At 43.0% G+C, this 144179-nt stretch overlaps 1 protein-coding gene across 1 annotated transcript; it reads right to left on the reverse strand.

Moving 5' to 3' along the window:
- Positions 1–28583: 28583 nt before the first annotated feature.
- Positions 28584–94462, reverse strand: RAMP2 (receptor activity modifying protein 2). Its single transcript, XM_088480853.1, has 4 exons — positions 94370–94462; positions 45197–45265; positions 41789–41888; positions 28584–30640 (listed from the first exon to the last, which is right to left on the reverse strand). The coding sequence occupies exons 1-4, from the start codon at positions 94419–94421 to the stop codon at positions 30385–30387; spliced, it is 477 nt and encodes a 158-aa protein (XP_088336979.1). The 5' UTR covers positions 94422–94462; the 3' UTR covers positions 28584–30384.
- Positions 94463–144179: the final 49717 nt, after the last annotated feature.

Here is a 144179-nt window from a genome sequence, read left to right on the forward strand (position 1 = left end):
GCTAATATCACTTTGTGCGATTTTCTTCTCTTTTTTTACCCTGATCTCAATTTTGTTTCTTTTTTCACTGACCTCCTGCTTTGTTCTGTTTACCTTTGTTTCACAGCCAAAAGAAACCTTCTTCTTATTTCTTTCATATTGTTCTCTATTAAGATAGGATACTTTCTTTGCCAGTTTCATATTATCTTGTTCACTTTTTTTCCTTTTGTTTATGACCATCTTAAATAATAACTAGTCTATTAGCTTATTGTCTTTATTCATCCATCCATTGCATTTTAATTGAGTCAAAGTCACAACTCCATTGTTCCCATTAATACAGCATCTCATCACAGTGAGTAAAATAAAATTGCAATCTAAAATTATTAAAAATGTTTATTTAAAAATATTTTATATTAGTTTTAATGTTTCTAAGAACCCTTACCTAATTGATTGAAGCTAACTGTGAAAAAACATTTGTGGACATGTCATTGACAGTGCAGACAGGCAGGGAGTCAGAACATACTGTATAGAGGAGGGGGAGAAGTGTCTGAGGCTAAGCTTTATAGATGAGGACAAGGAATTTGAATTTCATTGAGTAGTGTACAGATTGGGACTTCACAGAGCAGAGAAATGGAGGAAGAGTTGGGTGAAAACATTGATATTGGACCCCAATAGCTACAGGTTTTTTTTTTACAATACATTTTTACTTGACTTAATCATATGCTTTTTCAAGTTCTTAGCTTGACCTATTGTAGCCCAAGCAGATATGCACTACAAATCATTAACTTCTTTTCAACACCTCTCTGGAGGGCAAACAAGTATGGCTGCCACAGGGTCACTGCTCTCAGCATATCATGTGGTGCCAGATGGAAGAAAAGGAGAGGGAGGTTGTCATTGTGCACATGTCAGATACAAAACAGATTGTCTGGTTGTCAGACACAGATGCATTCTGTGTGCTACACGGATGCATGGTAACAGCTCTCAACATGTCACGTGAATAACTGAAATTGGTCTCTGGTATTTGGTCTCTGGGGTGGGGGTCAGTCACCAGTAAGGACATTACAAAATAAAAATAAAGGAGAAACAGTTCCACATTTCCCTGGGACGCAGACAGCTTTGCCATCCACTCCTATTGTTATCTTCAGCTGCACGTGTGTGTATATGTTTTGTTTTTTTTCTTGAAATTTTGTATATATTTTTTATTACTTAGGGGTCTATTCATTATTAATTCCAACTAGCTCGCAAAATGTAAGGATCTGAATCGCCACAAGTTGCAGCGGCAAATTCAAATCTACCCGAGCAATAAAGTGTTCATCTGGTGTGGGGACAGTTCCTTCAGAAAGCAGCTGTCCCCAGGAGCCCTATCACTACTAATTTCACATAATAAGTAGCGGCAACAGTTTACATAGCCAGGTTCCTCACATGTACATGGTTAGGTCCGGGGAGGCGGAGGGATCCTTCTCTGCAAACCAGATCTGCTTCCAATAAGAAGGAATTGGGCTCAGTGGGCTAATGCCATCTGGCAATAGTTACCACATTCAAGCTCTGAAAATGTTTAGTTTTTGGAGCTTGATGAATTTAAGTCTTAATCCTTTCTTACAGTATGCTATTTTATGGTTTATATATAACAGTTTAGCTTTTTATTGGATTTTTGCAAGCAAAATGAATCCTAAGCATAAATTGGACTAGTTTACTCAATTTTCTTAGCACGTGGGGAAAAAGTGGTTAAAACTCTGTCAAGACTTCCAAACTCTTAAAAAGACTGTACAAAAGCTAAGAGCGTAATGTTTCAAACCCTGTTAAATTTGCAGAAAGAGGCCAATAAGATAATTTTAAAGAGGTGTTCTTGAGGTAGATAAGCTGTTGTGTTCTCCGAATTGTACGGTGTTTATATAAAATCGAATGTGCCAAACTTGTAGTGGTATGAAAATCTTTAGCACATCATGCGTGTTTGGTGACATGCTGGCAAAAATATGCAGTACCCATTGAAGGTCTGGCACTGAGCAAAGTACTTATGCAAATGTAATTATGCATTCTTTATACCAACAAGAAGATAGATTACAGATTCAGTTGCTCGTAGTATAGATATTAACAAGCAGTTGTTTTTTATTTGGTGTCTTAAAATGTACCGGTCATATATATGCAGTGGAGGCATTGGAAGCACAAGTTATAGTCTATGCCTTTACAGGTAGCAGGTATACTTACTGTACTTTATAGAATCAGTGGGGTCAGCTGGCTGTCAAAAATACGAAGTGTGTAAATTACAAAGTGTGATTTGTATACCAGTTAATCAAAAGGAATGCGATTTCCATTTCCATCCTGCATGACCACTACTCACAATCTGTATTCACCCTCATGCAAAATAATCTGTGTACTAAATATATGCGATTTCATGACTTGCTTGTAATTGGTATTATTTGTTCTGTGGATATACTTGAGGGCAGTATAGTTTATTGAGAATGTGTTTACTTAACACAGTGCAAGTTATCTGCTTTGATCAGCTACCATTTGAGTTCAGCTGTAGTTTGCAATAATCAGTATTACTATTTCTTTAGAATCAGTAGGGTCAGCTGCCTACACACCCACGACATGCTCCCAAAAGACTTAGCCCAGTTGCAAGTGGATAGCATGTGAGATGTGTATGACTAGGATTTTCCTGTAGTTGCCCAAGAATCCATCCACAAAAAAAAACTTACATGCAGCTCTGAATCTAGTCCAGTCCACCATGGTCAAATATACAGAAAGTGTGATAGGCGTCATAAATATATGCACAAGCAAACCAATATCAAAAGAAAAGGTAATTAAAATATTTAACACTTGAAATTCAACGTTGATACCTTGCCAACAGGTATTAGATGAAATGTGGGCGCAATGGAAATGTGGGCGCAATGGAAAACTTTAAATTAATGTTGGTACAAACACAATAGTAATGTGCATTACATGCAAGGGTGTAGGTAAAGTAGGTGCAGAGAGCACAACTGCTATGGGGCCCTGCTCCCCTCTGGGGGCCGGCCCTCTCCCTGCACCGTTACACTCCCATCTCCTGAGCCCCGGCTTTTCTATTCTTACCATGGTGCTGCTGCTGGGCATCTGGGCCCAGAGTTAAGCTAAGCTACAGCCATCTCTAGCTGCTGCCTGCATGCATTGTGATGTCACAATGCAGGTCACAGACCTATATAAAGGATGCCCAGCTACTGGCAGCCATTTTGTGGTGACATTTTGCTACATTGATACTCTCTGAGTAGTTCCTGCTTTATTTAAGCAACTTTGGATAATGACTACTAATAATATATGACTACTAATATGGACTTTGGAGTACATCTTTCAATAAGGTCCCGGACAGCAACATCTTCAGAAAAATAATTTGAACAACATATTCAGGTAAGGACTACTGTCAAATGTTGGCCTGTCACCCTTACCCCTTCAGACACCTCCCTCCATTTTATCTGCAGTTTTTTTTTAATTAAGAAAGAATGGATAAAGCAAATTATTCATCTGATATGACGCTGCATCACTTAAGATGGGTAGAGACATGTCCAATCCTCTGGGGGTTCAACTCCAGGCCAGACTGTTGACACAGTCCTTCTGGAAACCTAGATGCAGATTTAACACCCAATATAGCCAATATATGCCTCCGCACCTGTCCAATATTGCAGCAGATCCCAGATGTGCATCTTCAGGAACAATCTATTGAAAGGATTGTGTCACCATACACTCTCTTCCAATCTTTGGCAGACCAGCTGCTAATTAAAGGCAGGGGCGTAGCTACAATGAGTGCAGCAACTACAGGGCCCAGGCCGCCTCTGAGGCCTAGCCTTCCCCTGCACTGAGTACACTGCCATCTCCTGAGCCCAGGCTTTTCTATTCTCACCAGAGTGCTGCTGCAGGGCATCTGCGATCACTAGCTCAGCCGGCTTTGCTTCCATCTCTCATCACTGACTGGTTTATTAGTGAGTCATAGCCTTCTTATATACCACTTTATAATCAGAAACATTTAAGATTAAGGAAACTATATAATTTTTAGAAAATATATATTTTTTTGTTTATAATACTTACTATTAGGGATGAGGGGGTTCGGTTCCCTGAGAACCGAACCCACCCGAACTTCGGGGATCCGGGGCGATCCGAGCCCAAGCTCGGATCTCCCTGTCTGCCCCGGATCCCTCTCCCGAGGCAAAACCTTGAGATCTGCTGTTGGATCTCGAGGTTTTGCCTCGAGCGGCCATTTAAAAAAAATGCCTTTGCCTTTAATGGGCAAAGTGCTGATTGGCTGACAGAGCCGTCTGTCACGGCTCTCAGCCAGTCAGCATTATGGTGCTCATTTGCATGTAGCACGGACTCGTGAGATCCGTGCTACATGCATCTGTGTGATTGACAGTGACACAGAGCACAGATGGGTCAGTGAGACCCGTCTGTGCTGCTGTGTATTTCAATGACAGATGCACGCACGGACCAAGAGATCCGTGCTACTTGCATCTGTGTCATTGACACAGAGCAGTGACGGGTCCGTGAGACCCGTCTGTGCTGCTGTTGTAAAAAAAAAAAAAAACCTGTGTAAAAAAAGAAAAAAATGGTGTGCACCCCCCCAAAAATGAGCAACCAGCCCCGGGCATTAGTGACCCAGTGCTGGGTGTGCTTAAATACAGGGGACAAATGACGTAGGGGTCCCCTGTACTTAAGCACAACCAGCACCGGCGCTGGTTGCCAGAACCAGCGCTGGTTGCCAGAACCAGCGCTGGTTGCCAGAACCAGCGCTGGTTGCCAGAACCAGCGCTGGTTGCCAAAATACGGGGGACAAACGACGTAGGGGTCCCCCGTATTCTGCGCAGCCAGCTCTGGGCTCTGATCCGGTCCTGGTTCTGGAAATACAGGGGAAAAAAATGAGTAGGGTTCCCCTGTATGTTCCAGAACCAGCACTGGACTTTTTCTAGCGGGGGGCTGATGCCACAGCCAGGGGAGCCATTTCACCGGGCCCCCCAGCCGCAGCATCAGCCCTGACCGCTAGTCAGCCCAGGCCGGGGATCCCTGGAGAGCTGGGGACCCCCCCAATAAAGGGGTCACCCTCTCCAGGGCACCCCAAGCCCAGGCCATCCCTGATAGCGGTGGGTGGCAGGTTGATAGTGTGGTGTGGTGTAAATAAAGAATATCAAACATTGTGTTTGCAAGTAGAACTGCAAGTCCCAGCAAGCCTGCCCCGCATGTTGGTACTTGGAGAACCACAAGTACCAGCATGCAGGGCATTAAGGGCCCACTAGTACCTGTAGTTCACCTGTAAAAAAATGTTTAAAAAAAAACACTGGACACACATACCGTGACAGTATAAGTTTATTAAACATACATACACACACATGTACACATACTCACCTATGTAACCCTGTAGCATCGATCCACTTGTCCCTTTATTGCGGGGGTCCCCAGCTCTCCAGGGATCCCCGGCCTGGGCTGACTTGCCGTCAGGGCTGATGCTGCGGCTGGGCGGACCTGTAAAAGGGCTCCCCTGGCTGTGGCATCAGCCCCCCGCTAGAAAAAGTCCAGTGCTGGTTCTGGAACATACATGGGAACCCTACTCATTTTTTTCCCCTGTATTTCCAGAACCAGGACCGGATCAGAGCCCAGAGCTGGCTGCGCAGAATACGGGTGACCCCTATGTCGTTTGTCCCCCGTATTTTGGCAACCAGCGCTGGTTCTGACTAGCCCGGTGCTGGTTGTGCTTAAGTACAGGGGACCCCTACGTCGTTTGTCCCCTGTATTTAAGCACACCCAGCACTGGGTCACTAATGCCCGGGGCTGGTTGCTCATTTTTGGGGGGGTGCACGCCATTTTTTTCTTTTTTTACACAGGTTTTTTTTTTTTTTACCACAGCAGCACAGACGGGTCTCACGGACCTGTCATTGCTCTGTGCCAATCACACAGATGAATGTAGCATGGATCTCCCGGGTCCGTGCTACATGCAAATTGGCACCATAACGCTGATTGGCTTCCTGTGTGCCACTGCAGTGCCACTCCTAGATGGGCCATGTGTTTGTGCCGCCCACTTGTGTCGCTTAGCATAGTCATCCAGCTACCTCGGTGCAACCTTTTGGCCTAAAAACAATATTGTGAGGTGTTCAGAATAGAGTGGAAATGAGTGGTAATTAATGTTATTGGGGTTATTAATAGCGTAGGAACAAAAAAAGGCCCATTTTATGTGATTTTGGCGTTTTTTTTTTATTTTTTATGAAAAAATCCAGATCCGAAACACAAAACCCAGAACCCAAAACACGGAAGGGTGGTTTTGGCAAAACCAATCCAGATCCAAAACACGAAGAAAGGTCCAGACCCAAAACCAAAACACAAAACATGAAAAGTGGCTGGTGCACACCCCTACTTACTATATGCTAATCACCATTAATTTATTCCTGCATGTCAGCTAAGTAGGCAGATAGTGTAAATGTTAGATACTTTACAATGAAAATGGATAAACTGCAAACTAATTTGCACAGGGGAGCCCTGTGGAAATGTTGCTATGGGGCCTCCATAGGTCCTGCTATGCCCTTGATTACATGCTCTATAATGTTACCATTATAGAATATGATTATGTACATATATATGATTCGGCTGGCAGCAGTAGGCCCCAATACCATATATAGATATGCTATGCCTTGCTACCCACCATTCTGGAATTGGAAACGTGGACAAACTAAACCACATCCTTAATCCACTTAAATGCCACAAATTCAACCATGCCACTCCCTTTCTACTCCAAACCTTTTCCTTATACTTTAGCACCTCTTTCAACAACTGTAAAGTGTGACTGCTCCGCGAAGTAGATATATGGACATAAGTTACAAGTGCACTTTAAATTTTAATCTGTCAAATGAATTGTAATAAATAGTCAATTTTTACAAATGACTTTTATGACACGTTGCAGATTGCCTTTGTGCACATTGGGGACTATGTACTTGAAGATGCTGGCTCAGTACTGCATGACAAATGACAGCCAGAGACTTGCTGGTTTGTATCCTAAGATTAAAATGTCACACTCACTAGTTTTCCAGCATAACACACTGCTGTTTATGATATCAAAATCAAACTTCCAAGAAAACTGTCACATAGAATAATGTTAATAAACAAACCCGAAGGATAGAAAATTAGGTAATATTTATTTAATGCAATAAAATACATTAAGGGCATAACCAAGTTTTGGCCGCATAAAATTACCAAGACCTCGTGACCAAGTTTGGATTACCGCAGGTATGTGAGCTCCCGATACCCATGGTGTACTATTTCCAAAAAAATGGTTGCAGGGTTTTTTCAGAGGAAATTCCCACGGGAGGGAATTTTTTTACTTTTTTTAACACTACAGCCTGCGAATGGCTGCCAATGCTGTGTGCAAGGAGCGGGTGCAGGGTTGGCAGGGGTAGTGTATTGTAGGTAGTTTGTGTGGGGAGTGAGTACAGGGTTAGTGGTGGTAGTCTAGTGTAAGTAGTGTGTGCGGGGAGTGGGTGCAGGGTTTGGGATCGTGTAGTGTAGATAGTGTGTGGGGAGCAGATGCAGGGATAGAGATAGTGTAGTTTGGGGAGTGGGTGCAGGGTTAGTGGTGGTAGTGTAGTGTAAGTAGTGTGTTCGGGGAGCAGGTGCAGGGTTAGGGATAGTGTAGTGTGTGGGGAGTGGGTACAGGGTTAGTGGTGGAAGTGTAGTGTAAGTAGTGTGTGGGGAGTGGGTACAGGGTTAGTGGTGGTAGTGTAGTGTAAGTAGTGTGTGGGGAGTGGGTACAGGCTTAGTGGTGGTAGTGTAGTGTAAGTAGTGTGTGGGGAGCAGGTGCAGGGTTAGGGATAGTGTAGTGTAAGTAGTGTGTGCGGGGAGCAGGTGCAGGGTTAGGGATAGTGTAGTGTAGCTAGTGTCTGGGGAGTGGGTATAGGGTTAGTGGTGGTAGTGTAGTGTAAGTAGTGTGTGCGGGGAGCAGGTGCAGGGTTAGGGATAGTGTAGTGTAAGTAGTGTGTGCGGGGAGCAGGTGCAGGGTTAGGGATAGTGTAGTGTAGCTAGTGTGTGGGGAGTGGGTACAGGGTTAGTGGTGGTAGTGTAGTGTAAGTAGTGTGTGGGGAGTGGGTACAGGGTTAGTGGTGGTAGTGTAGTGTAAGTAGTGTGTGCGGGGAGCAGGTGCAGGGTTAGGGATAGTGTAGTGTAAGTAGTGTGTGCTGGGAGCAGGTGCAGGGTTAGGGATAGTGTAGTGTAGCTAGTGTGTGGGGAGTGGGTATAGGGTTAGTGGTGGTAGTGTAGTGTAAGTAGTGTGTGCGGGGAGCAGGTGCAGGGTTAGGGATAGTGTAGTGTAGCTAGTGTGTGGGGAGTGGGTATAGGGTTAGTGGTGGTAGTGTAGTGTAAGTAGTGTGCGGGGAGTGGGTATAGGGTTAGTGGTGGTAGTGTAGTGTAAGTAGTGTGTGGGGAGTGGGTACAGGGTTAGTGGTGGTAGTGTAGTGTAAGTAGTGTGTGGGGAGTGGGTACAGGGTTAGTGGTGGTAGTGTAGTGTAAGTAGTGTGTACGGGGAGCAGGTGCAGGGTTAGGGATAGTGTAGTGTAAGTAGTGTGTGCAGAGAGCAGGTGCAGGGTTAGGGATACTGTAGTGTGTGGGGAGCAGGTACAGGGTTAGGGATAGTATAGTGTAGGTAGTGTGTGGGGAGTGGGTACAGGGTTAGTGGTGGTAGTGTAGTGTAAGTAGTGTGTGGGGAGTGGGTACAGGGTTAGTGGTGGTAGTGTAGTGTAAGTAGTGTGTACGGGGAGCAGGTGCAGGGTTAGGGATAGTGTAGTGTAAGTAGTGTGTGCAGGGAGCAGGTGCAGGGTTAGGGATAGTGTAGTGTGTGGGGAGCGGGTACAGGGTTAGGGATAGTATAGTGTAGGTAGTGTGTGGGGAGTGGGTACAGGTTTAGTGGTGGTAGTGTAGTGTAAGTAGTGTGCACGGGGAGCAGGTGCAGGGTTAGGGATAGTGTAGTGTAAGTAGTGTGTGCGGGGAGCAGGTGCAGGGTTAGGGATAGTGTAGTGTAGCTAGTGTGTGGGGAGTGGGTATAGGGTTAGTGGTGGTAGTGTAGTGTAAGTAGTGTGTGCGGGGAGCAGGTGCAGGGTTAGGGATAGTGTAGCGTAGCTAGTGTGTGGGGAGTGGGTACAGGGTTAGTGGTGGTAGTATAGTGTAAGTAGTGTGTGGGGAGTGGGTACAGGGTTAGTGGTGGTAGTGTAGTGTAAGTAGTGTGTGGGGAGTGGGTACAGGGTTAGTGGTGGTAGTGTAGTGTAAGTAGTGTGTGGGGAGTGGGTACAGGGTTAGTGGTGGTAGTGTAGTGTAAGTAGTGTGTGCAGGGAGCAGGTGCAGGTTTAGGGATAGTGTAGTGTAAGTAGTGTGTGCGGGGAGCAGGTGCAGGGTTAGGGATAGTGTAGTGTGTGGGGAGCGGGTACAGGGTTAGGGATAGTGTAGTGTAGGTAGTGTGTGGGGAGTGGGTATAGGGTTAGTGGTGGTAGTGTAGTGTAGCTAGTGTGTGGGGAGTGGGTATAGGGTTAGTGGTGGTAGTGTAGTGTAGCTAGTGTGTGGGAAGCGGGTACAGGGTTAGGGATAGTGTAGTGTAGGTAGTGTGTAGGGAGTGGGTATAGGGTTAGTGGTGGTAGTGTAGTGTAAGTAGTGTGTGGGGAGTGGGTATAGGGTTAGTGGTGGTAGTGTAGTGTAAGTAGTGTGTGGGGAGTGGGTACAGGGTTAGTGGTGGTAGTGTAGTGTAAGTAGTGTGTGGGGAGTGGGTACAGGGTTAGTGGTGGTAGTGTAGTGTAAGTAGTGTGTACGGGGAGCAGGTGCAGGGTTAGGGATAGTGTAGTGTAAGTAGTGTGTGCAGGGAGCAGGTGCAGGGTTAGGGATAGTGTAGTGTGTGGGGAGCAGGTACAGGTTTAGGGATAGTGTAGTGTAGGTAGTGTGTGGGGAGTGGGTACAGGGTTAGTGGTGGTAGTGTAGTGTAAGTAGTGTGTACGGGGAGCAGGTGCAGGGTTAGGGATAGTGTAGTGTAGATAGTGTGTGGGGAGCGGGTGCAGGGTTAGGGATAGTGTAATGTGTGGGGAGTGGGTGTAGGGTTAGGGGTAGTACCTGTCCTGTGCCTTGCCGTTCCATGGAAGCTGTCTGCGATGCTGTAGAAGAGAACTGGCAGAGGAGTACAGCGCAGGTCAGTGATTAAGGACCCATTAGGCTAATCGGAAATGTCCAGTTGCTTAATTAGTCATTGGGACCTGTCCAAAGGATTCCAGAGCAAATGGCGACAATTTTTGCTTAAAATATGAATTTTAGGAAAAATTAGACTTGCTCTGGAGGTGCTCAAAAAACAAAATAAAAAACTTGCACTCAATTGGATACCATAAATCTCGCCCCTGTGGAAAAAACCTTGAAGCTGCAAGATTTTTATTAAATTCGCACCTAATTGAATATGACCCTAATGGGTGAATTGTCTATTATATTGGTTTCATGAGAGCCACAGTTACATCTGATTGATACAACACAGTTTTCATGGTGTTGGTCAGGTACATACTGGACTGGACTTGTAAATAGACACAGTCATTTTTTAGGTAGACTATGGTGCTTTATTTGTTTACTAACATATTTCCAAAACAACAACAAAGGGTACTTATCAAAAGCCCTGTTTTGCAACTCCGTCTCTGCTATTATGATATATTTGATACCCCCCGCTGCATTTGCGATCCCAGCACTGTGACGGAGATTGCAGGCTGGGATCACTATTGTGACCATCGATGGTCGATCGCGATAGTGGCTGGTGTCTGACAACCAGCTGAGTAAGACTCAGGCCCTCATTCAGAGCCGCTCGTAAGCAGCAGTACGCTCGTAGCGTTCCGATGTTGTGAAACCACGCATGCGCCGGTGTTACACTGCGCATGTGCGTACGGCTGATTGCGAGCTTTTTTTAAGTCGTTCGTCGAATAGCGAACAGGAAGTGACATGTCAAATGTGATTGACAGAACAGGCCGTTTTTGGGCGGTGACGGGGGTGGAGATGGGAAAACGCAGGCGTGGCGAGGCATTTTGTGGGCGCCCCTAAATTATCTCATGCGAACGGCAAATGTGATCGGAACAAGTCATACGTCACTGTCTGATCCACTTTCCGTTCAAACTGCTCGCACAGCTTGTGGTCTGGTATACTCTACCACAGTGTCGATGGTCTCGTCCTCCTTCCCGTGCCTCTTCGATGTTTCTTCGATTTATCATTTCAGGCCAGAAAAGCAATCAACTTAGAATTGAAAACAAGCTTGTAATGTGTCTAGCAACTAGTTTTTTTTTAGTAGCACAAAACCGTACGCAGGTGAAGTACTCAGCTGCTAATTTCTGGCTTAGACAATCAATTAGCGTACCAATTTTTCTATTTTTATTTTTATTTGTTTTTTTTTTTTGGTTTTGTGTTATTGCAACAATATTGTCATCATGTTTGTGTTTTAGCAACATTTTTAATGGTCCCGGAAATTTCTTATCCATTTTGTTTGGGCAAAGTGTTCCTAAATGGTTTTTAACCCTTTGTAATCTGTTTTTTTTTCTTTTTTGGGGGGGGGGCCCGGGATTACCTAAAAACCATTTTGAGAATAATGTCACATTACAATGGAGCAGATTTTGAATTGTTTTTATTTTTTACACAAATTTTTATATTTTCATGTGCATTTGCCAGTTTGCAGTTCTGGCTTACGTCAATAATTGTGCCAAAAATTGAAAACACAAAATTAGTGGCATTTTGCATAAATAAAATTACACACATTAAAAACAATTCACAAGAAAGGAGAGGGAAGTTTTGGCCCTTAAGGACTATGGGGCAAGCACAGAAGGATTGTGGGAAAATTAGCCAGTGCTGTCATCGCTTTTTGCCCCGTTTGGCTGGGTAGGGTGGGAGCCTGACCGGGTCCGGGATGTCCTTTGGCTGGCCTCTCCAGAGGCAGATGTTGGGGCCTCTGGAGTAGGCAGAGGGCTAGGCACATTTGGAGGGATGGCTGTTGTTGTGCCAGAGGTGGAGGATCCTGATGTTCCGGCAGGAAGGGAGGGCGGCTCCACCATGTGCTGGCGAACGAGCTGCTCCAGGGCATTGGCAATTCGGATGTTGGCCCTGGTATTTTCCGCCAGGGCCTGACCAATGGTCACGTTGGCCGCAGCATTTTGCTCCATGGCCTCCGCCACCCGTAGCAGACTGGCGTCCATCCTCAGCAGAATCTCCGTGTGGTGATCCGATTTAAAATTGAGATCCGTGAGGAGGGCCACTGCCTGCGAGGGGGATTGCCCTGGACTGGCTTCTGCAGGGTCCCCAGCCGGATCTACTGCTTCCTCCCCTGCAGAGCCAGCAGAAATTCTGCGGCCAAGGCTCCCCTCTGGAGCAGACTCATCCGCCTGTGTCTCTGTGAGAAAAATGAGAAAAGAGTAACATTAGAATCTACATATTGTCACAAACACATTTCAGAGTTGGTAACATAACAACATTTACCTGGGACAACATGAGGAGCCGCAAAGTCTGGCATGTCCGTATCCATGTTGGACACGCCAAACACCTCCTCATACTGCACACACCCCTGTGCCAGCTCTTCCAAGTCATTCAGCCCCAATGACACAGGGATGGGACCCCCACCTGTCCCCCTTGCATGCCTAGCCCTCTCTGCCAGTTTTTGTTTCAGCAGATATTTATAATCAGTCCATCTGTAGGTGAAAAAGTTGGCATTATTCCTGCAGTATTTGGCCCTGTAACCACTTTTTAAAAAAATTTAGTTTTTACGTACCGGCGTTTGACATCCCGGGGTAGACGTTCAAGCTCACCCACCCTATTGACAGCACTGGCTATCTCCGTCCACATTTTCCACTTCTGGCTTGCACCCCTATTCCGATCTGCCTGTGGCAGGATGTCAACACACATTTGTACCAAAACCTCCATCTTCTTTCTTGTGAATTGTGGCTGCCTTTTTTTTTGGATTCTTTTGTTGGCCTACTCGGCCCAGCAACCTCTTCCATGGCATCCTCAACACCTTTTTTCAAAAACATTGTTTAAATTTAGATGTTCAATTTTCTCTAAATTCGGGTTCTAAATAATCATTTAAGCCAAAAGAGTCAAATACTTACCGGGCGCCTCTTGGCCATTGTTTTGCTGCTCTGTAGCCATTTTGAGCACACCAACTTGAACTACAGCAGACCGTTTTGGATTTTCCGTGACGTTTTTATACATGCGTCCGTATTATTCTTCCGCATCATTGATTGTGCGCTCCTATGATCCGTCCTTAATTTGAGCGGGAAAATAAAGACTATTTATGGCTTTTGGCGACTCGAGTCGAGGTGGCGGGTGATGATTGTTGGAGGTTTCGTGTGTAGTAGTGGATTGTTGGCGGGATTAGTGGATTGAGGCGGGTTTTTGGAGTAGGAGTTGGTTCTTGTTTTTTATTCCTTATTTTCCGTTTTTTTTTATTGCGGTTATTTTCTTTGTTGGTTATTTTTTGAGTAAGTATTTTTTACAACTCCTTTAAATAATAAGGGATCTACAAACCAAATGTTCTTATTTTTTTTTTTTTTTTTTACAGTTATTTTGGCTTGGCCCCATTGAAGTTTTTGGACTGTGACTTATTAGTCGAATTTCTGTAAGTTTATCTTTTTTCCTGATTTGCCAAATTTGATGTGTTGGTCTTCGCATATATTTTGTACATTACTGTTTTATTTCTAAGTTTAACAATCATGTATTAACACTAAATATAGCGTAATGTTTAGCCAAATATATTTCCTTTGTTTATCCCTTAAAAATGCGAACTATTTAGCGCACTAATGTTTCCTTATTCCCCATGTAAAAATGCGAACTATTTAGCGCACTAATGTTTCCTTATTCCCCATGTAAAAATGTGAACTATTTAGCGCACTAATGTTTCCTTATTCCCCATGTAAAAATGCAAACTATTTAGCGCACTAATGTTTCCTTATTCCCCATGTAAAAATGCGAACTATTTAGCGCAAGAATGATTTTTATATCATAAATTTGGGCATTCTTGTTTGTCCACTCAATGTAGGGTGCATTTTCAAAATAATGTGTGCTCCACCCTATCTTTGAACGCATTTTGCCAAATTTAAAAAATTCAAATCTGGCCCACCAAAATTCTAAACCGAATTTCTAATTTTGAAATGTAGGTTGTTGCACTCATGACAATACCCCGGCATGTAAGCAACTTTGGATTTTGCGGCAAAGATAAGTATTTTTTTGAAAGATCATTTTCAACAAACATTAACTACCTGGCTTACCATTTCAGGTTGATGTTGGTCGTCTTATTTTGGCCATGCTTCCGGAACCCGACCAACCTCAACCTCGTCCCAGGCGTAGGCATCGTAGGCGTGCAAGGCCCAAGATATATAGAACACGTGTCACCCTTTTTGGAATGCCCGATGATGAGGTTTTAAGACGATACCGTCTTCCTCCACAAATCATCATAGACACTCTCTCATTAATAGAGAGTGATCTGGAGCTGCAAATTGACAGTCCTACAGCAATACCACCGCTTACGCAATTAATGACGGTGTTACATTTCTGTGCCTCAGGATCCTTTCAAACCACGGTGGGAATAGTGGCCGGAATCTCCCAATCCTCCTTTTCAAGGATCCTGAGGGCAGTGATGGAGGCCCTTTTCAAGCACCTCCATCATTTTATTAACATGCCATTGGATATGGGTTCCCTTAGTGTGGCGAAGGCCAATTTTTACCAAATAGCTGGCTTCCCACACATCATAGGGGTTGTGGATGGTACTCACATACCACTTCAGCCTCCAGCATGGCTGGAGGCAATTTTTAGGAACCGCAAGCACTATCACTCACTGAATGTATGGTATGTGATGCCTCCCTCCAGATCCTGTCCCTGAATGCAAAATTACCCGGGTGTGCACATGACTCATTCGTCATCCGGCAATCAGGGATTTGGCATAAATTAGACAACCTATAAACTGGTGATGCGTGGCTTCTGGGTAAGTGGAGCCCTTTAGTTGAAACCAATGCAAAGCTTGATACACAGTGATCCTGATTGTTGTATTTGTTTTTTCACAGGAGACAGTGGCTACCCTTGCACGCCCTGGCTGCTCACTCCTTATTTGGCTCCCACACCAGGGCCACAAAGTGAGTATAATTCCGCACTTACAGCCACCAGGCAGGTGGTGGAGTGCTGTATCGGCCTTTTAAAAGGCCGATTCAGATGCCTCCACCGCTCTGGTGGCGAACTTATGTATTTGCCGGCTATGGTTTCTAAAATTGTGGTCCTGTGTGGGATCTTTCACAACATCACCATAAGGAGTGGTGTCCCAATGCAGCCAGAGGATGCCTTGCCTGAGGATGGCCCCCCCGAGGTTGGTCGGAGGACAGTATGTGGGGGGGCCATACGCGATGATGTGGTGGCCCGTTTTTTCAGGTAATTATTGTCAAACATTTACTTAATTGACACAATGTCGACATGTACCATTGTAATGTTCCTTTTTGAAATTAATTTTTTAATTTTAACTTTTCTTGTCTTCCTTTACACACCTCGACAAAACGATGCCTACTACCTACTCCACTAAATTGTGTACATGTGGCCACATTGGATCTTACTTTGGAATCAATTATTTCATCACCTCATTTGTGCCTTTATGTTGTCCTGCTACTTATTTAATCAGTTCTTGATTGTTTCTTTTTTTGTTTGCTTTTGGTGTTGGGTTTTTTGGGGATTGTCTTTTAACTGTGTGAATTGCTTGACACAATTCACTTTCTGTATGTGTTTGGTGTGTATTAAATTTTTGTTTGACGTTAAAAAGACTGTTTTTTACTAAATTCTAGTCACGTGTAACCTGGCACAAAAAAGGACAACTTTCGTAATGCCTAATCCTGTAATGTGTGAAATGTTTACGTGTTTGAAAATGCTTTTTGGCTTAACAAAAACATCAAAGGTATTATGTTGAATCAGTAGGTTTCAAAAACTAGGCCTAAGCTGTTTTAAAAAAAAAAATACATTATCCACCCGAAGAAAAACAAGAAAATGTTTGATTTGGTAATAACCTATTGGTATGTTGAGGTGTTTAATGTGGCAGCTTACATACTTCCTAGCGCTTTGTACAATATAATTTACCTTACTTTAAAGAACATGATCAAATAGTGGACTTATGGAAGGTTAAACAATGTAATTGTTTCAGACAATGAATGAGACTCGTTAACATACAACTAAATTTTAATTTCAAAACAATAATTTTCCACAAAAAAACAAGGAAAACAAAAAATTATCGCCGAAGGGCCGCCGCCATGTGGTCAAGGACCACTAACATGGCAATCATGTGGCCACGCAAGGCGGCCAAACCTTCCTGGATACAATGCATCCGCCTCTGGTCCTCTGTTGGGAAAAACAAAGAGAAAAAAACAAAAACCTTACATTAGAAGTTTAAAAAACCAATTCCTCCCAAAAAAAAAGTGTAAACAAACATCCAGTTGTGATGAAAAAAACAAAGTACTGGAAAATGCAAAGATGGCAGAAATACTAAATTACAAATGAACACACAAAAAGGCAACCACAAACAATAAGAAGTACTCTTTTTAGGGTAAACAATAACTACCCAAGTATGAGTGTTTGGACATGTGTGATATGTATCATTGGTAAAAAACCAATACATTGTCTATCAAAATAAAAAGGTCAACACGACAAATTTTCAAATTTATAACAGGGAAACCTACCGGTCATTGGGAATTGGGGGTTTGTAGGCCCTACATCCTCCTCTTCCTCGGAGGTGGGACAGTGATGTAGGCTCCATGGAGGGGAGATCTGGGAGCAGCTTGATGGCGATGAAAAGCGCCAGGGGGGAGGGTGAAGAAAAGAGAAGGGGGGGGAGTGGAGTCGGGAATTTGTGGGGGGCTACAAATTCCAGAGGGAGGGGCCTCAGGAAGTGGCCGGTCAGGGGTGGAGGTGGAATTGGGGGAAAGTTGGGGAGTGGCTGCTGTGCTGGACGTTGGACTGAGGGGCCGAGCCCGGCATCTGTGCCTGCGGCGATGGCGGATTCTGCGTTCAGCCCCTAAATGAGTAGCGAAAAATGTTTTTAATATTTTTTGGGGTGGGGGGGTTGAGCCACAAATTAACAACTACACAAATGTTAGAACATTTTAAATTTTGAAAACATGCACACGCAGGCCTGTCCAAAAAATAACAACAGGGCTAGACTGAAAACATGCACCCCCAGGTCTGTCCAAAAAATAACAACAGGGCTAGACTGAAAACATGCACACGCAGGCATGTCCAAAAAATAACAACAGGGCTAGACTGAAAACATGCACACGCAGATAGGGCTGCAAAAAAAGAAAGGAAAAAAAACAAACAAATACTTACTTTCAGCTATCCGCTGTCTAAAACAGGCCAGCAAGCGTGGCGTGCGGCGGCGCAGATCCGGCCACCAGCGCTCGAGCTGCCCGATCTGTCAGCGTGAGCCGAAGGAGCGCAGGTGGCGGCGAACCTCCACATAGGCGGATCGCTTCTGGCGGTTGCTGATGGGGGGAGGCTGGCTGGTGATCCGACGGTCCATCACCTCCGTTAGGACCAAAAGCTCCCGCCTGGTAAACGCGGAGGCTCTCATGATGGCAATGTTTTTTTTAAAAAAAAAACAGTTTTAATAAAGGCCAGAGAAAAAATTTGATTGGCTAATGTAGTTGGTAAATTAACAGGAACCATTCTATTGGTTATTGTATGAGTCATGTGTCCTCCAGGCTAAAAAATATAATGTGAGTTATGATAGGCTTGATGCAGTGACATTCGTAAGGTAATTTAAATAAAGAAATGAAAAAACTAAAATATGCCTAGCACAAACACAGGAAAACAATAGGATCATTGGTTCAAACATGTATTTTTTATAAAGTTAAACATTGTTGAAACTGTACGTATTCTGCGGGAAAAATGACACACGGACAAGATTAAAGTTTATTGAAAATGGAAAAAAAAACGGATTTCAAACATGTGAAGAACAATTAAGCTAATTAATATATTGATTGGCATGAAACGATTAAAGTATGTATGCAGAATGAACGAGCAGGTAATCGAAATCTGACAGGCCCACTTCCGGTTTGGACTTGTGCGAGCGTTCTCTGCAACCAAATTGGGAGATGGACGGTCGCAATTTTGCTCGCTCGTTAGCTAGAGGAGGGGTTGGAAGACTTTGGGGCGGAAGATTAGCTACAAGCGAAATTTCGAGCGAGCGCTGGAATTTACATTTTCTCGCTTGTTCGTCGAACGAGCGTACTGCCGCTTACGAGCGGCTCTGAATCAGGCCCTCAGCTTAAATGGAAAAGAAGAGAGACAGGGGTTGTAATCTAATGGGCGCACAGACAAAAAGACACATATAAGATAAATTTTACTTTTATTATCATACCTAAAAATGATCCCCATATTGGGAAATATACAGTGAAATATATAATGAAAAAAACAAAAATTAAAATGAAAAGTGAAAAAAATCAAAATAACTAATTAAATGAAAACAAATTTGTTAAAAAGCATTGTCCACTAATCAGTCTCCAGTAATACTGGATACTGCCTGTAAGTCTGTGCTACGATTCATGCACAAGAGAACTGGAAAGGAATTATCCCAAATGTAATCAATCCTGTTAGGCTAGAATGGTAAATATGTGTCTTTACCATAAGACACAACTGCAATTAAGTGATGTGGAAAGACCTCCTACACCAGTGCCCGCGCAGACAACTCGTCAGAGGAGGAAGCTTAATTAAATGGAATCAGTGTAATATTATATATGTTGAGCCTAATCATAGATACTAATAATTATGAGGAGAATTCCATTAATTTATATATCTGCATATGGTATATATATATATATATATATATATATATATATATATATAGATGTACCAAGAAGTAAATAAAAATATGCTTACTTGACAACTTGTCTCAATCTTCTGTGATGGTGATTTAAAGATATTATTTAAATATACATATCAATTATGATGTCCACCTCCTCTGGTATCTCGGCGAGGTTCTCACTCAATCTATATGGCACATACGGTATATGGATATAATTAAAGACACATAATCATAGCATAGTATATTTAGATATTTAGAGCTCTGTCCCCTGTGCTCAAACCAACTTTAACTAATATATGTAATATCTCTCTCTCTACTGGTATCTTTCCACCAGAATGGTATTGAAATGCCGGTGGATATTTAGCCGCTGGTTGAAATACCAACTGCGGATGCCCGACAGGATGAAGATCCCGACTGGGGCAGGTTAGTACTATTACCCTCCCCTGCCCCCCCCCAACCATAATGCTCTCTTAGAGGTGCCTAACCCTAAAACTCCCAGGATGGTGCCAAACCCTAAGTCCCCCTGGGGGTGCCTAATCCTAACCCCCCCTTCCCGTACCCTAAACCTAACCCTCGTGGGTGCCTGACCCTAACATCCCCCCAGTGGTACCTAACCCTAACCCCCCTTCCCCTAGCCTAACCCTAACTCTTCCTGGGGGGTACCTATCCCTAAATCCCCCCAGGGGTGTGTAAAGCTAACCCTCCTCCCCCCACGACTAACACTAAGGGCATCCCAGACTTACCTCATTTGGTCCGGCGTACTTCTGTGTTCCAGCTTCTTGATTAAGATAGGCGTCAGTATTTCAACGCCTATATTAAATTCCCCCTCAGGCATTAGCCGTCGGGATTTTGATGCCACCGATCATTTAGCTACATCCTTTTCCATCTCTATTCAAGCATGCAGTGATTACACCTACTGTATTCTGGCAAAAACAGAACTCTGACCCTAAAGCTGGGTACACACTTGTCCAATCCTCTGGAAATTCAACTGCAGATCAGACTGTTTATACAATACTACTGCAGAAATGGTCACATCACAGGATCCAGGCCAGCTGCCATTCCCGTGGCCTCTGCCGGGTCGTGACACATAGGTGGAAGGTACCAGGATCCCTCCAGATCCCGGCCCACTGCCATGCCCAAATCCTATAGTTAATTAGCAGGTGGGGACTACTGCTCCAGCGATCGGTCTCCAGCTTCAGTCTCCGGAGCATACACACCTGCATATTGATCGGCTGATCGGTGGTCTTAGTTTAAAATCATTTGAACCTACCAAGCGACCAGGATTGTCTGAATGCATCGGTCTTTTGAGGGTACACACTTGTCTAATGTCAGAACCACTGGTCGGTCGCGAGTCTTATTGAACAAAGATTGGACAAGTGTGTACCCAGGTTAACGCTCTCAAATTACCATCCAATCTCACAACTCCCATCTGCCTCACACACTTTCCTCACTTGAACAAATTGTTGGACCCACTTCAGTCAGACTTTCATTCCCGAAACACTCCACGGAGACAGCACTAACTAAGGTAGTGAATGATCTGGTCACTGCTAAGTCTGAAGGACATTATTCACTTCTTATTCTTCTAGATCTCTCTGCTGCATTTGACAGTATAGACCACTCTCTTCTCATACAAACACTACAATTCCCATAGCTTCAGGACAGCCTAGATCTCATCCTACTTATCAAATTACTCATTCAGTGTTAGTTTCGAATCCACCTTCTCTTTACTTCCACTATCAGTTGGAGTACCGCAAAGCTCAGTCCTAGGTCCCCTGTTTTTCTCAATCTATACCATGACTCTTGGTAAATTGTTTAGCTCTTTTGGGTTTCAGTATCAACTGTATGTGGATGTGTCACCATCTGTATTGGTTCACGTTACTGAATGTCTTTCTGCTATTTCAGGATGTCATCTCAGCATCTGAAACTTAATCTTTCCAAAACAGAATTATTCATATTTCCACTGGCCAATAGTAGTTACCAACCTGATATCTCTATCACTGTTGATAATTTGTTAATAAATAAACCCTACCCCACAATCTTGATGCCTAGGTGTCATCGTTGATTTTGAACGGTTGTTTGTTGCCCACATTCAATCTGTTTCCAAATCATGTTACATGCTTCTAAAACATATCCAGAATACACCCATATATTACACAGGACACTGCAAAAATTTTAATTCATGCACTCATTATTACCCACATTGATTATTGTAATAATCTCCTTATTAGTCTTCCAAAACACAGACTATCACCACTACAATCCATTTTAAATGCAGTTGCAAGGCTGATCTTCCTTGCTAAACTTCATCGTCTGTTACTCTGCTCTGTGAATCCCTCCATTGGTTACCTGTTTTCTTCCGAATTTAATATAAAATAATTTAATTACACATAAAGCTATTAACCAAACTACACCAACATACATCTCTTTGCTTATCTCAAAATATCTCCAAGCTCGACATCTCCTCACTGCACAAGATATGTATCTTTCATCCACACACATTTCTTGCTTCCATTCACAGTTACAGAACTTTTTTCAGGCTGCATCCACTCTGCGGAATGCCCGTCCACGCACAATAAGACTTTCCTCTAGCCTCCAAACCTTCAAGCGTTCCCTGATAACTCACCTCTTCAGGCAAGCTACAACCACCCACTTAACCTCCATAAGCTAACCTACCCAATTACATTCCCTCTATACAGTTTACATATTTTTTCTTTCTTCACTTTCACATACTGCTGATCCCAGGCAAATATTCCTGTGTGACTGTGTCATACAGCCCACCAAGAACCTCTGCAATTTGGCTGGGCCAATATGTAGCACTTATCCTTGTGTATCAATGCCTATTTCCCTATAGAATGTAAGCTTGTAAGCAGGTCCCTCTTACCTCTTTGTCTGTTTGTTATTACCTAATCTTGTTGTTATTACTTTTCTTGTTCCCAATTGTACAGTGCAACAGAATATCCTGGCGCTATATAAGTAACTTAATAAATAATAAATACATAAATAAATATTTTGGGCGTACAAACTAATATTGAAAAAAGGGCTTATCTGTAGACCTCTTGGATACTCAATCTCAAGTCAGGAGTAGATAGCAGTCCTTCCTAGGGACCAGCCACCTTGAGCCGCACGGATCACTACAGGGCTGATCAAGTCAGGTGGCCTTTCCTGCAGATCTCCACATGCTTTTAAAACAATAGCCGATTTAAAAATACAGGAAAACTTGCAGGAGCTGCAGCTCGCAACCTATTACATATTCCCCATGTGTGGCTCTGCATGCTGCAAAAGGGGCCAATGTCCCCCTCAGCAGCTGACCTAAGTCCAGATCAGGCCCCTACAACAAGATCAGAACCAGGTACTCCCTCGGCACCCCAGCTAGCGCTCCATGTGGTCTTAATCCAGCTCTGTGCATATACTTCATGTTGTACTCTCATATGCCACATAATTATACATACTTTTTTTTATTGTCTTAATACATTCTTAGGCGGATGCAGAGTTGAATTCATTATGTGCACAAAACTTAATGTGCATAGTTACCTATATGTGGAGTTGTATGCATCCCTGTAGCCAGACCACCCATATCTGCGTGATTTCATAGCCGTCATCATTATCAGAGAGAACTAAATTGCACCAACCCTATCCTTAGTCCAAAGGATCCATCTTATAACAGGCATAATTCTGCATATGCTCAACTCTGCAATCTGTAGCCCGCAATTCTGTCAACATGGCCTCTCTGAATGTAGCCTACGTGCAAACGGGTTGGGTACGCTCAGAATCCCAACACCAGCATCCCGACTGGGTCACAATCCTGACAGCAGGAGGTAAGTATACTACCCTTCCCCTCCCCCTACCCCTCCCTCCCCGGAGCCTAAACTTAATCCCCCCACAGCCTATCCCTCCACCCCCCTCAGCCTCACCCTAGCCCTCCCCCTAGTGCATAACCCTAACCCTCCCCCTAGTGCCTAATCTTGATTCTTTCCCTAACCCCAGTACTCACAATTGGTATGTCGGCGGCAGGGGTGGGCTGCGCCGAGGGGCAGAGTGCCATGTGCCCCCCGGCCTGCACCATCACCTAGTGTCCTGGGCCGCCTCCTCCACAAGTAAAAAAAGACTGTGATACTGCCGCGCATAGGCGGCTGTATCACAACTGAAGACTGCTGTCTGTGGCTGTGCTCACTGCTCAGTGAGTTACAGCTGACAGCCTGAGGTCTTCAAGCAGCAGGAGGAAGGGGGAGGGTGGAATCGCCTGCTGAGCCTAAACAAATTCGGAGATCAATGCTGCCAGACAGGGGGAGTGGTGTGGGTGTAGCGGCACTCACGGCTGCTGACACGCCCACACCACGCCCCCAGTATGAAGGCACTGATTTCTCAATGTGTAGGAGGCTCAGCAGGTGATCACCCCTGCGCCTAGGTGAGAGCCGGCATTCTGAGTGCCGGCTTCCCGACAGCAGGGATAATAACTACATCCCGTGCAAGTGCAGATAAGCCCTTTCAGTCGCCATTTGAGATGTGCCTGAGATACGTATGACTCTGCAATACCCATAGTTGCGTATGCGTGCTTCAGCAGCATGAACAAAGCAAAAACACACAAAATATGCTCCGCAACAGACTTCTGTTCAACTCTGCATCAGACCCTCTGTCTTAAATTTAAAATCCCCTCAGAACTGACTGTAGTTCCCATATAATTCCACAGATGCAAGTTCCCATAGTCATTCCAACCAATGCAATTGCTTGGGTTATACAGATAACAGTTTGAATGCCATAAACAATAATTCACAAATTGTTTTATTTAATTTGTTTTCGGCTCAGCCAGAAAAGTACTTGGTCCACTGACAGCAGATGTTAGGAGAATCGAGACTGAATATGTGGCCTCGGAGGGGTAAAATTACTATATTAAATAACCTAATGAATACCTATGGAGCTGTCTCAAATCAGAGACAATTTGATATTAATCTTATTGGCTCTTCTTACAGGCTGTGGCTGTGCTATTTGTTCCCTTAGAGAAAAAAAAATCTTAATAATACATTCAGTATTCAACAACTAGACCAGAAAGAGAAATGAGCTTGGGATTAGTTGTCCGTACAGTTTACAGATGACTATTGCAATATTTGAGGTAGAGCAGACATGCCCTGTAGAAATATTAAGAGAAAACCTCTGGTGGTTTTGATGTTTAAGTGTTTTGATTGTTTCATTGTTGGCCATAAATTGGGTCTGTAGCAGAGCCAGATATATAAATTCATCCACTGGATTGATTCGCTCACTCCCAGAATGATGAGCTTGGCTGTTCTCCATCAGGGAGATCTCATGGTGTTTGCTCATTCTGAGAAAGTGTTATTGTTTGTAGTATTTACATTCTATTTTCACGGACTCCCCTGCAGAAGTGCACCATATGTTTTATACATCCTCTTAACAGTAACGTTTTTTCAGTCCATGAAAATGGAAATTATAGATTACAGCTTTTGCAAAATGTTAATTCCCCGCTGTATTCTCCACAGTCCATAGAAAATATCTACAGCAAAGGGAGCAGCTCCTACTTTTTGTTGTTCAGTTATATTGTGCCTATATATTGACATGTTATGCTGCCCATCTACTAGACGATTTTGACAGGCGATTGCACGTTAACGACGTTGTTATCGTGCAATCGCTTGCAAATTGTCCGCAAATTGGGCACTTTAAAGACGGAAACAACCAGCAATGCCCGCACCCGCTGGTCATTTCCAACATCTATCATCGGGCAAACATGCTGGTTAACCTGACGATAACGTCAGGTTCAGCATGTTGCCAGATGATTGATGAGCCTGCACTGAGCGACTGCTTGTTCAGTGTAGGCTTATCACATACATAGAAATGACAGCACGATTAGAATGTCATAATTCTGCTGTCGTTTCTATGGTCTGCTAGTGGATGGGCAGCTTTAGATATAAAACAAAACTTATGAATGCTAAATGTTTTTTTTTGTAACCACAGAGAAATTTAATTCACTATTTATTGCTTTATCTTGCTGGCCTCATTTTATGGTTATTCACTGACGTCTACATATTTAGGGGCTTATTCATTATAGAGAGATGATTGGGCCCCGAAAATTAAGTTTCCATCTCACCATGAATTGCGGAGTTGCATGCTAATATACTGGAGTAATTCAATATTGTTACAATGCAGACACGGCTGCTTTTCGCAATACCTACCACTGCTTTTTCCGCCACTAACTAGTGGTTGCGGACTATTACTCTGCCACGACATGCAATGTTAGTGCGCATCCGCGAAGTGTGTTCACGCATGTGCACTGCTGGAGGGGACTCAGGACTGGAGGGCTTTGATTGGATCCCTTTTGGCAACCTGGACCTCCTTCTCATCTGAAGATGGCAAAGCTTCCCACAGTCAAACTCCAAAAACTGAATCTAGGTCCAATTACTTAAAACATGCAGAAAATAATGTTTCTGCATGTGTAACAGCCACATAAGTGATCAGGATTAGGCCCCTTAGCACATTCTGTTGTTGTTTTTAGTTCACTGGGCTACAGTACTGTTCAGCTTTGCACATTGGATACACCAGAGCAAAACAGAGCAGCTTGATGCCGTATACAGTACATCAAAAGCAAAAATAATTGATTGCCTAGATTGCATGAAGGATTTTGTGGAAAGCACAGAATTTGAACTAATTGTTTTTTTTTTAACTTATTCTTCATTTTATTTAGTTTGATTTCAGAATATAATCTGAAAAGTGTTATCAACAAAACCTCAGACAAGCCCCCTTTGAAAGAAGCAGACACACACAAGGTAAGAAATGTTTGACAAGTCATTTATTTAATTAACCACACTCATAAGCATTTTTTATTTGACAAATTCCACTATATATGCAGGTTAAAAACCATCGTCAAGTGCAAATATCGGGCTACATTGCAAGCATAATAACAGGCCAGATATGCTGAGAACTTAAAGTGACTACACCAGTTACTGGCCAATCGCTATACGTCAAGAGCTTAGCCTGCAGATATCAGTGCACTGGATCCTTATACACTCATTCATTTACATGGGCATTTTTACAATTAGGTGCAACATTTTACACTGAACCACAACAAGAGCTATTAGCTTGATTAGAATATGAAAGTAGGTGTTGTAGACTTATTCACTAAGGACCTCATTCAGAGCCGCTCGCTATTTGCGGTCGTTCGTTTAAAAAAAAGGGGTTGCTTGCTATTCAAATGAACTGTTCGCACTTTGCGGTCTGTTCACACCTCTAAGTCTGAACGAACGAGCAAAACTTGCGGTCGAAATTTTGAAAATACGCCCTATGGCCGCTCGCATCCTACGTCATGTCCACTATTTATTAGATTAATCGAGTACATCGACCAGCGTATGAACTGCTCGCTATTCTTGTGGTTGGTTTTTCCTACCACAATCTTGCGAGCAGTTCTGGCTATAAAATAACCCAGTGACATGGTCAATGACACTGCTGTATTAATTATGCACACCCATAAAACGCCCGTTTTGACCCTTAAGCACGCCTGCGTTCGGATCTCCACTCCCCGTTTTCAAGCACCTTCCCCTGTTACCACCCACATACGCCTCCTCCTGTCACTCAAAATAGCAGGCATTCGCTATTTAGCGAACAAACGATTTTCGTCCGTACTGACTGGTTCGCGCATGCGTATTAAAATCCGTACGCATGCGCAGTTGGGCAAACATCGCTCGGAACGAACGAGCGGCCGCTTACGAGCGGCTCTGAATCAGGCCCTAAGTCAGTAAACTTTGGAGTCTACATGCACATTATCCCTGTTGTTCATTAAAAGAGAGCTCAGCCTTCAAACTGTCTTCCTGATGTTTTTGTTTATTTTCATTGTCTTTAGATACGACAACATACTGTATGGTCCATTTAGATTCAGTTGTTTCACAAACACAGATTTTTTCTGCTCTGTTGTCATAACTAAGAGTCTATAAACAAAAATAAATCTGTCTGGAAAATAAAATATATAATGGCGTTTACCTTTAAGGACTGTTTAAGCTGAAACACATCAATGGGTATATTTTCTAAACAAGGGCTTTTCAAAACCGCCAATCAGCGATTTTGCCCACAGTATTTAAAATGGCAATATTATTAAATGCAAAACATGTCTGGTTTTGTATTTAATATTATTGCCATTTTAAATACTGCAAGTCATTTAATAAATATACCCCTAAAGCTGAGTACAAGATTTTCTGTCCAACCATCCAACTAGTTGATTGGAATGAAAATCTGGTAAGGTATGAAAGCAAATGACAATCAGCAATTTGCTCCCAAACGCCGGAAAATGGACAAAAACTGTTGTTTGAACAAATTGTTTAGATCAAAAATTAACAAACTTGTCTGAAGGACCATTTTCATCTGTTTTCTGGCATTTAGGAGCAAATTGCTGATCATCAGTTACTCCCATACGTTACCAGATTTTCATTCCAACCAATCAACTAGTTGGATGGTTGGACAGAAAATCTTTATGTGTGTACCCAGCTTAAGTCTTTACAGACCTAGATATATCCTGTAATTGTAAGAATATTCTCATTTTAACATACAGTATAATAAAAGATTCTAATATTTTTTTCATTTTAAGCTGTTGGTTTGTAGAGGATCACACTGGCCTAATAATGGTCATGAGAGGAAAAGCTAATTGTAAGAGTCTCTTGTGTATTCTATGCCATGGGAATCCGTCTGTTTTTGCAGATAATGGTGCTTTCTATTCTATTTTTAAAACTACAATAACAAATGTATTTACACTGCTGGACAAATGTATTTGCGGTTAATTCATTCTTGTCTACTTTACCAAAATAACTGAGAAACTCACAAATTACGGGGAGTTCTCCAGGCCTCCGGAAAAAGTAGGTCACACTCAGGCCGCCACGGGGTGGGGGTACAGCCAGTGCACATGTAGAGGGTCTGGATATTGTGGGGCCCACGGCATGACCAGTGGATGGATACTTGCTTTCTTCAAACTGTCTACTCACGGCCACACGGGACTGGGGGCCTGCCACTGCAAAATTACACTGCGATCTGTCCCCTGCATGATTCCCCTGTACTGTGCCCCACGTTTCCTGGTGGTTGCCCTGGTCACACTACAGCATTACTAGAGAAGTGAGCAGGGCCTGATCATGCTGTGAAGTACATCATCATGGCCTCACCTCACACATGGGGTGGGTCAGAGATGATGCAAATCGTGATTCCACGGCCCCTCATTAAAAAGCAATTGTAGAATGTGTAGAACACGCGCAGATTAATGGTATCCAGACTTTCTCTACCAAAATGTTAAATGCATGTATATTAAGGGTATGTACATCATTCTATTTAGTAAAAGTAACATACAAAGGAATAGAAGCTTAACCAGAATGAAGAGGAAACAGGACATAGTGTTTTCCATTATTTTTACTTTAGTTTCATGAACACTTTTTAGAAATGTGACTTTAGAAAACATCATAAAATATACTGCAGCCCAGCAATGCATTGATCCCTACATCTTGTCCTGTGTGTTTTCACAGCAATAAAATCTGCTGCATGGAGATGAATACAAGTATATGATGGCTGTATCATAAACTCACAGTATTATCCATGCTGCATATGTCATTGCTGTCTGCTTGGACAAAAAGATGCATAGGAATACATTGATATCTAGATTATATATATATATAGATAGGGTATATTTACTAAAGTGAGAGTTTTTATAGAAATGGAGATGTTGCCCATAGCAACCAATCAGATTCTAACATTTAGCTAGCACTTTCTAGAAGATAATAGCTAGAATGTGATTGGTTGCTATGGGCAACATCTCCACTTCAAAAAAACCCTCTACTTTAGTAAATATACCTCCTAGACTGAAGTACTTATTTTACTTGTATGTCCATCTGTTTGGAATAGGACACAATACATTTTAAATAAAATAAAGCATTTGTGTAAACAAACTCTTAATTCATACTTTTTATCTTGGTGAATCATATTTTGGTATGACTATATCATAGGACTATAGCTCTTTTTGCAAAGTTAAATAAAACACTTATTATCAAAACTTACCTGTCCTGATGATACTGACTTGGAGTGGTAAGAATCAACTTAGGCTCCAGGCCTGGCTGTAGTTGTGCGCATACGTGAGTGGGCTCGCTAAGGCCAAAAGTCTGACTGTAAGGCCTAAAGTCATTATTTAAAGAACAGGGTCACTTTACCATCAACATATCTGCTCAAAAGAATGAGTGATCCTAGATTCCAGGTGAGTGATTTTATAAGGACTGTGCCAGTGGTTTTACAATGTTTCCTGAATACGGAGTACACAATAGAGTTAGCCTAAACATACAAAATTACAATGTTCTTTATATCAAGACACAAATACGTAAATGCAGGCATTTCCCTTTTCTCTCTCTCTCTCTTCCTCTCTCTATTTATCAGTGTATATATATATATATATATATATATATACTGTATATACACACACGCGTACACAAAAACATTCTCCCTATCAAACTGAGAGATAAAAAAGATGGACAACACATACTGTAGTACATATAAAATAATTTTCACAAACCCTCCTATCAGACGATTTCTCTGAAGAACAAACAGGAGTGGTTTATAAAAATTTCAATGATTGTTTACAGTACATCCAAAGAGTACAATTGGAGGTTTTGGCAATGGCCTGCAACTATACACCAATCAGTCAGTCAATCAGCTGCATGTCATCCAATCTAGATGCCCCCTCCAAGGTTTTACACTCATCATCTTCATCTGTAGATGAGATTAAAGCCAGAATTCTTCCGAGGACCCTATTTCTGTTTGAGAATTGCTGAAGAATTGTTTTGTGATATATATTTATACAGTATATCCTAAAGTAGGTTTCTGTCTCTCATCAGTTCCTTCAGGCTGAAGGCACATCTTTCGTCTCAGATCATTTATCTTCTTGAGATATTAATATATGTTTTTAAATATTAAAAAGAGATGACGCAAAAAAAAAAAATTAAAAGCTTCCAGTATTCCACTATAACAGTTTTCTCCATTGTATGGGTGACTTCATCTTTACATAGAAAGACAACATTTCTTATAATAAATCTAGGTCTTAAAGTATAGTCACAATGCTCATTTAAATTCTTTTACACAGTTTTCTGATGTTCCAATTAAAATGGAAGATGTCCATGTCAGACTTCTGAACGAATTCCAGAATTGTGAACACTTTGTTGGAGTTTGCCACCAAGATACTTAATAACTATTTGCTGAGCATAGTGTCATGGTGTTGTCGTTGATTATATTTTATTCAATTCATTTTTATGTTTTTTTATCCAGCTGTAGTGTTCTGAAAAGCATGTCTTACGAGGGCGTTTGAAGACATTAATTTATGAAGAGACCTTCCATGGAATCCTTCCATCAATTCTTCTACAGGTTGGAACAGTACATTTTTAATTAACCATAATTGAAGGTACGTTAGGTGTGTTGGACATTCCAAAATGTAAGTGGATTCAGACTTGTACAGTAGATGAGCATTAAGGATCAGGCATGGCCACAAAATTGACCATGGGATATCCAAGCCTTCTGGTAAATATTAACAAGAGTCCTGGGGTATAATCTCAGTGCTTCGCTATATAAACAGCTAAAACCTACGTTTGTGGTTTGCTAGTGTTGCTCTTAAAAACAACAAGGGTGACCAGGAAAGGAATTATACAGATAGGTGCAAAAATTAATGCCAGCAACACATGTTCTGGAGGGTCTACGATTTCATCAGACAAAAGAGTGCAGTTCGCAAAAAAATCTTTGTGGACTGATATGAAAATGGAATTTGACAGCATATTTGGATAGGCAATATTTCGAAAATCGGCTTCTCTTTCAATGCAGAATTGTAATGTGCTGTAAAAGCTAAAACAGAACAAAAAAGAGAACATTGATTAATTAAAAATAGAAATATTTATTGATTTGCTTCATAATTATGAGACTATTTTCATATTTTGGGGCTTATTTCAAATAGGACGGTGTAAAATATGTTGTGCAAAGAAATAACACCGATGTCTATTTTGAGTTACACGTCTTACGATAACATGAAATTCACGATAAACACATAAATGCATCTAAATAAGGATACATCTAAAGCACATCAAGCCTACCATCATGTGGCAATATACATGAGACACCATCAGCAACTTCATGGTGATGTACAGTATGGTGTTTTTATAATAAATAAAATGTTAAAAAGTAAGTAAATTTTTTTTAAACAGCATGCTCTCCATCCAAGTTAAACTGCATCCACATTTATAAAGTGTGCTGGTTGTGGCAACAGCATTGTATCCACCCGCTTAACATGCCAATAGCACAGCACTATGATATGCTGGGGCTGAGACTTTTACAGCATAAGATCCTCCTCTTATAGTGTCACACAGCCCAAGCCTGGAAAGGGTATTGAGCCAGATAAAAAAAAAAACTTGCAGTGCTATACCTTCCCAATCAGGGCTTGCCGAGACCTTTAGTGCAACGTAATTATTTTTTTAACGCAATCATGAGAAATAGTTTTTTTAAAATGAACATTCCCAGAAAATCCTCTTTAACCAGTTTATTGTTCACCTAAATCCATAGGAGTCATTTTCTTTCTTCCTGCTTTTAATTAGTTGGGAAGAAAACACTTACACCTTACAAAGTCACAATTTGTATGGCCTCTAGAAAAACAGCAACGCACCAGTCTGCGACCTTCTCTTCAAATTATTGGTCCAATAATGATTAAGGTTCTACAAAAAAAAGGTGATACCCACTAAGAACTTAGGCCCTCATTCAGAGCCGGACGCTCTGAGCAGAGCGCTCGCTCTGAATGAGGGCCGTCCTCCATAAAAATGGAGTGTCCTCCTGGACGCTCATATAGCTGTGGGTCACCACCACTCTATCAGAGCCAAAATCACTCCCACTGACATCACTAGTGATGTCAGTGGGGCCGGCTTCTGACGGTAGGCGTTCCCTTGGGAACGCCTCCGTCTGGCAGGCATGCCCCCGGCACGCCCACCAAAGGGGGCGTGCTGTCAATCAACATCGACAGCACGCCCCTTTGATCAGACACAACGAGTGAAGGAAAGTCCTTCGCTCGTCGCGTCTGGCGCATGCGCACGACGGAGCTCCCTCCGTCGTGCGCATGCGCAGTGCACACCATCGACCCACTTGCGAGCGGACAGCCGCTTGCGAGTGGGTCTGAATGAGGCCCTTAAACAGTAGGCAAGAAACAAAGAATAGTCTTATGGTGCACTGGTTACATGAATAAGTTTAAACTTTAACTTTTATGCTGTATATTAAAACAATCTTAAACAAAAATAAATATAATCCTAAAATAGCAAAGTATTAGAACATTAAAGGCAGGGTGGGAAAATATAAATATATCTGTGACAGTGACTGATTAAACAAAGAGGTCACGAAAGATCCCCTATAATTGGGGTATGTAGAGACTCAAAGATATATAACGTGATATATTAGTACTGCTGAGTACTGCAAATTCTATTACGGAGGGTACACACGGTCAGATTTTCTGGAAGATATGAATGATAACGATTGTAAAAATCATTACATCGTTGACAAGTTTGGCATGTATCGACGAACGATGCGCGTGCCGCATGTCAGATAATGATATCTGAAATCGATTGTGTTTGCAGTCAGATTTGGACGATATCATTCATTTAAATACTGTCAGACATCGTTAATCGTTCATGAAATTGTTGGTAAAATCGTTCATTGTTGATCTAGCAAGTCTGACCATGTGTATGTACCATTAAGCGGCATACACACGGGACAATTCGCTCCATGAGCAACATCGTCTAATGTGTCCCCGGCAGGGGTGTGCTCAGTGTCGTTAACGACACTGAGCACAAACACTGAACGATATCAAGAACGATATTGTTCAGTGCCGGGCTCCCTCCCTCATCCCCGAACATGCTACAACCTGACAATATCGTCAGGTTGGACAGCAGGTTCGGGCAATGAACGACAAAGACCAACGACCAACGGGAGCGCGCATTGGTCGTTATCGTTCATCATTTTGGGGCAGAAACTGAATGATATTTTGGACGACTGAACGATAATGCTATTGTTATCGTTCCGTTATCCAAAATATTGCTGCGTGTATACGCACCTTTAGTCTTGACTTCTGTAGAGGCAGCTGTTGCAGAGTAAATGACATATATGTAACAGTGTTGCAAGTTGCTGTCATAGTTGCCAAGTAAGCTTATAACAAGCAGAATAGGGCTTGTGTTTTTTGCAAGTTGCTTGTGTTTTTTGCAAGTTGCTTGTTGCTTGCATTTTTTTTGTGTATTGCCGAGGCACCCCTGGAGGTAAGTAAATGTGTGTGTGATGTGTGTGTTTTTTGTACTGGTAGTGATTGAGGGAGGGGGGAAGGTTGTGTCTGGGGAATAGAGGGAAGTAGCCAGTGGACAGGGTGAAGTTGGAAGAGGCAGACAAGAAGGAGAGGTAAACTAGATGACAGAAATGAGGCAGGTACATGGGGGCAAGTTAAAATGACTGAGGCTGATAAAAAGAGGGGAAAATAGAATTAGACAGGTGATTGGAATGAAGGAGGTAAAGAAGAGGGGTGAAAGAAATCCGGAGAAGAAGAATCAGGTAAAGGAAAGGTGGGTACACACTAGATGATAGGTCACCTGATCCTGCTGATTGGGCTGACATATCGTCCACATCGGCCAGTTTGTACCCACAATGTGTGACCCTGCGCACTCCCGCGGGTCGTCCATCGGGGTCGTTCCGCCGGCCTGCATGTAGGGCCAATGGAATGACCCAGATGTCGACAAAGGGGAAAGTGGATGGAGCCGGTTCCCGACATATAGGATGTTGGTCACCACATTGTGCAGTATGTATCGACCGCCCGATATATATTGCGTGGTCGGGTGTCGCATCGCTGGATACACACATCAGCAAATGTGTACCCAGCTGAAGATGGGCAAGGGAATGAGGTATAAAAAGAGGGAGGAGGTAAAAATATGGAGGCTGGTGTAGAGGGAGAAAAGCAATATAAGCAACTTAGACTGTGCATAAATATTTAGGTTAAAGAAGAGGGGGAATAAAGGAAGGTAGAGAGTGAGGGCTAAGTGACACCCCCATAAATTGGGCTTTTTTATTGGGCTTTTTAGGATTGTTTTGGCCTTGTTTTTTACTTATAAGTTGCTTGTTTCCCATTTCAGAGTTGGCAACACTGGTTGCTGTCTGTGTTGTATAAAGTGCACTATGTATCACTGTAAAATTTGAATTGGCACAATCAGCATTTGCAGTACACATTATTTATTTTATTATCTATTATCTGAGTCTTCAATGCCTCCATTATGTATTATTAAAATAGCTAATACTGTATTGTACTTTATTTCCTGTACTGGTTATCATTAAATCCCTTATGAGTCATGTGACTTTATTTGTGATTTTGTGGGGTGCATCTCAGAATTTATTGGAATCCTAAAAAGTTACTGGGGTCCTTGGATTAGCCTGAAATATAATAAGATAGGAGTACAACATTCATTTATTCAGGGCTATTAATATACCCGCAGGAGACACAACTATTCTGGTTGTACCTAGACCGTTTACCAAGGGCTGAATTCAGACCCATAATAAATGTCAACCAATATATATCTCTAGATTTACTTGTGTAGGCAGTGTTACTAAGGCAGTAGATACGTTTGCAGTTGTACTCCTATCCTATTATATTTCTGGATAATTGAAAGGACCCCAGTAACTTGTTGCTGATTGTGCCAATTAACATTTTACAGTGATAATCTAATACAGTGTTTCTCAAACTCGGTCCTCAGGACCCCACACAGGTCACATTTTCCAGGTCACTCAGCAGGTGCACAGGTGTACTCATTACTCACTGACACATTTTAATAGATCCACAGATGGAGCTAATGATGCCTGTGCTCGGGATCCCGATGGTCAAAATCCAGACGCCGGCATCGCGACAGGGTTAGGATACCGACACCTGTCAGTAGGTATCCTAACACTCCCCCTCTCCCTACCCCTGACCCTGTCTCCCCGGTGCCTAAACCTAACCTCCCCCCCTAGTGCCTAAACTTAACCTCCCCCCAAGTGTCTAACCCTAACCCTCCCCCTAGCAGTGGCGGATCCAGGGGGTGGTGATCGCCACCCTTAGCACACTGCTGCTTCCCGGCAGTTCTTCTTACAGACCCTCTCTCCTGTCTGCTGTGTACCGCGGCGCTGGGCTCAGCTCCCTGCTATAGCGTCTCACAGGTCCCTCCTCCTCCCCACTTACCCTATTGGCTGGCAGGGCCCCATCACAATGTCGCACCTCCCCCCGAGCTGTAGTGTGCACAGAGTGCCAGAAGGGTAGCGGCCAGGCACAGGGGGAGGTGGCGTCCTCAGGTTATCCGGAAACGGCTCCATCGATGGAGAGGGAGGAACATGTGTGGCTGCAGGATGGACCCTGGAGACAGCAGCGTGTGGGCAGGGTGTAGACTACACCACACATATGGCAGCAGTCACTTCACCCTGTGGATGAGGAGTGAGGGCTGCTGGGGCATCTGGCTGCTTCTGTTGGGGCATCTGGCTGCTTCTGCTGGGGCATCTGGCTGCTGTAGCTGGGGCTGAGGGGTAAGTGGCACATTGAATGCATGGACTAATGACTGCTGGGGTGGGGGCTCCTGTACTGGGCACACAGCTATAGGGGCCCTACACTCCCTGATATCTCATATCCTCAAATGCCATGCCCACCCCTGGGGAGTGAGCCTAATGCTGCAGCTAATGGGGTTTGCTGTCATATTTTCATGAGCTCATCCTCGCTTCAGTTGTTTACATTGGGGTGGGACTGGAGAGAGGAGGAGTTGGGAGTGGAGAGAGGAGGAGTCAGGACTAAACTGTAAGCCGCCCCCCCTAAAAAGATAAGTCTGCATCCACCAGAACCAAAAGCTCTAACCCCGCTACTAACCTTTGGGATGCCAGCAGTCAGGATGCACCGGGATTCTGGCAGGTAACGAGATTCCGGCGCCGGTATTCTAAGCACCGGCATCCCCTTTGCCGGGATATTGACCGTATCCCCATTGTTACATTTATGTCATTTACTCTGCAACAGCTGCCTTTACAAGATGCAGTCATGACAATTTGTAGTCCTCAGCAGTACTAATATATCATGTTATATATATTATATAGAGTCTCTAGTCTACATACCCCAATTATATTTTCCCACCCTGCCTTTAATGTTCTATTTTAGGATTATATGTATTTTTGTTTAAGATTGTTGTAATATACGAAATATAAGTTATATTTTGAACTTATTCATGTGACCGGAGCACCATAACACTATTCTTTGTTTCTTGCAAACTGAATGGCCTGTCAGATTCTAACCAATACAGAGCAGTTTTGTTCTGAGTGGTCAGAATGTTAGTATGCTGTTCTGATTGGCTAGTATTGCTTAGATGCCATCAATGTGATAAAATATATCAATATTCTATATTGTATCAATTAACTAAACTGTATAACTGTAGTTTATTCATCCTGTCATTTCTTGGATTAAGAGCAGGAAGAAAAGAAAGAATTCTCCAGATGTAAGAATACTAAATTGGTTAACATGGATGTAGGGATACCCATACCTGTGTAAATGCACAGTATGAAAAAGTTAATTTTACACTTCAAAACAGGGCTTGCTTCCAACTGTAAATGGTTTACAGTATATGTTTTATGAATAATACAACTGTTGAGTATTTTAAATCACAGAGATATTTTATAATATAGGAGAATTCTAAAAATGTTCCTAAAATGTCTTTAACAAAATGGCTATACAAATAGACATCTTTATAGTCCTGTATTTCCAGAGTCATTTACTACTTGATTTAAACAAAATGTAATATGAGACAGATAGGTATGAGACAGAAAGATAGAGATAGATAGATAGATATATAATGTCACGTTCTGCTAAAATAGCAGCCACTGTACATGCAAGAGGGACAGTACTGACAGTCTTGATCCCTGGTCCAGTGGGCTTGTGAGCAGTTCTGCCTGGTAAGCAGGGGAGGGGGAGCGGGTACTAATTACCCGGGCTTGTTGGAGGGGCCTGGCAGGGCCTGGGTCCGATGGTTTGCATACATCTCTGATGGTCATTGATCTGCACATGTGCAGGATCTGTACTAGGCAAGTGCTGATCTTGTACTGCGAGATCGTCACAGTGCCCCTAAGGGGCAGCGACAGGGACCATTTTACAAAATTAGGCATGTCACCCCGGCATGCAAAGGCCAGGGTCTGTGTCTTCTAACACAGATTTCCTGGCCCCAGCAGAGGAGTTCTGGTGGCCATTCTGAGAAAGCTTAGGCTTACTCAGATTGGCGATTGCTGCATCTTCGGACACAGCACTAGGATCTGCAATGCCAGCAGTGGGAGTCTTTTGCCTTCAGATGCCTCCTGCAGCATTAGTATCTTTTTGCATGGAATAGTATACAACTCTGATCAGGCCCGTAGGCAGGAAGGAAAGGATAGAGAGGCACTTCCTTTGTTTGTATGAAGTTATCCACAGGGCTCCCTGATACTATTGCTTTGCAGGGAAAGCCCTGTGGACCAGATGAGAGAGCGCCTGTGAGAAATGGAGGTACCTGTTTTGTTCAGTCCAAAGTGCAGATTTTGCAGTCCCATTTGTGCATACCAGGTATCACTTAAAAATGCGCATTTTGCCCACTCAGGGCTTGTTCACAATGTAGCCTGTCATATCTTCCACAGATTCCTTCTGTAAAACTCATGTGAGAGCCAATCCTGAATGAGTAAAATAGATTGATTGGTCTCCTGGCTAATCAGAGTGCTTGCTGACATCAGTACTATGTGGAAGACATTCCCTGGTATTCCCAGACCAATCATAGTGTCTCAGAGAACACCTCTCCTCGTCATCCACCTGGTGAATCTGGGGGTATTTCCATAAAGGATGTGTCCTAATACATGTAATACAACTGTGGGTGGGATTACATTTGTCATCAGATGTCACCCACTTAGAGAGGAACCCAGATTATAGCGGACTCCATGTACCGTAAAATAGTAAAATCTATTGTAGTGTGATGTGAAAGTAAGTAATTAAAAGGTACTACTGTGGACTTATAAAACATAAAAATGGACAGTGAAAAACAAATAATATAATAAGAAAATATATACAAATTTTAATAGTTATTGAAGTGTAAAATAATATGTTTGGGTTAGAAAAAGGGTTACCCATATTATTAAATGAGTGATCTTATTAGAGCCTAATATAAATGACTCAGGGCCTGATTCAGCAAGGAATGCATGGATGAAGACGCACGCACCCGTCCGCTGCGAGAATATGCTAATCAATGTACAGAGACCGCAGCACTAGTTGCAGACGCCCAGTCCCATACTAAGCCACCCATCTCCCTTTACAGATCAGCAGGCAAGACAGCGTAAACATCGGTAACAACGAGAACCATCGGGCCCATTAGCATAATATTTGTTGACCTGACATGCCGCAGGATTTTGCTCGCTTCCTGTGTACAGCTTACGGTATGGCTGCATATGCCACCGCACTGTCTTAATTATGCACACCCCTATAACGGTGTTATAACACCTGCGTTCACCTGACCAGAAGGGTCTGCGTACACACTGCATGTAGTCTGCGTACCATAACCCGATCGCACTGGCTAGTTTGCGCACACGCAGTGCAATGCATGGGCAATTCAAAAACATCTGTACCACTTATGACTGCTGTATCAGGCCCTCAGTGTGATCAATGTATTGATAATAAAAATTGAAACCAGGTAATAATAGGCAGGGGTTGCCCTAGAAATTGGACACTGAAGTATTACATTTAGAAATGTGAGGTAAAACAAAGTGATGTGTAAGTGAAATCAGCAAGAGTGAGGAAATATAAATGATAATATATAAGGTGAAAGAGCAATGGTTATAATGAAAGTGTGTGTGTCTGAAAATATGTGGAAGGGAAAATGAATTTGGTGAGGACTGTGGGCCTGATTCACTACCGATCGCAACTGCGAATGCAATAACGAATACGCATGCAGTTCAACTGCGATAGTATGCTAATCCATTGTGATCGTTATGCCGCTGCAGCAATACATAAGGATGCCCACTTTACCTTACACACATCCGTAATGTTTAGCAAGACTGCGCAAACATCGGTACAATTGAGTACCATTGCTGCCTCACGCACATTTGCACAAGCTCTCACCTTACACAGGAATTGCTAACAACCACACACGCTGCCAGGCCTCAGGCTGCGTACGGCATCGGAGTGGATAATTTATGCAGGCCCATGCAATGGTGTTCAAACGCACTGGCACGCCTGCATTTCGCAGACCACCTCCCTCATCACCACCCACAAACTGCATTTCCTGTCAATCACTCTGCATTGGGTCTGCCTGGGTTCGCAGTCCTGATCGCAGTGGCCAGTTCGTGCACGCGCACTGCGATGCATGCACAGTATGCAACAGTCGGGAGATTGCGAGCATATTAACAACTGCGCTCCAAGCTGAATCGGGCCCTGTGATAAGATGTGACGGAGAAAAATTACAGTTGGTTACTGAGTATGAAATGAATAAGTGTAAGGATAGGTAGAAAAGTGGAAATAAGCTATATTTTCTATGCCAATATGTTCTAACAGAGGACAATTTAAGTTAGACAAGAAAACTCTCATCATTTATATTTTCATTCAGGTCTCCTGGCAAAAGTGCTTCACATGTAAAACCCAGGCGCTTTCCTTCTGGAGGAGTTCTTTAGTGATGTCACCTCCTCTTATTCCAAGATGGACACGTTCCAGACCAAAAATCTTCAAATCCTCAAATAATGTAGTGATTATTATACCATTTAACAGTTAACTTAACCCTTACTGTTGGTCTCAACATTATTTGATAAATACGTAGTCCCTTGTGGGAATCTCTCTTCTTCCCACATACTATAATGTATTGTAGATGCTGTTATATGGATGTGTCCAGTGCAAAGATGCATTATTACATCACACTACAGCAATAGATGCGTAAGCTTCTCTGGCTTCATTCTGTTCAATAGCATTTTCTGCAGCTATTGGATCCAGTACGAAAAATGCATCATACACATACCATAACAATGCACTCAGTTACACCATCATATGGGAAAATTGTACCACAATGTATTGTAGAGACTGGTTTATTACAGCGTTAGGTGCAACGATGCGTCATAAGTGGTACATAACACTGCCCTCATAAAGCTTCTCTGACTATTATGATCAGCAGTATTTAGCTGTCAGATCCAGTACAAAATGCGCCATACACAAAGGCAAACCTGAAATAATACTGTACTACGATGTAATGTAGATTCTGGCATATAAATGCATTAGGAGCAAAAATGTGTCACAGATGATACAAAATATTACATTACAGTTAGATCCTTTCAGTTCTATGTGATTATGGGGTCTATTTACTAAGCAGTGTTAAGAGAGACAGTGAAAAGTGATAAGGTGCCAGCCAATCAGCTCCTAACTGTCATCTCACAGGCTGTGTTTGAAAAATGACAGTTGGGTGCTGATTGGCTGGCACCTTATCACTGCTTAGTAAATAGACCCCATCGTGGTGGATCTCATTTGCATTTGCCTCTTATGGATATATATTTCCATCAAGTTTGTATTTAAATAATTTTTATACATTGATACACACAAACAATGGAGTTAGTAAAAATGATAAATCTGCGACATTCCGGTCAGGTTTGTAGCCTTTTTGAGATGTGAAGGGAATTCAGAATCCCTTCAGTGTGGATGCTGAGAGGAAACAAATCTCATTGTCATTGTATTTCCGACTGTTTGTCAAATTGCAGCATGATACAAATCACACCTTGCATTCTTACCATGTAAAAATCTGGGGAGTGTTTCAGCGATATAAGACCCGATTGAGAGGTGGATGGTAAGGCATGCGTGGCTGCTATCCCGTACACAGCGGGTGTGTGAAAATATGCAAATGTTGCAGCCGCCGGAATTTGTATTGAGACACTCACTAGTGGCGTCTCAAGTGCGGGCGCTTGCGTACACAGACACACCCTCTGTCACGCATCGGTCGCAGCATCAATGTTCTGAGCAACTCTATGGTTGCTCAGAATGTCTGGCGGAAAGAAGCCGCCGGAACTTTAACCATTGCATACGAATTCGCAGTCGTAGGCACAGACACACCGCCGTCATGCCTGCATTTGAGTTGCCATTCCCACGTCCCATTCCCAGTCGGTGATGAAACTTGGTGTATGCGCAGTGTGACTCATGCGCAATATAAAAATAATTGCTTAACTACAAATATCAGCATTGCATCCACCTCAGATTTAGGCCCTTTGCTTTAATAAACCTATCAATTTGAAAAAATGCCATAAAATTGCCCCATGGCTGTCTTCACGTGCCATTTGAAGAGCACAAAAAGGACCAAAACTGTGTGTATTCTTCTCTTTGTGCACATTCTACTGTACAATGCCACATTAGTGCATTGGAATATACCACTCCCCAGAATCAGTATGAAATACCAACAGCTGAATAGCCGTCGGTTCTCATACCGATGCCGGAAGCCCGAAGGGAGGATATCCCGACAGTGGCTGGTAAGTGCTCTAACATTCCCCTCTCCCCCCCATAACCTTAACCCTCCCCCAAGTGGTGCCTAACCCTAAGTCCCCCCCGGGAGTGCCTAAACCTAACCCCCCCTTCACACACCCTAAACCTAACCCTCCCGGGGGGTGCCTGGCCCTAACCCCCCTCCCTGTATACTAACCCTAACCCTCCCCAGGGGGTACCTAACACTAAGTCCCACCAGGGGTTTCTAAACCTAACCCTCCCCCCCGGGGCTCCAAACTAACCCTCCCCGGCTTACATCGTTCAGGATGCTGGGTGTCTGGATTTCGGCGTTGGGCTAAAGATAGGCGTTGGCATTTCGACACCTATCTTTGGTCCCGGGTTTGCCTTCTGCCGTCAGGATTCTGATGGCAGTAATTTGACTGCATACCCACTCCCCTAGTGGATATAGAAATCCCTACAACCTAAGTTTGCAAACTGAATTTTATTGTATTTGAGGTAAATACCTGATAACGCGTTCCCATTCGCAATAATGCTCAGGATGAATTTTCGACATTGATATATAAAAACTGCTTATGCATTTGAATGTGTCATTATAATATTGATCTACAGAAAGAAAACACAAACACAAAAACATAGTTAAACAGAAATATTTCATGATTAATCCTTTCCTGAGCAGAAGAGTTCAGTACCTTCCTGTTAAGGACCAGCTATTTTTTATATGACAGATCACACAATGTTCTATGACAAAACACTTCATGCCAACCATTAATCCAGATTCATTCAGTAAAAAAGAAAAAGTGGTAAATACAGGTCTAGACATACTGATTCCTGACCATGCTTGAAATAGAGGGAATAGCTAGCAGGTGAATGTTAAGCATTTGCTGTTCATTTTTATTTTATTAAATATAAATATTAAACCTATATTTATATTTCTCTTTGTATTTATCTAATAAAACATTTAGGATTGACTGTATACATATAGGACCTCATTCAGAGTCGGTCGAAGCGGCTGCACGGTCGTACGGAAAAAGGGGCCGGATATGCAAATGATTCCCTCGCAAGTTGCGTCCCTAAGTTCGGATCGGTAGTTGGCTGACCAAGGGGAGGAAGCAGTCGGAAGACAAAAAAATACACCCCCTTCTCGTACGCATTGCACGTCATCTCCGGGCATATAAGGATTAATCGAGACCATCGGGAACCATCGGAACTGGTCGTAGAGTTTAAGGTTGACAATACCCTCTCTTAAGCTCTACGATCATGTCAGTGTAAAAACCTCCCATGTCACATGTGCCATGATGCTACTTTGTTAATTATGCACTCCCATAATCCATATGCACTCCCATAAAACGCCGTTAGCATAATGAGGCACGCCTGCGTTCGGATCTCCACTCCCCCGTTTTCAAGCACCTTCCCCTGTTACCACCCACAAACGCCTCCATCTGTCACTCAAACTACCGACCTGGCTGTGTTGAAGGAGAGAGAAATTTCTGATCGTAGCGGCTAGTTTGCGCACGCGCATTGCGAACTTTATGCATGCGCAGTATATCGAACATCGGTGGCGTACGACCGTGCGGCCGCAATGACCAACTCTGAATGAGGTCCATAGTCTTTACCTAATTTCTGAGAGTCTAATTATCTTTAAGTACAGAGTCCATTGTGTCTTTTCTATTCCACACAATCACTTTTTACTTCCAGCACTCTCCTGTCATTCTTACTGAAGTTTGATTTTTCTCTTACTAGGCAATAGCATGTGTGTATAGACAAGGATTACAGGGATATGGGTGAGACCAGTGTCATAACTAGGGTATTTGGAACCCAGGGCAAGATGAAAAACGGTGCCCCCCCCACTATGTACGCATGCCGAAAAAGTGGATTTGGCCACATACCACAAGGGCATAGGCACTTAAAAATGGGGTGTGTCAACAGGACACAGCACCGTTTCTCTTCACTCTGTGACCATTCCTTTACATTCCATAAGCACCTAAATGTCCCCAGTAGTAGTGTCTCTTATGCAATGGCCCTAGTAGTAGTGCCCCTCATGGAATGCCCACTGTAGTAGTGCCACTTATGCAATGTCCTTAGTAGCAGTGTCCCATATGCAATGACGCGTGTAGTAGTGACCCTTATTCAGTGCCCCAGTAGTAGTGCCTCTTATGCAGTGCCCCCAGTAGTAGTGGCTTTTATGCAAAGCCCACTGTTGTAGTGCACATTATGCAGTTCTCCCTATTGTAGTGCCCCTTATGCAATGTCCCCTGTTGTAGTGCACATTATGCAGTGCCCCCAGTAGTGCCCCTTATACAGTGCACCTTATGCATTGCCCCCAGTAGTGCCCCTTATACAGGGCCCTTATGCAGTGGTCCTTATACAGTGCCCCTTGCACAGTACCCCCAGTAGAGCCCCTTATACAGTGCCCCCAGTAGTGCCTCTTATACAGTGCACCTTATGCAATGCCCCTTATACAGTGCCCTTTATGCAGTGCCCCTACACAGTACCCCAGTAGTGCCCCTTACACAGTGCCCCCAGTAGTGCCCCTTATACAGTACCCCTAGTAGTGCCCCTTATACAGTGCCACCAGTAGAGCCACTTATACAGTGCCCCTTACACATAAAACAAAGACACACATTATACTTACCCGAATCCCCGCTCTTGCGCTCACCACCGTCCGCTCCTCCAGTCCCGTGCGGCACTATGGGAAAGATGTCATGACGTCTCTACCTTCACCCACTTTGGGAGCCGGAAGATGGATCACATGAGTGAGCTCCAGCCCGGCTCCAGCCCTGGGTGCAGCAGCCAATGAGAGTCTGTCTGACTCTTATTGGCTGCTAAAACTAATACCAGTGGCTGTGTGTTTGTTTTACTGTGTAGTGCACTACACACTCACTACTGACCTGGACGGTGGACAGCGGCTTCCCCCGGTCCAACGGCGCCCAGGGCACATGCCCCACTCTACCCCCCTTAGTAACACCACTGGGTGAGACTATTGTAAGCAGGGTATGTGTGGCCTAGTCCATAAAGGATCACAAAAATTATAAATCTATGTCTAGATGTCTCCTGTTCTAGGAACAATTGAGCAAGCAAATGTTCTTTTTTTTCTTATTTTTATTTAGGGAATGGTAAATACAGAGGAAGATGAGATAAAGAAATGCAAACAATGGTGCCTGACTCAGAGATGTACTCTAATGCAATCGCATTTGCGATTTTGCTCGGAAGGCAGCTGTGAAACTATGCTAATGTACACCAGCATAAACTTTGGTAACATCAACGCACATCGGACAGCCATGCATATGCGGCAAGCCTGACTTGTCTCAAACACAGCATCTCTCCTGACATGCTGAGAGCTCTCATGCTGTAAAGGAGATCGCAATAGCTAATTTATGCACGCCCAAGAAACAGTGTTTAAATGTTCAGCCGCGCCTGCGTTTGCCTAAACACCACCTGTTACATTCTCCAAACGCTGACTACCTGTCACTCACTTTGCGAGTGAATTTTCTGTGCTAGTGTAATTGCAAAACAAATGCTGCGTGTGCTTACATAAATGTGCGATGGCAAACAATCTCTCAATCTGCGTAAAAATCGGCATTGCGTACATCTCTGAATGAGGCGCATAGTGTACTGTACATTCAATACATGTACTGTATATACTGAGGAAACCACCTATATTGTTTTGAACTAGTAAAGAAGGAAGTGTGTGTGTGGTGTTATTAGGCATAGCGCGCTGTGATGGGTAGTGCATTCAAGATTATGGGTAACATAAGGGGCAAACCAAACATATGATTTGATGTTACAGTCCTTTTAATTAAAGTGAAAGACAGTTTTGAAAATTATTACTTATTATTATTATTATTATTATTATTATTATTAATAACCTATATACATAATGCTGCAAAAAAATGATTAGCATATATGCTCACCTAACATAAATGCGAAGGACGTGGCTGTAGGCTGTGTGACGTTCTGCAGTTCTGTCATTGAGCTGGAAGCTGATGGAACAATCTTTAATTAAAATATGTACATAGCTTTTTATTTGTAGATCCTGTAATCATATGTTTATATATAAATCCAAATGACCTCAGCCAACCAAGTATTCTTAACCAGACATCCTTGGCTTGACCTTTCTGTGTCTGTATTTCTGTAAGATTGCACCATTCATGTACATACAAACATAATCACTTCTGAACGATCGGAGTCCAGGGACATTACTAGGTATTTGAAGGCCCCATAGCAAAAGTTTGTAAGGGCCCCTATGTACGATCCAATGGTAAAAAATGTATATAACACATGTAACTTTGGCAAGGAAGATAGGCCCCCCTCAGCTCTGAGCTCCATAGCAGCTGCACCCCTTGCACCTATGGTAATTACACCCATGTATCTGACCAATCAGAGCTCAGGTCAAATGACAAGAGTGTAGAGGGCACAGTACACAATGAGATGCAAGCATCATCTGACTGGATTTATCAGCCATTCTAGTCGGCATGTGATCAATCAAAGATCAGAGGTCTATCTGGGCTCATTCATGCATGTTTTGAAATAACCTAACTGGCAGTCAAAGTTACAGCAGATATATACTACTTAAACTTAAATTCAATTCTTATCTACAATCAAAATATTACATTGTGATATTGAATAACCACGCTTAATGTACAAACAAATGCTACTGTACATGATATATTGCTATTGGAACTCTATGAAAAAAAGTTTCAAATTGTATTATGGTTTGTAATTATTAGTGTTAAGTTTACAATTTCCCAAACAATGAAGTAATACTGTAGCAATCAGGTATACAATGCACTTTATTTTAGCAAACAGTTCTATAACACCACAACCCCAAGATTGTTATCCTCTGTCCCAGTAGGTTACAATAAAAACCCCAAACACTATGTTCCCCCACAGGAAAAACAAAACAAAACATTGTCCCTCACATAAAAAAATAAAACATACATTAAATTGCCCCAGCCCCCACGGAATACTGACCTTTCTGAGAGAGAGGGGCTCCCAGTCCCTCCCTGCCCTCAGCCGTGGGTGACACCAGCAGTCCAGCAGCAGCCACAGGGCAGGCCCACCAGTCTTGTCACCTTTGTGGTGGTCCTACCACTGTGCCCCCCCTTAACCCGGCTCTGGCACCAGCACAATGGTAGCTATTACATGTGACAGCCTCAGCCAATAAGAAACAGTCTGATTCTTATTGTCTATTGCTATCACAGTGATAGCCAACAGAGGACAGCCATGGCTTCAGCTAGCCGCGGCTTCAGTTCGGTGCAGCAGCCAATAAGAATCTTATTGGACTCTGCTAACTGCTGCTGGATGAGCCAACACGATCGATTGGTCAAGTGTCTATGGTTGACCAGTCGATCACGATCAGCGCTTTGGCCACCACTGCCTTAGACTCATTCTATGTACTTAATCGTACATCACAGCTTTTCACTGAAGTGTTCATGCTACTGGAATGCAATATCGTAATATTTACAAACATGGCTGTGGACAGATTATCCTCCTACTCCAAACCTGTTGTTTACTGACCAATATGGTTTGCCGACAGCAAAAGCTGGTTGCGGATAAGAAAGTCCTGGCTGGAGCACTACTATATTGTGGTCATCTTCGATGCCCAGCCCACTGTAAGTCTCCGAACCTAAAATGTTTGACATTATGTCCACATTCCTTGTGCAGTTAAGTGTATGCTATTGCTATCTGTTATCAGCCACATTCTGCCACCAGGCTATGGACCTGATATTCCTGGCCATGTCCTAATGTTGTTATAATAAAACAAGCTATCAGCTGAGCCATTCCCTTTCTGCCCTGGGAGACCAGAACTACCCCACAAAAATCTGAACCTTTAAATAATATAAAGGCAATTTGATGAAACAAATACAATGCCAAATAATTGGTTTACAAATAAATAAATCAATCAATCACAGGAAATACTAATACTTTTGGTCAATTAGAAAAAAGCTAAATTTGAGAAAATCAAGCAGATTCAAGCATGTTGGAGCCACTGTTTCAAAATGTGAACTTCGATCTTAGCAGTGTTTTCATTATTTATAAACTTTGTGTAAATTTCCATTGACAAAAAACCTTACGGTTTCACATGTCCCATTAAGGCTTCTTAGACATGATCTGAAATTTCACAAAACCTATTGAATTTCTGCCACTCAAACTTCAAAAGCAATGAAATTACGTTCATTAAGGCTTACGCCTTAATGGACGTGTTCTTGCGTAATACAGATATGGTATGTATAACACCATGTGGTTAACTGCAGATTCAGCACTCTCACAGATTGAGATTGCTGTCACTCACAAAATGGTGGAGCTGCTAATTCACAGAATTGTGTGCTCATTGGAATACACACATGCGGTCTATGCAACTGAGGTCTGAGCAGAACATAGAGCTGCGCAGATGGAATAAGAGTATGATGTATGGGGGGAGAAGACAGAGCGGTGTGGATGGGGAAGACAGAAAGGCTTGGAGAGGGGAAGACTTCACCTTGAGGGCGCCGCCCCCGGCATCTTCTGTCTTCGGCAGCTCTTCATTGCTGCCACCCGGCCTATGGACTGGTCAGACAGCGCCTCACGCTGGCTCTATATAAGCCAGCCGAGGGTGCGGGGCAATGATGTCGCGAGCCGTGATTGGCTCGCGGAGGCCATCTTTGAATTTCAAAAATGGCGCTGAGGCGTAATTTTTTAAATGCTGTTGAAGTCAATCGTGAGAACAGCTCATTGGCTGAGAGACAGAAGGCTTTTTTTTACACAGGTTTTTTTTTTTTAAACACAGAAGCACAGACGGGTCTCACTGACCCGTCCCTGCTTCTGTGTTTGTTTATTTAAACACAGATGCAGGTATCACTGATCTTTCAGATCCAAGCCTGCATCTCTCTCCTGTTAACTCCCCCGGGTCCTGCTGCCTGCACCACCGCCCGCATTGCCGCTGCCGCCCGCACCGGGTCCCGGCCACAGCTAATGACCGCTTTCTTCCCCGAGCCCACCGCCCTCAGAGGATAGCCATCTTGGTGCACCCAAGTGAAGCCACACTGAGTACACCTGCTGGAGGCTCCAACTGAGGCTGCGCAAGGAGTTGAAACTTCCTATCTCTATAATGGTGCAATTGTGAGGTAATAGCTTAATAACTGTAACTTTCTCAATTACCTGAACCCCAAAAGGCCCTACCCTAGAACAATAGCTACCTAATAAAGCAAACCCCAAGTCTAAATTCGCCCCCTACCCTGAGTTATGCCTTCCCAAAAATCCCCCATAGAGAACAGCAGAAGTGGTCCTGAGAGTGTCAGAAAAAACTGACAGTTGGAAATTTAGATTAAATCCTCAAGTTTTTGCCCTGAAATTTGGCATGCAGCACCCAGCAACAGTTCTACCCACCTGTGCCAAATTTCAGCCCGGTACCTCCAATAGCTTTTGAGGTGTAGCACCTTAAACACCATGCGCCCCCTCTGGAATTCTCTATGGAGATTTCCGTTTTTTCAATTCAGTCTTAATATAAGGGAACGACTGTGCCCTTATAATATCTAAAACACACTAATTTTAAAGTGAACATTTAATGAGACTTGTGAGCTGTGAATGTCTAACATGAGCTATGAGTGGTGAATGTGATTGCAAATTTTTATCACAAATTCTAAACAGTGTTAATTGATAATTAAACCTCAAACATGTTTGTGGCAGTCAAATTGGTGATCAAATTTAGAATTAGTTTGAGAGTTTTTCTAATGAACACATCCAACATATCATTGTTGAAACAGGCATATAAACCTCTAGGATTATTAACTATTATAGGAGCTTTATTTGTGTCTGATGCGCCAATCAATAGCCTAAAGCTAGCTACACACTATACAATTATTGGGCCAATTTGTGAATAATCGTGTGATCACTCTCATTTACAGTATTGTATAGTGTGTATGACCAAAAGTTTTAACGTTAAAACGGTTAGAAAATGTCCACAAATGCATTTCTTCGATTAATCGATCAAGAACGAAAATCTAGGCAACAAATTCTCCATATCGATATTCTCCTGTCACTATGTCATATTTCTTGTGGGTGGACATACGCAAAATGAGTGTGGTGGAAATCGATAGCTTATAATACAAAATAGCATAATGTGTAGCACAGATATTGGGCCTTTCAATTTGCAGAAAGATCACCCCATTCCTTGTCCTGATCAAAACAATCTGACAGTGTGTAGCTAGTTTATCAATCTGGTCCTAAATAAAGTATTGGAATTCCCTAAAAAATCCCACTAACTTTGTTTGTCACTATCAGCCTACTCTATATGATGTAAGTTGAAACAATTGAATTATGTCAAATTTGATTTTTGCTAAATCCAAAATAGTTACCAATACTCATAAGGCTGGAAATAGTCAAACAACCATGTTAGAGACTTCATTCATGATCTGGTAATCATTTATTTGTTGGGAAGCTAAGTGCAAACTACTGTTATCTACTATTAGCCATTTTATGTAAAATATGAATGAATTGAATGTGTTTCAGTCATACTTGCCTACTCTCCTATATAGGCCAGGAGGCTCCCAAAAATTGTGTTGCGCTCCCAGCCATCTAGAATATTGGGCAAGTCTCCTGAAGCCGGCTGTTACCCATCCACTGCCACCCAGTTACTGAGTGAGATGGGAGATCCGTATGGCTAATGACGTGATTTATGCAGAATCGTGTGACTGTGGCCACGCCCCCCACTTCACAATGCTGGTAATCACGGAATTGTGTAGCAGAGACATTACTGCGCTGACACAATCGCACCATCACATCCACCTGCCTGCCAACTTTGCTGTGACATGTCTCTCCACTGTTTCGACCTGGTTGCCCTGTCACCGGAAGGGGCAGCTAGTAAGTCGGCAAGTTTGGTTTCAGTATCTGTTCATTTCATTGTTTTATGAGGAGGTGTAGGATAATAATTCACCCCACTATGACAACATTATCGCAAGTATCTCAATTACTTATTAATATATAGAAATATTATATAACGCACATATGCTGCAGAGTATTACAGAGAATATTTCAGTCATGCACATGAGTCCCTGCCCCAGTGGAGCCAGGGTCATTGAGAGGCGGGGAGGACGGTACTATTGACCTGGGCCCGGGCTTGATGGAGGAGTCCGGTGGAGGCCCAGGTCCGACACCGCCCCCCCTCCCTCTTTCCTGTCAGCAACTCAGCACACGCTGTTGTGTGCTGGGCTGCAGCAGTGGGAGACCAGGGAGGCTGCTTGCTGAGCGGCAGACTCTCCTCTCCTCTGCCTGTGGGGGGAGCGATCACACTGATCACACCCTCCCCTGGATTTGCGCCGGGCTGAGGGGCACACAGCGCCTCCTGTTGCAATTTTTTTTTCTAATGGGAGCATGACCACGCCTCCCAAGATTAGGCCACACCCCCATTAGTGATGAGGCCCGGGCTGGCTCTCTATGGCCATGAATGGAGTTTACAATCTATAATCCCTATCAAATGGACAAACATACACACTAAACCCACACTATCATGGGGAGAACATACAAACTCCACACACTTAGGTGCTTTGTTAAAGTCATACTCGCTGACTTTCTGGCTGCCTCTTCTGGGGCGTGTTGCAGGACAGTAGGCAGGCCAGCGGGCATGATGTCACGATTGCATAATTGTGCCGCGATTCTTGGCATTGTGAAGCATAGGGCGGGGCCACCATGATGCGTTCCAGGAGAGTAGGCAAGTATGGATAAAGTGCTAAATGCTAGCCATATATCTATGAATGTTTTTTCCAACTCTTTTTATAAAGCCAACTTTATTTTAGGTACAGTGGTTCTTTCAATTTTCAAAAGTCACTTTAGATCAGAACTGTAAGTTTAATGTTTATAGTATGTTTTCCTCTCCTCGTGATCAGCAGTTCCATAACTCCTTTCACCTATTTGTAAAGTACTTCAACACATTTCCCTTGTACCTCCCAGCCTTCATTTTTACAGCATGACCTTGTTTTGACACCTCTTTTACCGAGCTCCGCTTCCTTCCTGCACTGTGCTGAGTCCATTAATGTATGTGAATGTTCCTGTCACTGCCCCAAGCTGGGTTTATTAAGATTATTCAGCCTTTCCTCTCTTTAACTTCCTCCTCCACCTCCAAAACTCCTCATCTCTCTACATTTGCAATTACACAATCCATTTTCACAAAGGACCCCAAGCTTGAATTTTACATAAGTATGCCAAATAAAAACACCAAGATTTCTTGCAGGCGCTCCCCTCCTCCTTCCTTTGGCAAGAGAGCAAAGGAAGGTCGAACCCACAAGGGGATGACCAAATCAGCCAATACACTGCAGAGACCTCTGGAGTTCAGCATATGAAAAGCATTAGTACCTTTAAAAGAACATAGACAGTGGCCTGTAACATAGTGCATACAATCAAGGTGTTTTGTATTATCTATTTTCCTAGCGTAATATGGGAATGAGTTACAAGCAAGAACAGATCATAGAACAGTAATATGTAGTTTATCACGTTCTGTCTACTTTTTTTTTAATACAGGAGAGAAATGTATGGCAAACGACAAACAACACACATTTAAAATCAAATTAACAGATACACATAATTTATTTTTTCTCTATTTAACTGAATGATTTCACTTCTGGTTACTCCTGGTTTTTCTGTGACAGGAAGGGCCCATTCTGAAATCAGAACTAAGGAAAGGAGGACCCAAATAACAGAGCACGGGTGTGGTACAATATGTTAGATCAACTTTTTTCATGTCGACGTGCATTAGTTCGACACGAGAATGTCGACATGGTTGAAATGTTGACAGCTTAGCATATCAACAGTTACCATGCCGACCTTCAGATCAACATGGATGACATGTCGACATGATAGAATGTTGAACTAAAGTCCCCGGCAGCCCTGCGGTAACTTGACCTGGTCCCAGCGGCTGCAGGCTGTGGGTCACATGTGCAGCCTAACCGTAACCATCGGCATACTGAGAATGTCAACATTTCACATGGCGATATTTCAGATGTCAACACTGTAAACATGTTGACATTTTGAGGGTGTTGACAGGGTTCCTGTTGACATGTAGAACCATGTCGATAGTTTGATTTCGACATTGTAGTGTCAATATTATGAATGTCGACATGGTCACTGTCGATCATGTGATTGGATCCCGAAGAGCACAATAATAGCTGAAATAAATGGTATGTATAGTCTGTATATTATTATTGCTAGATGGCTGCAATTGAGCCCAGGGGATCCGGAGGGAAATCTGGACCTCTACAGATAGGAGTAGTATGGGTAGACAGGAGAGGTATTAGGCGAAAGCTCTCTGTTTGCTGTGTGTAGGAAAAGCACTGAGTTTATCATATAAACAGTCAATGGGTGGAAGGCCCAGGGTAGGAAGATGCAGGTAAGGGAGATCCCAGAGAGTGTAACCATTCATCTTGGCTGCCAAACCATGCTCACAAAATGCCAACTGTCTAAGGATTGCAGCTCAGAGTGCTCTTTTTCATATCACTGCCAACCTAATGGTGCATACACACGGTCAGATCTGTCAGATGAACGATGAACATTTGAACGATTGAACGATTTCAGACAGTATTAAAATGTATAGAATTGTCCAAATCTGACTGCAAACACATCAGATGTCAGATATCGTTATCTGACATGCAAGAATGCGCATCGTTCATTGTTGCAGGCTCACAAGTCAGAATTTCTTTCAGATATGAACGATTTTTAAAATCGTTATCGTTCAGATCTGACACATAGGGCTCTATTTATTAACATTATTTTTACTAAAATAAAGTGAAAAGGGGTGTTTTCACATTATTTTAGTTTCACCTGTAGTTATTACAGGGCAATTGGAGTAGAATTAGTAAAATTCTACTCCAACCCCTAGGTATCACTTATTTTTAGTAAAGCAGATCGCATTTCCCATAATTGTAATGGGAAATGTGATCCTACCATAGTTACTAAAAATAAATTGTAAAAAAATACCGGGGGAAGCCCTGTGATAATAACGCCACCTGGAGGTGGCGTTATCCAGGGTCTCCCCCGGTTACCGGGCTCCTGCTCTGCTCTAACGGGGAGAGCAGAGGCGGGAGCCGGTACCAGTAATCAGCTATGTGGTCTAAACAGACCGCAAGCTGATTGCTGTAAAAAAAATAAAAAAATATTGAAACATATTTTTTTTACTTACCTGAATCCAGGGACCGGTGATCGGGCCTCCGGTGATGGCTCCTGTCCGGTCAGCTGGTCTCCCACAGTGCACTGCTGCCCGGACATCAGGTGATCGGGTCCCAGTGCAGTATGGGAGATCACCTGATTGGGAAGCCCGGAGAAGATCACCGGAGGCCAGGAGGATGCAGGTAAGTGTAATGAAGGGAGGGGGGGGTTGTGGGGGGCGGGGCTTAGTGTCGATGGGGAGTAGCAGCGACGGTGGGTCGGCGCATGCGCGGGCTCTTAGTCGCGGTATTTTTTCCGAAAATACCGCGACTAGAGTGCGGATGGGATCCGGAGGGACAGAGCTTTATCGCAAGCTCTGTCCCTGCAAAAGATTTATAGTAAATCCCTGTGATATTGCCTCAATTCGCAATGCAAATTCACTCGGTAATATCACACTACAATCCGCATTCAATATGCGGATTGTAGTAAATAGAGCCCAAAATCTGACAGTGTGTATGCACCATAACACAGGCAATCATTTGTTCTATTTCTACTGTAAGCTTTCCCAACACAGTGCTCAAAGCCAGATTCAGAGAGGCACGGAACTCTGCTTATCTTTCACTCTCTATCATGTCAGCCATGCTAAGTGAGACGTTTTACTGTTAGTGGAGAAATGAGACCGGCAGCATCAAGTTTTATCACATGCTGGGAATTTAATTTGCAGGAATAATGGTACTCATGATGGAAATTAGAACCATGTCTTCAGACCATTTAAAAAATTTTCTTTATTCCTCCTCCAATCCACATTGGTTTTCATATTTACTACAGTGTAAATTAAATCCAGCTTTTAATACATCTTTGTTCTGCAAAGAGAGCTGTAACATATGGCACTTATCTCTTATGAGATGTCCACCTGATGGACCAGAGGAGGCTCAGAGTACAGTACCTGAGGTTTCTTTATCTAGCCACAGTAGGCAAATATTGTGCAACCTGGTCAGTATTTTAAACAACACCTTATGGGTTAATGCACTTGGACAACAGTTCATTGTTTTCTGCTTTATCAGGTGAATGGAAAAGATATGGAAACTCCCAAAGGGTCCCATGCAGAGTTGAAGATAAACCTTTCTGCAAAGCACTTCTAGCGTTTTGTTTTTTCGCACTGCGCATGATTGAGAAACAAGCGGACACAAGCATGGGCTTTGCAGAGCTGTGGACATTTCACCTGCATCTCCATTTGTGAATAAATAGGTGTTGCTGGACCGCAATGGGGCATTCTGACATAGGCAAAGTTCAGTGAGGGCATGTTGACTCAGGTGGGGGCTATGTTAAGTTGGACAGAAGTGTAAATATGCATATTTCCAAGCCCATCTTTTGGCTGGTGCAATGGCGCCCTGATGAAAAAAATGGCTATCTTCTCGGGATGTAGTCCGGAAGCCGACGGTCTAAATCCCGACCGCCGGCTTCCAGACACTGTAATCCTGGCGTGGTACTAATGACAGGCGTCGAAAACTTACTGAACGAAGGTAAGCTGGGCGCGGGCAGCCGCGCGAGGGGGGGGGCCAGTTTGGTTTAGGGCTCCCGGGGGGACTTAGGGTCAGGCACCCCCCCGGGAGGGTTAGGCTAGGGAAAGGGGGGGATAGGGTTAGGCACCCCCGGGGGGAGGTTAGGGTTAGGCACCTCTCCGGGAGACTTACGTTTAGGCTGCGGGGAAGGGGGGTTAGGTTTAGGCACTTACAGGGGAGGTTAGGGTTAGGCACCCCTAAGGGAGGGTTAGGGTAGGGAATTAGGTTAGCAGTAGTTACCTTAGGACATTCAGGATTTTCACCCTTGCCGGGCAGCCGCTGTCGGGATTTGAATAATTAATACTTACCACACCCCTTTTCTCAGATAGAATTTTGCATTAAGTGGTCCGTGTTCCCCTAATATTTCTGTTCCTCCTGGAAATCCTACCAAAAAAAAATCCAACAAGTCCCCATAAAAGCGATCCACTTGCATGCTATAAATAAAAAGATAAAGTAAAAAGATCAAAGCTGGGGGTGTCAAGACACCCCTTCACCACCATATCAAAAGCTTTTTTTCATGCTGGCTGCTTGTGAATGGCTGGCAGTGAGAGAGACCTGGGACACCGCAATTTGATGTGACTGGTATCCTCTGGGAGAAACTTTTGTTTTTGCACCCCACCACCCCCAATCCCCCCACAGGCAAACGCAGGGGAGGGGCTTCCAGTTGTAAAGATCCCCCTCCTCCACAGCCAGCCACTCAAATCATGACCACAATAGTGGTACAGTACAAGAGATAGCACATAGCTGCTGCACATGCTCAGTGGCAGATGTTTCACCAACCAAATCTACTGTGTGTGGTTCTGAACACTCAATCAGCGCACTGAGCCAGAGAGACCAGAGAGCAGCTGCCAGTATGAAGAGACAGGCGTCTTAACATGCCTTGGGAGAATTTGCGCCATACTTGCCTACCCTTCCGGTATGGCTGGGAGGCTCCCGAAAATCCAGAGTGAAGTGGGCGGTACAGGCGGTGATACTGCAAATCACTTTTGGGTGTGAGGTTCTGGTTTTGTTGTGGACCCGGGGTGGTAATAGGAGCAGACACTGAAGCAGGTTTAAAAGAAAACGTGGAACTTTTAATGAGTGGTTTAGTAGACATGGGAATGGCAACTTAAAAGTCTGGGTAATAATAAGGTGCACTTGGAACTGTAGTGAGGCAATGGAAAAAAGTCCAGGTAGTGACAGACAGGAGACATTCCAGTATTCCAGGTTATGTGAGGCTGAAGTGAAGTGCAGGCTGAGGAAAACAGGATCCAGTGGAATGCAAGCGGAGGCTAGGTGCAGGGTACAAGAGACTCAGGTACTCAGGCAAGGGAAAAGTAAATGGAGGAGGCAGGAGAATCCAGTGGGGTTTGGAGCAGGCAAGGTGAAGCAGGCTAGGCAGGATTCCAACGATAGGTGTATGAGCACAGGAACTCTCTCTCAGCTTCCGCTGAGAAACACGTTGCACTGGCAATGAAAGGGAGCTCTGAACTCCCTTAAATACCCAGTGCTCTACCGTGACAGGCCAGAGAGAGAGAGAGCACGTGACACACCATGATAGGGCAACTAGGTCACATGGCCAGAGGCAAGATGGTGGCGCCCATGCCGGAGCGGAACGGAAACACCGCCAGGCCTAACCAGCCCAGAATGACAACATGCCCACACAGGACCACGCACAGCCAATGCCCCTCGCCAGACACCAGCACCACCACCAGACGCCCCTCGCCATAGCGTCCTCAAAGGTATCACCCGCTGACCGCCATGCTGAGAAACCCTGGTCATGACATTGGGGTTTTGAGTAGAATTGAGTCCTGGCTCAGGTCTGCTGCAAGTTCGGAATGCGGATTTAAAAGCTGAATCTCAGTTTTGTATTGCATATAAACAGGTCCAAGTTACATGATTTTAACTGTTTTTATAAATTTTAAAGAAATCCAAAACCAAAACTGAATCCAAACCAAAACACTTGAGGGTGGTTTTGCCAAAACCAAAACCCTATAACATTTCAGGGTGGTTTTGGCAAAACCAAAACAAAAACCATAACTTTTCAGGGTGGTTTTTCCAAAACTAATACAAAAACATGGGGGTCAGCGCACATCTCTAATAAGTACCCGCTCCCCCTTCCTCCCCTCTCGGTGCACCTGAGAACTGTACACATGGACTTATGAAGCAAAATTAGAACTTGAAGACTCTACTGCTGGAACTTCACATATTTTCAAAACAGCCTATTCCGCAGCTAAATTAGATCTGCATGAAATTTTGCTGCAGTTTCTCTCAGTTACATTGGGTTATATATGAGTCAAAAATTATCCGCACTCTGGCTGTAGAATTTATTTTAGTCAACTTTCAGAAAAGACACATTTTTTTACATAATCTCCCTGCTTTTCAATACACTTTGCCCATCTGTCAAAAAGCTTTCGTGTTCCCTCATTAAAAAAGTTTTAGGCTGAGCTGAGAGCCACGAATGCACCTCTGTCTTCATCTCTGCATCAAACGTGAATCTTCGTCCTCTTAGGGTTTCTGATTTGCAAATGATTTGCAACATAATCCACTGGCACTCGTCTATCCAACAGAATCAGTTCACGTGCACGCTCAATGCTCTCATCAATAGTGGACGTGCTCCGGCTCCTTCTTCATGGCTGACACTTGTGCGACCTTCTTTGAACTTCTCTATCTATTCATACACACTTCTTCACAACAAAACACTTTCTCCATACTGTGCACAAAGTCTTTGATAATTATCAGCACCAGACACAAAACACTAATCACTGCACGCTGCTCTTCTTTTGTGCAAATCACAAGTGGGGCAGCCATATTTTCTTGCACTGCAGTCACAAATTAACTGATGTAACATGTTCAAACCTGCACAGCAGTGACTGGGGAGACAGCGACCTAGTACGGAAAGCAATGATAAGACCGTGCGGCCAACAGAAATTTTAAAATAACTGCAGTGCAGATCATTTTTGACTCACCCTCGTATATGTTATTGTTGTTAAAACCACCTCAGAATTTCAAACAATTTTATACTTTTATATTTGGTGACTTCTGCAAAGTTGCATGTTGAGGGGATGTGGCTTTATAATTTGCTTCCTACCCCCTGCTACGCAATGTTGTGATAGGTGCATTGCACAGCAAGGCAGTACCATAATGAATAATGTGATTCACTGTGAATTATGTCATCAAGAAAAAGTAGGCGGTTTCCAGGTGGCTGGTCTGCTGTCCTGGGATATTTCTTGGAGTTTGGGAGACCCCATGCATCTCGGGAGAGTAAGCAAGTATGATAAAACCTATTAAATAATAATAATTATTATATTATAAAAATAATTTAGCATTTCTTTATTTAATGTGTTTATTCAATGCAGTGTTTTATTTCTTGACAGTGATTTGTTTCCTTGAAGCAGTAGACATATAATAGAATCTGCAAAACCGTAGTTAAAAATTATAGTGGATACTTTGGAAGGTGCCTTAGCAGATGTAGAAGAGAATACAATTTTATTGGGGAAAAATAGCTTTTACCTAAGAAAAATTAACTACATTGTGAACTTAAAAAGTAGTGGTGCAATCTGGAAAACTAAACAAACCAGTTATGACTTTAGGGCTTGTTTACTAACATTCTTAATTTTAATTGAACCAGTGCAACCAAACAGCGATGAGCTATTATTAGACTATGAAAAAAATACAAAGGGGTCTATTTACCAAGCCTTGGAGATAAAGTGGACAGAGATAAAGTACCAACCAACCAGCGCCTGTCATATTTCAGACACAGTCTGTGGCATGGCAGTTAGGAGCTGATTGGCTGGTACTTTACAGTATTTGATTTCAGTTTATCTACATTCAAGGCTTAGTAAATAGACCCCAAAGCACCTAAATGCAATGAGTCCTTTTTGTCTCTCTCTATACCTATCACTCTGCACTCTCAAACCTTCAAGTAACACTGATGACAGGTCTCTTGTGAGCAGAAAACGCAGAAGTCAGCATTATCTAGCAGCATAGGAAGGATGTCTGTATCATTTTGTCTGGCACACAGAGGAAGTACCTATTATTTTCAATTTCAAACATCCTTTCCGTGTCACTCAGACAAATGGGAACATTCTTTTATAAGGCAAAATGGGGCCGTGTGCATATGTAGGAGATATTTCTGCACCAGTAACCATTCATCGTACAAAGCATTGTGGGTGGTTTTACATGGGTAGATATTGCATACCAGACATCTTAAATGTTTTCTGAAACAAAGAATTGTAGTCAATCATCTAATATGTCTACTTTACAAATCGGAAAGGATGTATTGTAGACATTAAAAGCTATCTTACACTGGCTCTATATCTTTATATTTGTATGATATTTGGGGGCCTATTCATCATTACTAAAAATTCGATGGAGATAATTAGGTTTAGAACTCGCATGGAGCTTTACCTAATTACCTGAGGAATTCATCATTCCTCCTCTCCATAACTATCTATTCCGAAAAGCTGTCATTTTTGCGAAGACAGCCTTTTCGGAAAATAGATACTTTTCCCTGCCTAGTCCCCTGTCGTCCTCCATCTGCCCGCTCGGTGCCGTGTCTGGCTCAGACCTGCTGCCCGTCTCCTACTACATGTCCATCCCCTGCCGACCTTCATCTGTCCCCCTCCATCACCTCTGCACTGCCTGCTCGATCCACTCCGTCGCTCAGGACCAGTCTCCTACTGTACATGTCCATCCCCTGCCGTCCTTCATCTGCCCTCCTCCATCACCTCTGCACTGCCTGCTGTCTGCCCCATCCACGGTGGCTGCGGCGGTGGCTCCGGACCCATCTCCTACATGTCCCCTGCAAACCCCCCCCCCGGCCGGGGCTGCCCGGGTATTATATATGTGGCAGCTGCTGGTGGACCCGGCTGTCTTGTACTTACAGGCGGCTTCAAAGGAAAGAGCAGAGGGTGCTGTCCTCTCCATCCGCGGTGTCATCGGCAGCGGAGGTGGCTCCGGACCCGTCTCCAACATGTCCCCCGCAAACCCCCCCTCCGGCCGGGACTGCCCGGGCGTCGTATGTGGATCCGGCTGCCTTGCACTTACAAGCAGCTGCAAAAGGACGTGGGTGCAGTAGACTTTTTTTTTTTTTTTTACACATTCTTATGTTCATGCTGCTGCCGGGAAGCGTCTCCCCGTTTCCCGGTAGCACTTGTAGGTGCTTCTTCAATCAACTGCTTTATAGTAAATAAGCTCTTACAAGTGCTACCGGTGAACATGGGGAGACGCTTCCCGGCAGCAGCAGCATGCAGTGAACACACATTGCAGCCGGAGCCGGAAGTCTGAGGGGTGAGCGATGAAGAGCCAGAGAAGGACTATGCTGAAAGCCGGTAAGTATAACACAAGCTGCCGTCTAAACGGCAGCTTGTGAGTGCTTTCGGGAGATGGGGATGGCGTACATTTACATCATCAATTACCGAAAATCTAAGATTTTCAGGCTTTGATGAATACAAGAATTTCGACATCCCCATATTACTATATGGGAAGTGTTCAAATTAACAGTGAATGACTTAACCAGGAGATATTAGTCATATCTCCTGCGTTAAGCCTTTTAATGAATACAAGGGATACATAATTATGGTAAAAGTTAGCTTAAAAATGAAAGTTTTGGTTTGATGAATAGGCCCCTTGAATATTTGTGGTTTAACTACAAGATTGCTGATTGATTGAATAGTACAAAGGGGTCTATTTACTAAGCAGTGTTAGGAGACAGAGTGAAAAGTGATAAGAAAGTGATAAGGTGCCAGCCAATCAGCTCCGAACTGTCATCTCACAGGCTGTGTTTGAAAAATGACAGTTGGGAGCTGATTGGCTGGCACCTTATCACTTTCTTATCACTTTTCATTCTGTCTCCTAACACTGCTTAGTAAATAGACCCCAAAATGTGTTATACAAGTAATAGAACACATTTACAGTTAGAAGTAAATCCAGATAAAGGGCCTGAATTAGAGGTGGACACAGAAGCGCACTCAGTTGCGTCTATTGGAGGTCGACAGCCTGTGTCTTTATGCAAGCAAATGTCGCTACAATGCCCGCTAAATTGCCATAACACGCCCATAAGATGGACATCTCGTACTCGAGCTAAGACACCTCCGTGTCACAGCCCAGGATCGGACACTACATTTTCACTACATTACACTTATCTGTACATGCTCTTGAAATTGAAGCTGCAACTCTCAACAGACACAACCGGGACTCATGCGTGGTGCAACAAAGACGCAGTAGCAAAGAATCGCTCCACTATGTCCAAAATCGGCAGTGCGTACACTTCAGAACCAGGCCCAAAAAGTACAATCTAGCACCTTGGTAAAACTGTGTTGCACTGCAGGGGGACACATATAAAACATGTACACTGATATAGAATCCTAACTCAAATCTACATTACAGTGTTCAAATAATGATACTCAGTATCTGTGTGTAACATGCAAAAACATTCAGTATTTTCCTTGTAAATAAATAAATTGCATTTGCACATCTTGTATAGAGCCTTTGGCAGGACTGGATTAGGACTAAAAACCGTCCCTCGCATTTAAAGCACACATGACCACCTGCTGGGGGTTCCATGTACAATACTGTTGCACATTAATGGGGCGTTGTTGGTGCAGAGCAACATGAAGCATCGGCACAAATGTTTGTATCATGCTTGGCATTCTGCCCACACCGATCATTTTCCTTGTTGTGCGCAAGCATTGCATCTGCGTGACTGCACTCGGAGCACCAGGAAATACTGTACATAAATTTATAATATTTAATAATACAGATATATGGTTAAAACACAATGGACTAAAGATTCCACAAGCTGATTTACTAATGAAAATGTCACAGCATCGAGAAGGAATCGATATGATTTACCTAACCTCCGGGGGGGGATGTGCCTAACCCTAAGTCCCCCCCGGGAACCCTATACCTAACCCTCCCCCCCCTTCTCCCCCTCGGCTATCCGCGCTCGGCGCCCGGCATCCCGATCGAATGATGTTACAAAGTTGGTATAGTTATCCAGTAGAGAATCTGAACGCTCCCAGAGTGGGGAAGCCCAATCCAAGGCTGAGCCGGACAACAGTGACACGATGTAGGCCACCTTAGTTCTTGCAGTGGGAAAATTATCAGGCTGTAAGGTGAAGTGTATATCGCACTGACTCAGGAACCCCCGACAAAGGGTTGCCGTCAAACTTACTTGGCATGGGAAGGTGTAACCGGGGGGATGCCCTGTAACCGGTATTGGGTGTAATTTCACATGCCGACATAGTAAATGTTGACATTATAACTACATTATATACTTCATACCAGGAGAAAGTATTACTTCTCAGCACTGCTCCTAATGCAGCTGATAGCAATGTGATTTAGTACAAATGAGCAGCACTAGCACCTTACTGCTACCTGCACCAACTCTGCTAGTAGCCCCTGATGTATGGTGGTTGTCAGATGAGGTCCACATTGTATATTGGTCATCGTTACTGGGGTTTAGCACATGACACTGGTCATAACATTGTATACTGGTCATATGGTCCTGAATCTTCCAGTATTCCATTTTCCTTTTACAACCATAAAATTGCAAAGTGAATAGTCATTATATAAAGTATACTATACAGCTGTGTATGTGTTTATCTATACATTTATGTAAGTTATATGCATGCTCGGCATATAAATCAGTTTAATGTGATTTATTTATTTTTCCTAAAACAATGAGATCTTCCTATGAAAATGTTTGTCCTTACAACCTGCTGCGTTGTTTTGGCTGTGATATTAGCCGCACACCCCCAGCTAGATTAGTTCCGCAGGGCTTTGTCTTTAGCAAACTCTCGCAGTGTGTATATTTTCATATAAAGGAGGATTGTCAATGACAAGAGATTATTATCAATAAAAGATTACAAAAGTGGATGTATACTTAAGTCGTTTTAAACTATTAACTTGGCAATGTTTAAAATACATTTCCTCTCAGATAAGAATCTGTATTTATAATGTCTGAAAGTCTCATACTGTATATAGTATTTTGTATTAATCTGATCAGTATTTGTACAGTAATTACATTGCAAGGTAAATGTTATTATATTATAAACTTGAATTTATCATTTTAATAAGTCTGTGGGCGCCAGTCGTCAAGGAAAGGCTTTTTGGTGGAACACAAAAGGTAACACTTCAAACCACTCTTTTAGGTTTTATTTTTTATTTTGTTCATAAAGTACTAATTCTCCTTTAAAATCAAGTGAGTCTTCATAAGGAACATAAAGAAACAAACAGCAGATGTGCCACTCGTTTCACATTCTTCCCTGCAATGCAAGAGGCTATTCGGTCACTATAGACCAGTGGTGTAAAAAGGGTATTTGGAAGCCCAGGGCAAATTTGAAAAGGGAGCACCCACCCCCCCGATGTGCGCGCGCCTAAGGCTTGCGCGGCAAAAAATGGGCGTGGTCATTTAAAAATGGGGCGTGTCAACATGACACACCCCTTTATTTTCACGCTGAACATTCCTATCCATATGCACCTTAACCCCAGTAGTACCCCTTATACAGTATCTCCAGTAGTGGTCCCCCTTTTACAGCCCCCAATTAGTTCCCCTTACTCAGTACCCCCAGTAGTGGCCCCCCAAATGCAGTGCCCCATGTAGTGTTCCCCCTTATGCAGTGCCCCCAGTAGCAGTCCCCACAATGCAGTGCGCCCAGTAGCGGTATCCCCATATACAGTGCCCTTTATATAGTGCCCCCAGTAGTAGTTCCCCCCCATGCAGTGCCCTTTATATAGTGCCCCCAGCAGTAGTCCCCCCCATGCGGTTTTCCCAGTAGTGGTCCCCCTTATGCAGGCACCCAGTAGTGATCCCCCCTATCCAGTGCCCCCTGTAGTGGCCCTTCCTATTATTGCCCCCAGTAGTGGTCCCCCCAGTGCAGTGCCTCTAGTAGTAGGCCCCTTTTATAATACCCCCAGTGGTAGTCCCCCCCCCAAGTAGTAGTCCCCATTAGAGGTTCCCCCTCCCGATAAAGTGCCCCCAGTAATAGCCCCCCCAGTAGAGGTCCTCCCAATAATGGTTCCCCCAGTAGAAGCCACCCCTCCCCCATTGTGCCCCCACCCCCAGTAGAGGTACCCCCAGTAGTAGCCACTCCCCTCCCCCGTTGTGCCCCCAGTAGTGCAGACAGGTTTAATAAATATATATATAAAATATACTTACCTGAATCCACGCTGCTGCTGCTCCGGTCCGCGACACCGCTCCCGCTGCCGCCCGCCAGTCCTCCCGGGCTGGCGCGCTCAGCATTATGGGAGAGACGTCATGATGTCATGACGTCTGTCCCATTACCCACTGCAGGAGCCGGACGGAAGCCCGGCTCTTGCAGTGGGTGCTGCAGCAGTCAATGAGAGTCTATCTGACGGCGATGCGTGTGTTATGCACAGCCTGAGCCCGTCTCCTAGCGCTATTGGGCAAGCGCTCAGGGGGAGGGAATGGGCTCAGCTGTGCAGCACAGGACCGGCGCTGGAAGCCTAGCGCTGGTCCTGTGTAAATGTGTAGCGCTGACCGCACTCTCTGGGTGGGCCGGACTGTCGGTCACACGGCGCCCAGGGTACGCACCCTACCCGACCCCCCCTAGTTACGCCACTGCTATTGACTGATGTGCAGCTTACTGAGCATGGAGACGCAGTGCACGTTTCCTGCGATGCTGCAGAGGCTCTGGTCGCAGTGTAGGGGAAGCCTGATTGACAACTGCTTGGGGGTGACAACTATACCTTTAAAATTGTTTTTAATATCACCGGGTGTCTGCCAGGATGGTAAGCTCTCCGGTGATCAGTTCTGTGTATCACAGCTGCTGCAGCAAGCGGAAGTAGCAAGCGCCGCGCTCAATGCGGCGGGCCTTTGAGGGGCGTGACTAGCATTGCCCAAAAGGCATGTCTAGATCCACCTATGGGCATATCTATTGCCAATTCGATGTGTTCTAGACCAAATTAAATTACAATGACTTATTGAAAACACGACACGTGACACTGTAAGTCACCAAAATATTCTGTATTGCTGACTTGGAGGCAAATTGGTGTCAGTACATTTCCATATGGAGACAGGGGCATTAGGGGGCAAAAGGAAATGTGGACAAAATAAGAATATGCTCCTCCACAAAAAAATTAAAATACTTCAACCTTCAGTTTTGTAATATATAGATGACAACACAGCATTTCAGATTACATTTGTTGTGGTCACCGGCACAAATGATCATATAATAACACATCTTACTATACGCTGACACCCTAGCCTCCCCACTGACATTAATATCTCTGCCCTGCCACACTGACATTAATACTAGATCTCCCCATGCCACATTCCCATTAACAGATCCACCATTCACATTAATAAATCCCCCCACACACAGATTTACATTAATATTATCCCCCCACAGACATACACGCAGATTCACATTAATAGATCCCCCACACACAAATTCACATTAATAGAACACCCCCCCACACGCACACATTTTTTAATTAATAGAACCACCACCACCACACATACACACATTAATAAATCCCCCCACACACAGATTGACATTAATATTATCCCCCCACAGACATACACATAGATTCACATTAATAGACCCCCCCACACACAAATTCACATTAATAGAACACCCCCCCCCACACACACATTTTTAAATTAATAGAACCACCACCACCACACATACACACACACACACTCTCATAAATAGATCCTCTCACCTCTCCTCTCCTGCAGCACTGACATCCATGGTTCTTGCTAGAGTTACAGTGAGCTCTGATCACTCGCACAGCTCCTCAGTCAGTTCGGCGTCAGCTCCTCCTCCAACTGTCCTCCGTTATGGCTGGGCTAGCAAGGGAATGCTGGAAGCATCAGTCTCTCCCAGCAGTCAGTGTGTGGCCCATGTGACTGTCAGCTCTGTGCAGGGGGCGGACATGGGAGGCATCTCCGGGCTCCATAGCAAACGGATTCCCTGCCCCTGCGTCTTCCTGTATGCAAGTCCAGGTCCCATCACACATGCGCAGGTAGGTTTACTTCAGGGCAGTGGGGAAAGCGGGGGATTGCTTATACCTTGCGGGGTAGCGGGAGCTCCCATCTTAATTTGGGAGGCTCCTGCGGAAATCGGGAGGGTAGGCAAGCATGATGTTATTACAGCAGATCTTGCCCGACGGGTGCATGAAAAAATTGACCAGAAAGGGTATGCAGTCGGGATGACAACGGTCTAAATGTCGACCGTCAGCATCCCGACTGTCTAATCCCAGCAAGGGTCTAATGACAGGCATCAAAATCCCGATGCCTGTCATTTTACCTACCCCGGGAGCCTGACCCCCGGCATCCCGATCGAAGGTAAGCCGGGCGCGGACAGCCGCTGGGGGGAGGGTTAGATTAGGGGCTCCCAGGCTAGGGAAAGGGGGGGATAGGCACCCCCCTGGGAGACTTAGGTTTAGGCTGCTGGGAAGGGGGGAATAGGTTTAGGCGCTTAGAGGGTGGTTAGGCTTAGGTACGGGGGGAAGGTTAGGGTTAGGCACCCATAAGGGAGGGTTAGGGGGGGGTTAGGCTAGTTTGTACTTACCTTAGCTGCTGTCGGGATCTTCACTGGTGCCGGTCTTCCGGCGTTGGGATTTGAACCGCTGGACATGCGTTCGGCAGTATATCATACCGATCTCCCAGAAAGGTTTATGCTTTTATGATTATATTTTCAAATAACAACTGATGGAAACTAATTTTACAATTGTCAAGTACACCCTGGTGGCAATCTAAACATAAATAAAAATCCCTGATATTATTCTTCCCTAATAAGAACAATGGCTCTGTACAATATTATGTTTGGCCTGTAAGGATTATTAGAACACAGGCAGTACATCCCAATCATGGCCAGATTTACATTGCTGGAGTCTGTAAACACACAAACCTTGGCACCCTAAGTACCACCTCACTCGCCTATTCTATAACTCCCCTATTTATGCCAGTTGATTTATCTCATACAGGCAAGTATTGGGAATGAACCACCTATCCAGGTTCGATGCACAAGCTTCCTGTCCCTCATTCTAGATCAAGTCCTGCTCTTTCCTATTTCAGCTGGTCAATAGGACCATTACATATTGATGCGAACAGTCAACTATTTAGACACATCACTCACATCAAAAAACTTTTAGATACAAAATCTTGAGAAACAAAACTACAAATGCCACAAAGTACAACATCATGAATGCTGTTATTCTCATTCAGGAGGCATAATACAGTCTTTAAGACCAATATGAACATGTTTATACCAGAACAACTAACCTCCACAGTTGAGAGCGTTAGAGTCAGATTTAGTTCCAAAACTGACTTCTTTCCTATGATATTTAATCCTCCAAAACAGGTACAGTTGAGAGTATTGTCCTATTCTTAATGAACAGTTCCAAGTACTAAAGATATGTCCCCTTCAACTTAAAACTGTCCTACTGCCACATTTGATTTAATTTGCCGACTTGGTCCCCAGCAGTTCCCTTACTCCTCTCCCAACTTCTTCTCCGTCTATCCATTACTAACTCTCCCTCTTCCTTTCTCTTTTCTCATCTCTACTCTCTTCTTCATCCTCTCTCCTCCCTTTTTGCACCCTCCTTTTTTAGTACAGCAATCTTTATTGCTCCTGTCCAATGCTCCTCTCTCTTATCCTGTAATAGCATATTTATCAGACTGCCTTCTTCTTATTGACTTATGTGTTTCTGAATATCCCACTGAAGGGAATGTTTTTGTTGTTCTTGCATAAAACTCGATAAAACATTATTTAAAAAACAGATGCTCAATTAAGCTGTCAACTCTATTGTCTGCTCTATTAGATACCACCTGCCATAAACTCTGATTAGTCCTGCTACCTCTGCATTGTGTGTCTTGTGCTTGGATTTTGGCATACAGTTGGTCTTCCTTGGTCTGTATGAGTATCTGCATTTTTACTTGTGTGCAAAGTTATCTGTGTATGTTTTTCTGCGCTAATCCAACGTATGGCTTTTTACAGGGCCAGATAAAGGGCCTCATGGGCCTGAGGCTGAAAAAGTTCAAAGCCCTATACTGAGAAGGGAAGGAGCGGTGCAGGTGTAAGAGCCAAGTGCATGTGTACACCCATACATGATCATCTCCAGTCTCCATAAATACATTATAATATAAAAAATTCATAATTTAGTGAGAACACTAGAAAGACAAATGTAATACTTACAATTTATGGCTGACTGTGTGACCAGCTAGGCAACTGGTCATTATCATGCTGATGATGGGCCTATCTTTATGTGGAGGCCAGGAGCTGTAGTTCCATCTGCTCCATTCTTAATCTGGCCCTGACCATTTTGTACAGTTATCAACTGTATCTGCTAATAGGGCATCTCACAAAGGGCTCTATTTACTACAATTTAATAATGTTAATATTGAATGCAGCTTGTAGTGTGATATTACCGATATTATTCGCATTGCGAATTCAGCCAATATCACAGCGATTTAGTAAAAATCCCTTGCAGGGACAGAGCTTGCGATAAAGCTCAGTCCCTGCGAATCCCCTCCGCACACTTATCACAGTATTTTTGCAAAAAATACAGTGACAAGTGCCCACGCATTCGCCGACCGGCCGCCTCTAAGCCCTGCCCAACCTGGGTCCCAGTGCAGGAGTGGGGGACAAGCTGACCAGAGGGAGGACATCACCGGACACCGGAGCCCCGATCTCGGTCCCTGGACTCTGTTTTTTTTTTTTTTACAATTTTTTTGACTTTTTTTTAAGCTGATCACTGGGTCCGGCTCCGGGCTCTGCTCTGAGCCGGCTCCAGGAGACTCTGGATAACGCCACCTCCAGGTGGAGTTATTGTCACAGGGCTTTCCCCGGTATTTTTTCACAATTTATTTTTAGTAACTACCAGGCAGATCGCATTTCCCATTACAATGATGGGAAATGCGGTCTGATTACTAAAAATAAGTGATAATCAGGGGTTGGAGTAGAATTTTACGAATTCTACTCCAATTGCCCTTTAGTAACTTTAGGTGATTCTAAAATAATGTGAAAAGGGTGTGAAAACACCCTTTTTCACTTTATTTTAGTAAAAATAATGTTAATAAATAGAGCCCATAGTAAGATATGCTTACTTTAACCTAAATGTTATATATGAAAATAATGCTAGATATGTAAATAGATAGATTCAGAAGTGTAATTTTTCACCTCAGTTTAATGACCATGTGACTTGTTACTGTAAATCAAAAACAGCATTTGTTATGTCACAGCTATGGTAGAAAGGTAAGCATTTTGTAGAGAACTGTCAGTTATAAACTACATATGCTGATATGACAGCTCACAATGTAAGGTATGCTTATATGGAATCAGTATGAAAGACTGCCGGACGTCAGCTGGTTCAAATCCAGACGCCGGCAGCCCGCTGGGTGAAAATCCCGACATCGCAGGTAAGACTACTATCCCTACCCCTCTCCCCCCCTAACCCTAACCCTCCCTTAGGGGTGCCTAACCCTAACCTCCCCCTAGTGCCTTAACCTAACCTCCCCCCGTTAGTGCCTAAACCTAACCCCCACTCCCCGCACCCTAAACCTAATCCTCCCGGGGGGGTGCCTAACCCTAACCTCCCTCCCTAGTGCCTAAACCTAACTCCCCCTTCCCCTAGCCTAACCCTAACCTTCCCCAGGGGATGCCTAACCCTAAATCCACCTGGGGGTCCCTAAACCTAACCCCCCCATCCCCGGCCAAGTAAATACTCATCCCGGCAGAGGACGATCAGTCCGGCGCCGTCTCAGCATTCCGGTGTCGGGATTAACATAGACGCCGGTATTTTGACGCCTATGTTAAATTCCTTGCGGTGATTACAGTGTCGGGATTGAGACCGGCCGGTCTCATAACTACATCCCGCTTATATTAACCTAAATGTTTTATGAAAATAATGTTAGATAGAGATAGATAGATAGATAGATAGATAGATAGATAGATAGATAGATAGATAGATAGCATTGGTGAAATGCAGTTGGGAAGTGATTTATATTATAACCTTAACAGGCTAATCATGAGACTTGCTATAGAACTGTCAGTTATCAATCTGTTAATATGCCTACTCACCTTGTAATGTAAGCTTATTGTAACCTGAAAGATTATTAGATAGATGGATAGATAGATGGATGGATAGATAGATGGATGGATAGATAGATGGATGGATAGATAGATAGATAGATAGATAGATAGATAGATAGATAGATAGATAGATAGCAATGGCAAAATGCAGAAAGGAGGTGATTCTTCATTGTGACTTGTTACATCACAAACAACCTTTGTGATGTCACTCAGCTTTGGTAGAAAGGTCACCATTTTATAGAGAACTGTCAGTTATCAACTCTGCTGATATGACATGTTACAGTGTTATGTATGCTTATTTTACCCTAAATGTTCTATAAAAATAATGTTAGATAGATAGATAGATAGCATTGGTGAAATGCAGGTAGGAAGTGATTTATATTATAACCTTAATAGGCTAACCATGAGACTTGCTATAGAACTGTCAGTTATCAACTGTATCTGTTAATATGTCTACTGACCTTGTAATGTAAGCTTATTGTAACTAGATAGATAGATAGATAGATAGATAGATAGATAGATAGATAGATAGATAGATAGATAGATAGCAATGGCAAAATGCAGGAAGGAGGTGATTCTTTATTGTGACTTGTTACATCACAAACAGCCTTTGTGATGTCACTCAGCTTTGGTAGAAAGGTCACCATTTTATAGAGAACTGTCAGTTATCAACTCTGCTGATATGACATGTCACAGTGTAATGTATGCTTATATTACCCAAAATGTTGTATGAAAATAATGATAAATAGATAGCTTTGGTGAAATGCAGGTAGGAAATTATTTATATTATAACCTTAATAGGCTAATCATGAGACTTGCTATAGAACTGTCAGTTATCAACTGTATCTGTTAATATGTCTACTGGCCTTGTAATGTAAGCTTATTGTAGATAGATAGATAGATAGATAGATAGATAGATAGATAGATAGATAGATAGATAGATAGAAAAGGCAAATCCAGGAAGGAGGTGATTCATCATTGTACTTGTTACATCACAAACAGCCTTTGTGATGTCACTCAGCTTTGTAGAAAGGTCACCATTTTGTAGAGAACTGTCAGTTATCAACTCTGCTGATATGACAAGTCACAGTGTTATGTATGCTTATATTAACCTAAATGTTCTTTGAAAATAATGATAGATAGATAGATAAATAGATAGATAGCATTGGGGAAATGCAGGTAGGAAGTGATTTATAACCTTAATAGGCTGATCATGTGACTTGCTATAGAACTGTCAGTTATCAGTTGTATATGTTAATATGTCTACTGACCTTGAAATGTAAGCTTATTGTAACCTGAAAGACAGATAGATTAACCAGAAACTGACCCAAAAACTACAGCTTAATTAAACTGATTCATTTGATATGCGACACTTGTACAGTATATCTGTGTGTGACTGAGTCTGTAATTGATCGCACAACAGAACTTGGCATGGAAAACGCTGCAATTGCATCGTATGTATTTATTATTCAAGAGGCCTGAGGGAGTTGGAGTTGAAGTCAGGGAAAGGAAGATTTGATTAGTAGTAAATTTAATTAAATTTTCTGATTCCGAAGCAAATTTATGAGGGAGGAGGGGAGGAATTTACAAAAAATATTTAAATCATTCACATCAGTCCTTGCCCCAGAAGAATCCTTGAGCGCAAAGTCTGCTGCTGGGCGTGGATTTTCATCCCAGAAGGGGACCAGGAAGATTACTAGTAGTGCTTTAAATTACAATTGACTGTTAAACAATACTTTGCAAAGGGGAGCAAGTATGACAGCAGTCACCCAGTTGCACAGCAGATCACTGACGCCATAACATCTATGCTGGTATTAGATGTGCATCCAATATCCGCCAATAATGCAGTGGATTTTAAACAGTTAATTGAGGTCCTATGTCCCCGCTACCAAAACCCATCTAGATTCCACTTCACTAGAAAAACAATTCCCAACCTGTACAGGGACGTTAAAAAAACTTAATTAGTATCCTCCAAAATGCTGTTGTACCCACTGTCCACTTAAGTACAGATATGTGGACAAGCGGAACAGAGCAAACACAAGATTACATGACTGTACCAGCCCACTGGGTGGGTGCATTGCCTTCAGCGGCACCAATAGCAGCAGCATCTAAGAAATAGCAGCTCATACAGAGGCAGGCTACTCTGTGTATCACCTGTTTCACTAAGAGACATACCACTGACAACCTTCTAGAAAAACTCAGGGAAGTCATTGCAAAATGGCTTACCCTGTTTGGACTTTTCTCAGGATTTGTGATTTCTGACAACGCCACCAATATTGTGAGAGCATTACAGCTGGGTGAATTCCAACACCTCTCATGTTTTGCTCACACAATCAACTTGGTGGTACAAATTTATTTTAAAAATGAGAGGGCCATGCAGGAGATGCTGTACATTTTCGCCATTCAGCAGGAGCATTTAATTACTCTGGCTTTACAAAGGGTACAGATGGCTTGCCAACTGTTGTCAGGATCTGGGTTAAAATAATTCCACACCCAAGATGTGGCTTTTCTGGTCTTATGCCCAGGTCTCACCCCAGTCTATAACCCTAGTTTATATCGTTACCCCAGCCTATACCGTCACCCCAGATTATACCAGCACCCAAGCCTATATCATCATCCCATCCTGTGTTGTGTATAAATTCCAGCTGCACTCCCTGTTTGTTTGGGGATTCATTGTCTACTTCAGTGGATGTGAGCTCCATTTTCTTTCATATCACCACACCCCCTACACATCTTGTGACCTGGGCTACAGGAGGAGCAGCTGCACTCTGGAATACGGTTGCATGGAGTTGCCCCTCTGACTCACTGAAATTCAGGTAGAGGGGCCATGGGTAGGTACACTATATCAGAGAACACTGTTTTTTTAAACCATATGCTCTATTTCACCTTTTGAAAATATGTTTATGTGAATCTCAGCTGTGGCGTTTGTGATGTCATTATGTTTTATATATTCCACAAGTTATTTAGCACTTTGTTGTGGTCTTGTAGACGGCGTGTAGACTAATAATTTATTCATGATTGAGGAAAGAAGTGAAAAGTTGCATTTTGTATTGCTAATTTTGTGTTATTAAATTGTAAAATTGTGAATATTACACTGCGTTTCCACTTACAGTGTCACAAGATTATTTATGAATAATACACTTTGCTACCACTTACAGTGTCACTTTATGGATAACAAAGCACCCTTGCGGAGTGTGGACAGACCACCTGCAGAGTCACAAATACGTGGATGATAAACTGTGGTCTGGTCGGCTGTTAGACTCTGCGGTTAGCAGATCATCTTGGTTGGAGTTCCCAGTCTTAGCTGCTACTAGAACTTTGCATTTAATCCTTTCTGTCTGTGTGCTGATCACGTGTTCAGTAATTAACTGTATGCCTGTGTGCAGTATCAGCTGCACACTAGCTAATTGTCTTGTCAGTGTGCACTGGCCAGCTGCACACTGGTCTGTCATTAGGGAGGCTTGCAGGGCTTCTTCTGATTGGACCCTGTATCTGTTAAATTACAGCCAGCCTTTCACTCCATGCCGGTGATAGAATATTCATGTTTCCGGTTCTGGCTTAGTCTCCTATCACCAAGTCGAGCTCCAGTTCTCCTGTCTGTTGTATTGTGTTATTCTGCTGTTTGTGTCATCCAGGCAGCACGGTTCACTTATCATCTACCTGACGTTAGTGTCATCTTGGTGGCATGGTTCGCATACCTGTCCACTGCTGTTCGTGTCTTCCAGGCAACAAGGACAGTACTCTGTGTCCGGAATACGCAGCCCAGTGTGCGCTGCTTGTGTCAACCCGGCGGCACACGCCGAATTACAGCATCAGCTGCTTGTGTCAACCCGGCGGCACAGGCTGCACTACAGCATCAGCTACTTGTGTCAACCCAGCTACACAGGCCGCACTCCAGCGTGTTCAGTGCACCATCCCGCATACCAACGCCAGTGACTTTATTATTGCACAGATCTTCATCTGCCACATCTTGCCAAGCTTATTCAGCCCTCAAGGCTGCTTCACATCCCAGAGACTGCTACCCAGCCCACAGGCTGCTACATGACCCAAAGGCCGCAACCTGCCAAGTTACTCAAGCCCTCAAGGCTGCTACCCAGCCCAGAGGCTGCCACCCACCCACAGGCTGCTACACGGCCCAAAAGTTGCAACCTGCCAAGTTGCTCCAGCCCTCAAGGCTGCTACACAACACAGAGGCTGCTACCCAGCCCACAGGCTGCTACATGACCCAAAGGCCGCAACCTGCCAAGTTACTCCAGCCCTCAAGGCTGCTGCACGGCCCAAAGGCCGCTTCATCACCTATGGCCTTTGGGCCCACCTGAACGAGACAGCACGCCCTTGATGAACAACACAGACAGCACCCCTTCTTTATGGACAACAAAGCACTCCTGCCGAGCAGAGGTTAAACTGGGCAGGAACGGGGTGGAACTGATTTCCGTCACCTCTAATGGTAGGTGGAACTAGTTCCACCTCCATCAAGTTCCTGCTCAGAAGTCCCACAGAGAGCCACTCACTGTCTGCTTAGGGAGACTCAATTTCTTCAGAGGTCCCTTATTTCAGAGAAACCAGTATATAGGTAAGGAAAGAATCAAGCGAATGCAATATATAGGGGTTGTAAAAAACATCCAAGTGACATAGACTAGTTTGTGGAGACCCCATAAAAAAACTCAGAGGCACGGCAGAATAATAACACTGATGGCATAGTGCCTAGACGGCCCCCAGCCATTCATTTTACCGTTTCCTATACACAACAGTGTGTGTTTAAAGAGCAGTTTTCACACTTGTTTTGGCCTGTCAGACTAGCATGGCGGGAGGGTGAGGAGTAGGCGGCGGGAGAGATGAGTTCCACCACCTCTACAGGACCACTTTAAGCCCTGCTGCCTAGCACGGACAAACCACCTGCAGAGTCACAAACACGTGGACGATAAACATGGGCGCCGAGAGGTGGTGGGAGTGGGTACAGTTTACCAGGGCCCGGGCTTGCTAGAGGGGCCCGGGTCCGGCGTCGCCCCCCCCCTCCCTCACAGAAGCTCAGCACAGAGCTTGTGCTTGGCAGCAGTGTGAGACTGCTCGCGGCTGCTGCAGCAACTGGAGCAGTCTGCTATGGCTGTGGGGGGGAGCGATCACACTGATCACGCCCCCCCGCTTAGCGCCGGGCTGGGGGGCTTACAGCACCCCTCTTACCAGCGCGCAGCGGCGCTGCAAAAGTGTTATTTTTTCTTTTTTTTTCAAGGGGGCGTGGCCACACCTCCCACAATTAGGCCACGCCCCCTCCTTTACCCGGGCCCTGGCCAGGTTCTCTACGGCCCTGACGATAAACTGCGGTCTGGCCAGCACTGTCACCAAACAATAATAGCGCAACTAAGTTGCTAACGCACACACAAAAAAATATATATTTTTTTTATTTTTTGTGGATTTATATTAATTTTTTTTCACTTTTATTTTTATTACACTGAGGAAGAGCACCCCTGAATGAGGCAGCAACCCCTTGATGAACAACACAGACAGCACCTCTTCTTTATGGACAACTGAGCACCCCTGCCGAGTGCGGACAGACCACCTGCAGTGCAGAATCACAAATACATGGACGATAAACATGCAGTCTGGCCAGCAGTGTCACCAAACAATAATAGTGTAACTACTCCTACCTAGCACACACACAAAAAAAAGAAAAAAAAAAGATTTTAATTTTAACTTGTATTTTTTTTACACTGGGGAAGAGCACCCCTGGATTGATAGAACACCCCTGGACAACACAGCACCCCTTTATAATCTGCAGCCCTAGCCCCTTAATGGACAGGACAATACAGCAGCACCCCTTTATGTACTGCAGCCCCTGCCCCTTGATTGACAGGACAACAATGAGTGACACAGCAGCACCCCCCACTTTATGCACTGCAGCCCCTGCCTGACAACACTGCACCCTTGAACAAATAGTGACAATGATTGATGACTGACAAGTTGACAACTACACTAACTGCACCAGGAGCACGTCTGCTCTGTACACTGTCTCCAACCGGAGTGAAAATGGCGCCCATCACCGACCCTTTATAGAATCCAAAACCTGCGAGAATCCGACAGTGGGAGGATGACGTTTTACCTCGTTTTGAGGTCCAAGTCATGCGGGAAAACCTGAGCCGGACTCTGATCTCGCCTTCGGAACATGAAGTTCGGGTGGGTCCAGTTCTCGGAGAACTGGACCCGCTCATCTCTACTATGTCGATGAGCTTAGCTCCAGATATCCCTTAACTAAAGCTTACACATAGTGCAAGGGGTCCTGTTACTTTCTGATTTGAAAAGTTTGGTAAATTGAAGCTACCTATGAAGAAGCTGTGCTACTCAATGTGGTTGCAGTGTACATTACACACAGATATGTGCAGCATAATAGTGATAAGACAGATACATATCTTTGACCTCTCATAAACAAAGTACGTCAGCTTATATGAAATAATAAAGAAGTAAAATTCAGACCAAAACCCGGATATGATAGTCACGTTCTTTGAATGAGGAATGAATATATGGAAGTAGGGTGCCGCTCTATCACTATGACGCTGAGCCCATGCCAAGGGCAGAGGCCAACACCGTCTTGGGACTGCCATGTTTTTTTTTTTTATTGCTTTTATAAATGGAATTTACATTCATTGAACAACTGAGAAAACCAAGAAGAACTCAAGCAATAACATCAGACAAAGTAATTACATTATTAATTAGATCACGTGCAGGTATGTTCTAAGTAGTCACACACGAGGAAATTAACATTAACAATATAATAAACATAAAGCACATCTCATAGCCACAGAATGCACTTACAGAACACCAGTTTTATTTGACAAGCATAACTGTAAATAAGGGCAGGTTGTCACATGAAAATAATGTCATTGTGTAAAACATTTTCTGGCTGTGTACCATCAATACATTGACTGTAGAATCCCAAATGGGGTTTTTGGATCTCCATTCACAAACACTGTTCTTGGACTACTATGTTTGGTTAGACATACTATACATATGCAGATTATCACCAGAGACCATATACACAAATCACGCACAATGCTGGTTTAGTGGATCTTGGGTGCAAATTTACTAAGCATCATTTTGCAAAAGCTGTTGCTTCTCGAAGTGTTTAAGGATATTTAAAACAGTAATGCCATTCAAAGCAAAGCACGGCCTATTGTCTTACCATATTATACCCACTTTCTTCCCATGCTACATGTATTGTGACTGTTACATTTTGTTTCATTATCCTTATTACCGCTGCATATACAGGAAGTCTTTGCAAGAAAATATTTTCAACATTTTATTAAACTTATTATTACCATTTTCTTACTACATTTTATGCTGAATAAGCATATTTGATTACTGTATAATGCATTTGCAAACATACAAGTGGAGTTGATGCAAAGCCCTTCTGCATGGAATTGATAAAAGAGAAAACATTTTCAAGAGATCTATAAATTAAACATTGTTGTTTTATTTTATTTTTAGTTACTCTATGAAATAATTAGGAACTAGTGACATCACTGAGACATGAGGCACTCTTGTGGCTTACGTTTAAGTGATGTCATTCTTTTTAGGATTGATAGTTTAATGTTAGACCAGCCTACAAAGCAGCTGCCGCTAATGTGTATAAATAAAGTGTAAATTTAGGGGTAAAGTTACTCAGATTCCCATATAATCCCCAAAACACCCATTTTCGGGGGTTTACTTCAAATATTAAGTTACCCCCGGATGTATTAAGGAGGAACTGCAGAAGGTATCTCTAATACCTGCTGCGATCTCTCCATTCCCTCAGACAGCCGCATCTCCCATAGGTTTCTATGGGGGATGCATTGGCTGCCAGATTTACCAATATCTGGAAAGCGATGCATTCCTGATACTGGCCCCCTCAGCTAAGGCCATCTGAAGATGGTGTTAGCCACTGTAGCATATGGGCTACACTTGCGCACTATTGATACCTTATTTAAACCTCAATGCAATCCTACCTATACCTTCTAAAATTCTGCCTATACCTTCTAAAATTGTTGCAATTTAGTGTAATGAGTCGCACAGTAAATAAATACTTTGAATGTGGTTCCAAGCACAAAAAGTTATAATTCAACATAAAAACAGATGGTTACACGCTGTGATCTAAAGACAATTAGCGCAAATAAATCATACAGACCCAAGGTACAGTTGTTATATACGCACGTGCTCTGGCCCAGATACCGGCATCAGCATTAGAAACCTCCGTCAACAGCACAGCAAGAAGACTCCCGACTGGGGTCAGCGAGTGCACATATATACTCTTGCAGGGATAGGCAATACAATAGACTAGTTTGGCATGATTCCATTGGTTCTTCTTAAAGGTGTTTCTGTTACAGGATAGTTTATTGGACAAATTCAAATGGACACAAACAGCCTCCAACCGCCCTTTGTGTCCTTCTTCCAGCTGCATGCTAATTTAAGCTGCTAACATTACACAGTACATTTTAATGTTTTAACTCTCTATAGTCCATAGTTTGCAGATGCAGGTTCCGATCTTCTCACCGATGGTACCGGAAATCTGTGGAGACACAGTGGATCAGTACAACACCAAACACAGTCTGCTTACCATGTACTAAACCTTAGATATCAAATAACCTTTATTACACAACATTAATAATCACTGAATAAACCTTGAATATTACACTTTAATACTAGGGAACCTTTCATGTAAGTGTGCAGTGTGTAAGTATTGGGGAATTGGGGAAAGGCACTAGTTAGCATTGTGCGACTATGTGTTTTGTGGAGTATACTGTGGTGCGTGTCTTGCAGGGATAGTTTATATGTTTTAGCTACTGTCTGTATTTTTGTGGTGAGGACTTTTAACTTCTTTCTATTGCGTGGGAATCGCACAATGCTAAATAATAGCATCGCCGTATGTACTTATAGTGGCGAGTTTCACTAAAATGGCGCTGGGCGGCCAGTCGCGAAATGGCGTCTCATTGCCGTTCGCAAAATGGTGTCACGCAGTTCTGATTTTAAACCGATCCTGTCTTAGCCAATTATCCGGCTTCGACAGTCCACCCTTTGATAGCAAACAACATGCTATGATACTCTGATTTAAAATTATTTAGGCTTACATTATGACATATAATTTAATATCATATTATGGGATGGCACAAGGTGGTTCTTCATCCATCAATAATGTGTCTCCACTATACGCACACCGCAGATCTTGGGAGATCATGGGAAAGATGTGGGGATGCACCAATCCGATAAAGGAAGTCTTGAGACGGAATAGGGATTTACATTATTTGAGATGTTTTAAAATAACATTTTAATAATACATTTTATGCATGTCTAAATATAATACATTATACAATGGTATTTCCTAGTTCAGGGTTGTAATGCAGTTCTATATTTACCTCAGTATTCATATTGTCACTACTGACCACCATCATAATTTCGTTCTTCCGGTTTACCTTATCTTTACATTTTCCACACTTCAACACAGTAGGAACACACCTGACACATAAGCCAATTACTATGATGACAACCAGTATGAGGATCAGGAGTTTACCTATACTCATAATCAGTTCCTGGACCCACTCTCCTAGACTTGAGAACCATTTCACTGGGTTCAACCATGAAACCCATTCCTCTACCTTCTCTTCTACTTCAGCAACTGAAGCATTATGGTTCTTCCAAAATTTCCATTTTAGCTGCAGAATTTCATCCATCTTCTGGTCTATCACCTCCTTGGGGTCGCTGGTATCATTTGTGACATAAGTGCAAAACTTTACTCCAAATTGGGTGGCCAAAGTTACGCAATACCCTCCAGTGAGAGCTGTTAAATAGTTTAACACTAGTCTGTGTTGCACCAGTTCTTTCTTGTACGCTTGCAACTCCCTACCTGTATACCTGAATGTGTCATCATACATCTCGGTGATATTATATATTAATTTAGCAAGGTCTTAGATTAATCTAAAATTTAGTGTACCCTGAGCGATCCTGGTGGGATCCAGTGCTACCAAAACCTGAAAGCCAGTTGTCTCACTAATTAACTATGTGGCTTTATGCACATCACCAGGTATCATATTTCTTTTGTCTCTGTGTTCATACTGTGTGTGAAGATATGGTGATGGTGTGTTTTTATGAATACCAAGCATTTCAACATGTGTGAGGGTCATAACCTCTGGGACTACTCTTCCCAGATAACACAAACCTTCGGAACTCGGAGAGAGCCACTTATATGCTTTACTTCCACATATAAAATATACATCATTGGAGAGAACATAAAGGATAGTATGCATCATGATCATTAGACACACACAAATAGTCCTATCTCAGGTTCTCCCATCTGGCAAATACATGTTTCTGGATGTATAACCTTAGCACAGTACCCTTCTGGTATTCTACCAACCATTTCATTGGTGTTATTCATAGGCTCACGGTCAGCTCTTTGTGAGAAGGTCATCGTCTGATTATTCCCAGTCACCTCCCAACTTCCTGGTTCATTGGAGTTGGTGATGTTTAAACATAAAAGTGATTTATCTACTTGGTACTGGTGGAGTTTAAAATGGGGTGGTTTGGTATTAAGAAATTTTCCATCCAGTGTCTTCCCTTTTTGTAATTCTAGGATTTCAGAGATATTTAACGGGAAGGGCACTAATCCTACATTATGCTGTCCTTGGGGCACGTGAGAGCACACCCAACAGTCGGTTTGGTTCAAAATTTTGCCCACCATGGTGTGATAATCCTCTAAAGGTTACCCACCCCAATACTGATTATACTTGGGTTGACACCGTTGGATGCATCTCTCATCAATTACGGACCCACAGAACTCACACATACTATAATCTTCAGATGATAGACCTTCACACTGTCTCTGAGTATCCAAAATAGCAGATATCTTAACAATTACAGTACTAAGATTGGTCAAACACTCTGATTGGCATAGCACTCCTCCTTTCGACTCTACGCCATCAATTCTGCCATCAGCTCCCATCTCCTCTATCTGTCCCCATCACAGAAACCAGAAATCCCTGAACAAACCAGGATGACGGAAACTCCGAAAGAGAATATAGAAATGAACACAGCAGACCAGTCCATCGCCGCAGCAAGGACCTGCAAATTTCTTTAGCTCAGGTATCTCACTGCCACCTTTTAATCCTCCCGGAACAAGCTCGCGATTGACAGGTCCACGTTATCAGCCTCGTCTCCGCCTTGTTTCTCTTCCGGTTGGTTGACCTTTTTGCAGTGAGTGGAATCGACCCAGGTATCTCTCTCGGCCACCTTCAAAGATGTGGTACTTATCAGCAACACCTGACCCTCCCAATGATCAAACAACCTGAACGCAAGAAATTTCTGATCATAACATATTCTCCAGGTTCAACATTATGACAGTTTATTTCAGGCATATCATGGGACAACAATTTCAGTTTCTGCTGTTGCTGTTTTAACTGTTTACTCATTGTTATAAGATACCTTACAGTTACCTCATTGTTACCTTTCAAATCCTCCTGCAGACTTATAATCAAATGAGGTTGTCTACCAAACAGTATTTCATAGGAGGACAGATTGAGAGGGGGTCTAGGAGTGGTACTTATGCTATGTAGGACCAACAGTAATGCTTCTGGCCATCCTAGTCCAGTCACTGCCATGATTTTACTTAGTTTGTTTTTAATAGTTCCGTTCATCCTCTCCACCGGTCAGTAGGGGGTGTGAAGTCGGCTATTAATACCCATCAGCTTACACGTATTTTGAAAAAGATCACCTGTGAAATGAGTACCCCTATCACTCTTGATAATTTTAGGGATACCGTATCTGCACACAAACTCCTCAACAATTTTCTTGGCAGTAAACGCAGCAGTATTAGTGGCAGCTGGGTATGCCTCAACCCAATTGGAAAACACATCAGTGCACACTAATACATACTTGAGATTCCTGCAGGGTGGTAATTGGATGAAATCAATTTGTATTACCTGAAAAGGTCTGTCAGTCGGAGGAATGTCAGATGGTTCGGTAGGCATCGTTTTCCCAATGTTTTTCCTCAAGCAGGTCAGACAGGACATTGCTCTCTTTTCCGCTTGAGAAGAAAAACCCAGTGCGCACCAGTATGCTCTCACCAATTTGCACATACCTTGCTTTCCCAAATGAGTCAGACCATGCGCTGCCTCAACCAGGCTGGAGTAGTATGCCTTGGGAGCCACTAGCTTACCTTGTCCGTCCCTCCAGAGTCCAGAGGACTCTTGCCCACATCCCTTGGACCTCCAGACTGACTTTTCCTGGGTAGAACACAAATTTTGCATCTCAATTAATTTCAGCATATCAATTGTTTGGAAAGTTATGATTTGTTCAGTTGTTACATTCGTTTTTAACCCTGCAGCCCATTTCGCAGCTTCGTCTGTCCTGTTGTTGCCCAGTGACACCGGATCCTCTTCACATGTATGGGCTTTACACTTAATTACTGCCACTGCCTTTGGCAATTGGATTGCTGTTAGTAGTCCTTTTATATGTTTGGAATGTGCTATTGGTGTGCCTGCTGCTGTCATAAATTTTCTCAGACGCCATAAGGCACCAAAATCGTGTACTACCCTGAAGGCATACCTCGACTCAGTGTAGATATTAGCAGATTTACCTTCCGCTAATTCACACACTCTCTTTAGTGCCACCAGTTCCGCCACTTGGGCCAAGTGTGGTGGTCCTAAAGGTTCGGCTTCAATGATGTCTTCGTAATTTACAACAGCATAACCTGTACATAACTCTCCAGTGTCAGTATGTCTATGACAGCTCCCATCCGTGTAGAATGTCACATCTACATTTTCTAAAGGTGTATCCCGTCTGTCAGGTCTTGCAGTAAAGGTTTGATTCAGATATTCCATACAATCATGTGCATCAATATACCTGCAGAACTCACCTACTGCCAGCGGCTCACCTCTCTCCACCCTTTGTGCATCATATTGCACATATGGTAAATACGTAGCTGGGTTTAACGTACTGCACCTTTTGATGGTGATGTTTGCATGTGTAGCTGAGGAGACATGTTTGGTTTGGGCAGAGTTTAGCAAAGCAGATACAGCATGGGGAGTATAGACAATCATATCATGGCCTAGTACTACATCCTCACTCTTACTGACCAATAGAGCAGTTGCTGCTACACTTCTTAAACATGCTGGGAGTGATCTTGCCACAGTGTCCAATTGTGCACTGTAGTATGCTATGGGCCTTCTGGCATCACCATGTTTTTGTGTGAGGACACCTGCTGCGCAACCATCGGCTTCCTTACAATACAAATCAAAAGGTTTTTCATAATCAGGTATTCCCAATGCAGGTGCTCTTGTCAGACTATCCTTAAGATTAAGGAAAGCCTGCTCTGATTCCTCTGTGTGTATGACACGATTGGGCTTTGAGGAAGAGATTAAGGGCCTGATTCAGAGCCACTCATAAGCGGCAGCTCGTTCGCTCCGAGCGATGTTTGCCAAACTGCGCATGCATACGGATCGTTATACGCATGCGCGACCCAGTCAGTGCAGCCGAAATTCATGTGCTCACAAAATAGCGAATGTCTGATAACTTGAGTGACAGGTTGAGGCGTATGTGGGTGGTAACAGGGGAAGGTGCTTGAAAACGGGGAGTGGAGATCCGATCGCAGGCATGCTTAAAGGTCAAAACAGGCGTTTTATGGGTGTGCATATTTAAAACAGCAGCATCATTGACCACGTCACTGGGGTTTTTTTTAGCCAGAACTGCTCGCAAAATTGTGGTAGCAAAAACCAACCGCAAGAATAGCGAGCAGCTCATACCCTGGTCGATGTACTCGATTAATCTAATAAATAGCGGACATGACGTAGGATGCGAGCAGCCAGGGGGCGTTTTTATCAAATAAATGAGCGCATTTTTAGTTCGCTCATTCAGACATGGAGGTGGCAACAGACCGGAAGGAGCGTACGGTTCATTTGAATAGCCACCCCCTTTTTCTGAACGAGCGAGCGCTAATTGCGAGCGGCTCTGAATGAGGGCCTAAGTCCTGTAATGGCAAGGCCAATATAGAAAAACCTGGGATCCACATTCTGCAGTATCCACACATTCCCAAGAAGGTACGAATTTGCTGTTGGTTCTGCGGCAGTGTCATGTTCTGTATGGGCTGGATTCTGTCATTTGTGAGATGTCGTAACCCTTGAGTTAGGCAGTGTCCCAAATATTTAACCCTGGACTGGCATGGCTGTAGTTTGTCCGTAGCAACCTTGTGTCCTGTTTGCGAGAGATGAAGCAGCAAAAGTTTAGTATCATTTAAACATGACATAAACGAATCAGAACATAACAATAAATCGTCCACATATTGTATTAGGACAGATCCATTGGCAGGTTGAAAAGATTGTAAACAGTCGTGTAAGGCCTGGGAAAAGATACTGGGGCTGTCTATGAAACCTTAGGGCAATCGTGTCCATGTGTATTGTACACCCCTGTATGTAAAGGCGAATAGGTACTGACAGTCAGGATGAAGAGGCACAGAGAATAAAGCAGAACAGAGGTCAATGACAGTGAAATGGGATCTGCATGAGAATGACAGCTGGATTTGGCACTATGGGAAATTGTCTCTCTACCACCTTATTAACCCCTCTAAGGTCTTGTACCAGCCTATAACCCCTCCCACCACTCTTCTGTACAGGAAAGATGGGACTGTTGGCAACACTAGCTGTACGAACTAAAATTCCCTGCTGTAACAATCGCTCAATTATGGGATAAACCCCTAATTCTACCTCCTGTTTTAATGGGTACTGGGGAATTTTTGGAGCTTGCCTACCGCTTTTTAAATTTACCATTACGGGACTTACGTTTGCCATTAATCCAGTGTCCTGTCCATCCATGGTCCAAAGTGAATCTGGAATTTGGGATAACATTTGATCTACCTGAGATGGATTTTCACTTAAACCAGTATAGTGATACATTATCCTTTGGGGAGTGTCCAACATATCCCTCACCTCATGCGCAACTCTCTCTGGGATATCTAAAAATACACCATCAGGGGTACAATATATGACACATCCCATCTTACATAACAAATCCCTTCCCAGTAGGTTAGTAGGAGCCGCTGCTTCCAGGAGAAAATAATACCTGGTATGCAATGGCCTGATAGTGACCTCTGTGGATTTTGTTAAAGGATAATGTTGCACTTTACCCGTTACCCCCATTGCTGGTACTGTCTCGTTGGTTACCTGTAAATTAATGGGAGATTTTATCACTGACCTGGTCGCCCCTGTGTCTACAAGAAAAGTATATTTAGTACCAGCTACATAAACCATCATTAACGGTTCTTCCCTAGTACTTCCCGTTAACCTGATTATCTGTAGACCCCTAGCATTGACTCACACTCTCCAATACAGCATTTACAGTCACAATTGGAGCTGGTGACTGTTGTGGGCTTCCTGTACTCTGTGTATATCCCGTATGGGGATATCCAGGTATTCCCTAGTTAGGGGGTCCTACCCTCTTCACCTTACAGTTCCTACTTATATGTCCCAGTTGGTTGCAGTTGAAACACTTTCATGAGTGGGGTGGATGAAAGGATTGCTGTGTGGGTTGAGCGGCAGGAAAGGTGGTGGGTATGGGTAAGGATATTGAGGGAAATATGGTGGTTGTGGATAGTATGGGTGTTGTGGTTGTGTGTGATAATTGGGGTAGGGCTGTGTTTGAGGTGATGCAGGATTGGTGAGGAAGTGTAGCTGTGCAGGTGAAGGTGTAGGTGCAGGTGTGTCTGCTGGCTGTGATGTTACAGTCATTCCTTCTAGAGCTTGAATACTAACAGCGATTAGTTTCTCGCTCTGGGTCTCTCTCTTTTTAGAGATGTTCTTATCATGTTCAATAGCGTATACTATGAGGGTGTCTACAGCGAATCCCCTCCAGCCAGGCTGTGAGGTCTGAACTCGGGTCTTTAGGTTCTCTTTTAGACCATCCATAAGTACAGTGACAATCATTCCCCTGTGATGAGTGCTATCTTTAATATCTTCTAACCCAGTGTACTGGGTGGTAGCCTGCAGAGCTCGGTTACAATAACATCTGCAGATTCACTCTCTTTTTGTTTTATGGTGAAAATTTTGCTCCAGTTAACTACTACTGGAAAATATACACCCAATTCAGGTACAATGTGGGAAATGTTACCTTGGTTAACTTCGTCTGTTAAGGGAACATATCCATCCAATACACAATCCGTGATAAATTTTGTCACATCGGTATTGCGTGGAAGACAAGCCCTTAACACCACTCTTAACCAATCTTAATTGGTTGGCTCGTGAGAACTACCCAAATTTTTCAAAAATCTTTGACATTTGGCTAATTAATTTTTAGGATCGGGGAAATCATTCATTATGGAGTTTAGCTCCGCTCTTGTCCGAGGAGAATTAATTGCTACCTCCCTGGTGGGCACTACACCGTTCGCATCCGCATTCCCATTTGGAACAGTTATTATCCGGATAGGAAGCAGACCAGCTGCACTGCTACTTTTGACCTTATTACCTGGCTGGAAGTTTAGTCTATTACTGCTACGTATAGGGTTAACTTCCTCTATGGGTGCAGTGGATGTTAACACTTCCTGTACTATTACTGATGGAGATGGTGGCACCACTTGTGCTTGTCGTGGTGGAGCATCTAACATGTGTACAGCATGGGATATGGCAGACATAACAATAGGCTCATCATCCGCATCATAAACATTTTCCTTATGATTACTTAAGAGAGGGTACAAATTACTTGTTACATTTTTATGTTTTTTTTTAACAACTGTACCTGCACCCCCATCCGCATAGGGCGGCGATGGTGCACGTGAACCACTGACAATACCTTCCACAACGCTACCTTGCTGCACGTGCACTCTGTCTCGCGGTGCGCACACACCACAGTTTAGCGCTGCAGGTGTACTTTCCGGTATCGTGCTCGCGACGCTAGTTTGCATCGCTTGCACACCTTTAAGCCACGCATCTCCCTCATGCTGCCATAATTTTAAACACTCATTATATTTTACCTTTTTCATTCGAGAGCGCATCATACAGATGCTATCTCGGACATTGTTCAATACCTCCTTATCAAAGCTGCCAATTCTGGCACTCTTCATCGTCATTTTAAACCATACATCACAGTACCTAGTTGCATAAGCACCGTACTTAGTATTCTTAATATGGCGTGCCGACCCAAGCAGCGCTTCCAAAAGCAGCACATCATCTAACATCTCTACCGTTTGTTTGGCCCCCATCTGGGAGAACCCTAAGCTTTTCAATAGAGATTTAGACTGGTGAAAGACAGTCAAGATACTTTCACTTACCTGCGTACGATATTAACAGGATGCGCCCACACACCTATGGAAGAATAACCAGGCTGCTTCCACGCACCTAATCCCTTTTTGACTACCTTTCAACTGCTAGCATGTAAATATTCCAATAATACTTACCCTTTTAAGTGATTTCGTCCACCCTCTACCCAGTTCACAATCACAATTTAGCCAAAACTGTATGGTTCAATTACAATGCTCAAATAACCCTAACTGATCACTGAACACTGTAATCACACTGGGAGCCGAACCTACAACAAAGACAACAGATACACCTGCTTATGTGTTAGAACAGTATATACTACCGAGCTACTAGGCCAACCCTTGCGCCTAGTACTTAAGGGTCATACGATAACCTTAACCTTTTATGAACCGTGTTACACCCTAAATCAACAAATGCTCACTGTTACACACTTTTTTCCTGCGCAGAAAAAGAATACACGTTCACCCAGCTATTGGCAATACTGATAATGCAATCTCAATGGCTTTGTTTAAAACACGTGGCAGCAATGCAGGAAATATGTATATGCTATTGTGCTACTAGTCACACACACAATAATGTGACTACTACACAACACGTATTATTACCTTTACGCTATAGTGCAACTTAGTCGCATACACAATAATGCAACTTCCCCTTTTTAACACACACAACAAAAATACTATCGCTGAAGAAAAACAAACTTTTTCCTCCCTCGTCCCTGGATTCTAAATCAGCGCTCCTAAAGTCACAATAACAGGTAGCGGACTCTCAGCAACAACAGTGGTAACAGATTTCGAAGGCACAATGCATTCTCCTGCTAGGCGCCTCCACCATTTGCTGAGAGATCGATTCCGAGCGTTACCGAGTGACCGGTGGCGTGATTAACACTGCGAGCCCCCAACTATTGCTACCTTATATAAACCTCAATGCAATCCTACCTATACCTTTTAAAATTCTGCCTATACCTTCTAAAATTGTCGCAATTTAGTGTAATGAGTCACACAGTAAATAAATAACTTCAGACTTTGAATGTGGTTCCAAAGCACAAAAAATAATTATTCAACATAAAAACAGATGGTTACACGCTGTGATCTAAAGACAATTAGTGCAAATAAATCATACAGACCCAAAGTACAGTTGTTATATACGCACGCGCTCTGGCCCAGATACCGGCATCAGCAAGAAACCTCCGTCAACAGCATTGCAAAAAGACTCCCGACTGGGGTCAGAGAGCGCACATATATACTCTTGCAGGGATAGGCAATACAATAGACAAGTTTGGCATGATTCTATTGGTTCTTCTTAAAGGTGTTTCTGTTACAGGATAGTTTATTGGACAATTTCAAATGGACACAAACAGCCTCCAACCGCCCTTTGTGTCCTTCTTCCCGCAGCATGCTAATCTAAACTGCTAACATTACACAGTACATTTTAATGTTTTAACTCTCCATAGTCCTTAGTTTTCAGATGCAGGTTCCGATCTTCTCACCGATGGTACCGGAAATCTGTGGAGACACGGAGGATCAGCACAACACCAGACACGGTCTGCTTACCATATACTAAACCTTAGATATCAAATAACCTTTATTACACAACATTAATAATCACTGAATCAACCTTGAATATTACACTTTAATACTAGGGAACCTTTCATGTAAGTGTGCAGTGTGTAAATATTGGGGAATTGGGGAAAGACGCTAGTTAGCATTGTGGAGTATACTGTGGTGCGTGTCTTGCAGGGATAATTAGTTTATATGTTTTAGCGACTGTCTGTATTTATGTGGTGAGGACTTTTAACTTCTTTCTATTGCGTGGGCATCGCACCACGCTAAATAATAGCATCGCCATATGTACTTATAGTGGCGAGTTTCACTAAAATGGCGCTGGGCGGTCTGGCGCAAAATGGCGTCTCATTGCCTTTTCACAAAATGGCGTCACGCAGTTCTGATTTTAAACCGATCCTGTCTCAGCCAATTATCCGGCTTCGACAGCATAAATGGCTAGCAGAGGGTTCCTCCAACAACTATGGCCGCCGCACATGTGCAGTCAGCTGGACTGCACATGCGGGACAGCCCCAGCACTGGCCGGCAGCTCTCCGAGCACATTGCAGGGACGGGCTCCTTTCGGAGCCCATGTCCCTGCATGTGCCGGATAATACATCCGTACAATATGATCACATATTGCTATGGGCAGTACTGACATGCCCAGATTGAATAGCAAGTGCAATCATTAATAAATGGGGGGGTCTAAGAATTGTGTTTGGCCGAGTTTGCATTGTTGTGCGAGTTTACCCTGAATTTGCAATTCAGAGATTTACTAAAGGCAAACCCGCGCACAAAGAGACGATCCCACACAAACAGACGGAAAAACACACAAAAGTAAATGAACCATCGAAAAAACCTGCAAGTACTTTCCATAGACAGGAATAGAAAACACGATAGAACATGGAGGAAACTTGGAGCAGAATAGAAGAATCTGTTCAATAGTGTGTTGTTACAAAGCACTGCATAGACCAGTATGATCTATGCAGGCTTTTGTGTGTTGTGGTTTAATTGAATGGTTAAAATCAGTAACCAGCACTAGACTAGTCCTGAAAATTGGCTTAAAAAATCGACGTAGGGTCCCCTAGATTTTGAAAAAATTAGCACTGGGCTGAAAGGGAGAAGGTAGGTTAGGGTAAAGCAGTGGGACACACAACATAGGGTTCCCAGGCCATAACATAATCCTTCCCCAAACTGGTCACCCCAACCCAGGGATTCTTCAGAAAGTGAAGAGCCCCTCAAAAAAGTGCACCTGAAAAAGGGCCATAGCCTCATGGGGAACTTTTTTGTTTATTGTAATCACTTTTAACACTCACCAGCTTGTGGAGCTCCCTGGGATTGTAGGGAGATGAGAGATGAGGCAGCAACAGCTTAGCCTCGCTTCTGTATAGTCAGACACTGCTTGCAGAGCTGGGGCGGAGCAGTAAGCTGCACAGAAAGAGAGCTAATACAGGCATGCCTCTGAGTATGGGGGGTGTGCTTTGAGCACTGATGGACACCTTGGATTTGTCATATAACCAGGAAGTGCCCTGCAGTGTTTAGAGATCGGAGCTGAGTCAGCAGCAGCAAGAGAAGACACGGTGATGCAGGTAGGAGAATCAATAGACACTAAAGCTTATTGTAGTGACAGGAGAGTTACAGTGAGAAGGGTGTGAGAAAGGCTCCCAGCACTCAGACCAATCTCCATGCGTGCCTCCCCAGCAATTGACCTCACCACATGCCACTGGCCTCAAGTGCAGGAAACCACGTGGGAAATGTAATTTCTGGAAACTGTACTGTACATACAATACAGCGTGTTTGGCATGGATCAGGAGCTGCACTTATTTTCTCTCCTGAAGACGGGATTCTACTGGACAAGGGGATGGACCACGTCCATAGAGTAGGTGAGTATGTAGTGTGTGTATAATAAAGGATTACCACAGTCGATGTGTGAGCACTGTCTTTTAAAAAAATATATTTTCTTTACAGTGGGGGTATAGGTGCCAGTGGTCCCTTACTCTCCAACCCTGCTGGCAGTTGTGGTTCTCCAAGTTTTGGGATGGGGCACTCCCACTATAAAGAACATTATGTTACTCTATTTTTACAACAGTAAACCCCACTACCACCGCCACCAGAGGTGTGGGAAATAGCCCCAGGCTTTCACCCCAGGCCTGAGGTATCACTGGGAGGAAAGATCCCTTTTTGGGGGGGTCCACACTTTCCGAGGAGTCCCAGGGCTGGGGTGACCAGTTTGGGGCAGCCATGGTATGTGGCCCACTGCTATAGCGTAACCCCCAGCTGGTTCAGACCGGTGATGATTTTTTTTTAAATCGGGGGGGACCCATCTCCTGCATTGTGCTATTAGTACATAGGAGCAATACAGTTTCTGCATAATTTTATAGAACAAACAGCTTGATACATACAGTAAGTCCCTAAAACTTCAGGGAACTAAGGAATCTATTAAGCAGTGATAACCCCTTTCTCTATCTTTTTTGCTGGAGGAAGGGGTTATCAACGCTACCTCCTATTTAAGAGGAGGGAGGGATACTGCAGATAGATCACTGATTCTCTTGCATCCCTCTGTGTTCGCAGTTTACTGCGTCTTCATAGCCTTCTGTGGGAACTGCAATGGTCTGCTCAATTTAACAAGCGGTGAATAGTGAAACGTTATGCTATACCCTTCGATGGTGGATCCGGAGGGGGTTCACGCGATCTGTTATGGATCATGTCTTATTGCGCATGTATGACCAGTCAGGCATGCACATACTGCCTAAACAGTTTGGTGACACAGATTGATGAGCAAATTGCTGACCAGATACATGACTGAGCAACTGGATTGTCATATGAGAGAGCAAGAGTCATATAAACTCTTTGAAAGCAGTTAAGAACCACTTGGCCCATCTAATCTGCCCTTTTTTACCTTTTGGTAACGTCAACCCTATGTGATCCTCAGTTCTTGACAAAGGTTGTCGATGACAACCTTAACAATCCAGTTGTTTAGTTAGATATCTGGCCGTCCAAGTAAGTCCCCACACTAGAAACTGTATATAGTTTTACAGTACAAAAAAGGCTAGATTGAAACTAAATTCCCTGCATTGATTTTCTTTGTCATTTAAATCAATAATTACAATTTGTAATTCATGTTACTACACCATACACATGGAGATTGGGAGCATCAGTTATGTCTATTCTTGCCATCAAATCCCCCCATAATGTATTATTGGTGGCAAATATGGTAAAAAGGTTACAGGAACCTGTTCCAACTTCAGTTAATGTGGGTGCATCAGACTGCTTGTGGAAAAACTATTGAACTGTTCAGGGAAAACCAGAAAACATGGGAGTCCTATGCGTTTACAATAATAAAGTAGAAAACTCCCATACATAAATGTTTGACAAATACATTAATATCAGTAGTCAGTCTGTTACATGAAAGTTTAAAACCCATATATTGGAAACAATAAAGGTAAATTGAAGTTGTCTATCTTACCATGAGGGAGACAATTTAGGGATCTCTGCCCTCCTAGGCATATTTGTAAACATGTCTGCTTTAAGGAAAGGTATGGAACAAGTAGTATGCTGGATAGATCTGATTACAAGATCTGATTACAAGCAATATATATATATATATATATATATATATATATATATATATATCTATAAACATTAAACTACTGAGAATTAAAATGCAGTTCATAATGATGGAAATGCCTATATTATAATTTGTCAAATTACCCTAGTGTAATATTTACTGCACATCAGCATTGCAATATCGAAGATGGAACATACCAAATGTTGGAGATACTCTGGTTACTTTCTCTGGTACAGGTATACAATGTAAATGTTTGCCCTATGCATATATTGTTACATAATAATTAGATACAAATACATAGATAAAATCTATCTACAGTTTGCTGATTTCTACTACTTCTTCACAATCACAGACACACACAATCATAGACACACACAATCACAGAAATCACACAATCACAGACACACACAATCATAGACACACACAATCACAGAAACACACAATCACAGACACACACAATCACAGACACACACAATCACAGACACACACAATCATAGACACACACAATCACAGACACACACAATCATAGACACACACAATCACAGACACACACAATCACAGAAACACACAATCACAGACACACACAATCACAGAAATCACACAATCACAGACACACACAATCACACAAATCACACAATTCTTCACATCTCAGCAATGACTGTCAGCTGAACTGCTACACTGGTTTTTGGTAACTGCAAGTTGCCTCAGAATCTATTTGGAAAGCTGATCTTTCAATCACTAGTCTGACAATGAGACAATGACCTCTCTTCTGAACTTTTTACCTCTAATGTCAGCACATATCATAATCCAGTAAGTAAACATTAGTAATTAATATGAGACAATATACTGCTTTCAGAAAACTCAGTGACACAGGCATCATCCATAAATAACTATACGGGAAATTACCATTCATAAAGCACAAAGGCTGCTAGAAGCCAACGGGACCATAATAATTTGATTCACTAATCCATGTATTGTATACAAGTTCATCCAAACAAGAAAACACTGTTTCTAAACAACACTAATTAAAAGCAGCTCTTTTCAATAGATTACCATCTTGAGAATATAATAAAGAGTGTCATTTTATCCTTGGAGCAAGTACAACTCTTTCAATCAGTTTAACACTTCTATAACAAGAGATAATACTGTACTTTTCCCCAGGACGTCAATAGACATGTATGAATTCCAACTTTTTATTGAGCAAGCTGCTAGTTTACAAATGAAGAATTTTGCAAGACAGAAGTCTGCATGTGTGAGATACTGCATAGGGTAAGGAGATGCTCTCTAAGAACTTGCGGTAGTTTGTGGGTCTCTGCAAAGAAAAATCCTATACACTGCGCAGTAAGGCATATCCTATATAATGTACAGTAAGTCATATCCCACATACAGTACTGTACAGTAAGTCATCTCCTATATACAGTACAATAAGTCATATCCTATATACTCTACAAGACATATGCTATAACATACTGTCCAATAAGTCATATCCTATATACTGTACAGTAAGTTATATCCCACATACAGTACTGTTCAGTAAGTCATCTCCTATATACAGTACAGTAAGTCATATCCTATATACTCTACAAGGCATATGCTATAATATACTGTACAGTAAGTCATATCATATATGCTGTACAGTAAGTCATATCCCACATACTGTACTGTGCATTAAGTCATCTCCAGTATACAGTACAGTAAGTCATATCCTATATACGCTACAAAACATATGCTATAATATACTGTACAGTAAGGCATATCCTATATACTGTGCAGTAAGTCATCCTATGTACTGTACAAGTCATGTGCTATATACTGTACAGTAAGTCATAGTCTATGTACTGTACAGCAAAAGCTCTGTTCAGCCTCCTGCTCTGCTAGTTCAGTTTCTCCAGAACCCAACTTGCAATAAACTTAGATCAAGCAACAGAATAATAAATGGCTCTACACAGATGTGCTGACAAATGAAAGAGAAGAGACTGCAGGAGAAAGCAGCTTACCCCAAGTGAGCAGGCACAGCGCGCTCAGCGTGCACAGGAAAGTACTCTCCATCCTCTCTCCCTGCGCTTATTAACGCAGCACAGGCAGCTGAGTGGGAATTAAGCGAGAATAGTATTTCAGGAAGCGAAGCCTTTTCCTGCACAAATACAGATTTCGTGTAAATAATGAGATTACTCAGCACTGCCTTACAAACAGACCTCCCACCGGGAAACCCGTCACAGAACATATATGACGTGACGTGTAAAAAAGAAGGGGTTTCTGCACCAGAAGTTTGCTACAATTCAGTGTAACCTTGTCAGTTACTGGACCTGGCTTCCACCGAGCATCTGTGTCAAATATCAAGGAGCAAAGAGGTCGATTTATCAAAGTCCTTCTGGCTGAGCTAAAGCAGTGCAAACAGATTTATCTAATCTTCCATTTCCTAAACAAGTCTTGGGATGTTTAGTAGCAGATATGACCCTCTAATGCAGGCAGGGAAACCTGTGAAATTATGTTTAATAAAGGTAAAACAGTTCTAGAACATAAGTGACTACTGGATGCATTACCATTATGTAACCTTCACAAGTATATTTAAATATCTTCATATATTGGTTATACATAAATGTGCAAATGTATATACAACACTTTGAGGTACTGTTGCTATCACTGTTTATGTTGAGGTGTCAATTCTGATTGTGGAGTTAGTTATAGTTGCATTATGGATGTTTCTCTTTACCTTGTGTACTGCATGTGTACACTGAAATTGGATGTTTTCCACTTGTTCTCCCAATTATCACTGGATATCAGGCTTCAGGTTCTATGGGCAAAATTGTTAATTATCTGATATTATCTGGTCTTGCAGGAGTGATGCTAAAATATGGTAGAGCCACAGGAGGCCTCTAAAGAAAAAAGATGCTGATAGTGGGGACAACTGATTTTGGAGCAATATTGAATTTGAATATATGTGTAAAATGTAAATGTGTCTGTTTGTCCATTTAGTGCTTATATAATTTCAGGATTACCACTTTAAATCTGGATTGTATCTATTACATGTGTCACTATCATACATTCGATTTTTGATTTTTTTTTTTTTGCCCTGTTATAATGTTCTGTAAAAATTGTGCTTGGAAGGTGCAAAAAGTGTCCCAAGTACAGAGAGGTCCAGTCTTCATCAATCAAATCCTTTTATTATGGAAACAGTCCCATGCTAACCCAGTCTACTTTCATCTACATAAATACATTCTATCCACCCCTAAAAGATTGTTTTTAAAATATGGGGGCTATACAATTTCACTCTGCTAGTGATTAACCCCCAGTAAGTTTAATTTGTTAATGTAGCTGGTTTGTAGGTGAAATGTCTAATAATTGTGTTCCTAACCATTCAGCAACTAAAATTGGAACCCTTCTAATGCCTTATGCTGGGCATACACTATACTATTATCTGTCAGATATCTGTCCAATCTGGCTGGTTGGAATGAAAACCTGGTAATGTATGGGAGCAAATGTCAATCGAACATTTGTTCACAAACACTGGAAAACAGACAAAGATGTCAGTTCAGCCAAATTGGTTAAATAAAACAAATTTAACCAATTTGAACAATCATTTTTGTCTGTTTTTCAGTGTTTAAAACCATATAATCGATTGTCATTTGCTCCCATGCATTACCAGATTTTCATTCCAATCAGCCAGATTGGACAGATATCTGACAGATAATTGTATAGTGTATGCCCAGCAGCATAAAGGTGGCCATACATCTGCGACGGATTGTCGCGATGCAGGGATGCGATCAGAAATTTCCGATCGCCCATCGGAAACTTCTGAACAACCACCATCGATGTTCTGCGATCCGTCGCCGGATCGCAGACATTTGCCATGTTAAATGTCGGCGATTTGATGATCGCGATCATTTTTTGATTGCGATTGTCAAATCTGCAAAATCCAACATGTTGGATTACTGCGATCCCGCGATGCCAGGTTGCAGCATCGCATGATCGCGGCAATCCATTGCAGATGGATGGGGCCCATTAGGCCAGAGCTGCTAACATATTTCCATAAAAAGGATAATGTAGATTGAGGTGTATTTAACTACTAGCAAATTGTTCCTCATTATCCACAGAACAATCTGATTTTATTTGAACTTTGGATCAGCAAGGTGTCAAAAGTATATAGCAGTAATACTGGCCATGTTGTGTATGTCCTCATGTGTTGGAAATTAGCAGATTATCTGTGGGTAGATCTCCAGTCTGAAAAACGTGTTCCATTTAATCCTACAGATGCTTCACTGGATTAAGATCTGTGATTGGAAAGCCACAGCAATACCCTGGAATTGTTGTTATGTTCCTGGAGTCATTCCAAAACTTTCCTAGACCTGAGGCATGGAGAATTATTTTAAACAGCACAAATGTTGACCTCCTCTAATACTAATGTAACTCCCATTACCATGAATGTATGTGACTTTAGCATGTCCTTCCTTACACTTACTAACTACTTTTCCTACACATGAGAGGAAAATATCTGCTTTTCTTCAGTTTTCTTCTCTCTTCCATCTCAGGATGACTGGGTCTGTTATACCCCTTTCACACTGCTGACCCGGGTTACTGTGCAGTATGAAAGGACCAGGTTGAAATAACCCGAGTCGAGCGACCGACATTTCAACCCCTGGTAATGAGCAGGGTTGAACACGCAACCTGGGTACCATTCACAGCATGGGAAGAGCTGGTGCTTGGAGATGATCTCATCTCCAAGCGCCAGCTCTGCAGGTGATGGCGGTGACATCATCGACCCAGCAACAAGCCGGGTTGGGCCGTCAGTCTGAAAGCGGTCTCAGCTGGGTCGTACGTGGGATGGACCTGAGTACAAAATCCCGGGTGTGACCTGCCAATTACGATGTGAAAGGGGTGTTAGTGATTCATGTGATGAGTACTGTCATTCTTTATTGATTAACAACATAGACCAGATAATGAGATGTCACTGGCAGCAATGGGCACATGCTTCCCGTCCAGCTATGCCAACCATTTCATCTTAAAATGAGAAGATGATAAATTTGAAAACAACATAGTTTTGAAAATAAAATAAAAATCTCTTGGCATAGCTATATAGATAATATCTTTTATATCTGAGATGGCCAATGTGAAGAATTGGACACATCATATTAACCATATTACCTGAACCTCAAAAATTGAAGCCTTTGCAATCCCCTTCCCCTTTCAGCTGCTAAGTGAAATCATGACCAGAGTAGCAGAAATATACTGTATAATATTATTTTACTAGAGCTATGCCCTGCGGTGTCACCCGGGGCGTGTTGGGACGCTGTGCACCGCCGAAAAGGGGGCTTGGCCACACGGTCAGGGCCGTGGCCACGTGGTCAGGGTGTGTGGCCTTACATCCCGAACCCTCAAGCCTATTACTTAGGGGGAGAGTGCAGGAGGTACCTGTGTGCAGTGCTGGCCAGCTACCTCAGTGTCAGGAGCCGAGTGCTGCACTTAATTCTACAGTGTAGCACCAGGCTCCTGTCAGTGAGGGGGAGTCGGCACCTTGGTGTCACCCCTCAGCGGGTGACACCAGGTGCGGACCGCACCCCCAGCACCCTCCTTGTGATGCCACTGGTCCCTAACATGCAGTATAAGGGATGGAACAGAGCTGCTGCACATGACCAGTGGCAGCAGCTTTTCCGACCAAGAGCCTGATACAGAGATGTACGCAATGTCAATTTTTGCGCAGACCAAGCAATGTTTTGCTATTGTGCATGCATCAAAGTTACACTGCACACGCGCTACAATTGTCTTGTCATTCCACATACACAGAGAACCCATTCGCAAGTGATTGACAGGTAGTCAGCGTTTGGGGGAGGTAACGGGGGTTGTCAGAAAAATGCAGGTGTGTCTTACCGTTTAAAAAACTGTTACATAGGCATGTATAAAATAAATTAACCATTGCGATCACATATGTAGCATGAAAGCTCTCCGTGTGTCAGGAGAGCCGCTGTATTTGACACAGGGCAGACCTGCCTACCGGCTTTGGGACTATTAGCATATTTTCGCAGCTGCATTCCGTGCAAAATTGTAGCTGCGAACGCATTATTGTCCATCTCTGAATTAGGCCCCAAGTCTCCTGTATGTGTGGATCTGAGTGCTCGGTCAAAATCTCAGACCACAGAGATCAGAAAGCAGCTGCCAGCACGTAGAGACAGGCGTCTTTATATGATGTGGGCGAGTGTGTGCTTAGGAAGCTCAGGCCCTGATTCAGACCCACTCGCGAGCGGCTATCCGCTCGCAAGTGGGTCGATGGTCTGCACTGCGCATGCGCACGACGGAGGGAACTCCGTCGTGCGCATGCGCGAGACGCGACGAGCGAAGGACTTTCCTTCGCTCGTAGTGTCTGATCAAAGGGGGCGTGCTGTCGATGTTGATTGACAGCACGCCCCCTTTGGTGGGCGTGCCTGCCAGACGGAGGCGTTCCCAAGGGAACGCCTACCGTCAGAGGCCGGCCCCACTGACATCACTAGTGATGTCAGTGGGAGTGATTTTGGCTCTGATAGAGCCAAAATCACTCCTGGCCTTGCGGTTGAGAAACTCAACCGCAGGCTTCTGCTCGCAGTGGCGATGGTCAAGACCATCGCGACCATCATCCTGCACGCTCGTATATGCTGTGGGTGGTGACCCACAGCTATACGAGTGTCCAGGAGGACGCTCCATATTTATGGAGGTGGGCCCTGATTCAGAGCGAGCGCTCTGGTCAGAGCGTCCGGCTCTGAATCAGGGCCTCAGTTCTGTCTCCTACTGGTAATATTATATACAGTATGTATGTTTATTATGGGATGTTTAACATTTTCCTGACCATTTATGTTATTTAGTAAATAAATAAATATGGGGTCTATGTACTAATCCTTGGAGAGAGATAATGTGGATCGAGGTAAAGTACCAACCAAAGAACTCCTAACTTTTATCAAATACAGCTTGTAAAGTGACAGGAGCTCATTGGTTGGTACTTTATCTCCACCTACTTTATCTCTCTCCAAAGCAAAGTACATAGACCCCTATGTTTGATCCAGAAAGTAATTTTGTATATTCTCTTACTTACAGCCTATACTATAGACTATCTACAGTGTTAATTATTAATACTGTATTACATGCACTATCCAGTGTATAAGTAGACCAATATGTATATATATGTCAAGGAACAGTGCTAGGTTTTTCTGCCATTCCTCAAAACCTCCAGACTTGCTAAAATCCTCCGAAGAGCAGGGGACTTGGTCGGAGATGTATCAAAGCTTGGAGAGAGATAAAGGCGAGAGAGATAAAGTAACAACCATTCAGCTCCTGTCATTTTTCAAACACAGCCTGTAAAATGACAGAATCTGATAGGTTAGTACTTTATCTCTCTCCAAGCTTTGATACATCTCCTGCATGGATTGTGCAATGGTGCCACATTCAGAAAAAAAAATGGAGCCTGTCTCTGCGATGTGTAAAGAAGTATATTGGGAGACGGGGCCGTTCTGAGCATGCGCAGTCAGCAGAACACGCATATGTGGCAATAGTGGCGTATTAAGAGAGGAGGAGGCCTGCAGTCTCCATCCGGGGCCCCCTCCTCTCTACCCGGCGACCGGCAATGCACTGAGTGCAGCAGACTCCGGGCACTCGAGTATATTCTAGTGCTATGCCAGAGTCTACTGCGCAGGTTACCAAGGAAATGGTGCGGTAGCCATTTTATTGTGATTTCCCTACTTCATCTACGCAAAACGCTGGGAAAATGGTCACGGTGGTCATTTTCCAGGTGATTTGTAAAGCGATGATACTGCCGATGCAGGAGTCTGGAAATGTAGTATTTAATAAATGGGTGCAGGGTGTGTGGTGTGCGTCCCCCTGGACTCACACCACAACACCCACAACCATATCCAGGGAGTGTTCCAGAGGAACCCTGTCCTTTTAATTTTTGCCTAATAGTAGCCCATAGCCTACTATAGGGTAACGCCATCTGGAGATGGCATTATCCTATCAGGGCCAAACTCAGGAACACTTTACATTCCAGAGCTTGGTAAATCTATGGTGGCTGCGGCTGCTGATGGAAAAATCTAAGGACTGCAGCAGATATCAGAGTTATCTGCTGTGGTCCCACCTTCATAAATTGGTAGATCTTTAATATTTACAGGTATCACCTGAAAATTGGTGTTTTCAGAGACTATGCCACAAATATTATTTTAGTGGTAGGGGTGTTGTTTAAATGTTCTGAATGATGTTATATTAGCAATAATAATAGAACAGACAACTTTTTTAGAATTTGGAACTCCATGTAGAATACTTCTTCAGTGTTGCAATTGTTTTTATTTTTGTATTATTATAATTTCTTTGATTAGCAAAGTTGTTGTTGTAATATTATTCCTACATCCTACACAGTTGTTACAGACGTAATAGCCTTCTTGTTGACAGTTTCATAATTTGCTGTCTTGTGATAGAATTAAACTATTTCTTAAAAATTGTGTTTTTTGTAAATGATCTTAGATTGCCGAGGAAAGATTGTTCATTTTTGTTCATCGATTCTATGCATGTGCCAATATCTGGCTAAGATCATTTCTACTCAGGGGCAGTTTAAGAAAAGACAGAACCCGTGTGCAGCCTCTGTGCAGCGCAGTATATTCTGGCATGCGCAGGCCTCCAGGAACATGGCATCTGCGCTATATTCCTGGAGACTTCTCTACTGTGCATGCACAATAACCAGGAAAATGGCAGCCGCGCCATGTTTCCGAGGATTTCTGTCTACAGCACCAGCTGACACAGGACTCCGGAGAGGTAAGTATAATTATATGGGTGCATGGTGTGCAGTGTGGGCCCCCTGGATCCAGGAGCTCGTGTGCATCGCACACACCCTGCACACTTATTGATATACGCCAATGTTTCTACGCATTAGTGATGAAAGCAGTTTCAATACTTTGTTTTCTTTTTTTCTTTTATTTTCTTTCCAATCTTTTCATCTTCTCAAGGACTTTTGTGACTTTTTCTTTGTTATAATTTCAAAAACTTTTATTCAAGTTGTACTCCCTATATTTTGAAGGTGTATTATTCTCTTGAGCCTTTGAAATGAAGTCCCTGTGATATTATTTAATTTGGGATGATTGTTACTGGTGACCATTAGGAAATAGTTGCAGTCAATTTGATTCATTTATGGCCTGGTCAGGGCCGCAGAGAGAACTGCATGCCCAGGAGTCAGGGGATGTGGCCTAATGTTGTTTGTCCAAACGTTATTGTCTTCTCATTTTGAAATGAAAAGGTTGGCATAACTAGGTGGAAAACATCTGTCATTGCTGTTCCAGTAATTTGATTGTAAGGGGTATATTTACTAAAGTACAGGTTTTTAGATGTTGTCCATAGCAACCAATCAGATTCTACTCAACATTTATCTAACACCAAATAGAAGATAATAGCTAGAGTCTGATTGGTTGCTATGGGCAACATCTCCATTTCTAAAAATCAGCACTTTAGTAAATATACCCCTTAAAGTCTTAATAAAAATAATTGCACTGAACAATAAATGATATATGCTACCCATTATGAAATTAATGTATTCACATGTAGTGATAGGTATGTGCACATCGATTTGCATATTGGATGCATGTGTAAACTTGACATTGCATGTTCCTAAGATGTAGGAGTTCTTTGCACTTTCAGCGAGAATCTCAGACTTTATGGAAATTATTAAGGACCTTCCTACAGGTATAGACATATTGCTTATGATGCACTGTACCATTCACCAGGGATTGCTAGGCATGAACATGTCAGAGTCAGACTATGTACTAGCGGTTTACCACTTTGGCTAACAAACACAGCATATGTAAAACAAACATATACATATATATAAACTGACAGGTTATTTAGACACAACTTGGGATCAACTGGGGGAAGCATAAGGGCAGTAACTTGTGCAACAGACCAAACTCTCATCCAGTAAGCATAAAAATCTGGGCAAAAATCATTATCCAAAGCACCACACTATTGGCACTTGGCACCAGAGCCGTATGCCCCGGGCCCAAAAGAGCATTGTCGCCCCCCCCCCCCCACAATTTTTCAAATAGGGACATAAGATGCTCATCCGAAAAAGGGGTGTGGCCTCATGAGGAAGGGGCATGACAAATCTCATTTGTCCCGTATGGTAATGAAGGGTTACCAATTCCATTGTACCACTGTTATCCAGGTGTCACTGCTAAACAGTGTGAATCCAATGGCTGTAGTGATAATACAATAATTATGCAGTATAACTTAACTAACCAGCTCTAGATGTACAGTAGGACAGCACTGGTGAACCTGGATCTGCAGCAGGATATGTCCATCAGAACAGCCATGCACAAGCCTGGAGCCGGCTGTGTAGATCACAGACTGAAGGTATAAAAAGTGTGCTGCTTGTAGTGTATATGCAGCTAATATTAGCGGCAGGGAGATCCATATATGTACCCTGCGCAGGCAGCTGAACTCACTGGCAAAGGTACTCAAGGTTTGCATGGTAACACCTAGGTCTGGAATCGGTAGCTGTGTTCAGGGCTGCCATCAGAAATTGTGGGGCAGATAGTTCTAAGGTGTCTGACTGCCATGTGAGAGGACATAGGCTTGAGTCCCGGGTATGACAGTATTTTGAATGTGTGTGTTAAATAAAAGATGATGTGACTGAAGGTGCTTTGGGAGGTGGCCATATGAAGGGGGCTTGGCAAGGGAGGTGATAGGGATGGCCAGAAGATGCCAGAGATTAAAGAAAAGGAAGCTACAAATGAGAATTATTATAAACTATTATAAAAGAAAAAAATAATTATTATAAAGAAAATTGACAGGCCTGAGTAGCCCTGCCCTGTGGTGCCCTGTGCGGTGGCACATGTAGCACTACCCTAGTTATGGCCATGATTGGCACCCATCCTAAATAGGCTAAGGGGAGTATGGTAGGTCCTATAAAGTTTATAATTATGTATCTGTTGACAGTGAATATAAAGGGTAGTGTACCTAACACAAACCCATAATTTGTTTGCAATATCAGTAAATATACTCAAATCAGCCTCCCACTTCACTTTTAAAGGCAGAAGAGCAGCAAGGCAGTAGCAAGTATTAAGGTCATTATTAAGAAAAGAGGTAACCTTCCTAGTTCCTAAACTATGGAAGGTGGTCTTAAGGGGGGAGGGAGAAATCAAAATGGGTGCAGAGCCAAATTAAGAACGCACAGCATGTCATAGTTAGAGATATCTATAAAATACTATATGTGGTAATCCAAACTCCTCATACAACTGCTCAAAAAATTTAATAGCACCATCAGAAAAAAGTTGGAAAATGAGTGGAGACCATGTAACAACCAAACATTGTCAGAGCTATGCATGTGAAGTTCACGGTAGGAATCATTAAACCAAAGCAGAGTGTCAGGGTTCATGCTAACTCCACCAAAGAAGGCCTGAGCAATACGCCACACCAGTAGAGCCTGACATAGCAACGGAGCAGGCAATGGAGACAATGACATGTAAAGTGAAACCTGTAAGGGAGACAATGGAGACCTTGTCTGCTAAAGTAGGAAACTCAGAAAAGTCAAGTCCCAGTGGGGACCAAGCCAGCGCCCTAGGTACGCAAACTGCAACACTATGTAGATTGAAAAGGGCAAGAATCCTGAGGGGTTGGATCAACATAATGTATGCAACACAATCCAAGGCCACTTCTCACTCCTATTGAAGGAGTAGATCATGCATTCAATAGCTGAAAAAGCAGGATGTACACAGATGAATGCTGGAGAACATATAAGTATTTGGGCTAGATGACCATTTTGAACAGATGAATGCAACCAGTTACGGTAAGAGGAAGCTTCTTCCAAACATGTACCCTTTGCTTAAAGTGGGTTGTGATGGGAGTAATATCTTGGGTAACATAATCCACTGCCCTAGGTGTCATTTTAACCCCTAGATAATGAAAATGTAAGGTCCATGCAAAGGACAAGAGGGATTGGCCCTTAAGGCAGGGAACCGGAGAGGGGGAAAATATGGGATTTAGACCAGGTAATAAGGAGACCGGAAAGCCACCAAACTCTCTGACCACATGGAGTAAACTGTCCGCCAAACCATCTGCATCAGCCAAGAACAGGATTATGTCATCTGTGTTTAGCGCTATAGTGTCCAGTGCGGCACCAGTTCGCAGGCCGCAGATGCTGGAAGTCAGAATAGATAAGACATGAAAGTGGCTCAATAGCCAATGTGAACAGTGCAGGGGAGAGAGAGCATCCCTGATAAGTACCTGTGCACAGTTTAAACAGGGCAGTAACATGACCATTGACAGACACACTGGCAGCTTGGGAGGAATATAACATTTATACAGATGAAAGAAAACAAGGACCCATACCAAATCTCACCAAAACCTCCCAATGGTAACTCCACTAATGGAATCGAAGGCTTTGGCGGCATAAAAAGACACCACCACTGCCCCCGACTCCGATGCCCAAAACATCCGGAGGTGATTAAAAACAGTTGGTAAAGATTCTGGACAGTAGACTTCCCAGGCATAAAGCTGGTCTCGTCAGAATGTACCACACCTCTTTGGCAGTGCAGAAGACTGTTTGTTGCCAGAGTCTACAGCGTATGCACCAGTCTCCAGGAAAATGGCACCCGTGCCTTATTCCTGGAGACATGGCCGCTCCTTTTTCCCTGTCAATTTAGCAGCTCTAGACTGCCTGCAGATGCAGGACTTCGGAGACTGTGGAGAGGTAAGTATACCTATATATTGGTGCAGGGTGTGCTGTGTGGGCCACCCTGGACTCAGGGGCCCGTGTGCACCGCACACTCTGCATCCATTATAGATATGCCATTGAGGGGCTTTGAAATTAAGTAATCAACAGAAGTGGGGACACCTGTAGGAATTGTTTGCATCAACTTTCAAGGCTTACTTTTCTTCCATTGCTACACAGCAACTATAAGTTCATAATCCATTACTTACTATAAAAAAGGCATTTTTGTATATCTCTGAAATTTACATTATTTTTCCATTTTTGCTAACCTAAACTTTCTTTTTAATCTTTAGCAGTTTACCAATTACCTTTGTACTGTTTCAGGTTATTCACTGGACTTGAATTGCTTACATTTTAATAAAAATTGGAAAAATGGGGCTGTTCTAAAAGTTTGACTAGTATTGTACATTTATTATTTTTAACATGTATACAGCTTTTATTCAGTTATAATAAATGAATGTTAATTATGTACACACGCAGTATTTATAATATATATTTTTTGCATATGAATTGGTTTTCATTTGTGCTATTACAGTACATGTTGTGACCAGATTATGTAATGCAGTGGCAGCCAGTGTTACATTGAGATAAGATGATTGAGGAAATGACATTCCTGATCTGGGTAAGTTGGAACCTCCACCCTGCGTCGGTTTGGCATATATTAGTAAAATTGGCATGAATAGCATTTAAAAGTGTACAGAGATCATGCTTGTGAAACTGGGGGATAGCCTGACGTGACAAATGCTGAACTGACACAAACTTTATTACATTTGAGTCAGATAAATAGGAAGGAAAACTAAACAATAGTAGAATTACAGTATATTTACATTTACTGTAATTACATATTGCAGACACTAATGATAGCAATAAACTGATTACTGATTTACCAACTGAAGTACATTAATCACATGGTTCTTAAATGTTCTGCAGGTCTTCAGATACAGGTAAGCATGCTCTTCCACACTTGCAGATCTAAATAATTAGCACGGCATCTGTTCTCTTGTGTACAGACTGCCTGGGGGCTGCCCAGCATCTCGGAGAGTGCGGGCATGCCTCCAAAGTGACGAAAACGGGGGAAGCCACGAGACTCCGCCCTGTTTTCCATAGACCCCACCCCTTTTACATAAGCCATGCCCCTTTTCGACCTCTGATATGCTGATGTAAAACGTGCAGCCTGAAGCAGGAGAATCAGCAGGAAGGAAAGCGCATTCAGGTATCAAAAATAATAATATGTCACTGTGCAAAGCTGGAAACAGGGAAACATTTACCATTGTCATTGATGTACATTTTTGGCATACAATTGTGGAAGACAGGAAATTACATCACATCATATTATCCTGCTCCTTGTAAATAAACCCCACAGAATTTAGTACTGATGATCAGTGATTGCATGTAAAAATAAGGTCACACTAACGAAACATTGGATGCTTTCTTTACTTGGTCTAAATATTTGTTATGGTTAGATATGTAACCATGACTAGTGGGTGCATAGAAGCAGCATAAACACCATTTCAAACCATATCAAACATTCATTTAATTATCTGTGTACATTTTGTCTAGTTTTAAGAAACAATAATATATCATATAGAAAACTGTTAAAATGTAATTATTTGGGACCCTATTTATCAATATTAATTTTACTAAATTTTTTTGGAAATGGGTGTTTTTACACTGTTTAAATTATTTTAGTATCATATAAATGTTTTAAAGGGCTTTTGGAGCAGTTTTCGTGAAAAACTATTCGAAGCCCTTCAATTAACATATTTTTTATTAAGCAGATTGTATTTCCCATACTTGTAATGGGAAATGTGATCTGCTCAGATTTACTAAAAATAAGTTGTGCAACAAATACGGGGGAAGGGGGTTGGTGAGCCGGCGGCACATGCGTGGGCACCTTCTCACTGCATTTTTTATGAAAAATATAGTGAGAAGTGAGTGAAGTGAATTTGCAGGGACAGAGCTTTATCACAAGCTCTGTCCATGCATGCGATATTTGATACATCCTTGTGATGTATTCATATATCGCATTGTGATATAGGGTGAACTTATCACAGCCAATCCGCAGCTGAGATATATATATGCACCAATATATCATATAGAATAATGTTAAAAATGTAATCATTTGGTGGGTAACTACTGTAGGTTCTATTTAATAATAATAATAATAATAATAATAATAATAATAATAATAATTTTATTTATATAGCGCTTTTCTCCCATAGGACTCAAAGTCGCTTTACAGACATCAGAAAACATGGTACATTGTACAAGGATTTGGTGTTGCAAAAAAAAAAAAAACACAGTAGAAATCCACACCGAGATAATTAAAATCAACTGAAATCTAGAGAGCACAATAAGCATATTGCAGGGTTGGTGCACACATTTTGGGAATTAACTTCTATGGGTTAAATATTCCATCCACAAAGGTACCAAATGAGGCAGCCGTTTTGGGCGCACTACGTAGGATTACCCTGGGTGGAATAGGTTATGCCCAGAAAACACAAAATGGGTGTGGTTGCAGCGTCCTGATGCTAGGAGCAGGGTGTCACCATAATAGTCAGGTCCATGTATTTTTCATCCCATCCACGAGTGTACCAGGTGAGGCAGCCATGGTGGGTGCACTACGAAGGTTGCACTTTTGGGAGATAAGCCATACAAGAATCCAAGGCATATATGGGAAAACTGACACGTGTGGCAGTATGCTATACCCTGTGTGAATAGATCCACATAAAGTGCATCCTGCCCATGGAGGATGAACTTTAGTGGATGTATAGCACACCAGTATAGCATACAGTGGAAGTACATTTTACAGAACAGGGATTTGTAAATACAGCAAACAGTGATGCAGTTCATCTACATTTTTTGTTTAATAAACTTTGTAGAATACCAAATGATGTATATTTTACTGTGCTACCTGCTTCTATTGCACATTCCATGATGAATCACAAAACACTTTAAATGAAGTAATGTCATACAATGGGCAGGACCTGTTTCTGATATAAATGCAGACAAATAGATAGGTCAGTTGAGAATCATACATGTATTTTGTTAAGCAGAGCACAATAATGATATTGAAGAGACCGTCCAACATACTCCTAACTTTCTGATTTATTGCAGTTAAACAGCTTATAGCAGGGGCGTTTTAAGAGAGGAGGGGACCCGTGTGCAGCCTCCGTTTGGGCCCCCTCCTCTCTGTCGGCGGCTCAGCGCGGCACTTAGCACTGTAGATTCTGGCTTCATGCCAGAATCTACAGCGCATGCATGGGTCTCCGGGAAAATGGCGCCAGCGCCTACTTTCCCGGGGGACATCTTTTCTGCACAGACGCTGTTTTCCCAGTGAGTGTTTGCTGCTCTGCAGCACCTATCCGGCGCTGTGGAGCAGCACTTTGGTATCGGCGGAGAGGTAAGTATGATTACCTGTGGGTGCAGGTCGTGCGGTGTGGGCCCCCTGGACCCAGGGGCCCATGTGCACCGCACACCTTGCACCCATTATAAAGACGCCTATGGCTTATAGGTATGTGTGAGTCCCTCTTTACTTTAGCATTAACTAAAATTACATGCAGACCAAATTGACAGAAAAACACATTTTCAGATTTTTATTAAATATAATTACATACTAGATAAACGACACTAGGAATTTAGTTAAACTGTCAAACTAAAATATACCCTCCATAATTTGTCCATTAGAAAAGTTGATAGGTAACAGTATCACCCCAGTTAACAGTATCACCCCAGTTAGCGCTCACTTAACTGAAAAAGGTTTTTTTTTCAGATAATCTAGATCAGTGTTTCCCAACCTCGGTCCTCAAGGCACACTGACATTCCAGGCTTTAGTGATATCCATGCCTGAGCACAGGTGGTAAAATCAAAATAACTGCAGTACTAATTAACACACTTGTGCTCAAGTATGGCTATCCTTAAAACCTGGACTGTTAGTGTGCCTTGAGCAGTGGCGTAACTAAGGGGGGTCGAGCAGGGCATGTGCCCTGGGAGCCGTATGACCGCGCCGCTGGCCACAGTACCGGCCCGCCCTAGTTAGGCAGTGTAGCACCGACCGCAGTGTGTGACCACTTGAGGATGACTATACCTGGCCGCAAGCACTGCGAGCACTTCAGTGTGAAATACAACCAGGTGACGTGTACTATGACGCTGCCTGTTAATTATGCACGCCTATGAAATGGCGGTGAAACACCAAGGCACGCCTGCATTCGTTCCTCCACTCCCCTGTTTCTAGTGGCCTGCCCCTGTTGCCACCCACAAACGGCCTCTCCTGTCACTCATTCAACTGGACTGTCTATGCTGGGCGAGCGAGCGCTTCCCTATCTGTCGCAGTGGTTTGCGCACGCGCCTTACGATGCATACGCATGCGCAGAATGCATATATCGGCCAGCTATGAGCGATCGCATCCTAGCGAGCAAGTCTGAATCAGGTCCTTAAGGCGGAACATACAATTCTGCATATAGGTGAATAAATGCAGTTATTTCCAGGTACACTCAGCATCATATGTAGTATATCCAATGGCTCCTTATCCATTAGTATCTTTGACACTGTGCTGCTGGATGAGATCCTGTGGTCCTGGTGGTTGGTGTACTCCTGCAGTGAAGGCGTCATTGATGGATGTGGTATTGTGGTGAAAGATGGGTGTAAGGGTGCTGTTGTCTTGGCTCCCAGTGATCCAAACGGTGCTAATTGCTCCAGCTCCTCCACTTGTTATGCTGTTAGCTATGCCTAGGAGGGGATATGGCAGAAGGGGGTATGTTGGTGTATAATCAGAGCACCCGTAATAAAGATAATAATATCTTTACAGTATATCTGCCTAAAATCATGCTACCTGAAAGTGAATTTACTATATTGTCATGTACAGTATGTTTATGTAGTTAGTGCCCTCAGGACGGAGCGTATGCAAAACTCTCATCTGATATTCAGCTGCCATGAACTATTGCAGTATCACACTGTGTATATGCAAGGTCCGGGAGTTGCTGTATGAGCACAGCATGTTATAACTCTCCTCCTTCCTTCCGGTAATGCTAGACTTCCTGGGTATTAGTTGGTCTTAAATTTTGATTGGATGCTGGGGTTCTATAAACTTACATGATCTGGCCCCTGGAGTGCACTAAACATAACTAAGGAAAGGGTAAAATTGATTTGGGAAGCTGCTTTGGTGTTCATAGGGGGTGCTGAGGTACAATACTGGACCACACTGGTTTGGAGATCATTGCTGGCTGCTACTCCATTCTTTGGGTATTTCTCCCAGTCATCATATACTACAGGCTTCTATAGGAGCAAAAGATGGGAAGGAAAACGAGCTCCATGGTCAGCTGGGCTGCCAAGCATCCATGGGCCCTTATATAGCTCCGGCACCATATTTAGTTAATATTTGTCATTGTTAAATGAATAGTGTTTCAAAGTGTCCCTCAGCTACATGCATTTTACAATACATAGCATACTAACATAAGGATCATTTTTATGTGAGGTAGTTAATTCATCAACAATCAGAATGCCGACAGTGTAATGTCGACCACAGAATGGCACAATAGTAATGTTGTTTAAAACATTTTAATGTATGCATTATAACTTAAACATTATGCTTTCTCATCTTGTTTAAATGAAAGTTATAATGTGACACAATTAAAATGCTTTAAATAATATTACTAGCATGTCGGAATTCTCTGGGCGACATTACGCTGTCAGCATTCTGACTGTCAACGAATCATACCAATAGCCCTGTACACCAGAAATGGCATAATATATCCCCTACTTGAAATGAAAAAGACATTTACGTTCCATAATTCTTTAAAGGCAAAAAACTGGTTATGTTATATCAATAATAAGATATGAGGCTCATTATTTCTTACACCTTACAAAAATATTGTTAATGAACAATATACAGAAGACATTCGAGCTCACCAATATCAGAATTCACTGTTTATATTAATATATATATTAATTACCGGAGTTTATACTATATAAATACCTACAAACTGTATATATATCTAAAAAAAAAAATATCCAAACCTTTGTTTATTTTACTAAGTACAGTATGTATGTCGGTTTCACAGTTTCTAAATTTTATGGCTTAACTGCTCTTACTGTTGAACCCGAAATCCTGGGACATTAATGCATTATTTTTAAATCAAGCACTGATCTATCCTGGACCCGTCATCATCTGCAAAAGCCATGCCTCAAAATAATGAACCCCCAACCCTAAATTACAAATATCTTATACTGTGGAGACTAGGACTTCCTATTACATCCACATATCTCAAGGCTTGTCTTTCTCTATATTCATGAAACTACTTGTTTTACCAATGTTTTCATTAGAATTGTATTAAGGTTAATTTTCATTTGTTTTAAATCTCCTGATAATTGCAACTGAGTTTGTCCAAAAAATAAACATCCCCAAATAACTCATGCACCAGTTTCCACAAAGCTGGAACACTATAATAAACTCGAGCAGATAGACCAAGTGGAGCCACTGCTATGAAGTCTTTGGACGAGGGGACAAGCTTTTCATTTCTATCCAAATTCAAGCCAAAGTTTGTTTGGTTTAGAAAATGATCTTCAATATAAACTATGAAAATAAATCCTTGGAAAGGATACAGTTTTTCTAAAGGTGGTAGATACGCTTAATGACACTGTAATATTATCAAATGTTCTGCAGAAATACGTCTGTGGACACTTTTCATAATCATACAAAGTTATTAAATACTATTGTCCTCAAAAATTAGAGCCTCCATACCAATTATAGATTTGTCATTCCTCTCACATTTTGCTAATTCCAATGTACATCATGAAGAAAGTGCTATAGAAGCATAGTATTAAGTCTACACCTGATAAACAGTTTCTAGTGGCACAGATCGACAATCTATGATTCACTGTTTCTATTATAGGAGATGATTTGGAGAATTTACCCTCTTTCTAATCTTAAAAAAATACCCTTAGAACATGTATTTAGGCGCTAATCCAAGGTGCATGAAAAACATGACTATTAGCTGCAACTAACAAGTGAGTTGTGTATACTCACTAAAGCCTTTAGATGAAGGGCCACAAAACAAGACAAAACAAAATGACTTGGGGTTATCATTTCGTATGATGGCAGAAAATAACTCAAAACGCCATAGGTATATTAAAGATACTTTATATGTATATACTCAAAATAAGTACAGAAGACAGCATAGCAGCTTTTCGGGGATCGTATGAGAATTGCCTAGAGCACAGATCACACGGAAAGTTTGTCCCTGAAAGAGAAACTGAGCCCCCGCAGTGAGCAAGGGAAGAATTATGATGCAGGTGTCAAACACACTTATCCTGGTCTATATATAGATTCAGATATTATACTAGTTAATAAATTGATTTTTTATTTTACACTACAATCTAAGGCTATTCTTTATAACACAAATTCCAATTGGTTGCGCGCACTTGATTTCTTCATCTGCATTGACCTATTGTGTATTAGAGGTGGACCCCTCTTTATTAAGTGCTGCCACAGATTGTGGAACCTATTCCAACAACCACCAGAGCACAGTTTATTCTAATTAAGTTATACTTTCAAAATAATATAGCAAATACACATATACATATGTTGCCGTATTGGGAATCGGTATGATTTACCGCCGGACCCATGCCCGGCGGTTGCAATCCCGACAGCGGCATCCTGGTAGAGGAGGAAACCCCGATCGTCCAAGGTAAGTATATACTAACCTATTTCTACCCCCTAACCCTCCCTTAAGGGTGCCTAACCCTAACCTTCCCCCACAGTGCCTAACCCTAGTCCCCCCTCTAAGTGCCTAAACCTAACTCCCCCTTCCCTGCCACCTAAACCTTAGTCCCCCGGGGGGGTACCTAACCCTAAGTTCCCCCTGGGGTGCCTAACACTAACCCCCCCTTCCCCTAGCCTAAACCTAACTACTGGGGGGGGGTACCTAACCCTAAGTCTCTCGCTGGGAACCCTAAACCCAACCCACCCCCCCGCGGCTATCCGCGCTCGGTGCCCGGTGTCCCTTCGATCAGGATGCCGGGTGTTGGGCTCCCAGCATATGGCTCCCAGCATACCCTTGCCGGGAAATGACAGTCGGGAAACCGGCTGTTGGGATTAGGTCTGCCGGCTTCCCGAGTGCATACCCCGTATTGGCCTGCCTCTGCCAGCCAGAATATATCCAGTTAAAGTATGGTGCCGGGTTCTGACTGAAGGTACCGTCTCTGTAATATAACGTATCAAAGAGCCAACATTTTAGCATACCAGTCACATTTAGAACAGGTAGTGCCTGACACGTTTCGCTCCACCCAGAAGCTTTATCAAACGCGTCAGAAAAACTACCCATTCTAACATACATTGCAACATACCTGTTTCAACATACTTTGACTGGATACATTCCAGCTGGCAGAGGCAGGCCAATACGGCAACATCACGTAGCGGTGAGAGCTGAGGCTATTTTTACCTGCAAGGACCATGAGTACATGTGGTCGGAAAGACTCCTTTGGGATAACTAATAGGAAGCATAGTCAGCGGAGTGTCTTCCCAGTCCCTGATAATATTTGGAGACAAGAGACTGTTTCATAGCAGGTACCTCTAAAGCTCATATCACCTTAATACGTGTATAACAGAGATCATAATACACTTTGTGACAAGTCTGATATTACCTAAAGACTGTATCATTAAATAAATGAACGCAGTAAGGATCGTTCCATCCTATAATTGAAATTCATCCAACTCCGGGAGTTATAATTTTTCAGTACATATCTGATTTTTTATATATCTACTTGTCAGGGCCGTAGCTAGGGTAGTGCGGCCGGTGCCATCGCACAGGGCACCACAGGTCAGGGGGCGCTGTTTGAGCCTGTCAAATTTTTGTTTATTATCATTCTCACTTGTAGCTTCCTCTTATTTCATCCCCAGCATCTCCTGGCCTCCCCTATCTCTTCCCTGGCCCTTCCATGTGGCCATGGCCCTTTTTTGGGTGCATTATGTCCCTTTGAAAAATGAGGGGGGCACCAATGCTCTTTCTGGCACAGGGTACCAAAAAGTCTAGTTACGGCTCTGCTACTTGTGTCAACACTATTTAGATTAGCATTTCCAATTATATGAAACTGATACTAGTAAATATTTTACTGCTTTTTATGACTATTTTTTATATGTATATGTGTATTTGCTATATTATTTAGAGTATATATATATATATATATATATGGTATCTCTTTCTAATCTTGTCCATCCCCATATAACAATTGTGGGAGTCCTTCACATAGACTCCCCCAATTATCCAAAGGCAGAAGCAGCTACAAGGCAATGGTACTATGTGCTTGCAGTTCGGGGAGAGGGAAATGGCAGGGAGAAGTGCTCCGTTGGAAAGAGATGGATTCAATTATAAATAGGGGAAGTTTATGTTTTTAACAACTTCCCTTTTTCTAATTTAATCCATCCCTTCCCTGTAGAACTTGAAATCCCTTTTAGATCACAAATTTAAATAATAGTTCTCCCAAAAGTCCCTGAAAGTTCTTTGCAATTCCTTGAATTCTGTAATGTATTATTTGCCAGAGTTTGCAACAAAAATAGGTCTTTAACCAATGTAATCATTTTAATAATATTTATGCTTTCCATCCAACAGATTTTTCGGGGTCTTCAACGTTTGTGTTCAGAAGCAATTTTGGCTAACTGGGGTGAAGTTGGAGTTACAGAGCTTGAAGAGATACTTTGTCTTTGAGACCCCAAAATACTTAATGTGGCAGAGGGTCGAGAAGAAAGTTTTTTGGAGGCTGTCCACCACCAAGCAATGTGGTGAGATTCAGCAAAACTGATATGGAGTAACTCATGTTAAAATAAAACTATAGTCCAAAATTATGAAAGTTTAGGTTTTCCTCCACCAGCCTGAGCCATTAAATGTCTGAATTGGACTTAATAGATATTTCGAAGGCATATATGTTCATATGTAAATCCCTTGCTTCTATTGCACACAGCATTGGTAAGCGTCAGGGACTATCACAAGATGGCTGCCGCCAGTTGGAACTGCACAAAGATGGCCATTACTGACCAATAGAAGGCCATATTAATGATCCAAGAAGCCCAGGGGGTTTTAATACTGAATAGTGATGGCTCTACCATAGATGGTTTATGGTTTTAAACAAATCGGCAGAAACCTGACGTATGGGCCATCAATGGTTGAGTGCTGGGTATGTTACCAACATCGGGCTGCCACCAGCAATGGTGCGGCATTGGTGGTCCGCCAAAACCATCGTTGATCGAAGGCCATCCTTATATTGAAAAGGGGGGAGGTTTATCGGGTAGTTTCATTGAGAAGGAGTTGTTTGACTCAAAAAAGAAGAGACAGGATGTGTGGGGCAAGCTCTGCACAGGCGGAGTGCTGACTATCTGAGAGAAGCCAGGTTTAGGATGGACTGTGAGAACTTGAAGCAGCTGATGAGCATGGTGAGAGGCTGACAGGCAGTGTGGGAACCCAGCACTGCAGCACTGAGACAGATAGTGACAACTGAGAGACTGTTCTGTGGATTAGTGTGATTGTGTGGTAGTCCAGGTTTAAAAGATAACCATGCTTGTGCACAGATCCTATAATCAAACTGACTAAGGTACTTATTAAATAATCTGTGCTTAAGACATGGGTAACTTTAAAACCTGGACAGTTAGGGTACCTTAAGGGCCGAGTTTGAGAACCACTGGGATACTGTATACTGAGAGACTCTTTTTAATCATGTGAATTGTAATTTACATGTATTCATGGCAATTAGAAATTAAGTGCCACCTGGATGTAACACTGGCATTTATTATCTGCTCCCCGGGAGATGCCCGGAGAGCAGACATAGCTGGCCACTTTGGGGGGTTTCTATGTCACTAGGCCTCATCCCCTCACACCCCCGTGGCCATTTTTGCATCATTTAGCCACACCCCATCCATACAGAACCGCGATTCACGCCAATTATGCAGCGATTCCTGGCAATTATCTCCCATATCCCGCCCACTTCCTATTGCCAGCAATCACCCGGATACTCATTTGGGAGCAACCCGCAACTTCCGGGAGAGTAGGTAAGTATGATGTGACATTGATCACACCCAGGGACAGAAACTCAGATCGGAGCCCATCCCTGCAATGTATAAAAGTAAAGTAATAGCTGCTGTCCCCCATAGATAGATTTGTGGGTACCCCGTCATCGCCCCCCACCCCAAAAAAAAGTGTTTTGCAGAGGATAGTATACAAATATTAATTGCTAAATAGGCCTCTTTCTGCTATTCTGTGAGAGAGTTTGAATTACTGAGGGGAAGAATAGCTGTGGCACTACAGATCTCAGGAATACCCATAGCAGCTACTGCAGTAGTGAAATTTGAGTTGTGTGTAGCTGCATTCTCTCATACTAGCATCTCTATTTAAAACAGGTATTCAAGCAAGTGTGATAATTCTAGATTCAAGTACTCTGCTGTTGAACTGCCGGTCATGTGATAAAGGCAGACTTTAGTAAAGGACTATTTGTGCTAGATTGATTGCCAACAACTAAAACCTATCGATATTCCGGCCTGCCACAATATGATATTTTAGTCAATATGTTTCAAACAATATATAATGCACATCGATTTGTATTTGTTTGTGGTTTTTCTGTTGCTTTTTTATTTTTTGAAAGGATGATATATCATTCACCGGAATCAAAGAGGAGGCAGCTGCTTTTCCCATCCCTGCTCTACCTAACTAGTTGGAAGATATCCTAGCAGTGTGTTGATATTCTCTGAGAGGCTGAAAAAGCCTATCAGAAGAAATCAAGAAGTTCTTCGTGTCTCTCTCAGCCTCTCAGAGAATCTGAAAGCAGCAGCCCCCACCCCAGATAGTCAAGACAGAGAGACCAACACTGACAGACAAACTTTCTGAAAGTCAGTGGATGAGACCCATGGCATATGCTCTGCTGGCATGGTAGTGGAACTGAAAGGAAACAAAAACTTACAGGCAGGACAGCATGACGTGTTCTATTCAGTGAACTGCATACATAGGAGCTGATTGGTTGGTACTTTATCTCTTTCCAAGGCTTAGTACATAAACCCCTATATGTAATTTACATTTCTCTAGTTCAGAAAGGGCTGATTGGTTGGTACTTTATCTCTCTTCACTTTATCTCTCTCCAAGGCTTAGTGCATCCGCCCCTTAATGACAAAAAAACAAATTAAAAACCCAATAACCCAATAAGGAAACTATATCTATACCTTCGTTCAAACCATTTTAGGCTAATGTAATTATATAATAAATTCAAAATGACTCATGTTTGGAAAGATACAAGTCTCTATCACCCCTCTGTAGTTTGCAGACAGAGTCTGATTCTGACGCAAGTAGATTTGTGGACACGTCTTGAGGATTTCAGCATACTGTACATGCAGTACGTGATTAATCCCTGTGTAGACCCCTTGGCAGTCGAAATCTCACGCCCCCCTCCCAAATTATCTCCTAATACATTTTTCATTTTACCACCCAACAAAAAATGTAATAAACCGTATGTAGGTTGCACCAAATGACAGCTGACAGAAGAGGAACTTTTGAGAGACAAACTGTAATGTGATTCTGATGTCTATGGTTTATGTACTTTAAGTTGTTAATGGGTACATTACATTAATACAGTGTTTTCTCTGTTGAGTCTTTAATGTAAAGTTTTCATTTCTTTGAGTTGATTAATTTTTCTATCTTTTGGAAACAATTTAGGAAAGCTTCATTGTAATTTTCTTTCAAGATCAAATCAATATTATTTTGATCCGTTGTTGCAGGCCCTTAAAAACCATAGAAAGAAACCGGCAACTGTGCATGCGCTAAATCAGGAAAATCAGGCAAGTGCAGACAAATTGGTCACCCACTCGTTCTGTGAAATTAGTGTTTTTAGGTAGTAATTGGGCGGTGACCATGCATGGAACTGTTCCATCTAGTGAGAGTGTCATGAGTGTTTCGTGAGTGTGTCAGCCAACTTCAGTAGCATGTGGGCATAGATGGGACGCCTGTTTTAGGAAGGCTGATTTTGCAGGGATGGGAAGATGTGTAAGCGAATCTTTGGCAGAGTGGAGGAACTTGAAAGGAGTGCAGGAGAGGTGGGAACATTTAAAAAGTGCAATATTAAAGGCAACAGACCTTGTATAAAAAGGGTTAGGAAAACCACAAGGAAATGGATTTCAGTGTGGTTTGGGAAAGAGGTAGCAAGTATTGTGAATGCAAAAAAGATGGCCTTTAGGAAATACAAGCAGACGCAAAATAACGAGGACAAAGAGATTTATCTTGTAAAACAGAAGGAGGCTAAGAAAGTAATCAGATGTGCAAAGGGAAAAGCTGAGGAGAAAATGGCACAGTCAGTGGGTAAAGGGGGCAAAACTTTTTTTTAAGTATATGAGCGAAAGGAGAAAAACAAAAGGTGGAATAAAAAGACTAAAGACAGAAAGAGGGAGTCTTGTTGAGGGAGACAATGTAATAGCTGATCATCTTAATAATTATTTTTGTTCAGTATTCACTACTGAAAGAGAGGGCAAGGGGCCACAGTTAAGTTGCAGGTGTAATCAGAAAAATGAGGTAGGAACAAGCACATTTACAGAGGGGAAGATCCTAACAGAACTCTCAAAACTGAAAGTGGATAAATCAATGGGGCCAGATGGGATACATCCAAGGATACTAAAAGAGCTTAAAGGGGTGCTGGTAACACCATTAACAGAATTATTCAACCAGTTACTAGCTACTGGAGTAATTCCAGAGGACTGGAAAAGAGCAAACGTTGTCCCACTGCACAAAAGTGGAAGCAAGGAAGAGGCAAGCAACTACCGACCAGTGAGCCTTATATCAGTAGTAGGGAAATTGATGGAAACACTCTTAAAAGAAAGAGTCATAGATTATCTCAAATCCAGCAATTTGCAGGATCTCAAACAGCATGGATTTACTGGGGGGGAGGTCATGTCAAAGAAATCTTATTGATTTTTTTACTGGGTGACTAAGGAAATAGATAAAGGGGGAGCCATAGATATAGCTTATCTAGACTTTAATAAGGCTTTTGACACTGTTCCACATCGCAGACTGTTAAATAATCTGGAAAGCATGGGACTGGATACAAGGATAGTAGAATGGATAAGACCATGGCTGCAGGATAGGAAACAGAGAGTTGTAGTAAATGGAGTGCAGTGTCAAGAGGGAAATGTTGCCAGTGGAGTACCTCAGGGTTCTGTACTTGGACCAGTGCTTTTTAAAATCTTTATTTGTGACATTGCAAACTGCATTGAAGGGAAACTGTGCCTTTTTGCAGATGACACAAAGGTATGCAACAGGGTAGACACACCAGGAGGGTTAAAACAAATGATTGATGATCTAGGTAGACTAGAGGAATGGTCAAGAACTTGGCAACTACAGTTTTATGCCAAAAAGTGCAAGATCATACACTTGTGTCTCAAAAATCCAAAGGCTAAATATAGTACTAATGGCACTATACCGGAAACTACTGAAGAGGAAAGGGATCTAGGAGTTACTATTTCAGGTGACTTGAGGCTCTATTTATTATCATTATTTTTACTAAAATAAAATGAAAAAGGGTGTTTTTACACCCTTTTCACATTATTTTAGTATCAACTAAAGTTACTAAAGAACAATTGGAGTAGAATTGTAAAATTCTACTCCAAGCCCTAATTATCACATATTTTTAGTAAGCAGATCGCATTTCCCATAATTGTAATGGGAAATACGATCTGTCTGCAAGTTACTAAATATAAATTGTGAAAAAATACAGGGGGAAGCCCTGTGATAATGCCACCTAAAGGTGGCATTATCTAGAGGTGGCATTATCCAGGGTCTCCCCTGGTTACTGGACTCCTGCTCCATTCTAACAGGCAGAGCCCGGAGCCGGCCCAGTGATCAGCTGTGTGGTCTAAACAGACCACAAGCTGATACAATGCTAAAAAAAAAAAAATATATAGTGAAAGAAAAAAAAAATTACCTGAGTCCAGGGACTGGAGATCAGGGCTCCGGTGATGTCCTCTCTCCGGTCAGCTGGTCTCCCATCCTGCACTGGGATCCGGTCAGCTGACCGGGTCCCAGTGCAGGATGGGAGATTAGCTGACCTGGGCCACGGAGGACATCACTGGAGGTAAGTGTAATTAAGAGAAGGGGGTTGCGATTGCGGTAGCGGGGCTTAGTGGTGGGGGCGGCACATGCGCGGGCACTTGTCACAGTATTTTTTGAGAAAATACTGTGATAAGTGTGCAGAGGGGATTCACAGGGACAGAGCTTTATCGCAATGCAAATTCAGTGAGTAATATCACACTACAATCTGCATTCCAATTGCAGATTGTAGTAAATGGAGCCCTTAAAGGCAAGCAAACATTGTAACAAAGCAATGAGGAAGGCAAGTCAGATGCTTGGTTGCATAGGGAGAGGAATCAGTAGCAGAAAGAAAGAATTGATAATCCCACTGTATAGGTCATTGGTACGTCCTCATCTCGAATACTGTGTTCAGTTCTGGAGGCCATATCTCCAGAAGGATATTAATACATTAGAGACTTTACAAAGAAGGGCAACTAAAATGGTGCAAGGTCTACACCACAAAATGTACCAGGAAAGACTAAAAGATCTTAATATGTATAGTTTGGAGCAGAGAAGGGAAAGGGGGGACAGGATAGAAATGTTCAAATATATAAAGGGTTTTTAACAAGGTAAAGGAAGGAGACATTTTTCAAAGAAAGAGATTAGAACAAGAGGACATGTTCTGAAACTGGAGGGTGGTAGGTTCAGGGGAAATTTGAGGGAAAATTACTTCACAGAAAGGGAAGTGGACAAGTGGAATAGCCTCCCATCAGAGGTGGTAGAGGCTAAGACAATATAGCAATTTAAACATGCATGGGATAGACATAAGGATATCCTTCAGAAGAAGTAAGGATCAATAAGGGTTGAGATAACAATATGTTTAACAATGTGGCAGACTAGATGGGTCAAGTGGTTCTTATCTGCCGTCAAATTCTATGTTTCTTTGTTTCAGACTACTCTTTTGCAGCCAGCTTGGAGTAAGTGCGTGCCCAAATAGTAATGATGACGATTGACTTGTGGCTGCAGATGGAAAAGCAGTGGGCAGGACAGCATTGCACATGCAGACGCATGGATCTTTGGTATACACAGATGGGTTCTTGCATGAGCATAAGCTAGGAAGTAGGCTGCCGCGGCTGTACAGGAAAACTGCTGCGGATGTGCCCGACTCAGCCATATATCTCTAATTCTCTAAATTTAGAAAATATAAAAAATATTCCCTTTTCCCAGTTCATCTGTTTGCAGAGAAATTGTAGTTGTAAAGAATCTTATATAAGGTCGGCTGATTTATTTGCCAAAAGGCTCCTCGGAAGAGTGTATCTGATGTTGCTTATCAATGAAGCCTATATGTTAATTATGAAGGAGTTCTTGAGATGGAGGGGGTAATAAATATAAATGGAATTAATGATGTGGGGGTTAATTAATGATAGGGATTAGGCAGTTAATGATGTTAAAAGGGTTGTTATAAAGAGACTGAGAAGTTAATGATTATGAGTGGGAGTTAGGTAATGGCTAGGGAGCTAGTGATTATAAGGGGATTACTTTTAATGCTAGGCGTTAATTGATGATGGGGAAGTTGATTTTGAGGAAGAAATTATAATCACATCGCAGGGGGGCGCACAATGTGGGTTCCCTTGCCATCACATTAAAAAAGCCCCAAACTGGTCATCCCAGGGCTGAAATTCCTTTGAAAGTGGGGACTCCAAAAATAAAATGGGGTTGCCCCTCCTGAGGATCTACCAGCCCTGTGCTAAAAGCTCATGGCTATTCCTTGCACTCCCAGTGGCGGTGGTTGCAGGGATAATGGTTACAAGTCAGAGGCAGCCTGCATTTGTGGAACAACAAGAACCAGCATGCCCAGACATTAAGGGCCTGCTGGCACTTGTAGGCTGACCAGTTTGGGGCTAATTAATGTGATGGCAGGGTAACCCCACACTGTTTGTGTCCTTGCTATGTCCTTGCATTATTCCCCCGGCTATTTCAGCCCTGTGCAGGTTATAGGAAAATAGGCAAAACCCCATGCTATTTTTTCCCCCTATTTTCCCATACTAGCCCAGACTGAGAGGTCCGGGGCTGGTTATGGTTTTTGGGTGTGAGACGGACCTTACACATTTTTTATTAATTTTAACTCTTTCATTGCTTTTACACGTAAGAAGCCTGCACAGATCATAGTGATTTGTGCAGTGCATCTCACAAACTTGCCTGCCAAAAGCAGGTCTATTCATTGGGCAGATTTCCCATCGTTTTGCCACTGGTTTTTGGTTGATTGTAAAACCGACCTTTAGTTAATCTGCAGATCCTATTCTTCTCTATGCTAAAAAAAAGATTGATTGTTGCTGGTCTGATGTTCTAAAGTTGGATTTTTGGTAGTTTGGTAGTTTTGCCATTAGCTGTGACTTTAGTAAATGTCCGGTTTGCAAAATGCCGACCTTAGTAAATTTACCCCTTAGTCTGAGTGTACCAAAGTGGCGATGATTAGAGCCAGCAGAAGTACAATATCTGGGCAAAAATGTTCAGGTCCATATTTAAAAAAAGACATTGTCCTATAGCAGATCTACTCCTCAACCCTGGCATTCCAAATGCACCAGATACCTGCAAAAGTGTTCTCGAACTGCCGAGCGACAGTGGAGAAGATCACGCTCTAAGGCAGATTTTCTCCATTTCAAATTTATGCTCTCATCCTATAGTGCTGCGCTCTCCCTCTCTAAACAGTCATACTTTAAGAACCTCATCTCCTCTCAGTCCTCTAATCCCCAGCGTCTCTTCACTACTTTCAACTCCCTCCTTCGCCCACCCCCTCCTCGTCTCCCCTCCTTGCTCACTGCCCTTGACTTTGCTACCTACTTTACATCTAAAATTGATTCCATACGTCAGGACATCATATCCAATCAGTCCCCCAGCTCTCCACCTCCTCCTTTCCCTAGTCACCCCTCCCCATCAACTTTACCAACTCTAACATCCTTCTCCCCTGTATCTGGAGAGGAAGTCAAGGCCCTCATCCGGTCCTCCCCCCCTTCCACCTCCCCCCCTTGATCCCATCCCCTCCCGCCTCCTCCGCTTCCTCTCTCTCTCAGCCTGCTCCCATCTTGCCCACCTCATTAACCTCTCCCTCTCATCAGGCACTGTTCCTTCTGCATTCAAACATGCCCTTGTCTCCCCCATTCTTAAAAAACCTACCCTTGATCCTAACCTTCTTTCTAACTACCGTCCCATCTCTCTCCTCCCCTTTGCCTCCAAACTCCTTGAGCGGATTGTCTACAACCGCCTTACCACTTTTCTTTCCTCCCACTCCCTCCTTGACCCTTTTCAGTCTGGCTTCCGTTCTCTCCACTCCACTGAAACTGCCCTCACAAAAGTCAGCAATGACCTCCTTGCTGCCAAATCCCAAGGCCACTACTCTCTTCTCATTCTCCTTGATCTCTCTGCTGCTTTTGACACTGTGGACCACCCTCTCCTGCTGAATATCCTTCACTCCCTTGGTCTACGTGAAACTGCCCTCTCCTGGCTGTCATCCTACCTCTCTGACCGATCTTTTTCAGTTTCCTCTCACGACTCCTCTTCCGCTCCACAGCCTCTTACAGTAGGTGTTCCCCAAGGTTCTGTTCTTGGTCCTCTCCTATTCTCCCTCTATACTTCCTCTCTAGGTGAACTCATCAGCTCTTTTGACCTCCATTATCATCTCTATGCTGATGATACTCAAATCTACCTTTCCTCCCCTGATCTCTCCCCCTCTCTTCTGACTCATATCTCCAACTGTCTCTCTGCTGTCTCTTCCTGGATGTCCCAGTGATTTCTTAAACTTAATATGTCTAAGACAGAGCTAATCATCTTCCCACCCTCCCACATCACCTCACTTCCCACTATTTCTTTATCAATTGATGGAATAACTATCTCATCTAGTCCCAAGGTGCGCTGTCTTGGAGTTATCCTGGACTCATCCCTCTCCTTCAAACCACATATCCAGAACCTTTCACAGTCCTGTCGTTTCCATCTCAAAAATATTTCTAAGATCAGACCCTATCTCACCCAGGATGCTACTAAAACCCTCATACACTCACTGGTCATCTCCAGATTGGACTATTGTAACCTCCTTCTATCTGGCCTCCCCAAATCCCATCTCTCTCCTCTCCAGTCTGTCCTCAATGCTGCTGCACGGCTTATCTTCCTCTCCAAACATTCTGCATCTGCCTCCCCTCTCCTACAAGCCCTACACTGGCTCCCCTTCCCTTTCCTACAAGCCCTACACTGGCTCCCCTTCCCTTTGAGATACTGTACAATCAAACACTTGTATAATTTTATTTGGATGCCCATTTTATAGAATAAATCTCATCAGGAATAAAAACTAGCTAAATCCAGCAAATTGTAATACAAAAGTCCATGGAAGATGAAGTTTGTCCATGAAAGATGATGTTTTCAAGGTTCTCACACTCGCTCACAAAGCCCTCACCCAATCTTCTCCCATATACATCTCTGATCTCATCTCCCTTCACGCTCCTCTCCACTCTCTTTGCTCAACTAATGCACGCCGCCTTTCATGCCAGCTGATTACTTCCTCCCACTCCCGCCTCCAAGATTTTGCCCGCACTGCTCCCCACCTCTGGAACTCTCTCCCACTCCGCATCAGACTCTCCACCTGTTTGCAATCCTTCAAACGGGCTCTCAAGACCCACTACTTCATCAAAGCCTTCCAGCTATCATTCTAACTCCTTGCTACATGCTCATTCGTCCCCATCTACCCCATCTGTGTCAACCCAGTTTGTCTTCCCCCACCTTTTTAGAATGTAAGCTCTCATGAGCAGGGCCATCTACCCTCTTGTGCTTCTCCTTACTATAGTGTCATTTACTTCTTACTCACCACTAGGGCACCTAACACTTGTTTGCTTATGCTCTGTTGCTTATCTGGGTGATATGGTCACTAATGTAGCAATATATATTATCCATGTCCTGTATTGTATTGTTCTGTAAGTCACTTGTATACAATTTGTTTTTGTACTTTGTAAGGTGCTGCGGAACACTTGTGGCGCCATATAAATAAATGCTAATAATAATAATAATAATAATAATAGCTAGCACATGAAGTGGGGTCACCTCCCTCTTTAGAGATAACCACAATCTCTGCTCTGGTGGTGGCCCCAACAAACCTTCTGCCTACAATGTCTGAAATTGATTATTAATATCTTGAGGGTCATATTATAGATTGTTTGCAGAGTCTTTAATGGCTGCAATCCTGTTTCTATTATGTTTTAATTGTAAAAAGTATACAAACTATGAAAGAGGTCAGATGTACTAAGAATTGGACAGAGTCAATGTGGAGAGAGATAAATTACCAAACAATCAGCTCCTAACTGTCATTTTTCAAACACAGCCTGTAAAGTGACAGTTAGGCACTGATTGGTTGGTACTTATATCTGTCCACTTTATCTCTCTCCAAGAATTAGTACATCTCCCCCCCCGGATCCATTTTATTGTGTCACTCATAATGTTTTTTGCTAGAATCACTTTAGGTCCGAGTTTCTTTAGGAGAGAGAAAAATTGGTTCAGCTGAAGCCTTCAAGAGTTTTATACTTAGGAAATCTGTCATATTGTGTCCTGTATTGAACAATGTTGGTTTTTGTTGACTCTCTGTCCTCCTGTCAAACAAGGAAATTTGTATGAAGATCCCTTGTATTGTATCTTTGTGTGCCTCCCTGTTGATGCCAATAAAGGTGTGACATACAGTAGGTCGTTATGATCATAGAACTCTAGAAATAACTTGAGATAATTTATCCCTTTTAACTTTCATGAGAATCACCATCGATGTCTGTGAGATACTGTACAATCAAACACTTGTATAATTTTATTTGGATGCCCATTTTATAGAATAAATCTCATCAGGAATAAAAACTAGCTAAATCCAGCAAATTGTAATACAAAAGTCCATGGAAGATGAAGTTTGTCCATGAAAGATGATGTTTTGCCTCTGTCTGAGACACGATTTTTGGAGGGAGAAATCCGAACTCGGCGTGCAAATTTGAACCTATCCAAGCCTGCACAACCCTAATTTATATATATATATATATATATATATATATAAAAACAAGAGGAGAATAAAGGGTGCTTAGATTTTAAATGGAACAAACTTTTTTTTATATAAAAGGCACCAATTGGTATATTCTACTAAAAGATAATAGATAACTATAAAAATGATCAGTCCAATATCAAGAGATGGAATGAAATATTCTTTTTCACTTAGAAGAACTGTTGTTGTAAACTCTTGTTTCTCCTTTATAGGAATTGTAGATGCGCTGTTCTTTTCCTGATACACGACAATTCTTTGCAGTTTACACTGAAAGACACCCTCACACCAAAATACACCCAAAAGAGGGCCACAAGAGTTTTACAACAACAGTTCTTCTAAGTGAAAAAGAATATTTCATTCCATCTCTTGATATTGGACTGATCATTTTTATAGTTATCTATTATCTTTTAGTAAAGTATACCAATTGGTGCCTTTTATATAAAAAAAAGTTTGTTTCATTTAAAATCTAAGCGCCCTTTATTCTCCTCTTGTTTTTTTGTGTCTATCTACTATATCTGTCTAACAGTGATATAGGAGTAAGGTGCAGCTCTTTAAACATTTAAAATTGATCTGTTAGGTTGTTTGATTTCTCTTAACTAGCGCAAAGGGGGTATTGTTGTTTGCTATATATATATATATATATATATATATACTGTATATATACTGTATATATACATATATATATTTACACACACGCATATATATATATACCGTATATACTCGAGTATAAGTCGACCCGAATATAAGCCGAGGTACCACAAAAAACTGGGAAAACTTATTGACTCGAGTATAAGCCTAGGGTGGGAAATGCAGCAGCTGGTAGTGCCCCCAGTAGTAATCCCCCCTGGTAGTGCCCCCAGAAGTAATTCCCCCTGGTAGTGCCCCCCAGAAGTAATTCCCCCTGATAGTGCCTGGTAGTGTCCCCAGAAGTAATTCCCCCTGGTAGTGCCCCCAGAAGTAATTTCCCCTCGTAGTGCCCCCAGTAGTAATTCCCCCTGGTGGTGCCCCCAGAAGTAATCCCCCCTGGTAGTGCCTCCAGAAGTAATCCCCCCCTGGTAGTGCCCCCAGAAGTAATCCCCCCTGGTAGTGCCCCCAGAAGTAATCCCTCCCTGGTAGTGGCCCAGTAGTCCTAATAAAAAAAAAAAAAGACACTTACCTGAAACCCCGCTCCTGCTCCCGCCGCTATCAGCTCCTCCGGCCGCTTTGCATTATGGGAGAGACGTCGTCATGACGTCTCTCCCATTACACACTGCGGGAGCCGGAAGATGGCTCCCGTAGTGGGAGCAGCAGCAGCCGATGAGAGACTGACAGACTCTCATCGGCTGCTGATTACAACACACAGCTGCTGGCTCCGGCGCCTGTGTGTTTGGCAGTGTGTAGTGCTGACCGAACTCCGTCCAGTCAGCGCTACACATGCAGTGCATTTGTGTCACAGAGGCACAGTCAGCACCGCGGCTCGCATGGTACTCTACTCAGCTGCGTACCATGCGGGCATCACTCGAGTATAAGCCGAGGGGGTTCTTTTTCAGCACAAAAAATGTGCTGGAAAACTCGGCTTATACTCGAGTATATATGGTATATAGACACATATATGTGTATATGTATATATATATATGTGTGTGTATATATATATTATATATATATATATATATATATATATATATATTAGGGGTGTGCACCGGCCACTTTTCGTGTTTTGTGTTTTGGTTTTGGATCTGGATCTTTCTTCGTGTTTTGGATCTGGATTGGTTTTGCCAAAACCACCCTTCCGTGTTTTGGGTTCTGGGTTTTGTGTTTTGGATCTGTATTTTTTTGAAAAAAAGCATAAAAACAGCTAAAATCACAGAATTTGTAGGTTTTTCTGCTCCTATGCTATTATTAACCTCAATAACCTTAATTTCCACTCATTTCCAGTCTATTCTGAATACCTCACACCTCACAATAGTGTTTTTATGTCCAAAAGGTTGCACCGAGGTAGCTGGATGACTATGCTAAGCGACACGAGTGGGCGGCACAAACACGTGACCCATCTAGGCGTGAAACTGCAGTGGCAGACAGGATGGCATTGAAAAACTAGGCCCCAAACTGTACATAATGCAAAGAAAAAAAAGAGGTGCAAGATGGAATTGTCCTTGGGCCCTCCCACCCACCCTTATGTTGTATAAACAGGACATGCACACTTTAACAAACCAATCATTTCAGCGCCAGGGTCTGCCACACAACTGTGGCTGAAATGATTGGTTCGTTTGGGCCCCCACAAAACAAGCTGGCAATTAATCTGTCCCTGCACAAACTGGCTCTACGGAGGCAAGAAGTCGTCCTCATCCTCCTCATCCACAGATTCCTCACCCTCTTCAGTGTTATGTACATCCTCATCCTCACAGAGTATTAATTCGTCCCTGCTGGAACCACAGGTCCCTCTGTACGTTCTGGAGGCTGGTCTCCCTGGAAGAGTTGATCATTCATTTTATGAACATCATCTTCTCCACATTTTGTGGAAGCAACCTCCTACGCCTTTCGCTAACAAGGTTCCCGGCTGCACTAAACACTCTTTCGGAGTACACACTGGAGGGGGGGCAACTCAGGTAAAATAGAGCCAGTTTGTACAGGGACCTCCAAATTGCTTCTTTTTCCTGCCAGTACAGGTACGGACTGTCTGACATGCCTACTTGGATGCTGTCACCGATGTAATCCTTTAACAGACAGACGCACGCTTGTCGCTGCTGCTTTGAGGATTCAAGTGCGGCTACAGCCCACACAATTCACAAAGACAGAAAAAAAAATAATATTTTTATTGTTTGTGGAGCACACTTTGAGGGTTACACCACCCTCTAACAGACAGACGCACGCTTGTCGCTGCTGCTTTGAGGATGCAAGTGCGGCTACAGCCCACACAATTCACAAAGACAGAAAAAAGAAGAAGAATATTTTTATTCTTTGTGTAGCACACTTTGAGGGTGTCACCACCCTTTAACAGACAGACGCACGCTTGTCGCTGCTGCTTTAAGGATGCAGGTGCGGCTACAGCCCACACATTTCACAAAGACCGAAAAAAAAAGAACAATATTTTAATTGTTTGTGTAGCACACTTTGAGGGTGTCACCACCCTTTAACAGACAGACGCACGCTTGTCGCTGCTGCTTTAATGATGCAGGTGCGGCTACAGCCCACACAATTCACAAAGACAGAAAAAAGAAGAATATTTTTATTGTTTGTGTAGCACACTTTGAGGGTGTCACCACCCTTTAACAGACAGACGCACGCTTGTCGCTGCTGCTTTGAGGATGCAAGTGCGGCTACATCGCACACAAGTCACAAACACATAAAAAAAATAGTTTTTTATTTTTTGGAGCACTTTGAGAGTTACACCACCCTTTAACAGACAGACGCACGCTTGTCGCTGCTGCTTTAAGGATGCAGGTGCGGCTACAGCCCACACATTTCACAAAGACCGAAAAAAAAGAACAATATTTTAATTGTTTGTGTAGAACACTTTGAGGGTGTCACCACCCTTTAACAGACAGACGCACGCTTGTCGCTGCTGCTTTAAGGATGCAGGTGCGGCTACAGCCCACACAATTCACATAGACAGATAAAAGAAGAAGAATATTTTTATTGTTTGTGTAGCACACTTTGAGGGTGTCACCACCCTTTAACAGACAGACGCACGCTTGTCGCTGCTGCTTTAAGGATGCAGGTGCGGCTACAGCCCACACATTTCACAAAGACCGAAAAAAGAAGAATATTTTTATTGTTTGTGTAGCACACTTTGAGGGTGTCAACACCCTTTAACAGACAGACGCACGCTTGTCGCTGCTGCTTTGAGGATGCAAGTGCGGCTACATCGCACACAAGTCACAAACACATAAAAAAAATAGTTTTTTATTTTTTGGAGCACTTTGAGAGTTACACCACCCTTTAACAGACAGACGCACGCTTGTCGCTGCTGCTTTAAGGATGCAGGTGCGGCTACAGCCCACACATTTCACAAAGACCGAAAAAAAAGAACAATATTTTAATTGTTTGTGTAGAACACTTTGAGGGTGTCACCACCCTTTAACAGACAGACGCACGCTTGTCACTGCTGCTTTAAGGATGCAGGTGCGGCTACAGCCCACACAATTCACATAGACAGATAAAAGAAGAAGAATATTTTTATTGTTTGTGTAGCACACTTTGAGGGTGTCACCACCCTTTAACAGACAGACGCACGCTTGTCGCTGCTGCTTTAAGGATGCAGGTGCGGCTACAGCCCACACATTTCACAAAGACCAAAAAAAAAAGAACAATATTTTAATTGTTTGTGTAGCACACTTTGAGGGTGTCACCACCCTTTAACAGACAGACGCACGCTTGTCGCAGCTGCTTTAAGGATGCAGGTGCGGCTACAGCCCACACAATTCACAAAGACAGAAAAAAGAACAATATTTTAATTGTTTGTGTAGCACACTTTGAGGGTGTCACCACCCTTTAACAGACAGACGCACGCTTGTCGCTGCTGCTTTAAGGATGCAGGTGCGGCTACAGCCCACACAATTCACAAAGACAGAAAAAAGAAGAATATTTTTATTGTTTGTGTAGCACACTTTGAGGGTGTCACCACCCTTTAACAGACAGACGCACGCTTGTCGCTGCTGCTTTGATGATGCAAGTGCGGCTACATCGCACACAAGTCACAAACACATTAAAAAAATAGTTTTTTATTTTTTGGAGCACTTCGTGAGTTACACCACCCTTTAACAGACAGACGCACGCTTGTCGCTGCTGCTTTAAGGATGCAGGTGCGGCTACAGCCCACACAATTCACAAAGACAGAAAAAAGAAGAAGAATATTTTTATTGTTTGTGTAGCACACTTTGAGGGTGTCACCACCCTTTAACAGACAGACGCACGCTTGTCGCTGCTGCTTTGAGGATGCAAGTGTGGCTACATCGCACACAAGTCACAAACACATTAAAAAAATTTTTTTGATTTTTTGGAGCACTTTGAGAGTTACAACACCCTTTAACAGACAGACGCACGCTTGTCGCTGCTGCTTTGAGGATGCAAGTGCGGCTACAGCCCACACAATTCACAAAGACAGAAAAAAAAAGAACAATATTTTAATTGTTTGTGTAGCACACTTTGAGGGTGTCACCACCCTTTAACAGACAGACGCACGCTTGTCGCTGCTGCTTTAAGGATGCAGGTGCGGCTACAGCCCACACATTTCACAAAGACAGAAAAAAAAAGAACAATATTTTAATTGTTTGTGTAGCACACTTTGAGGGTGTCACCACCCTTTAACAGACAGACGCACGCTTGTCGCTGCTGCTTTGAGGATGCAGGTGGAATCTAGACGGGATTTGGAACCGAGGACACACTACCTCCATCAATTGTCTAAATCCCACTGCACTAATGTCGGATACCGGACGCACGTCTAACACCAACATAGCAGTCAAGGCCTCAGTTATACGTTTTGCTTCAGGATGACTGCTGTCGTACTTCATCCTCATCGCTAGGGACTGTTGGAGGGTCAATTGTTTAGTAAAAGTAGTGATGTTCCTACTTCCTCTCTGGGATGATGAACAACTCCCAGCAGCAGCAACAGCACTAGTAGGAAGTGGTTCTTGATCTTTCCCTATTTTATTTTTATCAGAGAAAGTTTGGTCCTCCATTTATGTTATATTGATATATATACGTGCGGCTAAAGCGCACACAAACACAGAAAATATTTTTTTATTTTTGCTGGAGAGTAGTGCACTTTGTGGGTTACACCACCCTTTAAGAAATGAGCCAGCCGGCTCTTTACTTATGGGACACAGGCGCACGCTTGGCGCTGCTCCTTTGTTGATGCACGTGCAGCCACAGTGCACACAAGTCACAAACACAGAAAATATATATTTTTTTGGTTTGGAGTGTACTTTGGGGGTTACAGAACCCTTTAACGGTCAAGCCAGCCGGCCCTTTACTTATGACACAGGCGCACGCTTGGCACTACTTTGTTGATGCACGTGCGGCTACTGCGCACACAATTCACAAACACAGAAAATAATTTTTTTTTTGGTTTGGACTGGAGTGTACTTTCGGGGGTTACAGCACCCTTTAACGGTCAAGCCAGCCGGCCCTTTACTTATAACACAGGCGCACACTTGGCACTACTTTGTTGATGCACGTGCGGCTACTGCGCACACAATTCACAAACACAGAAAATAATTTTTTTTCGGTTTGGACTGGAGTGTACTTTGGGGGTTACAGCACCCTTTAACGGTCAAGCCAGCCGGCCCTTTACTTATGACACAGGCGCACGCTTGGCACTACTTTGTTGATGCACGTGCGGCTACTGCGCACACAATTCACAAACACAGAAAATAATTTTTTTTTTGGTTTGGACTGGAGTGTACTTTCGGGGGTTACAGCACCCTTTAACGGTCAAGCCAGCCGGCCCTTTACTTATGACACAGGCGCACGCTTGGCACTACTTTGTTGATGTACGTGCGGCTACTGCGCACACAATTCACAAACACAGAAAATAAATTTTTTTTTGGTTTGGACTGGAGTGTACTTTGGGGGTTACAGCACCCTTTAACGGTCAAGCCAGCTGGCCCTTTACTTATGACACAGACGCACGCTTGGCACTACTTTGTTGATGCACATGCGGCTACTGCGCACACAATTCACAAACACAGAAAATAATTTTTTTTTTGGTTTGGACTGGAGTGTACTTTGGGGGTTACAGCACCCTTTAACGGTCAAGCCAGCCGGCCCTTTACTTATGACACAGGCGCACGCTTGGCACTACTTTGTTGATGCACGTGCGGCTACTGCGCACACAATTCACAAACACAGAAAATAATTTTTTTTTTGGTTTGGACTGGAGTGTACTTTCAGGGGTTACAGCACCCTTAACGGTCAAGCCAGCCGGCCCTTTACTTATGACACAGGCGCACGCTTGGCACTACTTTGTTGATGCACGTGCGGCTACTGCGCACACAATTCACAAACACAGAAAATAATTTTTTTTTTGGTTTGGACTGGAGTGTACTTTCGGGGGTTACAGCACCCTTAACGGTCAAGCCAGCCGGCCCTTTACTTATGACACAGGCGCACGCTTGGCACTACTTTGTTGATGCACGTGCGGCTACTGCGCACACAATTCACAAACACAGAAAATAATTTTTTTTTTGGTTTGGACTGGAGTGTACTTTCGGGGGTTACAGCACCCTTAACGGTCAAGCCAGCCGGCCCTTTACTTATGACACAGGCGCACGCTTGGCACTACTTTGTTGATGCACGTGCGGCTACTGCGCACACAATTCACAAACACAGAAAATAATTTTTTTTTGGTTTGGACTGGAGTGTACTTTCGGGGGTTACAGCACCCTTTAACGGTCAAGCCAGCCGGCCCTTTACTTATGACACAGGCGCACGCTTGGCACTACTTTGTTGATGCACGTGCGGCTACTGCGCACACAATTCACAAACACAGAAAATATATTATTTTTTTAGCACTTGGGGGGAGCACCCCTGATGGACAGAGCACCCCCTGGACAACACTACAGCACCTCTTTAGGACTGGGACACTGCACAGGACTTTGGAGTGGACACAGCCCCTATGGAGAACTGACTGCACAACACAGTCCAGCCAGCCCCTATGGACTTTGAAGTAGTGGACACAGCCCCTATTAACAACAGCAGCACAGCACAACACAGCCAGCCCCTATGGACTTTGAAGTAGTGGACAACAGCAGCACTACACTACACTACACTACACAGCCCTAACTCCCACCCTCCCTCTTCACTGTCCACAGCCGAGTGAGAAAATGGCGCCGACGTGGGTACCTTATATAGGATCCAAAACCCGCGAGACTCGGAAGGCGGGAAGATGACGTTTTGCCTCGATTTCAGAATCCGAGTCAGGCGGGAAAAGTCGAGCCTGACTCGGATCGGACTCGGATCGGGGGGGCTCGGGGGGGTTCGGATTTCAGAAATCCGAACCCGCTCACCCCTAATATATATATAAAAAACTTTAATTGATAGGGGCCCCCACAAGTTTGTTGCCCAGGGGTCCCCACAGACTTTAATCCGGCCCTGCCTACTTACTAAATTTTAATATTTCGCTATAGTTTCTTAGTAAATACTTTTACTATATAATAATAAAAGTTAATTTCTAAAAAACATGTCCATTGTTTTTATAGTTAGATCCTTGAATTTCAGTTTCTCAGTGCACTAAAATAAAACTCCCTTGTTCTCATTAGCCATTTCTCAGTATACCACAACTGAACATCAAGTAAGATAACAGAGGTATTTGACTCAAGTGCTACATTTCAAGGTACGTTGCTAAACAACATCCTCCTCACTGGAGCACACGTCATAAACAGCCTCCTCAGATTGTTAATTTGTTCAGGAAAATACACAACAGATGTTTTACTGCTTTGTTGTTCAAAAAGACAATAAAAACTACTTGATGTTCCTATGGTATTGCGATAATGATGTGCACAATGACATTATTGAGTACTGGATGAAATAACATGTTTCTGATAATAGTCCTTTGTCTGCAGTGGCAACCTATGGACTGGATAACAGCCCAGGTGAGTAGAAAACTTCCCCAAGATAAATTAAGGGGACTATAGAGATATACAAGCTACCAGTAGTAAGGTTAGGTATAGTATCTCAAAGTGTGATTGTATATATCAGGGGTGGCCAACCCGCGGCTCTTTTGGTTTTGAGATCCGGCTCCGCCTACTGGAACTGTGAACGTTGGCTTCTGAAGCGATCAGAGGCTAAAGAAAGCTCTGATCGCTTCTGAGGCCAGCGTTCCAAGTGATGCAGTGTGCGGGTGACATCATGATGTCATCTGCGATGTGAGGAGACTGCCCTGTGAGCCTGCTGGATCTAGATAGATCCGGGTCACGGCTTCTATGTCACTAGCAGTCCCAAACACTAATTGGTTCACGTCCGGGGCACAGGGCACCCCCAAAAATGTCCAGCCCAGGACATTACACGAAAAATAGAAAAAGAGTGACAGTGCAGTGTAAAGTATAGATGTGTGCGAGTAGTTAATAAGTGTTGAAAAAGGGGTTAAAATATATGTGAAAAAATTACATGAATAAAAAACAAACATAAAAAGTGATGTAAAAAGTAACTATGTGTATTAAGTGGCGATGCCCTGAGGAGGCCCAGCCAGAGTAGCCTCAGGGGCCCTGCGCCCAAACGCTCACCCCAAATGTAACATATACCAATTATAAGGCCTCATGATAAAGGCACATATAAAATTTGTCAAATGTAAGGCCTCATAACAAAGGAACATACATAAATGCATCCAAATTGAGAGCCAGCTTACCTGGGAGTCACCCCTGGGAACTCCAACTAGCTCTACTAGAACCAGCATGCCCTCCTAATGCTAGCTCATTCATACATCTCATGACAATAAACAAAAAATGGCAGCTGCTCAATCAATCTGGCAGTACTATTCAGGTGCATGAAAGAGAGGGGTCATACCAAGTAAAAAAAGGGGGGGGGGAGTTTAGCCCCCCTATTGTTCCTCAGCACACTGAATTATACTTGCAACAATATATGAAGACTATATGGTAATAGAAATTCAGAAATATCAGTTGCATGCATTTGCAAATACATGGGAAGCTGCTAGGCCACGTCACGGCTTCTCTGTCACAAGCAGTCCATAACACTAAGTGGTTCATGTCCGGGGCACAGGGCACCTCAAAAAACATCCAGCCCAGGATCCCCCAGGGCATCACACAAAAAAGGAAAAAGAGTGACAGTGCAGTGTAAAGTATAGATGTGTGCGAGTAGTTAATAAGTGTTGAAAAAGGGGTTAAAATATATGTGAAAAAATTACATGAATAAAAAACAAACATAAAAAGTGATGTAAAAAGTAACTATGTGTATTAAGTGGTGATGCCCTGAGGAGGCCCAGCCACATGGGAAGCTGCTAGGCCCCGTCACGGCTTCTCTGTCAGTTTTTCAACACTTATTAACTAATCGCACACATCTATACTTTACACTGCACTGTCACTCTTTTTCCATTTTTCGTGTGCAGCCCTGGGGGGGTCCTGGGCTTTTTTTTTTTGGGGTGCCCTGCGCCCCGGACGTGAACCACTTAGTGTTAGGGACTGCTAGTGACAGAGAAGCCGTGACGTGGCCTAGCAGCTTCCCATGTATTTGCAAATGCATGCAACTAATATCTCTGAATTTCTATTACCATATAGTCTTCATATATTGTTGCAAGTATAATTCAGTGTCCTGAGGAACAATAGGGGGTAACCCCTCTTTTTTCTACTTGGTATGACCCCTCCCTTTCATGCACCTGAATAGTACTGCCAGATTGATTGAGCAGCTGCCATTTTTTGTTTCTAGATAGATCCAGTCAGAGGCAGCAGCACTGTGGCAGCGGATGCCAGTGTGGTCCGGTAAATACTGGGCTGGGGGTACTGCATAAGTGGAAAAAACTTTTGGGGGCACTGCACATGGGGCAAAACTACAGGGGGCACTACATAAGGGGCACAAATACAGGGGACACTGTATAAGGGGCAAAACTACAGGGGGCACTGCATAAGGGGCACAAATACAGGGGGCACTGCATAAGGGGCACAACTACAGGGGGCACTCCATAAGGGGCACAACTACAGGGGGCACTGCATAAGGGGTACAACTACAAGGGGTACTGCATATGGGGCACAACTACAGAGGACACTGCATATGGGGCACAACTACAGGGGGCACAGCATAATGGGCACTACTGCCTGAGAGGCAGTGGGGGGGGGGCAGCTCGAGAGCTGGGGGGATGATGCCTGCTTTCATTTTTATGGGGGAAGAGTGGGGCTGTTAAGATAACTCTGGGAGGTGGGGGTGGCTGGAGTGACATGAGTGGCTGCTGCAGTGGCATGGGGGGGCTGCAATGACACATGAATGTGGGCTGGAATGACAAGGGAGGGGGCTGCATTGACACATAGAAGAGCTGAAGTGTGTTTATGTGAATCTTGTTTTTGCAATGTATTTTATGTGGTTCTGAATTACAAAAGGTATTTTATGTGGATGTGATTTTTTTAAAATGTATTTTATGTGGATCTGGCTTGTTTCAGTGTATTTTATGTTGATCTGGCTAGTTTCAATATATTTTATGTGGATCTGGCTTGTTTCAGTGTGTTTTATGTTGATCTGGCTAGTTTCAGTATATTTTATGTGGATCTGGCTTGTTTCAGTATATTTTATGTGGCTCTGGCTTGTTTCAGTGTATTTTATGCTTTTTCAATGTTTTCTACTTTGCTTTGGCTATTTCTTTCACTTCAACAGTTATCTCCATGTCAAATGTCAGAGGTTACCTCCATGTCTAATAGCATGAAGTAACCGGGGTGTGACACAGGGTCATGCTTCTGCAAATGTCATACCAAAGGCGTGCACACAGAAATGGGGTGTGGCCTTGTGACAGATAGGCCAGGCCCCATTTTTGCACGCTCGCTGAATGGGTGTGAATGCTATCGGCTCTTTAACTTGACTACAGATATTTTTTGGCTCTTTGCCTCTGACTGGTTGGTCAACCCTGATATATATGCTTGCTCTAATGTATTGGTAAAATACTAGTTGTTATTTTGTCTTATTAGGGTGTGTAACCCTAATACACCTTCTCAGAGAATGTATGTGGATGTAATCCATTGTATCGACTGTTCCTTTTAATAAAGTCAATCCGTGATAAAGTTCAGGTAACAATTTAGGGTTTAGCATCAGTGTTCAGTAGGTAATAATTTAGGGTTCAGCATCAGTGTTCAGTAGGTAACAATTTAGGGTTCAGCATCAGTGTTCAGTAGGTAAAAATTTAGGGTACAGCATCAGTGTTCAGTAGGTAACAATTTAGGGTTCAGCATCAGTGTTCAGTAGGCTTTTAATCTGACCCAATACTTGAAGCCTTTCATCTACATCACTCTGGCTATTACTTCTTGTGTTGATGTGGTGTTGCACTGAGTGGATATCGATGCAGGTAAGGTGGAAGTGCCTGTGATGTGCTTCGTGGGAAAGTAACTCAAGTCACCTCTGGTGCTGAATGCGGATGTGAAGTTCCCTTTTTGCTGCTCTGTATTCCACTAAGTGGGTGATGATGCAGGCAAGAATGAAATGCCTATGATGTACTCTGCTGGAACCTGGTTCAATTCAGTTTCGGTGCTTAATGAATTGTTACTATGAGCCTTATATTGGAGATATTTATGATACCTTGCCGTTTGGTTAAGATTGCTTCTTCCCTTGTAGTCAGATATATGAGATGTAATAATGAGTACCAAGTTTAGAATTGGTAAACTTTAATAATAGGCTCAATCAGAATTGTACTGTGATAAGACTGGATAGAGAATCTCATATGGAACTTATCTAATGGAAAGTTCTGCATCTTATAAGTGGAGGATGCTATTCACATTTACAGTATGTTACATATAATGTGGAACAGATTATTTGACCATGCAGTTGGTATATTGGCTGTGTTTAGATACATTTATTTCTACGGAATGGGTATGAAATACCGCCGGCCGCATGGCCCCCTTCCCCGCTACCTAAACCTAAGTCCCCCGGGGGGGGGGGCCTAACCCTAAGTCCACCCCGGGGGTGCCTAACCCTCCCTCCCCCTAGCCTAACCCTAACCCTACCGGGGGTGTGCCTAACCCTAAGTCCCCCCCGGGGGCCCTAAACCTAACCCTCCCCCCCGCGGCTGTCCGCTCACGGCGCCCGGCATCACTACGATCGTGATGCCGGACGCCGCTCTCCCGGCGTCGGGGAAATGCGGGCGTCTACATCTAGACGCCCGGCAATTCACCCTTGCCGGGATAAGACAGTCGGGAAGCCGGCTGCCGGTATATAGGCAGTCGGCTTCCCGATTGCTTCCTATTTCTACAGAGGTAAACACAGTGGATATAAGCAGTGGTTCCCAAACTTGAGGGGTGATTCAGCTTGGGATGGAATTGCAAAGCTGCACACAGGCAGTTTTTCAATTCCATCCTTGCTAATATGCAAATGCAGAAGGAGGTCGCAGGCTCTGATCACCATTGCAACCATAGCCACAGCTTACTCAGGCTGGCCGGCTTGCGAGGCCAGGAAACTGTATCCGTGGACGCAGCACCTGGCCTTGCCACTCCCGGAAAACAGGACCAACACGCCCCCATTTCCGTGAATACCATCCATCTCTGCCCCTTAAATACCTCTGCTTGTCAATCAGGCAGAGGCATAGCAGGGCTGCGTGCAGGGCCGGCTCCAGGTAGAGCTGTACCCTGCGCCAGTAATGGTTGGCTGCCCCCAGCCATCTCCCTGCTCTGAATGGACGCCATGTGCATGCGCACGTCATCCATTCAGCTTCACCGGCATCGCTGCTCTCTGTTAGCAAAACAGAGCTGCGGCGGTGTGTGTCCCCAACCTCCCGACCACTTGCGGTACACCGCGGCCCGCGGGTGGAACGGTGGGACAGTGCCAGAAAAATGGGACTGTCCTGCTGAAATTGAAAAGGTTGGGAGGACTGCGCCCTCTATAGGGTGACGCCCCTATTTAACTGCACTGGTCGAATGCCCCAGGAGCCAACCCTGGCTGTGTGTGATCACGCAGGACCCATTCTGCACATGCGCACGCACAGATTGTCGATAAACAGGAATCTGCATTCAGCATTGCACTAGTGTGCAATGCTGGAGTAGCCCCTAAATTCTCAATATCAGATTGTTAAACTTCTAGATTTTCACACACAACAGTCCCTAGAGTTTACAAAGAATTATATATAAAATTAAATACATTCATTGGGGTATATTTACTAAAGGTTGATTTTAATTGATTTAAAATCGATTAAAATCGACCTTTAGTAAATATACCCCATTGAGTGATAGTGTTGTGGATGAAAAAACAGTTTCTTAATGAGAGGTCAGAGGAGAATGGAGAAACTGGTTCAAGCTGACAGGAAGGCGATAGTCACTAAAATAACCATGCATTACAAAAGTGGCACGCAGAGGAGTATCTTTGAGCACACTGGACGTTGAACCGTGAACATGGGATACAGCAGCGGAAAACTACAACCAGTTCCATCTTGTCAGCTGAGATCAGGAATTGAGTGTACAGATGTGTCCTCGCACATCTTTGCTTTAGTCACACCAAACAGCCCATCTCGGTATGCCAGATTTCTGAATCAGCATGTGAAGTGCTACAATGCAGCAGCCGCGACTTTCTTCCACGCCTAGTTCCATATACAGACTCAGTCGCACACAGATAGACAAGTGTCACATATCATATTAATTAGCACAGTCTCCTGGCGAGTCATAGTTACATCGCATTGAGACTCGATGCTAGAAGAGTTGCTGCTCACTCACGTCAGGCATGTCACGCTGCGTGAGGTATTGAGGATAGATGTAGGAGGATACATCTGTACTTCGGGCACAAGCTCACCAAACTGTCCAGTTAAGCAGGGTTGTCTTAACAGCAGTGTGGGCCCTGGGCAAAGCAATGCACTGGGGCCCCTACCCACCCATTCATGGGAAAAAAATGTAAATGGTCAATAAAATTAAACCCTCCTGCATGCCCATCAGACCTCCCACACATGCAGAGAGACTCTGACTGATCTGAACCCGTCGGATGAAGTGAAACTTCGTGGGGTGGGGTGGGGGAGGTTAGATCAGAATACAGTACACCGGCGGACAGTTTATAAAAATATCACAAACCTGGCCGCAGCTGCAGGGGGACAGGTTGGTGGGCCCTTACAAGCTTTGGGCCCTTGGGCAACTGCCCAACAAGCCCAATGGAAGAGATGGCCCTACAGTTAAGTATTGGAAGAGTTCATATGGTCTGACAAATTTCAATTTCTATTTCAACATATATGCAGATTATAGAGTCAGATGTAAACAACATCTATACTGTCTTGTATCACAAGATCAGGCTGATGGTGTAATGGTGAGGGGAGTATTTTACTGGTACATATTAGGCCCCTTAATACCATTTGAGCAACATTTAAAGTCTACCTAAATAATCTTGCTGACTCATCTTCGTTCTAATAGCTATTTACAGCAGGATAATGCACCATGTCAAAATGAACATGTTCTCGGAACCAGGTAGAGATGATGATAGTTCAGTGTACTCCAATGGCTTCAGATCTCAATCCAGTAGAGCAACTTTTTGATGTGGTGAAGCTGGAGATTGTCAGCAAACATGTAGCTCAATATTTCCAGCATCTTATTGAATTCCTGGCAATAATAACTAAGACAAAAGGATGGTTTTATCCAGTACAAGAAAGATATGCCTAATAAAGTGGCCACGGAGGGGCTGAGTCTGAATTACATGCATGTCCATTTTACGGATGGACCTTGTGATTTTTCCCACTGCACATGTGTCCAAGCTGAGCATACGCAACTACGAGCAACTACTGTTTCATGTTATGCGCAGAGATCCACCTGATTTCAGACAGATCTCTTGTACCAGGAATAGGACTAGTAAAAATGCCTGCTAATAGTGATGACGGCTATTCAGCAAGTGAATGAATGATGGTGGTGCTGCACAATAGATGCACACAGCTCTGCATATGGGCAAAGATCTTCATTTATTTCCGCCCACTCAGAGCGGCCATACCAGCAGCCGACATGCTTCCAACTCTTAATCAACCCTTGAGTGCATTTCTCCATTTTACCTGTTTAATATGAAAACATTGGGGAAGTCTTGATATGATAATTGCTGGCAATATACTGGCTGATAGCACTGCTTGGTGTGAGCGCCTAGTGATAGAATCAGTCTCCAGTGTAACCACAAGAGTAGGCAGCCAAATTAAATGAGATTTGACCATACAACCTCTAAGGCAAAGTAGACAGGTAATTTCCAGCATAACTGAGAGATGAGAACACGCATTGGCTGATAGCAGTCACTGTACCTGTGGTCATCTTTTACTAATCATTTATCAATATGCCCAATAGTGATTCATTTGATTGGCCCAAAATTAACCACAAAGTCTGATATGCAATGTTACAATTTGTGTGGCCAGCATTATTGTCTGCGTATAAAACGGTTTCTCAAAGTTAGCAGTCCGGTGTCACCCACGTCTAATAGAGTTCCTTTCCTTAGCCTAGTGATAAGCAGTGCCCCAGGTATATGGATGCTCATGAAAAGTACAGCTGCAATAGTTACAACATTAGAGTAAAAAGCACTGCAGTAAGAGATTTCAATGCTGACAAGACTGTTTATTTTCTCTGTTAAACAAGGGAAAGGGGAAAATGGGAAAGAACGTCGCACTGGCTGTTTAGATGAAGAAATATGTATTATGCCACTATTCCCAGATTGATCTATATCTGAGTCAATATACATGAAACAGGTAGTGGTGGTGCTCACTAGAGTTTAAGATACATAAGCAATTTGAAAAAGGAGAAAAAAGGAAACTCTGTTTGGTGAGCACTCTAAACTGTCGTAAATCTTATGTATAATAAAACATAACTTTTAATATTTGATCTTTAAAATAGACTCACTGCTGTACACAACACTTAACAGGTATCAAAAAAATATATTAATTCTAACAAACATGTAATAATAGTGAAATACATACACCCTCCAATATATCAAGAGATGGCGAAATATACAGATAATAGAATTCAATTATAATCAAGCTTACATAGCATAATTTCTGCAAACATCGGTTTGACCCCTAATGCATAAAATCAATATTCCCTAAATTATTGAATTTAGAAAAGTCCGGGCATAGAAGCTGTCAAACCTCATTCTACTGCTCCTCACTTAGACCAAAGTCCATCTATGAGGAGTGAGAGATTACCGGAAAGGCAGGTTGCCCATGGAAACAACAGTATAACCGCAGTGTTACTCAAGTTTTCATTTCTGCTGTTATGGGTCTTACTGTATTAGAATTGGACCCCTAATGAGAGAACTACTAATCTTGAGATAACCGTAGGTTAATAGAGGAATAGAAAAGTGACAAAAAGGGATGGAATATAATGATATATGATAACAAAATAAATCACTGATCATATTCGTTAGAATGATTTCTCATAATAAGTCAGTGGTTGAAGTGAGAACCAATATAACTGACTGTCTAATCAGTGATACTTAGTCATTATATCCATCATAATTGCTGTTATCAATAAAATCCCATTGCATGTATATAAACATAAATATCCCAATGATTGTTATTATTAAACAGAAGTAACTTGATTTTATATCATCTATTCAGCATCCTGAGCAAATAGTCACATTAAGACCTGTATTCCCTTGAAACTTTGTATATAACAGAAAATGCAACAAACTAGATTGTCATATGTCTAGCAAAATATATGACATTGAAACAAATGTTTTAGCAGAAGATTATTAAGGTGGATATACAATACACGGTATAGAAAAAGGTGTTTTGAATCAACCTGTGACTAAATCACATATAGACTCTGTTCCAGTGAAACACCACTGCAACACTTTTAATATCGGATATGAGCATTAAACTCCATTGGCATGAGTTGTGTCATTTACAGCAAAATATATTGATAATTAGACACCTCTAAGTTGTCACTGTTTGTCCTATAGTACACCAGATGATTTCTGTACAGACAATTACATCTGATATAACATTTTAGCACCATAACCAACTTATCAGAAAACGGAGTGACTGCATATACTCGAATACCTCTATGTTGCCGAAATAAAAGGGAAAAGCTGTGATGATGTTCAAGTGAATAATTCTATAGTATACAGCATAGTGCAAAATGAATTATGTCAGAGTAAAGTCGCAGGTGACCCTTTCATTTGTCCTATTTGTTTATCAGGTTGAACTTCATATAAAACATGTTCTATCTATCAGTGTAATTGGTACTGTGATCCTCTGCGTTTTAATGGATATAGACAACAGGCTAGATTAGCATAATTAGTACATTTATTCTTTTTTATACTAACATCATGTTAATTCATTTCAACGCATCTAGATTGTCACATTAGAGTGTAACCGTAAATAAACCGTAGGAAATGATGTGATGTCATTTCCTCCGTGACCAAGCAGCACGGCAAAACGCGCGTCGGGGTCAGCAAGG

This window comes from Taudactylus pleione, unplaced genomic scaffold (assembly GCF_031769625.1).
Source record: "Taudactylus pleione unplaced genomic scaffold, aTauple2 ptg000256l, whole genome shotgun sequence".
NCBI classification, from domain to species: domain Eukaryota; kingdom Metazoa; phylum Chordata; class Amphibia; order Anura; family Myobatrachidae; genus Taudactylus; species Taudactylus pleione.

Excerpts from the sequence above, each read along its gene's own strand:
- RAMP2 (XM_088480853.1), bottom strand. The coding sequence starts at position 94,421 with ATGGAGAGTACTTTCCTGTGCACGCTGAGCGCGCTGTGCCTGCTCACT. Across the intron at positions 45,266-94,369 it reads GCTGTGCCTGCTCACTTGGG|CTTCCAGCTCAATGACAGAA; the intron begins GTAAGCTGCTTT and ends TTGTTCCATCAG. Across the intron at positions 30,641-41,788 it reads GAATGGGAACGCGTTATCAG|CTTTTACAGCACATTACAAT; the intron begins GTATTTACCTCA and ends GTTCTGTTTTAG.